The following is a 139,265-nucleotide window of genomic DNA, read 5'->3' as shown; positions in this document are numbered from 1 at the left end:
TGTCGGGGAACTGGCTGTCCTCTGTCGTTTTGCTTTTTCTTTTTTTCTTTTTTCCCTCACTGTGAAAGTTTAGTTAAGAGGAGACATATTTTTAGAATTTTCTTTCTTTGAAAAAAATTATATTTTTAGAATTAATTAACCATTATTTTACAGAAAATTTCAGCTAGTAAATAAACGTTATTTTTAGAATTATATTATGTTAAACACTAATTACTTTTTATAATTAAATACAATAATTACTGATATTTACTAAAATTATACAACTGTAATTATATTTATGTACTAAAGAAAGAATTTCATAATTTTTACCTGCATTATATCTCAATAGTTATGTAGAGTCCAATTAATAAATTAACCTTATTTTGTAATTTGAAGCAGAATATTTGGAGAAATCTGTACACACATTTTCCTTTTCCTTTTTGGAGAGACGAATATAGAAAAGGAAAATAAATAATAATTTTCTAAAATTAAACATGCCCTTCCTAAATACTGCTTGAGAATTTCCCCAATTCTCTATTGAACACAAACCTAAACTCTCTCTCTGTTTTTTTTTTTTAATGAATAACACAAACCTCAACTTAAGTATCAAATCCTCATCCCCATATAGAGCTTTCCTTCCATTTCCATGCCATTGGAGTCGAATTCGACAACTTCAACTAATGTTTATCGTCGAAATGCCGCTGAATAGAACGAAATGCTCGAAAAGAAAATCAACAAAGTATAGCATAATGCACGGTTATCACCTAGTCAATTCTCCGATGATCATATTCAAGATTGGTAGCAGGCAAAACTTCCAATGATTCAATCAACCATCTCCGTCGAAATCCAGGAACATTCGGTATGCATCCCGATCGGAAGAATAGTAGCCGTCGATCAAGCTGTCGACCTCGAACCCGAGTTTCTTGTAGAGGCTCAGAGCAGGAGACCGCGATGGATCGACATGGAGCTGCACCCGGTGGACGTTCCTCGTCCTGCATTTCTGTATTGCTGCCCGGAGCAGAGCTTCTCCATGGCCTTGCCTCTGATAGCTATCCTTCACTGTCATGACGACGCACCACATCACACAATGAAAGGGAGAAAAAAAAAAAAAACTCTAAAGTTCGGATCTTGACGCGAGGCCGATCAGACAGGGAAAAGAAGTGGAATTTTTCATCGAACAGGTTGCGGGCACGTTGTACCTGCGAGCTTGGTGATTGAGGCGGAGAGGGAGGAGGGCCAAGAGAACATGACGTAGCCTGCGACTTCTCCGTTAACTCTCAGGTAGAGCAGCCCGGCGTTCTTCTTCCTCAGCTCCTCATCGAAGGTCCTCGCGAGCGATTCGTGCTTCGGGAACAGTCTCTTCTCTATCTTCACTATCTCCGCCACTACGCCGTCCCAGTCGCAAGAGCTCCTCTTGAGCTCCTCTGCGCCCCCTGCCGCCATTAACGGGCAGTTCTTCCTCTGTCTAGGCTAGCGTTGATCGAAGAGGAAGGAAAGTAATGGAGGGCTAAATGGGCTCCGCAAAGGGGCCGAGGCCCGACATACCATTTCTTCAGAGTGGTTTGCTTTTTATTATCCAAAAAAAAAGGCATCTTTTTCGATCAAGAACGGTGGAATGATACTTGCCCTCTCCCTTACTTATCCAGCGTCCGCCACCCGTAGAAGGGCGATTACTCCATTTCCATCCCCAACCTTCTTCGTCTCTTTATCGAAATTTCCGTCCAATTGTGGCTCCAGAACTTCTTTCAAGTGTTCTTGCACCGAAAATGGAGACACCCACGAAGCATCTTTTCAGGTAGAATCGCTTCCGCCAATTCTTTTCACATTATTGAAGCTTCTGCGACAGGCCCTGATGGAAAGTTTGAGTTTTTGGGTAGGGGTTTTCGGTACTCGGACCAGAATCAGATGTTCCATGGGACAGTGGAACTGTTTGGAGCACGCTGTCGTTTTACCTGTTCAGTTTGCACATTCCTCTGAGCTTCGGAGGCTTGTCTATTGTTGCCCATGTCCTGCATCAACCTATTCTTGATCCTCAGACGGAGGTGAACTGAGTTCTTTTGTGGCTGCAATTCAAATTTCACGTCCTACAATTATATGCATAGCATATGTGAGGTCTGTGATTCTCTCAGAGGTTGGACGGCATATCGGGTGCCCATTTAGCATGGTTCCAGTAGTTCTGTCCATTTTTATGAGAATTGGACCCCCTATTTCTAATTCAATGACAAGTTGCAAGTGTAGACTTGTGCTAAGAGATACAGCTTCTCGGTTTGTTTGATGGTTATCTTAGCAATTACAAGTGAGCATGATGCCCCCACCGTCCATTTTGTAGTAGAAAAGCTTTTAAATGATGATGAGCTAGGAGATGATGCTAGGGCCTTCGTGTTCTCGAATGCAGGCAGCATCCTTGCTCGGGATTCAGCTGTTCGAGCTTGTATCTGCTGTTTGTTTGCTTCAGTCCACCACTAAGCGTCGGTTCAGACTGATGAGCATCTTCAAAGCTGACGAATCATCAGCGGACAGGAATGCATTGCTGGGGTCAGCACTGGGATTCGGTTCTTTGGTGCTGTTGGTTTTCCTCTCATCATTTCTTGCTGACAATTTTCTGGGACCCAAGGTTGGTGTGAGAGACCTCATACAGTATTCTGTTGAAATTGCTCCTTTTTATAGTGGAATTCTGTTGAACCAACAAACGACCGTTTCAGCAAATTCGACGTAAAATGTTATCATACATCCTTCCTAACTAGTAGTTCGTGAAATTTGCCCCGGAATTCATGTGATTTGTGCTCTTGTTACAGTAAGATACTTGGCTGAAGTTGGTTGATTGCTTGCCTTTCGAGTGAATAATAATGATGCTAAAGTTCATTCCAGTAGAAACATGAAGCATGGGAGGTTGTGAATGGACTACATTTCGTCCTCAGCAGAGTCACTTTGACGTCTTCTGATTTGAGTGTAACACGATTCGTAGTATATTTACTGTGCCATCAGGGCACCTACTTCACCATTATTGCAGGATTGAGTTAACTGAATTTCTCCATTTCCAATAATTTTATTCGATGCTGCATCCAATTTTTTCTGGTTGGTTTGAATCAGTATCAACTAGGGAGCATGAGAAGGACCTGAAATTTTGTATTCAGATAGTTTACTTAATTGATACTAGCATCCATTGGGTTCTGTCACAGTGATCGGGAGGAACTCATTTTCTCTTCGAATGTAAGACCATCCTGCTGAATTTGCTTCTTCCATAAGACTTAGAACTTGCTTTTCCTTTCAAGCCCGCTTATGCTAAATGAGATGCTTCTATTTATGCTTGCAGAGCGTCAACAACTCCGTCCTCAAGGAGATCCTACTTAGCAGCAACCTGTCCAGAGCGGCCTGCTCTCTTGCCTACTGCATCATTATCCCATTACTGGAAGAACTCGTCTACAGGGGTTTCCTGTTGAGATCGATCTCACGTACGATGAAGTGGCACCAAGCTGTTCTTCTGAGCTCCGCCATATTCAGTGCCATTCACTTCTCCGGTGAGAACTCCTTACAATTGTTCATCATCGGGTGTGTCCTCGGCTGCTGTTACTGTTGGACCGGAGATCTGAAATCCTCCGTTCTTGTACATTCCCTGTACAATGCCATGATACTCGTCATAACTTATGTATCTTGAAGTCATCTTGTTATTTATATATGTTAACACTTAACAATCACAATCCTAACAATGGTACTCCCAACGTCGTCCTGCCCTCCACAACAATATCTGTTTTCTGGGCCCAGAAAGCACACGGAGCAGGCGGATATTTGTCTAGGAGGACAAGATCTTAGTCCGCCACACTCGCTTGAAGCTTCCTCGTGGTGCCATGGAGATGAGGAGAGGAATGAATGTGATGGGCAGAGAAGGTAGCAGCACATCATATTCCTTGGGAAATAATTCTATCCCCCTCCTTGTCGTGCCATTTTCTCGTGGAAACTGGAAAGTGGAAACCATTGTCAAAGAATTTTACAGCAGGGACAGTGGGGCCCAAGGCAAGAACATTCCAGCTTAGATGACCTGTCCCATGATGTCAAAGATTTGATTTGTTTTTTCTATTTAATTTAAAAATGGAAGAAAGAAAAAGATGAAGAAAATGTGAAGAGATTCAAAGATTCTTTCTTCATTTGAAGGTTCATAGGATTTGTCTTGCTCCTCTATATATCTCAGCAAGTGGCAAGCCAATATGCTTGGCCATGATTCTTTTTCGTTATTTCTTTATTTTTTTTTATTTACCATTGAATATCCAAACGCTTGTATTGCATTAGGCTTTATAGAGCTCATTTTAGCAGGAGAATCTGACAATTAGTACTATTATAGGGAAATTTTATGGTACTCACAAGATACGGTATTCCGAACTCCAAATCCCATGGAACGGTATAACGAAAATCAACTGTCTCAGAGGTAATGGATCAGATAGCTCATGGATACCGTAGAAAGTGATAAATACTCGAACCTTTTATTAGTTTTTAATCGGAAGTTTTTTCTTTAGAGTTTTTTGGATGGTATTGAAGGGATAATGCGATTTTAACTCTACAAAGTCTAATTTATTAATCCCTTCGACTCAAATGATTGTGATATGTATGCATTAAGATTGGAAGATTTTACGAAATAAATCTTCAACTCTACCTCAATTCTCAACTCATTCGCTACATCGTAGACTCGTTACAATGCCTCGATCGTCTCGAAACTAGTGGCTTTGCTTATGTGGACAAGAATTCTTCGACTCGCATATCTAATTTCGCATCATAATCGCTAGAAGAGACCAAAGCCCGAGGATGAAATCATTGAAATGGAACAGGAAATGCACTGATGCATTCCAAAAACGCCGTCGTTTGGGTCTAGATTTCGACCGTTTACGGAAGGAGGTCCACAAGTCAGTGACACAGTGGGGCCCAGGCGTTGCTCGTTTCCAATCCATCCCCGACCTTAACGAAAAGAGGGCGGCCCACGTGGGCCCACCGAAGTCGAAGCCCATCTCACACCCCCACTCTCGGACCATATACCATTTTAAATTATTTTGCCGCAATCAGCGCCGTGCGATCAAAGCATCGAGGACGTGCCACCCACCCGATGCGCGCCACGTGTCAGGTGAATGCGCTGGAACCCACGATGATTCCTTCGTCAAGGATGGCGTCTTCATGATTCCCATATCATCACCATCATGCAATGAAAACCCATCCTTCTATATAAAGAACCCTAAAGCCCTAAAGCAGATCTCTTCCTCTGACAAAGAGTACTCTCTCCGTCTCCAACGAACTCCATCGAAGCTTCTCGAGAAGAGCTCAGGAGCAAGGCGGAGGGGTTAGTTACGATGGCGGGGTTCGAGCAGCAAGTGAAGGAGCGGGCCAGGGGGCTGAAGGTCCTGTTCAAGAAGGGGGTGAAGATCGTGGGGGTGTACGGCAAAAAGGGATGGAACAAGGTCAAGAACATCAAGCGCTGATCGATCGCCGATGAACGACGATACGGTTCCTCGCTCTTCACCGGCTTCCCCCTTTTGATCTCGTCGTCATAGATTGACGTTCGTCGTTTTTGTTTTTGGTGAAATTATTGGTAGTATTGAGATGTAAAGATATGATGAATACCATCTTCTGCTTTCTCTGATCTCTTTTCGGGTCTGGATGATGAATATTTATGTGATTTGTTGTTTATTTGATTATATATATGGAATTGGATTTGTTCTTGTATGCATATTTGGCAACTGGATACATTCTTGTTCTCTCGGTGCATCTTCCCGGCTAATTGCACGATTCGCGTTGCTTCATCGACACGAATGCCTATTTTCTTCCGTAGCATGGCGTGAAATTAGTTCTGGTTCGAACTATGCCGTTGGCGACGGTGCTAGCTGGTTGCAGCTGCCCGTGTCTCATTCGAGTTCGGTCGGCCCGGTATACTGGAGCAATGACCTTCTTAATTAATAAATCGAATGACAATGACCTACTCAATTATCGTGAAAATCTTAATTCTCGATGATTAAGCAAAAAAAGTTCGTAAAATCATGGAAGATAACGTGCGAGGGAGAAAGCTATCTGCTACATGGCGGCGCACATTATGAAAGAATCAGCAGCGTCGGATGCATGGACTGCGACTGATGGTACCGTGCACCTCCTGCATTGAATAACTCCTCCCCGTTGACGTCCGAGCTTATCCATACCCCACCGTGAGGGAATCGGTGCGCAACAAAATATTCGAATCTACTCGTCATCTCATGCGCCCCACCCCACCCGAACTACCTGTGTCACCACATCCTTGACGGTCCATCTGATTGACGTATTGTAGTCAACATATCCAGCGGCTGAGATTCAGACACTTCACCTTCCCCGCAACGGATTCCACCCGTATTAAACCGTTTCTGACAAATCCTTAGAAATCCGTTTCGGTTAACAGAGCTTTTCTCCCCCTTCTTCTTCTTCCTTCTCTTCCGTCTTCCCGCCTGATCTGCTTCCCTCACTTCCCCTCCCTCCCTCTCTCTCTCTCTCTCTCTTCCTACTGCAGACGGACCCTCTCTCTCGCGCGCTGTGTCTGATGGAGATGGTCATGGAAGGTTCAATCTCGCGCCTCCAGTGCATGGCTGTCGAGTTCTCCGCCGATGCCCGACGCGCCCGACCGACGGCCGGAGTTTGGATACCGGGGACCTTACGAATATGTAATATCACGCCCTTCTGAGTGTCTCCCGTCTAGGTACTCGTTTGAATTTTCTGCTCTCTTTCGTCTGTCTCTGTTCTCGGGCCTTCCAGTTCACTAGAATTCAAGCCGTGCCCCTAGGGTTTCACTGAGTTTCCCACAATTCACGGGGCATCTTGGCCGCCGGCCTTCTCATTGGTGGTTTCCCGCTTCGAATTGCAGTGAAATGAGATTTGGCTGTCCCCTAGGGTTTTGCATGGTTCCGTACGGTGCTCTGGTTTTCATGGCGTGAAGGGGGCCGTCGAGTCTGACCCTGTTGTTACTGTAGCGTTAGTTTTGTTTGGGAAGCTGGAGGGAAGCTTGACTTTGAATTTGACATTTTGGCGGGAAAATTCGGATGGAAAAGAAAGAATTAGGGTTTCCTAGATCTGATAAACTGAGTTTAAGGGAACAAGCGGCTCGAACGGTTCTTCGCAATGTGAGAGCGCAAGGGCACCCATATGTCGACCTCCGGGAGGATAAGAAGAGGTTTATCTACTTCTGTACTCTATGTCTTGCCCCCTGTTATAATGATGGTGTACTGTTTGATCACTTGAATGGACATCTTCACAATGAGAGGTTGGCTGCTGCTAAGCTTACACTGTTAAAACCAAATCCGTGGCCTTTTAATGATGGTATTCTGTTCTTTGATAATTCCAAGGAGGACGATAAGCTGTTGGGGACAAAAGAGGACAGCCCTAGGCTGTTGGAGTTCCCGAGCAGTGAAAGTCTTGCCATAGTTGAATATGGGGATGAGACCCAACAGTTAAGCCATCAGCATGATGCAGCTGACGCTGGTTTGGATGACTGTGGAGAGAGCTGTAATTTCTTGATACCAAATGTGCTGATAAAGGCCGAGATGTCTGATTTAATGGTGAGGTATGTTGGCGTTGGAAAAATAGCTGCAAGGTTTATGGAGAAAGATCAAGCATCGAGTAGTATTAGTAGAATATGGTGCGAATGGTTGGGGAAGCAGTCTCTTGATGATGATGCAGTTGAGGTCCCGAAGCATGACTTTGCCATCATTGTTTTAGCTTACAATTATGAATTGGGCCGTAGAGGGCTTTTTGATGAAGTTAAGTCATTGCTTACTTCTAGCCTCGTGGCGGACTCGGAGAACGGGGATGAAGCAAACAAGAAAAGAAAGAAATGCTTTTCTGACCCTGAGGATGAAAGCGTGTCTCTCAGTCATCAGTATGACTCATCTGGGGAGGAGTCTGCCGCTTCCAGTGTTTCATCTTCAAAATTGCTGCTGGATAGGTGTGACGATCAAGTTCTGCATACTAGAATTATCTCGAGCAAGACTATAAGACGAGAATTAAGGCGGCAGCAGCGTATAGCAGCAGAAAGAATGTGCGACATCTGCCAACAGAAGATGCTTCCAGGAAAGGATGTGGCGACACTCTTGAACTTGAAGACTGGGAGGCTAGCATGCAGCAGTCGTAATTCTAATGGGGTGAAGTTTCTTCTCAACATCTGCTCGAGTGCCAGGGCTTTTGATCAATTACATGTTTTTTTTTTTCCCGATTAACATTTTGGCATGGTTTGATGATATTCAGGCATTTCATGTCTATCACACTTCCTGCCTTATCCACTGGATACTTCTCTGTGAGTTCGAAATAGCAAGAAGTCCCCCCCCAGCTCCACAAACAAAAGGGAGATCTAGGAAGAAGAATGGAGGTAAGATCAGTAAGGTGAAAAAAGATGGTGATGGTGAAGAGGGCACTGTAGTGTCAAGATTCAATTCCGTGTTCTGCCCTGAATGCCAAGGCACTGGCATCAGCGTTGATGTAGATAGTAGGGAGCGCGACAAAGTCTCTCTTTCTCAGGTACCTTTTGAAATTTTCATCTTTTACCTTTAGTTGACCTGCAGAAAAGAAGCAAGTTAATGTATGGAAAGTTATGTGTTCTTTCTCCTTGGACATCAATTCCTCAGCACATCAAATAGTGAAAGAAATGTTAAAAAGTTGTCATCGACATGTCTCTTAAAGTGACATCTGAGATTCGGAATTTTCTGTGAGATATTTTTTCAAAAAATTGGTTTTCCCCATTGACAGTCTTACCCAAAAAACCTCAAATCTTCTACATTGTTAAGTACTGAAATATATATATATATATATATATATATATTTATTTATTTATTTATATTTTGACGATGCATTTTCAGATGTTCAACTTTAAGCTCAAGGTAAGTGATGCACGAAAAGCATGGATAAAAAGCCCCGAGGCACTGGAGAATTGCTCGATCGGGTTCCATTTTCCAGAAAATTCAGAGGAAAAGGTTCAGGTGAGTGTGCTTGCATTGGCCTCACTACAAGATTAAAGTCATTCATTTGCTGATTCTCCATCCCGATCTCTTGATCGTAGGAAAAAGTCTTGCCTCTAAAGCTGCTTAACTTCTATGGCGCTATTGATCGTGGCTGTCCCAATGGTTCCTTGGAGCCGTGCAAGTGATTTGGGACTCTTCTAGTAAGAGATGGAAGTTCTCTAGGATTCAACTATCCATAACCGAAGGGTAACGTAGCTTTGATTGCTTACAGTGAGAGTAGAACTTTGTATGGTGATTGTGGCGGAATCCCCCTCAAATTGCTTCTCAATAAAGATAAACCATTTGTACAACTGTAAGTTTCATCCGACCGAAATTTCATAGCTGTCAATACATGACTTCTAGGCAATAGTTGAAGCTATCCTGGATGATATATTGAATAGAGAGTATTTCAGGAACATGGTGTTGCTTTTGCATTGGTCATTTTCACATCATGTCTTGTATCTATCTAGTGAAGTTTTAATAGCCTGGGACAAAGTCGTCCGGACCCGCCCCCTAGGAGTTGTTTGGGACAAATTTTGGCTTACTTTGCCCATCCAATTTCTTGTATTCGTACTATGATGGTTCCGAGCCCAGGACAAAGCTGTCCCGCCTCCCAGAAGATTTTCGATGCGGATCATGTCTTGTTCTGTGAATTTTGTCATCTTTTATATATTCGTCTTCTTTGTGAATCTCGTCTTGTGCGCATTTGGGGGTTGTCTTTGCTTCTTTTCTCTGGCCGTTTAGCAGAATGCGGCAATATATTGCCGTACACGAATCTATCTGTATGCTTCTACCTCGTACATGAAGGGGGCAGAGCAGACAAAAACAGGATGGGAGAAACATTCAACGCGAAATTGGAAAGCACGCACAAATCGCCAATTCTCATGTTTTATTTGGTCAAACTGGGGAATGAATTCAAATGAAGGATGCTGAGCATTCCGAAGCTACATGGGAATATCTGATCGTGGCGGATGGTTCGACTATTCGGTTCTCGTGTTGATTTGAAGGACACCTATTCAATCATTCGACGAAAGAGGATTGCATTCCCGAGTAAGGGAAGTAGCTTGCTTATTAGCACGTCTTCTCGCTTGAAGAAGTCAAGGGTTTGGAGTTCCATTATCGTTAACGGACTTCCCATGCTGCGGGCTTTCCTCATTTTTTTTCGGAAGGGAGTATCTCCATATTGGGTTGGATTCACACTCGCGCCCTGCCGGCTTTGTGGGAGTTTTGACCACAGCCACGGCATTTGCTGCCGGCGACTTCATTCCCTGCTGTCAGATTATGTATTCTTTAACGATAGGATTAAGTTGCATTCATATGCAAATGCATATTTAATGTTATATTCTTCAGAAGATCTCAGTTCTGACGGAGGCCGGCCCACTCTCTTTATAAGCAGCAGAGGTCGTGCGGTTTCATGTCCGCCAAACCAAGAAGTCTCCCAAAGACAAAAACCAAGAACAGAGGGGAGAGAGGAGATGAAGAAGATGTTCCCTGCAAGCAGTGCCAGAGCAACCATGCCATTCTTCTTCTTCTTCTTCTTCTTTGTCGTCCTAGTGATGCTTCTGTCTCTTGCCGGTGAATCCCGGGCCCGCCCTCTCTCTCGGGTTCAGGGGTCAGGGTCTGGAGCGCCGCAGGAGTCGTTCGAGGTGACCGTACGCAAGCTTGCAGCCATGCTCCCGAGGGGTCCGCGCGTGCCTCCTTCTGGCCCCAGTCCTGGCATCAATTGATTCCCAGAAGGCTAGTGCGTGATTCGCCGCAATGCCGTGGAAGACGAGAGCTGATTTCATTGTGTTCTTTATATGTGTGAGTGGAGTGATGAAGCTCAGCAGGGGGTTAGTTATATAAAGTAACCCAAAGCATTCTTATATAAGGACTACATTAAATATAGGTGTATATAGGCGATGAGAAACAGATACAGTTCTCTTGATTTATTTATTTGATTTACATAATAGTCGTATGTTTTAGACCAAGTTGATTTCTGATACATATATATATAATTTGGATTTTCTTGATTTTATGCTTTCATGTAATATTTTTTTTATTCTTATTCGGAGTTCTAAAATTTAAACGATGCGGTCACACTGCAAATTCATTGAGAAACAAGGACTCTGTCCTCTTCATGAGAGCAAAAGCCACTCTTTTTACCTCGAGAGGCGCCTTATGAGGACCAACTTCAATAGGACTGACCCAAAATGAACAATACCTGTTACACAGACTCTCCATATCACTGATCTTCTTCTTCTTTTTTGGGTGAATTCCACATCGCTGATCTTGGATCCACAATCTCATCAATCGCATTTCGAGTGCCACGGTTATCACATACTGTCAAGCTCCTAATTTGGGGCCAGCGTGAATTATAGTAGTGAGCATGATTTAAGAGGCGGAAAGTGGATTGAGATATTTTTCGATGAGTCATGTTGTTCGTAGATAAGTCGGTGAGCATCTCGAGATCGAAAATGTGAAATAAAGAGATGAAGGAAAACCTTTGAATGGACTCTCGCGGTTGATAATGATGCATTTCTTTTCTTTGTCAACTTCATTCCTTTTCTTTGTATACAGTCTAGGGAAGGCGGTGTAGATAAATTAAGAAACTTAGAGACCATGAGCTCTGGTGTATATGTCCTTGTGATTGTTCTTGAATTGAATGAGATGAAAGTGCCCGAAAGTTTTCTGGAATTTTAGACGTATTTCTGGTACATGGCGGGATGATAATGGATGCGATATTGAGGGGGGAGAAAATCTTTTCTCCTCAAGTTCATGAATTAAGTGTATTAGATTTGAGTTACTATCAGGAGGATAGAATCTCGTGGTTTCTTATCGTCTTCGTAGTTCTGGCTAATTTTTTCCTTCCCTGAACTTGTTATGACCAGCTGCCAAGTTATTTCTGAGTTTTCCATGGGCTATTATTAGTATTGACACCGTTGATTGTTTTTCCCCCTCTCCTTTTTCTTTTTTAGTTATTGAAGTGGATGGTCGAACAAATGGACTACAAGCTAACGAATGCAGATTTTGCAATTCAGCTGGATTTGATTGAGAAAGTTCACAGTCTGAAAGAAGCGGAGAAGTTCTTTGAGAAAATCCCAGAAAAATCGAGAGATATCATAGTTTACAGTGCTCGTCTCTTGCTATGTACATTAGAAATCTGGGGAACAAGCAGATGCTACCATTGATTACTTATAGTGTCATGTTAAACCTCTATGCAAATATTAAACGATACGAGAAATGGATGCGCTGATGCAAGAAATGAAAGAAAGAGACTGCAAATGGGACAACTATACATATAACACAAGGTTGAATGCTTATACTTTGGCATCTGATATAGAGGGCATGGAGAAACTGTTGTGGAAGATGGAGGCTGACCCTTCTATTAAAATGGACTGGAATTCTTATGTCGTTGCAGCTAATGGGTACCTAAAATCTGGCCAACTGGAGAAAGCATTGGCAACGATGAAGAAAGCTGAGAAACTCAGTAATATCAAAAATTGGAAGAGAACCTCCGAGATCCTTCTAACTATGTATGGCCAACTTGGGAGTAAAGATGAGCTGTCCCAGCAGTGGAATGTGTATAAGCAAAAGGGTAAGTTCGATAACACCACTTACTTAGCCATGATAACCTCGCTAGTAAGATTGGATGATATTGCTGGTGCTAAGAAAATAGTTGAGGAGTGGGAATGCGGGAAGATTTTCTATGATGGTGGGATCCCGAGGTTTCTGATCGGTGCTTATTGCAAGAAGGGCTCTTGTGATGAGGCCGAAGCATACGTGAAAAAGACTTGTTGAGACTGGGGAGGAGCCGGATGTGAGTATGTGGGATACACTAGTTTCAGGATACGAGCTAAAGAAAGAGATGCCGAAAGCTCTGGAAGCATTAAAGGAAGCGATATCAGTAAGTAAACCTGGGTGGAAGCCGAATAAGTTCACCTTAGGTTCTTGCCTTTACTACTTGAAAGAGAAGGGAGAGGCAAAGATAACTGAGGAGCTCCTCCTGTCCCTCCGAGAAAGGGGCATCTTTCCAGAGATTTGTGTATGACACATTGATCGATTATGTCAATAATGATAAAGATGGGAGCTCGAGAGCGATAAATAAATTAGAAGATGCTCAGCATCGGTCTAGATTATTATTATCACCCGAGTTGGATTCCAAGCTGGTTGAGTAGGGTGAATAACAACTCTTCCAACTGCAGATTTGCTCTGATGTTGAGTACCTTATTTTCAGAGCTTTGCGCTTTTATTTTCCTAGTGGATGGAATTTGTGCAACTGCCCCTAGCAAGAACGGTGCATATCTTAGGACTTACTTTTTCTTAAGTTATAGAATCACCATGCTTAATTTCAAAGAACGAATATCCTTCGAGTTTCAGGCTGCTATCTTGTACAGTGTGATGCGTTTTAATTGGCTGGACTACATGTCGTTATACGGAACATCAATCCTTCCCGGAATTACTGAGAACCTTCTTGTTTGTTCCATTCTTTAATCCTTTTGCCTCTGTCATTTGCATTAGCTATCGGAATGGATGTGCGAAGAACTCTTATTGACTGATCCAATAAATATGTCGACCGATTCCTAGAACATTTGACAGTACTCGACATATGTGGTGTTAATTGCACCCTGGACAACAACGATTCAAGGGGAGTTGGCTATGCAGAAGATGAAAGAGTGACGTTCGTCAAAACACGCAATGATGTGCTTCTATTCATGAAGGTATGTGCTGATTCAAGAAACCAATGACAAAGCCATTGGAGATGATCGTATAACGCAATGATGTGCTTCTATTTCAAGGGATTCGGGAATTATCAGAAATCCTTTGGAGGGCCCAAAGATGTATTCTATTAATTGTGGAAAGCACATTAAAAGGTGAAAAATCAACAATAATCATCCCGATCAACTTACTGAAACACCGAATAACTCATCATGTAAGGCTGCCATGGCACCCTCTCTGGCTGATGAGATCGCCAGCAAGGTCCCGTCCTCATATGTCACCGAGCCTAGGCGATTGTTGGACCTTGGTTTAAGTAAACCACTCGTTAATGGCATGGGTCGATACGGATTGCACTATTGCTCTGGGTCAAGTCGACCTCGCTAGAAACAATTGTTTGCAGGAGAGGAAGGACCTCCACCATCAGCTACCTCTGGTGGTAGCAGCGCAAGGAAATTTAGGCTTGGATAAGTCAGTATCCAAAGTTTATATGAAAACTTTCTTATATTACCCATATTTACATTTTCTTATATATATATATATATATATATATATATATATAATATTTTACTGGAAAAAATTATAAACTTTACTTAATTTTATCACATTTACTTAGTTGAAAGTTAAGTAATGTATAAATTTCAAATTATTTTCATAAATTACAAAATGTGTTTTTTTTTACTACTTACCAATCACATATTAACTCTGACATTATTTAAGGAGAATGTTGCTAGCTTCATTAATTGCTTCAATTTAATTTTCACCGATTACATAACAGTAATTATCCTTTTTTTTTCCGGTTACAATAGGAGGCTCATGACCTAGTATAAGGAAATGGAAATGAAATCTAAATAAAGGGACACGGGTAGTCCCACTGATGAAAATCGAATCCGGAACCTCTAAGGTAACATGTGAGGGTGTTAGCCACTGCACTGTACTCCATTTCTCATTATCCTATTAATTTAAGAATGATTAATCTCACATAATTTTTTTCTCATTAACTATCCTATATTAACTTAAATGCCACAATAAAAAGTTTCATAATAACATCATTAATGTGTGTATATATATATATTTGATAGGAATATATCACTGATCTATATCGTTGAAGTGGATGCCTTTATTCTGTTTGAGCTTGCATAGGATAACGGTAGCACTAATAAAAATATAATTGGTCTCTTACTCATTGAATAAAGAATCTTATGGTGTGTTTTTTTGAACTTAATCAAATAAGAGATTAAAAGTTAATTACAAGTTATAAGAGAAAATAAATGGGAGAAAGAGAGACACATGAGAAATGAGGTTCTATACTATTTAATCATTAAGTCAAAAATTACTTATTAAGTTAAGTCAAAATATTTGACTCAATGTAATAAGTCCATTTTCACTTATTAGTGCCTGTAACTTCTCAAAACATATCTCCTTATCCTTATCAATCTTCTCATCTTCTCATATACTTCTTTTTTTTTTAACTAATTAAGTTCTTAATATTTAATTATTTAATTTATCAAACGCTACCTTAACTAGCGAATTTCAAGACCTACGAGCTAGCCATGTATACTGGGAAGTCAACTTTTGTGCGAATGCCTTGGCGAAGATGGGGATGATGTAGCAGGAGATTTTGTTCATTTTTGTTGTACCCCCAGCAGATATTAATTTACTTTTATTGGCGGACTTATACGGTATTTCGTACTTCAGTATGTGCAGTCTACGTGCTGACTCAGATGCTACTCGATGTATTGCACTTATTTTGTTGGTTGAATGAAGCGCGATTTTCTACTAAAAAAACCCACATAAAATAAAATTGTACAATTTACACGCGTCAGCAATATTTTTACAAAACTTTGCAGCGGAAATAAGAGCTCCTCGATACGTCAATGTTACATACATGATAAATAAATCTTCCTAAGAATATATAATACTTTCCTAATACCGAAAATATATTATAATATATTATTAAATTATTAATTAATAACTTATTAATATTGTGATCTCATTTTATTTTGCTCACTTTTTGGAAGGTTCGGACGGTGATAGCCGCCGCCGCAACAGGCCCGCCACTAACCCCGGCCATTCATGAGGTGTCCCTATGAATTTTTTAATTTTTTTACAAGGATAGGTCTCATTAAATAAAAAAAATCTTATATGCAATAAATGTAACACGTGACACACCGTTTTTTCTATTGAATTCCACACGACAAACTTTTATAGCAAAAAGATAAAGTACATCATTGATATGGTAGGTTGATCTCTTTTTTGATGTACCATATAGACCTTAACGAGAACTTTTCTTTGTCGAGTTTGGGTTAGGTTTTTCGATTGGGTGAGTGAATCTTCCTACCCAATTTCAAAAGTGGAGGTGGAGGTTCTAATAAAGAGCGATCGCTATTGTTTGAGGGGATGGCCCCAAATGTCCATTTTTTATATTCTTATTTCCCTTGAAGATGAAAATGCATTGCGTGCAACGGATATATCACATGGCACACTGTATTTCTTTTAGCGATCCATTGTTTGTTAGCTGTGGAGTAAGAAATATATTGTCATGATTGTCGCGCAACATATACAGCTTCCTGGAGATTTTTTGACACAAGTTTCGAACGTTGATTTGCTTATCGCATTCATTATTTCTAAGGAAAAGTTTTAGGAAACACGAACAAACTTACATGCTTTTTTAAGTTCATACTTCACCATCCCTTGAGTTTTCATAATGATCGGATAAAAACGGGTAATTTCCTTGATCCGGGAAGACTAGTGAGGGATCACCACCATGTCGTGGAAGATGAGAGCTGATTTCGTTGTGCTCTTATACGTGTGAGTCGATTGATGAAGCTCTTTGGGTGCCACCCTGCCGGTTGGTTAGTTGTATATATACCACAGCATTCTTTTAAGGACTACATTATATATGTGTACAAGCACAAATACTTCTCTCGATACATTTTATTTGATTTACATAATAGTCTTATGTTTTAGTGTTTGTTCGGATCGAAGAGCCGAGTTGATTTCTGATATATACTTTGGATCCTCCCGGTTTTCCGCTTTACTTAATTAGGGTATAGAAAAATTTGAACCAATGCAGTCATACGAATCCATCGAGAATGATCGCGCGGCGGGATGAGGTAACTAATCAATCGCCATTTTTAGAGGGGCATCTTATAAAAACAAAACCCTAATAGGCCTATAATCCAAAGTTTTTAATAGAGACAAGTTTTCAAAGGACAAAACATGTCTAACTCAAAGCAGACAATACCTCTTACATAGACTCTCCATGTTACTGATGTTCGATCCACAACCTCATTAGTCGCATTCGAATGCCCCGGAATTTTCCGATTCAAAGGATGCTGGATGCATTAGTGAATGAAGAACATGAGAAGCCACACAATTTATCTAAAAGAGTTCGTAAAACAAAAGCAATTATCCAAGTGAAATATGCAAGATTCTCCAAACGCAGACCGGGGAACAAATTCAACACCGCAAGGCTGGCCGGCGGGCAGCGATTGGTGGCGGTTTCCGGCTTCGTGCAGGCGAGTTGCAGCATGCAATCCGAACTGATGACGGGTTTTTGGAGCTGGGCGGAGTGAAACCATGACAAAGCCCATGGGCTTCACAGCTGAGCCCATCAATTTTGTTCGACCCGTCCAAAACCTTTATTAGTAAAATATTTAAAAGGAAAATAATTTGGGTGATGTCTTCTCTCTGAGCTAAAACCCTCGAAAACCTCTGCTCCCACATTTCCGCCATGGCTGCAACTTGCTAAAGCTCCGATTTCGTTTGACATGAATCTCCTCCGATTGAACCTGGCTCGCCGCAATGCGGCACCTGGGGTTTTCAGGGTCGTCTTCTTCTCCACAGGGTTCGGGGTAGCAGCAACATCCCCACCGAGGGACTCGCTGAATCGTCGTATCATGCGGGCGGGCGATCCTATGGTTTCTATGGCGGACGTGTTGAACAAGTGGGTCGGGGAAGGGAAGCAGGTGAACTTCACAGAGCTCAATCAGAGCTTGAGGACCCTAAGGAAGTTCAGACGCGGCAAGCACGCTCTTCAGGTTCGCTCTCTCTCTCTCTCTCTCTCGATGCCATTGCTCTGCTTACACTTAGAGGATCACCATCTTCATTGTTTGAAGTATTATTGTTCCTTGGACGTATTGTCGTTGCCGCTTTTGATTATCAGACGCTGTCAAGCACTTAGTTTCGGGCCAGCATTAGTTATATCAGTGAGTACGAGCTAAGAGGCAGAGGGTGGATTGAGATGTTTCTCAATGAATGTTGTGATCGCAAAATGTGAATGAAAGAGGCGAAGGAAAACCTTTGAATGGACTCTTGGGGTTGAGAACTGTGTGTGTTCGCGCATTTCTGGTACATGATGGGATGATATGAATGCTTGAAATCTGCGTACTGACAGAGGAAGAAACTCGTTTCTCCTCAAGTTCATAAATTAAGTATTACATTTGGTTTACTATCGGGAAGAGAGAATCTCGTAATCTGTCATCATGCTCATTGTGCTGCTATTCTTTCCTTCCCTAGACTTGTCTGACCATCTTCAGAGTTATTTCTGAGTTTTCATGGACTATGCTTAGCACTCACACTGTCGGATTTTTTTTCCCCCCGCTCCTGTTTTCATTAGTTATTGGAGTGGATGATTGAACAAGCGGACTACAAGCTAACGAATTCAGAGATTGCAGTTCGGCTGGATTTGATTGCAAAAGTTCGCAGTCTGGAAGAAGCAGAGGAGTTCTTTGAGCAAATCCCGGAAAAATCCAGAGATTTCAGAATTTACGGTGCTCTTCTCTCTTGCTATGCACTTGAGAAATCCATGGAAAAAGCAGAGGCTACCTTGCAGAAGATGAGGGTGCTGGGGTATGTAAGGGTACTTTCTTATAATGTCATGTTAAACCTCTATGCACAGACTAAACAGTACGAGAAAATGGACGTGCTGATGCAAGAAATGAAAGAAAGGGGCCACGAATGGGACAACTACACATATAACACAAGGTTGAATGCTTATGCTTTGGCATCTGATCTTGAGGGCATGGAGAAACTTCTATCGAAAATGGAAGCTGACCCCTATATTAAAATGGACTGGAATTCCTATGTCGTTGCAGCTAATGGGTACTTGAAATCTGGCCAACTGGACAAAGCATTGCCAATGATGAAGAAAGCTGAGAACCTCACTAGTTCCAAGAATTGGAAGAGAACCTTCGAGATCCTTCTAACTATGTATGGCCAAATTGGGAGTAAAGATGACCTGTACCAGCTATGGAATATGTATAAGCAAAACGGTAAGTTCGATAACACCACTTACTTGGCCATGATAACCTCGCTAGTAAGATTGGATGATGTTACTGGTGCTGAAAAAATAATGGAGGAGTGGGAATACGGGAAGATTTACTATGACGTCAGGATCCCGAGGTTTCTGATCAGTACTTATTGCAAGAAGGGCTTTTACGATAAGGCCGAGGCATATATGAACAGACTTGTTGAGATCGGGGAGGAGCCAGATGCGAGTTTGTGGGATGCACTAGCTTCAGGATACGAGCTAAAGAAAGAGATACTGAAAGCTGTGGAAGCATTAAAGAAAGCGATATCGGTAAGTAAACCCGGGTGGCGGCCGAATAAGTTCACCTTAGCTTCTTGCCTTGACTACTTGAAAGAGAAGGGAGAGGCAGAGACAGCTCAGGAGCTCCTCCTTTCCCTCCGGGAAAGAGGCATCTTACCGGAAATCGTGTGTGGCGTATTGCTCGATTATGTCAATAATGATAAAGATGGGAGCTCGAGTGCGATAAATCAATTAGAAGATGCTCAGCGTCAATCCAGATCATTATCATCCGAATTGGTTTCCAAGGATGAGTAGAGCGACTGAAAACTCTTCAAACTGCAGATTTGCTCTGACGTTGAGTACCATACTTATTTCCAGAGCTTTGGACTTTATTTTTGTAGTTGGGAATGGAGCATATGTTAAGAATTAATTCCTTCCCGTTAAGCTGTAAAATTATGATGCTCAAAGACAAACGAAACAAATGGGGAGTATCCAACTATCCATCGAGTTTGAGGCTACTATCTTGTACTACTGTGATGCATTCTATTTGTCTCGACTACGTATGGTTACGTGAAAACACGATTTTATAATGTGATGTTGTATTTCTTTGTACAAACTGGAGAGCACATGGAAAGAGATGGAATCTGCTGATGCAAGAAACGAATGGCAAGGCCATTGTTTCGCGGACTTTAATTTCTTGTACAGAAAAAGGAATAGCTGGTGGTTTTTTTTCCACGGCACGAGCTCGAGTAACATGAGCCAAGGACCCTACGATATCAAGACCGGGCCTGCGAAGATCCCGAAGTAAACTGAGAATGACAGGTTCATAGCGTTCATGTGAGGTAGACAGCAAGGGTGGGTGGCTCTTGGGATGGCTTCTGCTGCTTCTTGAAATGAAAACCATTAGAAAGGACATAAATCTTTCCCTGGCCCCAGCTAAGATCTTAGCCACTGATCTGGCTGGTATTTATCCAGGCAGTGCCAGCTTTAATTACGCAAATTGACCTCGAGGATTTGTCTCGATTTTAGCCTTGTCATCTCCGACATTGTTTTGGACGAAAATTCTAAGATTCCTTAATCAGATTGTCCTTTACCCTCTGGAGACCGTTGGATCAATATGAAATACACGACGACTAAGGGTGTGCTTGATAACTCAAATTAAGTGTTGAACTTAATCATTCAGCATTTAATTGAGTTTAGCTTGTTTGATAACACCAAAATAAATTTTACTTAACTAATGAGTCGGGCAAGAAAATGCTTAATAATTAAATAAGGTTATGTTCGTTTGTACTCAATTTTAAGTGCTGAAATTATAAGCATTTAATCAAATAAGTGCTAAATTATTTGATTTATCAAATAATTTTTACTGAATCAATTAATAGGTTGCCATCGCACCCTCTCCAGCTGGCGAGTTTGATGGCAAGGTCCTATCCACAGATCACCCAGCCTGGGCAATTTGTAGGACTTGGCTTAACTAGACCTGCCTCAATTCGGATTGCACTGGCTGCTCCACGTCGATTCGACTTCGCCAGAAACAATTGCAAAGACATCAAATAGGTCACCATATTTTTCCCGAGAAAAACCAGTCGCGCCGGACAGCAAGTGTAATCCCCCGTGAATTCGCCATAACACATTTGTTGAATCCTTAAGAATAGCCCCCCAATATCAATGGATGAATCTATTTCGAGTCATCTGATTGAGTGCATGTTTTGCACGAAACCCCCGTGACAAAGCAGGTGCCCTTCCCTTGGCACACTTGTAATTTCCCCCCAAAACCATGGGCTATTATCTTATAATATAACATGTGAGAAAGTCGGATGAATTGAATTTCATCGCATGATTTTCGGGGCATCTCATAAAATAAAGCAACCTCTCTTTGGCTGCTTTCCGAAGCATCTTTCGAATGTCCAAAATCTCAATGCAAAATTTAATCATGGATAAGTTAAATATTATACATATGATTTTTCAAATGTATTTTTTTTAGTTTATTTCTATAATACATATATATATATATATATATAAATCTGAAGGTATCATTAATTTACCTCGTGACATCTGCCTAAAATAACATTGTACAATCGACCGGTGTCGAACCGATATTTGTGCGAGACTTTCGGGTGAAATCAACGGCCCCTCGAGATGTAGGAACCTCAATCGCATGATCAAATAATTAATAAAGTTATTAGTATTGTGATTTCATTTTATTTTGCTAACTTTTTGGAAGGTTCGGACGGTGGTTGCCACGACCTCTACCACCGGCCCGCCACTAACCACGGCCAATCATGAGGGTCTCCTATGAATTTTTAATTTTCTCCCATTATTAATTAATAAAAGATAATAGGAATTAGAACGGATAGGCCTTGGAGTTAGGGTTAATAATAATTAAAAAAAAAAAGAGCGCAAACATTTTATATTTTAATAACTTTAGTACGAATATTTTTTTAATAATAAACTTATTTTATAAAGTCAGAAAAAGAAATTAAAAAAGAAAAAAAAGCAAACGGGGGCCTCGATTGAATTGGAATCGAAAATTTGTTTTTTTTCCTTTTTCTTTTTATTTATTTTCTGCAGTAATTTTATTATTAAAAATATGATATATCCCACTCGACTTACAACTCGGTAATTTCCGTTCAAATTAAACGGAAAATTGGATGCCGTGTTAGAATTATTATCAAATCAAAAGTTTGTACATTTTTAAGTTAAAAAAAAATTTGTACTAGAATTATTAAAATATGAAAAATTTGTGTTTTTTTATGGGTTTTTAACCTCTTTGGGAAAAAAAAAAAAAAACATCGCATGCGACATTTGGGGGCCCTCCCCATCAAACAATGGCGATGGCTCTTTGATTAGGACATCCACCTTTGAAATTTGAGGAAGAAGATTCACTCACCCAACCAAACAACCAGACTCGAATTCAACAGACGAGCTTAAGGGAAGGTGTATGAAAGAGAACGTACTCCATCATCTTCGTATATTTATCTTTTCCTGTAAAAGTCATCGATATGCTCCAATTAGATAATCGAAACGCTTCCTTCCATAAGACACTTGTTTTTATATTTTTGGAACGATCTTTTGTCCAATAGATGTGGAGTAGGAGATGTTCCTCCTGATTATGGCGTCTCAAGATATGGATCCGGGAGATTATTTTGTCTCGAGTTTCGAATGCTGATTTGCTTATCGCATTCATTATTCCTAAGAAAAAGTTCTAGGAAAACTTATATATGCTTTGAACTTCGTACTTCACTATCTGTTAAGTGGATGTTCTCAATCGCAGCTCCACGTTTTGGTAGAAACCAACCATTTACCTAAGTTTTCATAATGATCGGAAAGACGGGTAATTTCCTCGATCGATTATGTCTAACAGATGAAAGCTCAGGTATTGCAGACCCGAAACAAAGATTGGAGTTCAGTACTTACGAAGAACGACTACATTTAACGAATGAAAGTTCGGGTATCGAAAGCGCTCAATCGGAGATTGGAATTTCTTACAAGTTGCAGAAACAAAGTAGCACCGATCTCAATTGGGCTCCTCCCTTTCTTTCTACAGAAACCGAATTGCAACTCTCCTATATGTATTACAGCGAACCGAACATATCATGCCTAACATCTACACCCTATCTGTTCCCTACATATCTCACGTTCTCTCATAATCCTTACATGTACACCGAGAAAGCGGGAAAGGAACTATAGAGCTCAGAACAGGAGCAGACACAGGAATATGCAGCACAAGAGGAAGAAACATATTCTGCTCAGGGACCTATCCGCCTGCATCACATGCCTCCTCACCCTCGGGCTGGCACCCCCTGCGAGATGGTATGAGTTCGGGTATGCTTGGAAGGTCGTCGTGGAATTTCCAGACATCCTCGCGTAAACCATCTCCCCTATCATCCCAACCAATGGGTCGATGACACTTGCAGCAGTGCCCCCGAAACTAATCGTGGGCGAAGAACCGTACCCACCAAGGAGATTCGGATGGTACGATGTGGGCTGCAGCTGAGGCGAATAGATCTGGTTGTAGCTCTGCGTGCCCCGAGAGGGACTGTTAGACATAGTACTAGGTGTTCTTGGTGATTCAAAGCCGCATGTCAGACCAAACGGTCTTCGTGGGATCACTATCCCGAGATGTTTGGCTTGTTCCTTGCTCTTGGAGGGCTTGGAGGTTCGACCCCGCCCATACAAAGGGACCAGGGTAGAGGTGCATATCTCGGCTTTGCACACAGGACATTGCTGAGGCTGTGGCTCTTTGCCCTCGGAGGAAACTCCTTGGACTTCAAGCCACTTGTAGATGCAGGGCCAGCAGTAGAGGTGCCCGCAGAGGGTGACCACAGGATCTTGAACCGTGTCCAGGCAGATATTGCACTCGAAACCAGCAGACTGGCAATCTTCTGAATCAGCTGCTGCAGCTGAGATGGATTTCCAGTCACCTGATGATTTGCTCATCGTGTCAGAGCGATGTGCAGCCATCACTTCTTCACCATATTGCTCTAGCGCCATGGTAATCGTACGCTTGACGGGTTTTCCTTTCTTTCCTGAGAAACATATGAAAGGAACAGGGTCAGGCCATTGAATAGGCGTATAAGAGATAAATTCTCCACCGTATCGAAGATATTCAAAGCCGTTGAATTCAATATTCTAGAATTCTAAAGAGAGTTGACTGTTCAACAATGGACCAGAATCTAAATCTAGAAAGCCCTATCAATTAATTACACAAGGAGAGTTTACGGAAGTGATTTAGAATCAAAACCATTAATCTCCTAATTCTCCGCAGTAGGTGGGAATTAGAACAAACAAACATCATCGAGCCAACCGATTTAAAGGCAGATTTTTCCTTTCACGCCTAAACTACCAACCCAACAAAACCGAAAGCCCTTATGTTTCTGCTGTGTAGGACACCGAACAGAGACCATAAACCCGTACCATTACCAGTCCCCAAACAACATGTGACAATCGGGCAACATTATCGAGTTGCATAAACGCCGGGGGTTCTAACAAATTCAGCTATCAAACAAGATATCAGTCACTTCAAAATCCATCGTTCTTCCAAGGGTCGATCCCGAATCTAAAATCGAACTACTCGATATGCTGTGATCCTTCTCCAGGGACATCTTTCAGGCCAGGTGGTCACTTAGAGAGCCTAATTCAGAGAAACTAAATAGCCAATGGCGATTCAAGAAACATAAAGAGACAAAAGCTACAGCTTAAACCCGGAGAAGAACATCGCACAAAGGTGGGCAACAAGAAAAGCAGGGCAACTTGGTGCAGCAGAAACCGTCACCAAAGATCAACTTTTCAGACGGAAAATCGCAAACCCGCGGCTCGACTTGGCCAAAGAAGTCACATAGAAAAGAATTTCGAGCTCAACTCAGATAGAAAACGGAGGTAACGAACGACACAATCTGCTGGAACTCGAAGGAGGAATTAAACAAAAAGTCGAAGCTTGCAAAGAACATCGAATAGAATCCCGAAAACCCATCTCGAGAACCATGGAGGTAACACGTACCGGGAATCCGGGGCGGTGTTTGTTGTCTCTGTAAACAGAAGCTTCCTTGACACAGCTCCAATGGCGACAGAACCAGCGGCTGAGAGAAATTTCTGAAGAAACGGACACAGAGAGATAAAGTGATGTAAAGCGTCACCCACAGAGAGAGAGAGAGAGAGAGTGAAAGAGATGAGAACGTAGGTGAAGGTGGTGCGATGATTATGATACCAGCGGAGAGATTGTATATATATATATATATATATATACACGCACAAAGAGACGGGTTTCGTTTTTTTTTTAAAAAAATTAAAATAGGAAGGAAATTAAGTGGGGCCGAGTGTATGTATAGGCGGTGTATGTATATATCGGATATACAAAACAATGCCATCTCCTACGCGGTGACGCTCAATGGTCTGCTTACGTGGCACGCACGGAGTGTGCGCATTGCGCACCGTTTGATGGAATTTTCCTCCCATCTCTATATTCTGGATCTTTAATGCGTACGCTTCTTTGTGGTACGCACTTCAATGCATATATAATACATATCTGTATTTACTTTCTTTGTTTTTTTTGCCATTATATGTATTTATTTGAAAATTTTTAAGTAATTACTTGTAATTCAAATAACTTATTAAAAAAAAAGTAAATTACTTTTACTCAAAAAATATAAGTAATTTACTTGTAGTACCGCACATATATTTTGAACTCTATGCATTGTAGATCAATCCCCTTATTCAAATGACAATTGGTATAAACAAATATATTGCGGTGCAATGACATATATTTTCGTCTCGTGATCTAGTAGGTTTCGTTTCTCATTTGTGAATTATACGTACGCTTTATTTAGCTTTTCTTATAATTTTTGTACTAGGTATATGTATCTTCTCTGAAATTGAAAATAACAATTGCAAATTATGATCCATTGGGGCGAATTTTACTCACAATTGTACGAGGTCGAAATCCTTTAAAACAAATCTCATAAATAGAGCAAGAGGAACCAAAACAATATTAATGGACAAAGTCACATCTGTTGGTCTTATCTGTGCTAATTGGTTGAACTTGACTTCTTATGGAACCATCGAATCTAATTAACTGTTGGGGAAGTGTGGCGATACTATAAATTTAAATCGAGAAAAGAAAAGAATTAATATCATGATATACGTGGTAAAATTTTTAAATTGAGTGAAACATCCACGGATAAAGTATGAGATTCCACTAGATCGATAAAATCGAATATTATAATTTCGAGATCCTTTCTAGCTTGATGACAAGATTGAATTCGAGAAGAGTCTCGCAATTCTCTCAATTCTCACCACTCTCTCACTCTACGAACCTTAGAGAGAACTTTCCAAGAGGATTACACGTTATTTCCTTCAGGTCACAATACGTCATTGACTCTTCGATCGATTCTACCTCGTTTCCTTTAGGTCTTTGAGTTCTCCGCTGAACGAGACACACCTTAACATTAATATATATACGTATACAGTGGGCACAACTTAAGAAGTTTGTAACATCAATAATTAATAAGGTCTAACATGGGAATCATTTTCACTTAAAAGGCGGAACGATACCAATTCAGGCCGATGCCTAATCTTGGAAAATACAGACAAAGACATCAACATATACGATTGGTTCGTTTGATGGAAAGTGAAAGCGACGAGCAAACCACGATTTTTTTTTTATCGATTATTGGTTTCAGCTGGGTATCGTTTCTCATCTACCATCAATCGAATGCCTCATGTTAATAGTTTTTGCAAAACAAGGTAGTCTTTCAAGACCATTCTTCTCTTGTCTCAAAATGGAAATGAGGTCATCAGAAAATAATTTTTGTGAAACTCTCTCCTTTCTCCTTATTTGTTTGTGAATTCTGAGGAGGATATGATCAATCAGTTTGACCAAGTTGGAATTTTAATCAGAAAAAATAGCACCGACACAATTTTTGATTTTTTCATGCTACAACACAAATTTAAATCATTTCCTTATATAATACGGAAAAAATTTATAGAATGCCATTTATATTCCGTCAAGAAATGATGGAATACTGATGTATTGACTGGTTTGGAGAAGTTTTACAACAAACAACAATTTAGAAGTATAAACAAATAATATATAAGTTAAAATTAAAAAGAAAAAAAAAAGAAAATTCCATTTGGAATCGGAGGAGGCGGTGGAGGCGGCTCCGCCGAACAAGCACCCTGATAGCCACCCACCCTCGGATCAGGGTTGTCAGCGTGGTTTGAGTCGATTGGCGATCCCGATCCAGGGGTGGGTGGCCGGCAGGGCCACCCCAACCGCCTCCTTCGATCCCAAATGGAATTTTCTTTTTTTTCTTTTTTTAATTTAAAACTTATATTTTATTTGTTTATGCCTCTAAAATGTTTGCTACAAAACTCTCTCCAAAAAAGCTGTCACGTCAGCATTCTATCTATTTCTTGACGAAGTATGGATGGCATGCTGTGTAGTGAATTTTTTTTTTTCGCGTTGTATAAGGAAATGGTTTGAATTTGGTTTGTAGCGTGAAAAAGTCAAAAAATCGTGCTGGACAGTACTATTTTCCCCTTTAATAATCAAATACTTGATGGCATTTTATGTTTGTCTAGGGACATATATCATACATCTTTTTTTTTCTTAATCTTTATTAACGTGTAGAAATCTAACTCAGCTGCTATCTGAGGAAAAGGACATTGTGCATTCATATACTCTTTCAAACAGAAATTAAGAAATTTCATATTTGATTTTTTATTAGTGAAATAAGTTATATTTTTATTTATATTTTTATTACCTTGTTTTAGGCCAATGAGCATATTTGGTAACTCTGGGAAAAAAATACCTACTATCCCTTATGGGCAGTGTTATCAGAACTGGACTGGACTGGGCAGTTCGTTCAATCGGATCGAAAACCGGACCTATGTTCGGTCCGGTTAGCTTGAAAATTGAAAATGCACAAACAAATCGGTGAACCAAAAAAATCAGACGGTTTTTAGACAAACTCATCGAACCCATTCGAACCGCCCGATTGCATGGGTTTAGAATATTTAAAGGAAATCCCTCGAAACCGAAAATGAGTAAATCAAATCAAAATCGATTGATGATTCTGAAAGCTGAAACAGTGAAAGTGAAACCCTAATCTTCTTCACTCTTCTTCACTTCAGTCATCAGTGACTTTTGCTGGAGGCCAAGTTTCCTCTTCTCCTTTGAGCATCACGAGATTGCAACAAGTTCGAGCTTCCTCTTCTCCTTCCAGATGACTCGGATTGTAGAACCACTCAGGTATCTACGTAGAATCGCCTGTCAAAACACCCAAACAAGAAAAATCACATCTTTCATTGGAAACGCACACCAAGAACCAAAATTCTTCAACTCTCCAACCCCAAATAGCAATCTTTACGCACCATTTCCATAAAGCAACAATCTCTTTGGGCGCTTTCAACAAAACAACAGCAGAAATCACCACGTAGAGACCAATAAATCAAGAAAATTGCTTGCCCAGATAAAAAAAAAGAAAATAAAAGATAAAGAAAATTCAACCTCCATAACCAACACTAACAATACCCAGATGCTCAAAAACGGCTACAAGAGCAAAGGTAAATGGCAAGGAAAAAGGACGGCGAGATGCAAAGGGTTTTGCTTCAATTGCCCTTAAGGGGAGGTCTCAGTAGAGAAGGCAGGGGAGACGAGAAGCAGAGGATTTTTTTAGGGGTGATCGATTCCGGGTATCCTGTATTTTTCGTAATACCCGGATCCTATCCTGTAAGGGACAGGTTCCAAGATTTTGGAACCGGACCCTACCCAGTTGAATTATGAAACCGGAACCTACTCGGAACCTGTATTATACTACATGTTCCAGGTACCTTGTTGAAACCTGTAAATTTTTTTCTCCCGCTAAATAAAATCGAAAATATCACATACATAATCAGTAATAACGCCGAATAGAATATCAACAAAATTTAGATTAATCAACAATAATGAAATAATAATATATCTCATCAATCCATCGATAAAATTGAACATCCATAATACGATCTCACACAACAAAGTGTCTCTGTTCTGATTCATTAAAGGAGATAATAACTTTATTCTTTCCTCTTTTTTTTTTAATAAATAATCGGTTCCGGGTATCTTATAGGCAGGAACCGGAACCGGAACTGATTTTTACAAGTTCCTAATTTTAATACCCGAAACCTACCCTATTTTCAATACGAGTTACCCGAACCCTACCCGTTATGGTAGATTCCAACTGGTTCCGGGTATATCCGATACCTATACACACCCCTAGGATTTTTTTGATAGATTGAGAAGGAGAATGATGTAGGGACAGATAGGATAGGGAGGGTATGAAAGGATCAGTACTGGTCGATTATTCATAGGCCAGTAGCTCAGCACATCATCAGAGAGATGGAGAAACGGACTGCGTGCGGTGGATGTACAAAAGGGTTCGTGAAATTGTTCTTCTGACCGTTCAGATTGTCTGCAGCTATTGGGCTTTCAGTCCATATGATGCATCTTCATCTTCAAGTTATTTTTAAAATAATAAATAAATATTTATTTTATAATTAAACGCGCGGTCTGACTAATCGAATCTCCGGTTAAACCCATAAACCCATGAATCCATAACTCGATTGGTTTGATGTTCGGTCCGGTTCTGATAACACTGCTTATGGGCCCCAGTAAAAAGTAAAAGTAAAAGGGAAAAAAAAAGGAAGGGTTAACATCATACGAGAAATGGTGTTAGTTGAACTTCGTCGGGGAGTATTAGTAGTTATATAAGTGTTTTTCTACCGATTTTTAAGCAGAAATAGTGTTTGATAAACTCTTTTAAAATCATGGTTCGGTTAGTTTCGCAATTATAAAAGTGATTTTCTAAAGCTGATTAGTATGTGCTTATGAAAACTGCTTTTGCTTATTATTTATTTATTAATTTTAATTTCAATTATTTTAAATTATTACGTTTCAAATACTTTTATTTATTCTGAAATTAGTGCTTTATTTCTAGCATTTTATACCAATAACAACATTCCCAAATCAAGTAAAGTCATTCTAGGAAAAGTCATTGCTGCAATTGCACACTTTTTCATCAAATATGAGAGATTTTGAACTTTATTTTAATCGGTAAGACTTATATATATCTATATATATATATATACATATATATATATTTCTTGATCTACCTTTCTTAATTATATTTTTTAGATTTAGGACTCCTTCGTAATTAAAAAAAACATATTATGGACATTAATCAATAATATCTACGTAAATTATGTAAACATACAGAGAAAATCATCCTTCTCACTTCTTATTTAAACATCATGATTACACGTTCACTTTCTCGATCACTTTTTGCAGCTAGCCAAACGAACAGAAACGACACAATTAAATTGAAGTAGAAAATGAAAGAAAAGGACTTTTGGGTCCCATATGTCTCTCTTCATTCCTAATAATTATCAATTTTAAGTAATCTCCGATTTAATTGGATCTGATTCAGTTTCAACAATCAGGGGAAAAAGACAGAGAAAATCTTATTATGGGGAGTACTGTACGTCCCGCTTCAAATTAAATAAGTATTAGAATGAGTAATGTAAATTTGTTCAAGTAGTGTTTCTCTTAAATAAAATCTCGAGTTCGAGAATTGTAAATAGAGAAAATTCATGCTAAAAGGACTTTACTCTTTAGTGGATCAACATGGCTCGAAGTGGATTACTCGAAGTCCCGTGGACATCCTTATACTAGAATACACACTCAAAATAATAAATATTAGAAGAGATGACAGGTCAAATAAGAAGAATAATAAGCATATTACTTCATTAAGAAATCACGTAAACGAGAGAGTTTTTCAATGATCCTACTTACCAGATCGCAAGATGAACAAGTACTACTTAGAACATGGTAAGCCGATTAACGAATGAGTGTAATCACCCAAATAACGTGTCAATAATTTTTTGCTAATTTTTAGTAATTTATCTTTTTAGTTCTTGTCCACTGCACCTTCGTCAAATATAATCATTTAAGATATTTTGTAAGAGAAGGGTTCTGAGATAATGAAATAGTGGGGTCTACCGACCTCAATCGAAATAGTTAATTTTTACATCCATACCGGCCAACTACTGTGCAGAAAAAGAAAAACTCGATTTGATAACATCAATTAACTATTGAGTGTATTGCCATGCCGAATGTGATGATATTGTCTATGTGTGATCACCTTAATTTTTTATTTTGTAATTAGATAAATAAGGTGATGGGGCACCGCTGCCAAGTGCACAGTTGTCTCGTGAAAAATAAGGAAAAGATAAGAAAGGTGTTGTGGAACCGACATCTAAAAATTATTAACTTTTTTTTTTTTTGTAAAAATTATTAACTTTGATTTTGTGAGTTGTACCAAGTCCTATACATATATTATACATATGTAGTTTAGTTGACTATGTATAGAGTTTAGTTGTAGAACATCGAAAATAGACGTACATCAATTGGAAGGATTTCTGTAACTTTGTTTATGTAAGATTTTCACTTGGGTCTACACAAATTTGAGCTCATTGCAACCCAAAAGCTTAAACTAATAGGTTACTGGATCCAAGTCTCATATAAGCTTGTGGTTTCTTTTTTAATTTTTTCATATGGGATAACGTATCTCAATAATTTATATTTATTAGATATGCTTCAGTCACATTGTATTTTTTTTTTGCAATGATATCAGTAGATCTGTTGTATTATTATGTCCTTGAAATATTTCTCATAAACATTTTACCATATACCCGTTGTCATTAATGGATATTCATTGATTTGGCAAAAAAAAACGTAGAATCCTACACATATATACTTCAGGTGGAATAGCGCTACCCAGGATGTATAATTTATTTCTTGGTGAATTCTCTAGATCTAAAATTATATATATAATAAAAAGTATCATATATATAAGTCAAAAGTAAAAACTTTCATATTTTGAGGAAATGAATTTGATGTAGTGCAAGTTGACATTCAGAACCATGAGATTTCGGGTTTAATCATCGTCAATTGGACTTCCATGCCCTTTTATTTATCTTTGCTGGTTATGTTCTTATACTAGGTCACAAACCTCTTTTATAACCGACAAAAAGCTTTCATATATTGTATAATCTGCATTTTCTCATCATTTTGCCTATAAGAAATCATCGTGTAATAAATAATCATATAAAAATTTGTTAATACTTGCATGTTGTACGGTACATTTGATCAATTCTTTTAGGGCAAATTACATTAAAAAAATCTAAATTTTGTAAAACTTCTCAGTTTTGTCCTAAATTTTATTTTGTAACAAAACAAACCACATGTTTTGAGAATCGTCTCATATTTGACCTCCCGTTATTATTCTGTTAAGTTTGCCGTCTATTTGCCTATGCGGATTTCACGGGACCCACAAAATTTATACATCATATGATCATCTTATCTTTTCTTTACAAAAATAATCTAAATTTTCAGAAAAGTCTCAATTTTATTCCAAATTTTAATTTGTAATTTAAAAATATACATATTTTAAAAAATTTTCAGAAATGGTCTATGAGAGGAGATGCTAGCCGGGGCCGACTTTAGGAGCAAAAACATATCGTTTTTTTCATTACAAACCAAATTTATGATGAAATTGAGACTTTTTTGAAATTTTGAATTTTTTTATTTAACCTATCTTATTTGTTTATTGATTTATGTCTGAAGTTAACAGTCCACGTATGTAAAATTGACGGAATTTATAATGGATGTCATTTTTGAGACAATTTAGAAAACTTATGGTTTGTTTTGTTATAAAATAAAATTTAGAACAAAACTGAGATGTTTTACAAAATTTAGGTTTTTTTTGTATAATTTGCCCATTCTTTTATAAGCAAATGCAGATAATTCACATATATGACTGGAATAAATAGAAATAAAGAAATGTATTTATCGAGTAAAAATATCACTACAAATTGTGACAAGATGATAAAAAAGGATATATCCTGGTCTGATCATACACATATATGGTAAATCAACATTAGAAGATATCCTGTAAGAGTAAAGGCGTAAGAAAAGGAAGTCTTTGTCATCTATTTATAAGATATTTAGTGCATTGATCTATCGAAAATAGATATTTAGTGCATTGAATTTGAAGAAAATTATATCTCGATGAGTTATTGTAAATTATCAAGATAATTTTTTATTTTTTTAAAAAAATCTCGTAATTATATACCAATATGTACAAATAATATGAACATGTATCTAAAACTTGTTGAATATGAAACAAATAAAATATAGCAAAAAACTTATTTAAATGGAATTGAAAAATCAAGTACACGAATCTCTACGTTATGAATTAAATTTTCCAAGCAATCCAGAAGGCGAAGACGTGTCCCATAAGTGGCTTGAGCAATATTTTAATTGGATTAAATTTTGAAACTACTTAAATTACTACAAAAGTAATTGTAACTATGTTAACTGTCTATTCTACCACTTCATATCACGATTATATTCTTTCTTGCAATATTAATATTCGTATTCATGTCCCTCCTCTCTCATGTCTAAAACTTTTTGAATATGATACAAATAATATATAACAAAAAATCACTTAAATGAAATTGAAAAGTCTTTTTTTTTTTTGCTGAATGGTAAATACTTTGTAAAGTAGGAAAATAGGTCAGTTATATATCAGAAAACTTATGAAGAATGGAAGGAGGCAGATCTGAGAGGGGAACTGACCCCTCAAAATTACAAGTACCTACCCATCTAGTAATATTATGGGCTAGAAAGTTAGCAGATATAGGGATGTACTGTATGTCCCAGTAATCAAAATACCAAGGAGCATTAGAAGCTTCAATTTTTAAAACTATATAAAAGGACAGTATTTACAGATTCGTCTGGGGGAGATGATGGCGTCCACAACATCCTTGGAGTCACTGAAAAGAAGCAGGCACCGTATTCCGAGATAGCAAGCACAGGAAATGGCCTTTGGTGTAGCAGTTGCTTCCCCTAGAAGATGGTCAGTGGTGTTCGATTTGAATATCCAAGCACGTACAATGGTGCCTTGATGGGTTCTGTAGACGACGCTCGACAACAAGCAATAATTTTACCACATAACACAAAACTTTGAAATTTTTTTTATCACGTAGTGCGATGTTAGTTTTTCGTTAATTTTTTTGTGCTATATAGTGAAACTATTTCACAATTTTGTGCTATTTGGTAAAATTATTGTTTGTTGTGCTATGTCATGAAAAATTTCAAAATATAATGCTAAATGGTGAAATTAATACGATATGTACTATGTGATGAAATTTTTTAAAATATCGTCGTCTTATATGGTGATATTAATCTTTATATATATATATATATATATATATATATATATATCGTTGTGGTTTGTTGTGCTTTTCTTTTCTTGTACCATCAAAACACATATATGTGAATATAATCATCCAAAAAAAGGAAAATAAATAGAAAACTCACCTTGATTATCGATCATGGATTGATTAATAAAATGTTGGAGGCCGAAATCTTTCGAAGATAACATCCATCTCTACCCATAATTTTCTTCGCAATTAGATGGATAGGATATTAACAATTAGATGGATAAAAAAATGGTTGAAAATTTCATGGGGATAACACTTATCCGGTACACGTTGGATCGTTGAAATCATCGTAGTTAAGCATGGGGGGCTTGTAGTTGACTTTTGCCAGCCTTTCCTAACGGTTGACTATTTTGGGCTCCGAGTCTCCGACTCCGACTGTGTGCACGAGAAGCTGAGATCTGTATCGGCTCTAACATTGTATTAATTTGTCTCGAACGAAAGATGGTTTCATAAGGGCAGTTTTCCCTTAATCTACGATTTTAATTGAGGATATAATGTGCGATCCGTCTTGTCGATAAACATTCGTGTTGCTCATTGTTCTAATTATCTCCCAATTATTAAAAAATGAAGGGTCTTTTCTCGGTCTTAACTAATAAACGGCATTGAAGCCCAAAAAAATGTTCGCTAGTTAGTTTCAAAATGTTTGCTCTTACGGTGTCTATCCTTTTATGTGCTTTATTTATCGTATTCCCCATTAATTAGAATATATAAAAAGATTAGAAAATAATTTACCTACTCCTGTAAATTAGCTTCATATACAATATACAAATGGGTTAGCATTGTTGGGGCAGCGCGCCGATTAAAGGAATTAAGATCGAGAAACAAGGATAAAGAACACTCAAATATCGTTATGAAATCCTCAAAATTGAGGGACACTCCGCTGATAAAGTAGGGAATTATGCTAAATAGAATAAACCGGAGAGTACAACTTCGATTATTACACTCATATTTCACAACTCCGTTACAAGATCTAAACGAGAGCCTCACAGTCCTCTCGATTATCAGCCCTCTCACTCTAATAATCTTAGAAATTCCAAGAGTAAATTTAAGAATATTTCGAGAGAATCATCTGTGATAGTTTAAACTCTAATCTCACTATTGTTTTTACGAACTCTTACTCATCTCTTGTATATATTGATACAATACCCCGAATATTTCCTAAGATATATCCAAAATGTTCTAAAATAATCCTAGAAAATATCCCCTTTACTATACACATGGTTGAAGATATATATATATTAATTATTCAAGTAAATTACTTGAAGTTTTTTAAGTAAGTATAAATATGAATACATATATTTTAAGTATATGTAATTATAGAATTATCCTATTTTAAGATTACACGAAATCGCTCTAAGACAAGAAACTATATCACCCAAAATTTGCCTGACCGACTCTCGTAGCCACGGCAAACTTGCCATTGCTGCGAGAATTTGTCCTTCCAGCTCCTGTCTTTGTTTGAGTCGATCCCTTTCTCGTTTCTAGATTTTTGGGATCTTTCGAGCTTCCTGCTGAATACAAGACACACCTCAACAAATATTAATGATGTTTTACAATTTCCATGAACTAATATGGACGTGTTGTTTCTCCTTTGCATTCCATATTTATTGCTATGCTTCTTGTTGTTTCCTTATTATTGTTTTCGCAGTTCCATCCTTTTCACATCAATCGAAATGCTACATCAAGAACTGAGTTTCAGAGAGAATGTTAGTTTACCGTATTCATATATGTATGTTTTTTTTTGGTAGTATCGTATACGTATGTTTAGATTTATTATTTCACTCAGCTTTTGCACAATATATGCTTTTTGTAGTATGAATCATAGTATTTGGAAGCTCAATTGGGTCTCGACTAATCATGTCGAGCCGGATGGGCCTGCTAAGGGGTAAGCCTCTCATAGCGTGAATTTTTTGCATTTACAATGACTCGAACCGAAATTTTGCTTAAGCGGAATAAACGCCGAACCGCTTGAACCAATCCACGTGGATAGTTTTTATGATTAGGATTATATTTATCATCATGGGTACGATATTTGTTAGTTTTTACCTATCAATTACTCATTATATTATTCATTCTTGGTTTTTTTTTCCATACATATTGTTATGTCATATTAATTCTATGCGAAGAAGAATTTAATTCAACTACGAAATCACGGGTATTTTCCGTCTATTTGGTGAAACTAATATATATATATATATATATATATATATTTGTTATTCATAGCACTTTGGTTAAGTGATTAACATCATTAATTTTCACTTTGCATTGCATGTGGTTTTGCACTAATTCTGTATATGGCCATTGTTGCAATTGCTCAAGTTGGGGTAGGGAAAGGAATTAGCCGTCTATAATGATAAAGTTGACGAAGAGGAAGCACATGATGAGAGGGATAGGAGGAAGACCGACACTTCTTGACGATAATCGACGTACCAAATGTACATACTGAAAAAGCAACAACAAGAAGAAGTAGAAAAAGACAATAATAGGAATGGGACCTCCCTAATTATCAATTAATATCAAAACATGAATAAGAATTCAATTTTTGATGGAGTGACCAACACCGGGGCTGTGACCGGGATTCGTAGGCCGAAAACCTTCAAGCTGTTCCACCTTACTCGGGCGGTCAACATCACCATTAAAACCCTTATTCCCTTCGCTCGAACTCCTCCCCTCGAGGATGGCCACATCTCTCAAATGCCTCCCCTCAGCACTTCCAACCAACTCATGGCACATCAGCACGAATGCGAGTAGGCAGCACAAACCTAGGAAAGTACCGTTACCCCTTGCCATCGTTTGAGCCAATGCTGAGGACGGGTTTGCTTATAACTACTGATGCACATAAGGGTTTGTGACACACTGTGGTATTTATAGTACGACATGGTAACCAAGTTGGCAAATTAACAAAGGGAATAATACTTTGAAAAAAAGAGAAAAGGGTTTCGGGGCAGAGGGGCAGGGGCATGTGATCAAAGGGGGTCCGGACCAGTGGGAGAGGAGAGATTCCATAAAAGTGGGGAACAGTGGGGGCAAAATTAGAAAACATAATCAAGCACAGAGAATGTAAGGGGTGGACTGTGTTAACTGCAGAAGCTCGACCTCTCATCAAACTATGGAATCGGTTCAGATTTTTATTTTCATGGTTTAATGTGTTTGTACTGTCTGTGTGTTGGTCTGTGTGTGTGTCTGAGCCATGTTGAGGCCATACATAGATGTATTCTCCTTTTGCCTGCAATAGCACATGCATGCAGCTATTGTTCCATTTGGCTTTTCGCATATATATGTTTTATGCCCTCCTCCTCCTCCTCCCACTAACCTAAGACAATGGCCAATAATGTAGATTGATTTAAGCAGTCCGATATTTGTTCCTCTAAGTATAATTTCGGATTCGAGTTATGTGAATGAAGAAAATTCACGGTGAGAAAGTTTTATTATTTAATAAACCGATTCAGTTCGAATTGAATTAATCGAAATTCATCGATCTTTCGAATAACAGAAGAAAAAAAAACGACAAGAAGTACGCTGCTCACTACACACCACCGCACATGAGATTCTCTTGGAATCTGTCCTTGAATGAATCTTCCCTTTATTTCTTGGATTTTTCTTCCCGAAGGACGGCTAGCTGGCGGTTACTTATAAAAAATATGTTATCATGGCATGCATGCGTCGAGATGGAACCGGGATTATTATAACACCTCAAGAAATGGAGATTATAACAAGGTATAGTACTTTAATCGCGACAAAAAGCTAGTAATTATGTACGTGATGTACTTCGGTACCATATATTGAACCGATTCATAGTTCAAAGTATAAACTTTTGGAACAATCATTCATATGCACCATCATTAATTAAAGCTTTAGCTTTTACAATATAGCTAACGAATTCCTTTGGAAGTTCTACGTAACATTAGAGCGCATTTCCTAGTTTCGGGCCATGTCGTTCGGTATATTAGGTTCTGTTTTGGATCCATACATAAATTCTTTGTAGTTAGTCTATATGTTTTGGATTCACGTTATTCCTAGCTCAGTCTGCACGAATCATGCCGGGTGCATATATATGTATTAAATAAAGGGAGTTAAACCGTGGTGATACTATATGCACATTTTTTATAACGAAAGTACAACCATCTCCACTGGAACTGCTTTGTACTTGGGTGATCTCCGAGGGTCACCACCCCGTCCACCTTCAATTAATTGGGAAATGCTAGATATATCCTCGGGAATATTCTTCAAATTCATTTATTTGTTTATTTTCGGTGGAAATTTATCTATTTATTTATTCTGTTCAATCTTACCTGGCCCCGAAGATGGGGTAGGAGTGGAAGGCTTTTTCTTTTTGCGTATATTTCTTTTTGCGAGTATAAGTTTTTTTTATTAAGCTGTTTATCCTTAATTAAGAACACTTATTTTTCAATCAATTAAATCAAAATTTACAAAGTAGATTTAACTCAACTTGAATTTTGTTCTTATAATCAACTTGGAATTCTTAATTGTAATATTATATATATATATATATATATATTATAATGTAATAAATTGTTTGCAAAGTAAAATGAATTCGATAATTAACTCCACATATAGAATGCTAAAATATCCCAGAGATTCATTATGAGAATTCAGTGACCTCTTTGAGTTATAACTTTAGGAAAATCACATTTATTCAGTTTACGGAAATAATTAAGAGAGTATATTATCCGATTATTAGAAAAGTCGTTGCGAATAATAGTATATTGGCAGAGACTTGTTTTCTCAAACTAGTAGGATAGTAATAATAATGGAAAAAATAAATTTGGTGAGATTGTTTCTCTTATCTATGATATAACAATTTGCTTTAAGCATTTTATATTATACTAGAAGCCAATCCATGCTATATTTGTATGAAATTTATTAATTTATGGGACCGGTTAAAAGCATCATCTTGTACATGATTGAACAAATTAGTCCTAATTGTAATTTATCAGATGGATTTTCAACCTGTTAATTATGAGAATTAACTAATAAATTTAAATGTATGTTTGAGGGGGTAAAAAGAATAGAAAATCGAAATATGTATGGGATGGTTAAGGGAGGAATAGAGAGTGTGAAAAAGCATTGATGGAGTGGTTATATTTATAAATTTTCCGTCATATTTCATTACTTCATTATTGTAATTAGTTATTAGAATCAAATTTTGATGCGTAATATGGTCAACATTATTGGAAAGGTGAAATGAGATAAAAAGAAGAAAAGAATCTGCTTCTCACGTTGTTTTTTTTTTTTTTGAATAAGAGATCACATCGAAGCTATGCGCATTTTTCACATAGAGCATATTACTAGGGAATTTTTCGCGACATGTATTGTTCAGTGCACGTGTGATTCCACCTGCATGCAATCACACCTGTTTTACGCATTTATTTTACCTAAAGTACTTGTTGATTTAAAAGGCTGAGGCATGTAAGCTATTAAATATTGGAAAAGATGATTCAGCGAAAACAAAAATATTGGAAAAGATGAAGGAATACAAATCTCATTATTACAAATCGAAGAAATGAGAAGATCATGACGTACCAAGTTGATTAATTTCTTGTTCTAGAAGCGCAAGTTAATTTGAAACAAAGATCAGTGGACGCATTTCGCCACTTGCATTAGGTCAACGTTCGACTGAGTATTAATCTCAATTAATAAATTGAAAATCCCTCGTGATTTTACCAAAACATAATTGAGAGAGATGAAAAAAATAGGAATGCCGAATAAGTAAAAAATAAAAACTTTTTAAAATTATTTCAAACAATCAGAAAAGAATGTGTCCAATAACTATACATATTTGAAAATAGAAAGTGAGATCGAATCGAGACATTTTTTATTTCGGAATTGGCGACATAATTTTTTCTTTGGATTACAAGGGAGACTCATTGACATAATATAACGAAATAAAAATTCTAATAGTTAATAAAGGGACATAAGTAGTTCAATAACGAGTATCAAATATGGAACCTCTTAATTATTAGGCAAAGTCATGCGTCACTGTGTCATACTCTTTTTGATTGATATCAACTTTGCTAGAAATTTCAAGAATTAGAGAAAACTCCAAATGGTCTTTCTCTCATTTATTAATGATGTGGTGAAAAAGAATTAAGATTACTCTAATTAAAAATAATTATTCTAATTACTTGAATCATCAATACACATTCTATCATCCGTTTATTCTTAACTAATTACTTTCTTAAGTTACGTGATAATATAGGAATGCACAGAATCTCTCCAAATATATACATACACACACACATATATATATATATGTCGAACATGGGAAAGATCAAATTTAACTCTGGCGGATGATTAGTCAAATATCTATCAATTAAAATAACGACTCCATATATAAGATAAGAGGACATACACATATATATCCACTTCCAAAATGCTCACTTTGGTTATGCTTGAAACAATGACGTGGCAGTAAAGGAGAAGATCGGATAAGAAATTCAATCCGCAACATGGAAAACGACTTTCGCAGATACAGACAACTAAGCCATCGCATTCTAGAAGAGCAACGTTATTCATTGGCCTTTTTTTTTTAATTATTATTTACTACTGTTTGTTTCAAATATCTTGGGAAGAAATTCTGCAATTTCTAGAAGGCGGCCGACACGTGGCAGTCTGCGGCGGAAGGAGACTCGAGTGTGTCTGTCGATGGAAAATTCTGAAGAAATTTTTTGACCACAGAGGTCAAAGTTTTTGAGCTTTGACGGCCAGCGTTTTGTCGATCTCTAGAACTCTCCAGAAATGGAAATTACGGTAGTTTTTCGTGTTGTAATTATTACTGAGGTGCCAAATAATTTTGACAAAATTATAAATCATCTTAGAAGACAAACATCGGATCAATTGTCGGGTGCATCCTAATTTGTCATTTACGAAGAGAGAAACGATCTTGAACATGGTACGGTATTATGTTCGTCGCCTGAACTCAAGAGATTTTGCGTCGGATTTACGCAAATGAGAGCTTGTCTCCCTTTGTTTGCCTTTCCCTATCACTATATTAATTCACGAGCTTCTCTTATGATCAAAAAAGAATAAATACAAATTAGATGTGAAATTTTAGGATCGATTTTTAAAATTTTAACTCTAACTTTGACTCTACTCATTACACAATAAAAGTTAACAACGCAATTATTACTTTTTTTCCCATTTCTTCAATTTTTTTTAACCATTCAATTCAATTTTTAATACTAAATTTTCTCAACTATTTATTACTTTTTTACATTTTTTCTCATAATTCAACAACGCAATCATTACAATCCAATTAAAATCAAAACTCAACTCTACTTAACTCTAAAACCAAACACACAACTATTGTTTTGAGAGTACTGATTAAACTATTTTAAGCTTGTTAAAATAAAAGATGTAACTTATATTATTTGCCAGTATTGCTCGACATCTTTCTTATGGGGCACGAGCTGGAATAGTGAATGTACCATTGTCTAGGATTCATCGTATGAAAGCTAACTACGAACATGAAGATGAGGATTCGAGCACCTAGACTAATTCTAATGTTAGACGAAAGTTTAGTGCTATACGTCCATATGTTCTCATATCACGCTTATCCTTTTTAAAATTTGTTAATCTGATATTTCATATCCACATCACATATGGTACCGATCTTCACTTATTTTTTTATTTAATATTTGAATCGATTTGCATATACACATATACAAGGTGACAAGTTGATGCTCAATATTCAATATATGTGCTAGAAAGGGTTGATGGAGTTTACTCGGAAATCAAAGATCATTGACCCTTTTATTATTAGAGATCAATAATAAAAGGAAATAAATAACTAACAGAAAATCTAAACTTATAATACGCAAAGCCCATACCTAATTATATATATATATATATATATATATGTATGCGAGTGGACGATGATGAATGAGGATTTGAGGAAGTGGTATCCTCAAAATGGGAATTACCTCTAGAAGAGGGTACTGGCGGCTTCAAAAGCAAGAGGAGAGGACACCGACTTTATTTGTTTACTAATTTATTTATTTTATAAATAAAAATGAATCTAGAAATTTAGTTCAATGGGTCGAAACTTAAAGAGGAGATAAAAGAAATAGTAAAATCATAAAATCAAGGAAATAAGATAATTTCACAGAAAAATGAAAAATTCCACAGAATACATTAGAAATAACGTTGCTTTTTATTTATTTTTATTTTTTTTAGTCCGAAAGTGGGCGGCTGCACCCCTCACACCCTTTAATCAATACTTGCATGGGAAAGAAGCTTATTATGAGAAATAAATAAAAAGGAAAAATATCAGGGTGTGTGAAATCTTATTTATGACAATTCAACAGATGACCTCTTAATCTTGGAGTAAAGTAATTGTTGCTGCACCAAATTCTTTTTCTCATTCTATTTATTTATTTAGACGTCTATTTGTATGTTATATTTGTTTATGAAAAATTAGATCTTCTATGTTCGTCCAACAGTCTCCTATAGCACCTGTTCATCATCAGAGAAGCACTACTTTACTTCGCATTCTAATTTAAACTGTTAAGAGAGATTTTAAACTGAATCTCCTTCTGATTTAACTGCTCAGAGGGACCAAAGGATAATCCTAGGAAGAGAAAAAAGAAAAAAGAAAAAAAAAAAAGAGGAGCCGCCCAAGAGACCAATAGGGGGTCGAGCCAATTGAAAAATCTTTCTATTTTCCTCTAAGATTGAAAATTCTATGACCCCTTATCATTTTATTAGTTTCTATATATCTATCTTCTATATAATAAATTCGTTTCAGCCATAACCTACCTGCAACAAATTTGTGCCTATTTTTGTGTCAATTCAATGTACCACTTGTTCACAAACTTGTTTATTAATATTTAAGTCAATTTAGAAAGAAGCAATGGAACAGTAGAAATTCAATTAATTAATTTGAATATCTTGATGTATAACTTTTATTAATTATTCATCATGATGAACTAATCTTAATCCTAACTCGACATGCTTATGCGTATCGTTCCCTAATCTTCAAGACTAAAAGTATAGCTCGAGATTTTGTCAATTCAGGAACATCGAGGATCGATCAATGTTCGGGTGAGCAATTTATGAGTTGTAGCTGCCATTGATACTTACAAGTTAGGAAGCGGATAGCACTTGAGGCCAAATACAACCAATATGCAGAGTGCCCCTAATTTATACAAGTGGGTTGCCCTGTCCAAGTAATTTGTCATAGACTCGCCGAAAAATCGACAGATGAAGACCATCCATCGACAAAGTGAAAGGGACTGAACCAGCTAGCACGATAATCACTCGTGAATAGACCGCGACAAGGAATTATCCAAACTTACATTTCGGAGAGTCGATATTATTCCATGGAAGTTGACTCAACAATTGGAGTTTAGGGTATACGCGTAGCATGTTCTAGTATATACTTTCATTAATTTTCCAATTGCCTAGTCAATGGCTTTTCCTGCTTCCCAAATCTCAATTTGCTTCCTTCAATGCCTATTAACAAAATGAATGTTCAGTTGGTAGCTAGGGATTGCACATTATTTAAGCCGGAAGCAAGCAGACGACTCAACTTACTAAAAACATCGATAGTATCGATGTTCGACTACAACTCAGCTCCTTCCAACCATCTCTTCTAGAACCGGTTCTTGAACGGTAACGAGTTCTAAAAAAACTTGTCTCCGTGCAACATGGGTTTGTAATACATCGGACGAATGCGTAGGCATCGGAAGATCAGGAGAGAAGTCAAAATTGATCTGCACATAGGAAGCCTCACACATTGCCAGAAATTGTTGGGGATGTTTCTCTGCATCTTCTACTACAAGACCAACCCTGTCAACCGAACAGTTGTATCATTGGATGCTTCGAAAAGTTTGTCACAAGGCAGACACACATGGTCTTTGAATTCCAAGCAAACAGAGCAAAATGAATTAAACCCTCCCATGACTTGTAGTTGTATAGAGCAGTCCTAATCTTGCAACATGCCTGCCGAACAATAAGTCATGAAGAAAAAACCCTCGATATTGCAGACACACACAGCAACTTATGATGTTCAATTTATAGTAACTTCTCTATGGTGTTCTCAAGTGAGGTCTTAGGGACCGCGCCGATCACCGCGTCTTTCTTCTCCCCCTTGTTGAAGATCATGATCGTTGGGATACTCCGGACCCCGTATTGGCTTGCGATAGAGGGGCTCTCGTCGGTGTTCAGCTTGAAGCACGTCAGCTTCTCCGTGTACTGCTTCGCAAGTTCGCCAATTACCGGGTGGATCATCCGACATGGCCCACACCATGGTGCCCAAAACTCGACAAGCACCGGTCCATCAGCCTTGAGAACGAGCGATTGCCAAGTAGCATCCGTAACGTTGGGAACTGCACAAGCGTATGATTAAGCAATTATTGAAAGTACGAGAGAAAATACAAAAACATTATCTGGCAGTGTTTTGAGATGACTCTCGTGTCAATGTGTATATCCAATCATCCAAGGTTAATGGACAAGGAAACACAGAGGATGAAATACCAGAAAAGTTCGGAAACAAAATGATCATCCCAACGACTTATTTACAATTATTACGAAATGAAATCAAACTTATCTTCTCCATGGCCCCTTGATTAGGTAATTCGACATTTCAATGGGCCCCGTGACAGCAAGATGGAGTCAAAGTTGATAAGTGTTTCAGCATCTAGGACGACTTCAGCATCTCAATAATCATGACTTTTGAAGCATATAACATTAAAAATGGATTAAAGAAACAGTTACCAGTCCACCAATCTCAGCATCCGCCAAATGACAAAACGCATAAGAGCTACGAGGTCTTCGGTTCGACATAAGTCCCACTAGCCGAAGTTGCCATTTTGTTTTCTCCGGAAAAGATGATCTTACAAATTTCATGGTGCTATCACATCATTCTCTGTTGACCTGTCAATCCAAACTTGAGGCCTCACCATAAATAAAAGCCCAAATTCAGCTCTTTTCAGCTTTGGGCCTGCCTGATTATATTATAAGGCGAATACCTTCAGCACTTCCAGAACCGACTGGCTCGAGGAAGAAATTGTGCAGTTACTAAGGCCTAGTTTGCTATGAAGGAATCGAGTCGAACAACAGCAGCACTTCATATAATGTTGTTCCAAGTTCTCATGGCGTTCCCATTCCGTGTCTTGTTTCCTCTCTTATCAAACATAGAGCTCCTGACTAACTAACATATATGCTTATTAGAATATCTGATCTAGCAAAAATAAGATGAACGAGAATTTGCAGCAGAAGCAGGATTTACGGGTTAATCAGGCCAAAATCTATTGAGTCATGTTTTCTTCTCTATCTGTTATAACTTATAACATCCGAATATGTAGAAACTTTTAACAGACAACTACTTAGCTTCTCTGCAGTCTCAATTAATCTGAATGAGAGTATTACACTTCCTTATGAATAATTCCCTTGTGGAACATCCCTGTCATCGAGTGGGAAAACCTTTCAAGGAGCAATATCCTTAAATTCTTGAGCTCCAGGCAAATTACTCAAGTATACTTCACTTCCTAAATAAAATAGGATGCAACTTCTTTTCTATATCCTTTTCTCGATATGCAAGATAACTCTTAGTTCGATGATACTAACCATTAATCTAGAAATACATATGAAGGCGCTAGTTCACAACTTATCTTGAGAGGGTTGTTTGGCTTAATACTTGGGATATCTAAGCGAAATTCCGAGAATTAGATCAACAAAGGTTTAAAATTCTCATGTCAAGATCTCACTATGTGTCTTGACGGGTGAAGTCATTAATTATCATAGTGAATCCCAGTCCCATGAAAGCAACATGTCAGTGATCTCATAAGAACTCAGAGATGCAATTTCAAGCTATTATAGCTATAGGCTCGTTATCAGTCTAAATTCAAGAAGTTCTATTGCTGTGGGTCGAGATATTAACACGGCATCTTCATCAGCTTCAAGAATTAAGTTCAAGCTCAAAACTATCACAGAAAATGGACAGACTTCAGAATGCCCATGTCATGGAATGATAAGCAGCATCAGGACCTACCGCCACTCCCTCTGATTCTCTGATCAAGCACCGAGCCGTTCCATTTCCGGTCACAGATCACGCATTAATCGCGATTAACGTAGTCTACTTACGAACGCAAAAGCATTTTCGGGCAAACAAATTATTTGTTTCCACCATTTCAGCTTATCTTCTCCTAAGCACTAGCACAAGCTTCATAAGAGCCTATCAACAAAGGAGAGAATGTGAAGTGAGCTCACCGTCAAGAGCAGCGTCCTGAGCTTCACACGCAATCCCTCTGCCTTCGCTGGCTCTGCGAGAAACCGAAGAATTCCTCTTCGAATTAAACAAGGCCAGACCCAGAGGCTGCTGCTGAATCTTCAGCCCGCTGAATCGAGGCAACCCGACCCTCCCGCGGACGGAGAGGGAAACTGCCGCCGGGGATGGTGTAATCTCCGCCGGGAGTGCCATCCGGGCTTTAGCTGAAGCAAGAGCGGTCGATTCAGGAATTGCCGCCGCCATCGGATTTTTGCATAAAGTTCGGGACTTTACGGAGAGCCGGCGACTGAATATATGCGATCGGGTGAAGAGGCGAGATGGGTTGATGAAAGTTAGATGAAACGGGAAGGGAGAACGGAGGTTTCAGCGTTTTTAAATGAGAACTCACGATCGAACAGAACAGAACGGAACAGGGGACGGATCTGTCAGCGTCTGCAGACAAGAAACAACTGTGAAAGTTAGCTACAACAGCGAGGAGTCCAAACAGCAAAGAATCCATTGATGAATCGAAATCGATCGATTCTGATCCAAATGGCACTTTGGGCCTCATTCGTTCAATCCCGACAAGCCCGACCCAAGGAAAAGAGGAAGACCCGTAAAAATAATAAAGAAAGAAACACAGAGAGAGAGAGAGAGAGAGAGAGAGAGAGAGAGAGAGTGTGTGTGTGCGCGTGTCAAGAAACCAATGCTTGCAAACCCAAGAGCCTTCTTTTCTGTGAAATGCTTTCCTTCAGCCTCCTTTGGGTTCTTTCCCCAGAGCTGCCTTGGGGCGAGACCAAGAACGCCGTGCAGCGCCGCCTTACAGAGCTCTGGCTGTCGCTCTTCTCCGAGAGAATTTGAGCTCGGGGACATGGAAGGTGGGACAGTCTCACTGCAAGAATGGCAGGGGTGGGGGACTGTGTCCCCTGTTCCCTCTATGGTTACTGAGGTCATTCAAGACTTGAAGCTTCTGGAGAAAATTAGTGATGCCCAGATGAGTTTCGGTGGCAATGGCGGTAAACTTCAGGTCAATGTTCATCGATTTTCCCTTCGCTGGGTACTATCAGTTAGTATGCTTGTTTTGCTTGTCTTAAGACTTCTGGGTCATTAGGGAATACTGAGTTGAAACAAAATTTTGAGTTTTACTGCTGATAAAGGCTAATGAACAGTGCATGGAAATCTCTTACTCAGGAAATTTGTCTCCTTTTCCATGTCAATTCTGATTGTTGTGGTCCTTAGCTTCGATCCTTTACAGGACGAGTAGCTTAGTTGCTTGTGTTATCATTCTTAAGACTTCTGGGTCCTTAGGGAATACTGAATTGAAACAAAAGTTTTGAGTTTTGCTGCTGAGAATGGCTGATGAACAATGCGTGGTAAACTCCGACTTGGAAAATTTGTCTCCTTTTCTATGTCAATTGTGATTGTTGTGGTCCTTAGCTTCAATCCTCTACATGACGAGTAGCTTAGCTCAGCTGTGTAAGATGGATGGAAGTTTATCTTGTTGCAAACTCTTGTAGTTGGATGGAGTTGGATCCTAATTAATCGAGTTTCAGTTTAATGGTATAACTTTCATCTTAATATGTAAGAGGCTATTGAATCAGATGCTGGAACTTCCAAGTAAGATAGGCAAAGAAAAGGAAAGCGTTTGTGAAATTAGTTTGGGTTGATTTGGGGCTTTAACCAAAACAGCTACGAAGTCTCATTTGCCATTACCCTAATAACACTATGGAAATCTTGCATTTCATGCGGAGAAGATAGTAAAGGTAATGGCCCTCTTTTAGACAGGCCACCCACTTTTTAGTGTATTTTGGAGTATACAGATAATTGCGATTAGAAAGGACTAGTACAAGTTTTCTTCGAAGAATTGATTATATGTGAGGCGGAGTCGGGAAAATATGGAATGCGCTTAAATGTCTGATTGAACTAATAAATGGTGCACCTGGTGAGAATCTAGGCAAATTCATCTGACGCCTGAAACATATTTGGATTGGACTATCTATGGACCATCATTTTCTGAGGTTTTCATTTCACTCTGTAATTTTTCACTTTCAACCCACTTTTCTTTTTTCCCTTGTCTTGTACAATTGTCTTTGTGCTCAATTCAATTTGTAATACATGAGTTCATTGTATTTCAGGGAGAATTCAAGGTAGTGGAAGATAAAAAACACAGAGCAAAATACGAGTCTCTAGGCGATTCTGAGAAGAAACTCCAATTTTTTTCTGCTAGACAGATAGCATGCCGCTTGCTGGGAAGCAGGGGTTATCTCTGCCAAAATGTACTTAATTCCTCAGGACAATGTTCTTTTTTCCATCCTTAATGTCATTTCTTTCCCTATTTGTGCAAGTATTTCATGAACGGTTAATTTTCTTGCATTTGGACACAACGGACACCAGATATTCATTTTTTTTTTTGGGTGAAGATATTCATATTTACTTGTATCATTCTACAGTGTTGGCTTCCTACAGATGATTGTATGTGTTCAAAGTTGAGGCAATGCCGTCTTTGGAGTGGTATGCGTTTCTGGTTGTATATGCACCCAAAGGTGTGACTTCTTCAGATTGACTCTTTCCTCTGCATGGGATGAAATCCTCTGCAATGACTAATTGAATTTCGCAGGATTTCCTCAGGCAGAACAACACAGGGAAGTTGCTGTGGCAAGTATTTGGAGTTCAATCAGCAACTCTGTGCCTTTTTGGTATTGCCGAGGATGAAGATATAATGTGGAATACTTTCAAAGCGTCAGGTCCCATTGAACCCTCTATTCTTTGATAATTAAATTGAGCTCATGCAAATCATAGAATAACCAGGCATAAGCCCAATCAGTGCCACTCTAAAGCTTTTGCCTATTTTGATTATGTTAAGTAATAGCAATTGAAAAGCCATTATGGTGGGAAATTGTTATCCCCTTTAACTGTTGGAATATAAAGTACAACAATAGCTCGAGATTATGTCGAACCACCACAGTGTCTTAGCGAATTTGATGTTTAGCTGCTGATTCCAGTTTTTTGTTTCTAAATTTCAGGCAAAAGTAAAGTATGGTGCCTTTATCCCAGTAAGAATGGAGTGGAGAGGTCTGTCCAGGATGCATTATGCCTAGCACATACGAAATTTGAATCTGTGAGTGTATTAATTGGTGGATTCTTGTACCTTCCGTTTTAATACACCTTTTTTTCTTTCCCCTTTCCCTTGACCGACTTATTATTATCATCCTTTCTAGGTTTCTGATGTAAAGAAGGATGAAGATGATATTTTGCATTTCGTTTTGATTGACGGTACATGGAGCAATTCTGCGGCAATGTTTAAGCGTATGAAGGTAACCCTGTTCAGGACTTCCTTGATCATCTCCTCTTATTCACATGATTCAATAAATAACTTTCTGTCAGATCCCGACGCAGAAAGCTTCTTTTTGGTTTGTGTTTGACTCTGTTAATCCAATATGACCTTCACTTCCTATAATATACTCATTCATGCCTAAGAACTCAAAATTTTCCTAACCAGGAGCGAGCAAAGTTGGTTTGGGGAGATGAGGACCTTCCCTGTATATCTCTAGCTACCGGTGCATCGGCTATGCACAAGCTCAGGTGAGTACTGAAAGCTGCTACTTTCATATTCTCGTTTGGTTTCTTTTATTCCAAGAGACCCACTATTTCCGCTGGCACCTTAATCTGAATATGATGGTGCTCACTTACTCTTGTTTGAGAGCAGGCCACAGCCTTCGTGGGACCGAACCTGCACAGCAGCTGCAGCCGTTGCCCTACTCTCTGAGCTTCAACTCATATCACAATTTAGCCCCTACGGTTTTGATGAGCAGGCAGAAGCGGTGGAAGATGCCTTACGGGTTTTGTTGGAAGCTCTGACCACTCGGCGTATTAGAATGGGAAGGTCCATCTCTCGCAAAGTCAGATGCACCAGCAACATCTGTTAGTGTCTGACCATGAAATAGAATCAGCATAGGAGAAAGAAGCATACTCTCGTCTTATGAGGTAAATACTTCAACTATGGAGTGGAATTTTGATTACCCTCTAAGGGCTACTCGCATATGGAAGTCTTCTCCCGGATGGTAGCTTAACATGACAGATCCATTCAAAATTCCAATCGATTGCAAGAACGTTGTCACAATTTGCCACCTCTTTTTCTTCCCCTGCACCGTGCTGCCTTCTTGCGGTATGTCATTAACTTTGTTGCACACATATATCAACAGCTTCTATTTATCAAGTGCGCATTGAACTGGAACGTGCTTGGCGGGTGTATCATACAGGGAGAAGTACGAAGGTGTCCGGTGAAATTTCGAGAACTGAGCTTGTTACTATACACAACGCTAACTCTCTCCTTCAAATCTTCAGTTTTTGCTCCTCTTTTGGAGGGAAAAGTCCTTCCCGAGATATTCTTTTATACAGTGTTTTGCACTGTCGTCGAACTGATGCCTGTGGCTCAGAGAACATCAAGGGGACTTGTAAGCTAGAGGAAACATGTATTAATCTTTTTCTACGTGGCTCAGAGAACATTAGATTCGGGTGCTTAAACCAACGATAAATCGCCCTATCCGTTAGTTCTCGAAAAATTAATACAGCTTTGGTGGCTGGTCCTACAGTTTTAACTCCTCGGATGAATCTGCAAAGCTTGTGTGCTTGACAGCGCAAACAAAATCGAACAAGCTAGTATGAGTCCGATATCTAATCTTGTCCTGTTTGAATTCTCAAATAATTAATTTTAATTTTAAATTTAACTCAATATACTACACAATAAAAATATATATTTTCTAATTCAAAAATTTAAATTTTAATTTTAATTCAACACACTACATAATAAAAATATATATTTTTCAAGTTAAATATATAATCACATCTCAATTGTTATTTTTCACAATCAAAATTAAAATTACTTTAACTCTGAATTTAAATACACCATGAGTTTTCATGGAGAAGTTTGAAGTTCGAGACGCCTCAAAAATCATACTGGAGAATATTTTCTATTGAGTCACTTGAATGATTAGTAGCTAGATTGATTTTAGCTGTGGATTGTGGACTTATAAAGTGTTTGCGTAGTCTGTGAATTTAATTGAACAAAACTCGGATATACTCGTTTTCAAGAAAAAAGAAAAATATTCAACTGTCCAAGGAAAATTTAGACAAAGTAGAATACAGTGGGACTGACTAAATATTTTTCCATTTTTTAAATACTTGATATTTTGTCCACTAAACACTGAGACGACCCTTGAACAGAATTGACTTTAGTTAATAGTATGAGAAAATTCCGTGATTCCAATAAAAAGAAGACATTTTCTCATAAATCCTTAGAATATAGAGAGCGAGAGTGAGAAACGCAATTAGATTATGTTGTGTTTGGTTTCATAGTAAAATTTTAAAATTAAATTTTGATTTTAAAATAGAATGGTATAAATGTGACTCACCTTTGACTTTGTATGAGTTATGTTGTTTTGTTATGGAAAAAAGTGATATAAATGAGACTCACTATTTGATTTTGTATGAGTTATTTTGTTTTATAATGAATAGAATTTAGTTAGAATTGTGATTCTAACCAGGCTCAGAGATTCACTGCTATTAGTGAAGCAATAATTAAGATTTAATTCATTGTTATTAATTTAACTATTTGCCTACAAACCCAAACAGCCTTTTGACCATTAAGACAACATCTGACCATGTCACCCTTGACCTCTCGAGCATTTATCGTTGTGGAGACAGCTCACACCTTCTACGCGCTTCTCTCTCTCTCTCTCTCTCCGTCAGCTAAATTTAGGAAAGACCCTCGAAAAGAAGATTTGCTCGTAGGAGAAAATCCGTTGATAAGGGGTTGGGATCGAAATCGGTTCTTTGGGGATCGCTTGCTCCGAAAAGGAAAGAAAGATTGATCTCCCGAGAAACCCAGAAGTCGAAAATGGCGTTTAGTTCCTCCCCCATGTTCAATCTCATCCTCCTCTGCAGCTTCTTGGGCTTGGCAGCTGCTTCTTCTTCGGTTTTCCTTTCCGGTATCTCCTCCGGCCTTATCTCATTGATTAAGATCCATTTGCCCAGCTGGGAAGCAAAAATCATTAACTAAGATCCATGTTCATGGCTGTGCAGATGGTATCTTTGAATCTCAGGGATCTACCGGGCGTGCCCTTCTTCAGGCTAAAAAGAGTAAGAACCTGTTTGTTCTTTTGCTTTTCTGGTCTTAGTTATTCATTTGCAGGCTTTTGTGTTTTGTAATCTTCCTGTCAAAGGTTGTGGCAATTGAATGGGGATTTCTCTTTGGGTTGAAAGCAAAAAATTGAGATTTTGTGGGGGATGGCTAATATTAAGATCGTTGTAGCGGCGATGAGGTGATTATTTTGGAGTAAAGGCGAAATATTGGTTTGGTTTTGTACGAGAAAGTCTGTGTCTTTTGATTTCATAATATGGGATGGATTGAAATTGAATGAGTTCAGGATTCTCCTTTTCTCCTAGAGTTGGAGCAAATGGAGGAACGGATTTTGGTTGAAGCACGTTTCTCTTTTTGTTAATTCATTGTTCGGCCTTGTATACACGCATGAAATATTGGGTAAGATATTGTTTCCGGAACACTTCGAAAGGCCACTATCAGATTCACATATGTTTACCCGCGACCCTTACTATGAATTTCGATTAGCTGGGTTGTTCATGCTGTGGTGGATTAGTTTGCTAGGGCTAAGTTGATTCAGCTTCTGAGAAGAAATTTCTGGAAGTTCTTGATTAGATCACTTAAAAGTGCCCACTAGAATTAATGAAGTGGAGGCATTATCGGCACATTCTTACATGTGATGTATTTTCGCAATCCAAAATGATATTTTATCATTTCACTCGGATATGACAGAATTTATGTGCTTGGGGTCATAAGACCATGCACCTGATTCCTCTGGTATAGTAGTAAATCAGATGCAGAGTGTTTCTCTTTTCTCCAATTGACAGAATCCTATTATAATGCGGATGCATTACTTTCACTGCCACGCACCCGAAACTGAACTTAATTGGAAAGTAAGATATTCCCTGGGATCAAATTCTTACTTTGTTGTATTCAAAAATATTTCTTATTTTCCATCTGTTTCTTTTTCTGGGGTGATCTATTCATTTGCGTCATTGCTAGGTTGGATCCAGTAAATGTCGACGTTTTCAGAACTTCATGTTTTCCTAGTATATGCACTCATGGAGAAGAGTTTAATGAAATTGTTCTTTTCGTATATGAAGGTTGCGCTGTTGACTTCGAGAACCAGAATTACACAATCATCACGAGCCAGTGCAAAGGGCCTCAGTACCCAGCGCAACATTGCTGCTCATCTTTCAAGCAATTCGCTTGCCCATTTTCTGAACAGATCAATGACCTCACAACCGACTGTGCCTCAACCATGTTCAGCTACATCAACCTCTATGGGAAATACCCACCTGGTCTCTTCGCCAATGAGTGCAAAGAAGGGAAGGACGGTCTTGATTGCAGCTCAGTCCCTCCTGCTGCTACTGCATCACAGAAGGATTCAATCAGTGAAAGCAGTGGTCAGAAATTGATGACTACAGCTACGTCAGTGAGTGCAGGAGCCTTCGTCGTGCTGCTGTTCCAATTACTGCTCTAAAGTGCGACTGTGAATTCTGATTTCTTTTCTTTCTGCTGTTTGTGCCCTAACATTATCTTATCAAAAAAAGAAAGCCCGTATATGCATTGTACTTTGGAGCCAATATTCTCTGAAGCTGCTTAAAATATAGTTTAGCTATCTTACTTTGCGTGCGAAACTAGCATACTTTGTCAAAGGGAAAGATGCAGAATCCTCCTTGTAGGTACCCCATGTTTGATGCAGTGAATTTCTTCGGCAGTTCTTGAGGTCTGATTGTGGCTTGTTTGTATGAGAGAACTTGTGTATGGCGAGTGCTGTTTAGTGGAATAGCTCGAATCATCTGTCAATGAAGAGCTCTGTGTGCTTTTCAAGTTGTATCCGGTCGCTCTTACTCCTAAACGCATGATGTTTTTTTTTAGATGAATGGCGAATTTCATTAATCAAAAGTGATTACATCTGAGGCCATTTACCCAGTACAACATGAGAGACTAAGCCCTAAACTCTACCCCAAAAGGGAACTAATTAGTTGTGAACAAAATCAGAAGAGTTAAACGTGTGACCGACTAACGTAGCATTTTCAATTTTTTGTGAGAGACGAGGGTAAACATTCAGCTTCGCTTTCACATCTGCAAAGACCTTCTAAACTATTGCCGTTGGAGGAGAGATATGCTTTTGGTAAATTCTGACATTCCTCTCTCGCCATGTACAGTATATGTAGTAAGTCCAAAGAAGTTTGAGGCAAATGACATCAAACTTCTTCCCTCGAAGGGAAGCAATTCAGTTGATTTCCGTATTCCAACTTACCGTAGTTCGGTGCAAACCGATTCGAGCTACCAAATTTTTCCAAATTCCTTGGGTAACAAGACATTCAAAAAAGAGATGATCACGAGTCTCCCTCTGCATACTGCAAAATTCGCACTTAGTTGACGCAAGCTGAATCCCCTATTTTGATAGCCGATCTTTAGTAGCTAGTTTATTATGAACACTGAGCCAGCTAATAAAAGAAGAGCGAGGAAAATGTCCATCAAACCATATTGCACTTCCTCATTCCACTTTAGGGCCTCTCGATCTAAGACACTGCCAGGCATTTGCAATAGAGAATTGCCCAGATTTCTGAGGGGTCCATAAGACTCTGTCCTGGTTAGAAGATTCGAGAGCTGTGGCCAAATCCCGAATACAAGTAGCTTGTGGGTTCGAACTCCTCGGCCAGTGCCATTGCCCTTCTACCAGAACTGCACTAACTGTTGCATGCTCCCTGAGTGAGGGGAAGCACTGAAGTACTCTGTAACAATATTTGATCAACGGGCCAACAGGTAGCCAGGTATCGTACCAAAAGGACACAGTTTTGCCTGAACCAACCTTGTATCTAATATAAGGGAACATGAGAGCTTTGATCTGCATTAATTTCCTCCAATTCCATGAGCAGTCTCCAGGCAGCCGTAAAGACCAAAGACTATGGCTTTTTGTTAAGTATTTGTTTGCCCAAGCCACCCAGAGAGAGCCCGAATTTATAAGGAGAGACCATAAGTTCTTCAACACGCACACCTTGTTCCATAGAGTTAAGTCCTTGATACCAAGACCTCCCTCAGCTTTTGGGAGGCAAATGGTTTCCCAACTGATCTTGCCCCCACCTGCATATTGCTCGAGACCTTTCCAGAGGAAGGATCGACACTTCTGCTGCACAAGTTTGATGACTTTTTTTGGGAGGATAAAGTGATAACACCAATAGCTGGCCATACTAAAGAGCACAGAGTTAATCAACTGCACCCTTCCTGCATAAGATAAATACTGCACAGTCCAACTCTTGATTCTTTCCACGATTCTCTCGGTAAGAGCTTCACAATTCTTCGAAGAGAGTTTCCCGGAAACAAGAGGAAGGCCGAGGTATCTCACAGGTAGTAAGCCTCTTTTAAATCCAGGGCAAGTCACCAAGTCAGAAACAGAATCCTCAGAAATGCCTCCCGTAAAAATCTCAGATTTTTCAGGGTTCAACATCAGACCAGACCAATGATAGTAGGTATTCAATACATCAAGGATAGCAACGAGGGAGTCCTTAGAAGCATTAGTGAATAAGAGCAAGTCATCCGCAAAACATAGATGGGTTAGACGGAGTGACTTACATCTTGGATGATAGCCAACTTTATCCTCAGCTGCAGCCAAATCCATGATGAGGGAGAACACCTTCATGGCAATGACAAATAGATATGGGGATATCGGATCACCTTGTCTCACTCCACGCTTACCAGGGAAGTAACCAGCTAGAGTCCCGTTGATAGCCACAGAGAAATAAGGGGAGGTGATACATCCCTTAATCCACCAGAGAAAACAGGGCGGGAAATCCAAGGCTTCCAAACTATTGAGAATGAACTCCCAACTTAAAGAGTCGAAGGCCTTCATAAGATCTATCTTTATGGCACAACGTGGGGATATTCCTTGTCTGTGATAATTCCTCACAAGCTCATGAGCAAGTAATACATTATCTGAAATTTTCCTACCCTGCACAAATGCTGTCTGGTTTAAGCTGATAATATCCGGGAGCACTTCCTTCAGTCTATTTGCCAACACTTTTGAAATACATTTGTAGACGACATTGCAACAAGAAATGGGTCGGAAATCTCTCATGCAGTTTGCTTTTTCCTTCTTTGGGACAAGAGCTATGATCATTGAATTTACCTCTCTTCGAAGCTTTCCTTAGGAGAAGAAGTGTTGCACAGCATTAGTGAAGTCTTTCTGAACAATTTGCCAAGCATGTTTAAAGAAATATGCTGTGTAGCATCAGGCCCTGGTGACTTGTCATTCCCCATCGAGAACAAGGCAACTTTAATCTCCTCATCTGTAATAGGCAGCATAAGCATTTGACGTTTTAAGTGAGGAACCTTCCGTTTAAGTATGGGAGAAAGCTGAGATGTCGAGATCCCCCCAATACAATCATCCTTTTTCCCCAGGAGGCCTTGATAGAAATTTATTGCTTCGTCCTTAATTTCCTGCACTCCTTCTAACTTGGCGCCAGAAGTAGAGTATAGGGCTCGTATGGTAGTTCGAGCATGTCTACCTTTTACTGCTTTGTGGAAAAAAGAGGTGTTCTGATCTCCCGCTTTTAGCCATGCTACTCTAGACTTTTGTCTGAGAAACTTCTCCTCCCTGTTGATTGCTTCTAGGAGCTTTACCCGCAAGTCCACCTCCTTTTTGATCAATTCAGGAGGCATACAATCACTATCCAGCAACGTAGCTTGAACCTGGGCGAGCTCAGACTGCAAATCGTTTATCCGTGTATGTACATTCCCAAATTCAGTTCTGTTGAAATCCTTTAGATGCATCTTGAGGCTCCTCAGCTTTTTGTAAAGCACTTCCATTGGAGTACCTTCCTGAGCCTCTGTCCAGACTCGCCTGACCAGTGCCATATACTCTGGATGTTCAGTCCAGAAATGAAAGAATTTGAATGGCTTAGGGCCTGTACTCTCCTTTTCACCAAATTTCAACATAGCTGGGCAATGGCCAGAGATACCAGGAGGGAGGAATTCAACGGTGGAGGCTATTTGCCCTTGAAGCCACTTTCCATTAACCAAGACTCTATCAATCTTCCTTGCTTGGAAACCCTCTTGTCTTTTGTTGCTCCACGTATAGTAGCATCCAATGGAGGTATGATCAGTGAGTTCAGCTGAATTCATGAAGTCCGCAAAATCCCGCATGCTTTGATCCATGGCAATTTCCCTCCCATCTGCTTTGACCTCTTTTATATCCTTTACAGCATTGAAATCTCCTAACAACACCCAACTGTGACTCATGCTTCCGGCGACGACGTGCAGATCATGCCATAACAACCTTCTCTCCATCATATCATTTGAAGCATAGACAAAAGTTACCGCAATCCAGCCAACTCCTTTAGGCACATTGAGCAGAAGATGAATAAATTGAGCAGACTTGCTTAGTATTTGAACTTGCAAATCCTCTCGCACCATTAACCACAACCTACCATTTCCGGCAAACTGATAATTTTCAAACATATACCAACCTTTCCATCCATCTGCAAATTTTTTACAGTTCACCTCCTTCACCCGAGTTTCAATGATAGCAAAAATCCCCAAGTCATTGTCATGAGCAAACTTATAAACCATTTTCTGTTTAAGAGGGTCATTTAGCCCTCTAACGTTCCACGAGGCTATAATCATTGGGTTCGTTTGGGAGGTTTACCACCCTTACCCAACCTTGACTTCCTTGATCCTTGCACTTTCAAGACTGCCTGGACTACTCCTTTCGATGCACTTCTAGGTTGCCGATGTGCCCCCGGCCGAGCCTCTTTCACTTTTGTAGCAATTTCCCGGTCATCATCAGAGCTGGTGACCCCCTTACGGCCTTCCTCGTCCTCGCCTAGTTCAAACGATAAAGGGACCTTACCCTTTTCACTAATCAAGTCTCCCAGGAACTCATTCTGGTCAGTGAGAGTTGTGACAACAGCAGGGGAAGCTTTCTCAGTAGCGATACATCTCCGTCGGGCCTTGCCAGCATGTCGAGACGTCGTCTCAGTAGCCCGAGTCTCCTCCACAGTAGTTGGGCTGGCAGGGGATGTAGCTTCTACAGTATGACAGTTCTCCTTAGCAGGCTGAACGTTTGGAGTTTTCTCAGCTACTGGTGGCACCTCCGCTGAGCTATTGCATTGATGACCAAAGACCTTGCAGTGGTCACATTTGTCTGGCAACCAAGGAATGTCCACTAGAACTTCTGCTGAGCGATTATTTTCCAAATCAACATTCAGAAACTCCGGGATTTCCTTATCAACATCCAATTCAATACATACCTTTGCATATTCCAACCTTGATCGGAGAGCAGTAGCTCTGTCCATGAAAAGAGGCTTACCAATGGCGCTCGCTAAGTAGCTAATGCCCTTGGGATGGAAGTACTGCAGAGGAATTTTCCGCAATTGAACCCAGATTGGCATCTTCCTCATGTTTAGTTCCTCTTCAGTGAAATGAGGGCTCCATTTCTGCAAAATTAAGAACTTTCTCTCTACATGCCATGGTCCCGTCTCCAGAACCCAAGACATTACTGCTTCAGACGGGAACTGGAAGATGAACAAATCTCCCAGTGTACTCGCTGTCACCCTCCCGTGTTTTCCCCATAAACCATTGACCACCGAGGCAACCTTTCCAAAGTCAGGGGTTTTGCCCAAAAATCTTCCAATTAGTGTAAAACACCATTGATCAACACCAAACTGTAGAAATTCCGAAGGAGGCTTCACATTGCTATGCTCAACGCCTTCAAAATATTCAAGATTTTGATTTACTTTCGGGAAGACTTTCTTCCAGTTGAGAGGGCCCTTAGGAGTCAATTTCTCACCTGAAATTGAAGTCGGATCAGGATTGACAGAGATTATCGACGATTGAGGGGCTGGATTCGACATTTCTCAGCTGATACGGCTACTCCGCTGCCCAAGCAACGCCGGAAACTCTCAAATACCCTTACTTCATCCTATTGAGGCGTGCAACAGTAGCAGAGCCAGCAGAGAAGGAGGAGGAGGGGGGAGGAGGAGCGGGGAAAGGGGCGGAGGCAGAGGAGAGAGGGGGTTGCTTGGCCCAGGGGAGGGGGGCGGCGGCGCGGATGAGGAGGGGGGAAGGAGGCGCGGTGGGGGGGAGAACGCCTTGAATGTGTAACCTCTAGAAGGACGACCGATCAAGGGGTCCGATCGAGCAAATCGGCGCCGGATCTGAGGAGTTTCAGGAGAAGACTCGGACGGCGCCGGATCAGATCTGAGCAAATCGGTGCCGGATCGGATCTGAGGAGCTTCTATATTTCATTGTTGTTACTGAAGTTCTTCATCCTAAACGCATGATGTTATAAATAAGAAAGTCATCGTTTAATGGTCTATGCGTGGAAATCATCTGATGGTGAAAACATAAATCTCGGCGACATACAGAAATTTGCTTCCGACTTGTTCCATTTATTGTGCAGGGATTCAATAAATAAGTATAGGAGCAGTTTTATGAGTTCAGCTTGGCTATATGTAACAAAGCATCATCTTTCCCATAGAATATGTAATCATAAACTTCTGGCGTGATCTTAAACTGCATGGAACAAGTTGTCCACGTTGTTCTTAACTGTCAACAACTGTCCTGGACTTGTTCCATCACACTATTAGTCCAGCTACTGCCAAGGTGTCTGAAAAAAGAGCTATTGCTGAGCTGGAGTGACACAGAGAGACGATATGAACGGTGGCAATTCTTTTCGCAAGACGTGCACTCAAAACTGGCTGACTGCATCTTTATGAACTGTGCGATCTAGAAGAAAAATGAAGACACTGTTTTGATAAGAACCATGAAAATTCTTTTAGCAGGACTTTGCACTCAAAACTGGCCGACTGCATCTTTATGAACCGTGAAATCCTAGAAGAAAATGGAGGCACTGTTTCAAATAGAATCCGATCTAATACGATGTCTGCAAATTCTTATGGTTGCCAGCACGCTTTGTAGTTGTTAAGCCAATGCAGAAGTTTATTCAGCAAGGGACAAATTCCTAACAGTACTACCGACAGCTGACATGTCTGAACAACCTTGCTGTTATTCTAGAACATATGACCCAATACCAATTTGTTGATTTCCCACAGAAAATTGGGCAAGAAGGATCGGTATTCTCTGCGATTCGGTGAAGTTAAGAAAATATTTATGGAATAACTTTCATTATACACTACAAACAGATATCAGCAGCAATCAACTGATGCACCGAACTACTGAGAGCTCAACTGAACAGGATCCTTTTCAGACCAAACGTATGAGAAGACAAGTTAAGCTCTTCGATTTCGAGAAAGATAATTCGTACAGGTAGATAAGACCAACAGACGGCTCAAACCCTACATGAAAGATGGAACAAATACCGATCAATCCAATGACACCCCAACCATCTTATAACATGGCACGGATCGAATAAATATCAACCTCACAAAGAATTGGAACCCACAGTACAGAAGAGTGAATCTTGAACGAAAGACATTTGCTCTAATGAGGAAATACAATGACCCCCAGAAAGATACATTCTGTTTTCTCCTGTAAAAGTAAAAATCGAACTAAAAGTTGCAAATCCAATTTTCTTTTTCTTTTTCTTTTCAGTCTCCTGTAATCACTGGACAAGAATCGAGATCACCATATTTTCCCAGGGATGAACAGAATATCATCTGTGAGCAGTAACCAGTGTTTCAATAAACCGCAGCCCGTCGAATCTCGGGGCGAACTTATCGGTTGAAGCAGCTGATTGCAAGGAAGAATCCGAAGCAGCAGATTGCAAGGAAGAATCCTCATGATCTCTGCTGGAGCCAGCCTCCTGCAAAGAACAAAACCCGAAATTAGGCTGGACGCAACTAACGACTACGAACTCGATCCCGAAGACGCGAACATAGCAGTAATGGGATTTCAGGACCTTTCAGCCAAACTTAGTGTAAATTCGAAATTTTAACTTTAAAAGGCAACTCAACAGTAACAGACGTCATTAATCAGCTGAAATCCAATTCTGGGTAGCAAGAAAAGATTCAAAATTTGCTCAACTCTAAACGGCTCGAGCCCTTCTCCTCAAACTACTTGGACTCATCACAGCTCAACCAACAGTAAAAGGGCAAAGGGCAAGAGACCCGGGATTCTTTGGGGGGGGCCCACCTGGAGGGAGAGTTTGAAATTGCAATTGCAGGTGAAGTTTGACGGGGGAGAAGCAGCAGAGACGGTGGCAGTTGCAGACACGGCAGCCATGGAAGCTGCGAAGAGACTCGACCTCTTCATCGCTGGGGGCACTGAAGAGAGGATCCTGCCGTGCTGATCTGCTGAGCCCGAGAAGAGGAACGAAGCTTTCTCAGGGAAAATGGGAGAGGAAATGGGGGAAGGGATTGATTGGTCAATTCCCGGCATATATACACCACAAACTCAGACACAGAGAAAGAGAGAGAGAGAGAGGCTATTGTGTCGTCCGGTGAAACTGAAAGACGTATGCTTGAAGGGAAAGTACAATTAAGCCCCTCTGTCGAATTACCATCAAGCCCATGCTATTGGCATGCCCACAAATTTCTTCCCCATCTAGACTTTTTTTTATCTTTTTATTAAGGTAAACTCCTCTATAAAATAATTGTCGATCTAGATTTTTTATTTTTTTTAATGTCAGATTAATATCTAACTTCTAATAGCTTTTAGAAACACCCTCAAAAAAGAAGTAAGGACATAGAGGGGAAGAAATGTTAGAGGCATAACAACAACCACTGTTGCTTCGGTTGAGATCATCGCCAATAATTCAAATGTCGATAATCTCTATTGGATAGGTGGTGATTAGCATTAACTAGAGTGTATCAGTTGGATCGAGCGATCTTGATTGGATTGGTAGTTAGCTTTAACTCAAGTAATGGCAACCTCAATTGTTATGAGCGATCATGGTTAAATTTGAGGTGATTGACATTGGACTGCATCACTAGGGCCTTTTTCCACTATCATGCGTGAGGAGAGGAAGATTCATGCATTGAGCCTCAATGGCAAATATAGCCACTCCAATAGAGGTTGTCAGAGGCCATTCAAATTATGAACTACCTCATTGTGAATGTAGGGTTAGTGGCTAGCATTAGGGTTCCACAACTAAGGTCATCCATCTCTCTTTACGTGTTACTTGATTGATGGGGGCACAACACCAGCCATAGTCGAGGTCCTAAGTGATCTCAACAATCAGTAGCAACCTCAATTGAGATAACAGTGGTCGGTGTTAACCTTTATGGCACTTCTCTCACCACGCTCTCTCTTTTTAGGGGAATTTCTAAAAGCTTTTTATATTAGAGCTAATTTGAAAATGAAATTATACTCAAAAGTCTAGATTTAAAAAAATTTCAAAGAGGAGTCTACTTTGGAAATTAATTTTAAAAATAAGACTAAAATGGACAAAAACTCAACAACATTATAGAATAGCAGTGGAATTTTAATTTTTTAAATAATTCATAATTATTCTTGTTTCTTTCTTTTTACTGTCCAAAATGAGATAAGAATGAGAGAGCTGAATTCTTATTTAAAGGGAGAGTTCTAAGATATTATGAAAATAATTAAAACGAATGAAAACAAATGTTATAGTCAGGTACTTGAAGAGAGAAAGCGAGAGCATACGAGAGACATTCAGAGAGAAAAAGTTAGAAATTAATAGGCGTGGAAAAAAAATTTGAAATATCAACTTTTAATTCAATTCTTTCAATTTATTAATAAAATCATGTGAGTGATTTTTTTTTTTTAGAAATAGAAAGTTGGGGCCGTGAAGTGAATTCCGCATATATTTTGATTGGTTTGGTGAATTTACTGTAAATTCATGTAAAAGACGAATAAAAACTCCCAGGGGTAGCTTTGGAAAAAGACGGTTTTCTTCGAGGCGACTAACGTTGACTGAAGAGGGGTAATTTCGGGATAAAAGGCAACTTTCGCGGCACGTCGACCTTGATTTTTTCGAGGCAAACGTCGTCTTAGCGGTTTAGTCAGTCCTGATAGGCCCATTTCCACTTTTCCCCCGTTCATACGTGTTGGCCAATTGTAGATCGACACGCAAGGGGTATGTTGGGACCCACTGGCGCCACTAGTTCATTTTCAGTGGCCTGTATTTTAGGAGAGCACCTGGATGGCATGCCATGGAGGATTTCTTCTGTGATTTTATCTGATTAAGTCGCGTAAGAAAAATCAAATGCAGTATGTTCATAAATAAAAGGTTAATCATACGAGTAATTGTTATAATTGTTATCGATTATTACGGGAATTATTTTGAGTTAGAATCATAACTTTTAATCACGTTGTGATATGGTTATTTAAAAATATGTCCGCGGCATGAGATAAAGACATGAAGTCTTAGCATGCCCTATCGCAATCTCGAAAAGGCTATAGATCATCATCTTATCACTACTATGAAACTTGTAGATGTAGCAGTGGACTGTTATCTATAATTTTTTGCTTTTCTAAGTTCCGGTCAAATCATTCATGTTTTAAGTTTCAGTGGTGTGTGGAGCACGTTAGCAATCATATTTGTGCATGCTGGTTCATCATCTTCATGGACGCATGCATGATAGTGGAAGAATCGCAGCCCGTTTATTTCTAAAGAATTCTTCAAATTTTCAGGAAATTTTTTTAAGAATAGAAAACTGCAAAAAATACGTTTACTTATATTGAATGGAATTAATTTTTCAAAGAAAATTTTCTTTTTCATTATTCTAAATTATATATAAATTAGAGAAACGCTTTTTAGTTCTCCAATTTTTCATTTATCAATTATTTCCTTTTTTATATTCAAATTAATAGTTTCCTTTTCTATTGATTTTTTATATTTATAAATTTATTTTTATATCGTCTTTTTATGGTGATTACTCCAATTATTATCATATTAGAAAATTTTCTAATTTAATATTAGTAAGCATATTCTTATATTTTTTATGAAGAAATAAATTTGAAAAAGGAGAATAAAAATAAAAATTAATTTCCTAAAAGTAAACGGACTAGTAGCTTTTCCACCTCAGCTTCTATTTTTCTCTAAGACCATATATTACTGTATAAAAAATAATTTCTGACTACAAATTCTTTTTATTTTTGGAAAATTACTTTGGAACCCTTCATTATGAGATCTGAGACTTTTTTCCCCTAAACTTTTTTTTTTGGAATATACACCCTCAACTACTAACTAAAGAGAATCTTCCCTCTCCTATTACGTATCCTATAAAAACTAACCATCACTTAAAAAGAGGTGCAGTGCAATGACGCATGTTCTCGCTTGGTAATCAAGAGATTTCAAAATTCAATATCCAGTGGAACTACTCGTACCCCTTTATTAAGATAAAGATTTTCTGAAAAAGAAGAAGAAATCAAAAGGCACCTGTGTAGCCACCGACCCACTCGGGTTAGCCACAACACCATCAACGTAGCCGAAAGCCTCAAAGCCCATCAACGATCTCACCCATGATTGTGGTTCTTTATAAACGGATCACCACTGCCTGGGAAGAGAGAATTGAATATAGAGAGATGTGGGAAGAGAAATTCGGGTAATGCTGGTTCGATCTCCAACAACCAACGCCATAGACGAGGTTGCTAGGGGGCCTTTGATCAAGCCCACTAGCAACCTTGTCCTTGGCGATGGTGGTTCGAGACTGAGCCACTAACTCTCGGGTTTCTCTCTCTTGCTATGGTTGTTTCTATCTTCGATTCTCTTTTCCCTGGCTTTGGTAGTTAGTTTTGATAGAAAAAACAGGAAGGGGAAGATTCCCTTGTACTAATAGTTGAGAGTGAAATGTTCGCAAAAAAATAATTTAGGGGAAAAAAAGTCTAGGGTCTCATAATTTAGGGGTCCAAAGTAATTTTCCAAAAAAAAAAGATTTTATAGTTATAAATTATTATTTTATTCGATTTTGTATGGTCTTAGAAAGAAGTAGACAATGAACTGGAACTTTTTTTGGATGAATATTTATTTTTTTATGAATAACGCTGAGGTGGAACATTTTGCTATCATATGACCATTTCAAGTTTAGTTTGAAAATTATTTTGTGGGAGGTTTTAATTTGAGAATAAATTTGAAAAAAAAAATCCCTGTTCTTTTAGATCCATTTTGGTTAATAGCTTCGGGGATAATTTTGGGATAGAGGGCAATTTTTCCGGCACGTCGACGTTGATCTTTTCTAGGCCCATTTTATCTTTTTTTTCCCTCCAAGAGTTTGGGCCAATTGAGCGTCGACGCGTAAAATCGTGTTGGGACCCACTGACGCTCCTTTTTTTTTTTCTTTTTTTTTCTTTTCATTGTATACTCTTATATTTAGAAATCTAATGGGTTCTAACTAATTTAATCGGAAGATCGAGTATTAAATGTTATTTTTCTTTTCAAAAAGCGCGCTTCCTGGAGTTTAAACTTGTGTTCTCCTATTTACGAAAATGAACTACTTACCACTCAACCAACACTTTTATTGATTACACTCCCTGTTCTTTTACAGGCCTATATTTTAGGAGAGCCTTTTGCCAGATGGAATTTGCATGCTCACATGACTGAAGGTTCAACGCCTTTATCTTTTGCGTTATGCGAAATCATTGAATGAAAGTGCAAAGAAATTCTTTCAGTACAAAATGTTTTCACACTTAAAAAGCAATGTTTTGTATAAATGCGAAAAGCCAATACGAAATATTGTTCTTCTTACACGAAAAGTTTTCTAAGATGAAAAACAGCCGTTCGTATAAGAGAAATTCTTATGTGCTAAATGAAAGAGCTTTAGATGAAAAGTTTTCGCACTTTAATTCAAAAGTTTTGTATTGACTCGATACGAAACATTGTCCTTCTTGTGCGAAATTTTTTTTCACAAGAAGATCAATGTTTCATACATAAAATTTTCTCTTATGCTATTCTTCATGCGAAAAATTTTTCACACAAGAAAAACAACATTTCGTATTGGATTTTCACACTTGTATACAATGTTGTTCTTTAAGTGCGAATATGTTTCCCACTAAATGGTATTTCTATTATACGGAACTCTTGAACAAAAGTACAAAAATTTCTTGTACTTTAATTCAACAGTTTCGCACAACAGAAAAACACAAAAATGGCAGGAAATTCTGTGGTTGGACCATAGAAATTCCGTTTGCTAAATGGACAGACCAGTGGACGGGATGAAACCTCAATTTCCATCCTTCGGGGTTCGGCTCCTTTGCAGTCGTAGGATACCGCACCATATCACAATCTCGCAAGAATATATAAGTCATTAGCGTATTGTGAAACTTTGAGATGACTATAATTGTCTAAAATAGAATACCAACCTTATTTAAAAAGGGCATGATTTATTTATTTAAAGACTAATACTCCCTTGTCAAGAGTGGACGGACTGGAGTAGGTCTTACAGCCTGTCGCGTGGAACTTCATTAAACGTGGGATAAATGCGTATATGGTGCATCGAATCTATGCTCTGATACTATGTGAAATTTTGAAATAATTACAACAACTAATCTAAAAGTTTAACCTTATAAAATATGCGTGATTTATTTTTTTCGGTTACAAAAAAAGCCTAAAGCCAAGTACAATTGCGCGTGATTTATTTATTTAAGGCTGTTATCATCTCGTAGATAGTAGTTACTAGTTGCGATGATAGATTATTTCGAACTAAGAGGACCATGAAAGCGTATACTGTTGTGTTGTCTGTTCGGTTGTAAGATCAATGAATAAGTCGTGTTGAACAGAAGGGCGACATTAATTTTTCGGATTGATCATGTCACTACTTTTCTTTCTAAACGCGTCTGCCGGGTCGGACTCCATGAGCGAAAAGACTTTCGATCATTGGCCATTTGAAAGATTTATGGGAGAACTATTCGGTTTCGATTTGATCCCCTCTGTAGTCTAACTAACTAGAAACTCAACACTACCCTAAGACGGCGCAAAACATTCTAAAGAACAAATATGCAGACCACCATAGGTGATGATCTAGTGGCTCCAAGATTACTCCCATATGATATGGTAATCCTGAGATCTCGGGTTCGAATTCTTTTTACGTATTCATTTAGAACACGATAGTTCGAACATTTTATAATGAGAGATAATAAGATTGCCATCGATGTTGTCTGCTTTTCATTCATCTAAAAAAGAACAAATCTGCATATTCTTTCTCTTTCTTTTTTGGTAAACTAGGGAATGCATCAGTCAGTCATAAAAGTCACATACATCCAGAGTTCAAGGTCGCACCCTGGCAGACCATTCGACTATGATAAACCTGAATAAAATCCGCAAACAACAGTGAATGTAAATTCGATGGGGGTACAGTAAATATTAAAAAATTCTCCCGCATACTAGTTCCTAACTTAGCTAGAGAATTGGCACAAAAAATTCTTCTAACGGAAGACGTGCGCAGCACGAATACCCCGAAATGTGCTGCGAAGGGTCTTGCAATCAGAGACCGAGTGTATTCAAGAAGAGATTATAAGCAGTATTGCCCCAAACCAAGTCATATACAGTCTTCGCATCAAGCTCCACCTCAAGATGGGTAAGTCCAAGTGAACGTGCTAGCTGTAGACCATCTCGCAAAGCCCATAACTCAACCACAATACTCGATGTAATACCTATCCTACGCGCAAAACCACCGCATCAGCGGCCATTCTCATCCCGGATGAGGCCCTCCTTCTCCAGCCTTACCATGATTACCAAGCACCGAACTATCGGTGTTAAGCTTAGATCAACCCGGGCCTGAGGGATCCCATTTTAACAACATGTTTTGACGGATCTTCTGCCTAGTCTGGGGAATGAGAGCAGCATACTCAGCTGCCCGACTACAAGAAAGTTGGACGATGTTGGATCCTAGTGAGGAAATTTGGCCTGTTTGGATTGAGAATTAAAATATTTTAACTTTAACTCAACACACTACACAATAAAAATACATATTTTTCAAGTAAAAAATTTTAACTTTAACTTTAACTCAACACACTACACAACAAAATCACACATTTTCCAAGTCAAATTTATAATCTCATCTCATTTGTCCTTTTCCATAATCAAAATTAAAATTACTTTTAACTCTAAACCCAAACGTACCATTAGTGTCTCAAGAGTCAAGACCTGTGCCCACAAGGATCCTTGCTCATATGTAAGAAGCCGCCAAGCAAATTTGGCATGCATATTCTTTCTCTTTCACGGGGGAAGTTAGATTGACCTGAGCTGTCAGGAGGCCCAGACGGGTCTGAAATTGCGCGTAGAAGCAATTAAAACATATACATATCCAAAGGGAATTATTATCTGCAACATATATTTATATATGTGTCCGAATCTGTACATACATAGTGTACTATATCCCATTGACCGTTCCCTGTTGACTTAATCCTTTGTGATTTCCGATCTCATCATCGTGTCGTCATCATCATTATAATAATTTTGTTTACGGGAGAAGAAAAAAATAAAAGGACACAAAAAAAAGTATTTAAATATGGGAAGTTTTTACTTCGTCGAAAGCTTGTATCACTATATCACGTCAATTTCTAATCGCTCTGCGATAATATGTTCAGCCGCTTTCTTGGTTATGATATTCTTTATTTCAATACTGAAGCTCCTTCCTTAATCAACTGGCGGTCTCTGTCAGCTTCTTCTTCAACTGTATTTGTTTTTGTCCGTATTTGTATGGAGAGTGTGACAGATGTGGGTAGTTGATCTGCGTCTTCATCTTGCCGTCTCGGATCGAGAATATTATTATTAATGTCACAATCATTCTTTATCAAAATTATTATTAAAATTTAAAAAATTCAAAAAATTAAGAAAATCTTATTCAAAATTGATACATGGAGCCATCGTATTAGGCCCACCATGAATCCGCTTTCATGGATATATAGATAGATCTGAATATAGACATAGATTATATTTTAAAATAAACTAAAAAAATTTCAAAGTGGCGTTTACTATTTCCAATCAATTATCGAATAAATTGTGGAAAAGGAAATATGTGGGCTCTACTTGAAAGTGTCAGAATTGAATGTAGAGTTGTATACTGCAGTGTACGTTTTAGTCTGGGTTATTTGGTTCTACGTAATCTTGGAACATTCATCACATGGAATCTTGTAAGATTACCAAGAATTTTCACATGTTAGGCTACAAAGAAAATGAAGGGAATTTGGTTGAACGGGTCACCGGATGCAAAGGAAACCCGCTTAGCCAAGCAAAGATATTCCATTTGTAACACTTGGAATTCTACGAATACATCTTCCGAGCATTTGTCCGATCGTTCATGAGGAGAATGACATCTCCTCCCTTCCTGTAACTCTGCCTCTTCTCCATCAATGACATAGCTTCTCCGATCGTCATAATCGTGTATCTTCCTCCACATCTCTCCTTTCTTATCGTCTTCTTCGTTGTCTCCTCTCTATCAACTACATGGCTTCTCGTGAACTTCTTTATGTAGTATAATATGCCATCATTTGTTGCATTTTGAAGTTATCCTTTCTTGATGTTGTATAGTGGACCTCGAGCGCAGACGACTGTCATTTGTGTGCAAAGAGATAAGAGACGGTTGACTATAATTTGTAGCAGCACTCGCAAGAGTTACGAAATAGTAGACCGTGTCCATATCTACAGTGAACTGTAAATTGTAGCAGCGGTCTGTCATTTGTACCAGCTGTCTGCAACAAGTTCCTTTCTCGCAAGTAGCAAGATTAAAACAATGGCATTATGGTAAAATTGCATCATTTCCATTAATTTATTTTACATACCAAATACTACAATATCATATTACCAATCATATTCCAAGTAATTCAATATACTTACCAAACATAACAATATTCACCTTAAAACCAATATTCCATGTAAAAATAATGACCGGATCAACTTTCCTTCCAATGCTAACTTTCCCTATGATCTAATAATACTCAACCCAATTAATGTGGGTTGGTTCAAGCGGTTCGGTACTTGTTATACCTAATCAAGGTCTCGGATTCGAGTTCTTGTGAATGTAGAAAATTCACGTTGGGACGACTTTACCCTTTAATGGGTCAATTCGGCTCAATTGGATTAATCAGAGCCTAATTGAATTCCCGAATACTAGGATTTTGGTTGAAAAAAATAATACTCAAACCAAATGCCCCCATGACTACAAAGGACTTTGGCCTATAGACAAAGTCATCAGTAGTCGACATGGAGAAGACGACGAATACTAAGGTGAAGCTGACACACTACAAGCTGTTAGATTTTGTCCTATAGACAAACTCAGATTATCGTGATTGTTTGATTATAGTTTTCATCTATTTTTAGCCAGCCATTATGTAAATTTACTTTGTAAATAATATTTAATTTTCTTAATAAATTATATTTTGCGGGCTTTCTTGAAGACTAATGGGAAGCTGACCCACTACAAGCTGTTGGATTTTGTCCTATAGACAAAGTCAGATTATCGTGATTATTAGATTATGATTTTCATCTATTTTTAGCCAGGCATTGTGTAAATTTACTTTATAAATAATATTTATTTTTCTTAAAAAATTATATTTTGTGGGCTTTCTTGATGAATAATAATATTACTGTCTTGTGCTGCAAGGACCGATTAACAGACAAGAAGCATATATCTTAGCTAGTTATTCAAAGAAATATGCATAGAGATCACAATCGTCTATTTCAAAAGGTTAATTCCGTCAGACAAATGTCGAATCTTGTATTATGGAATCCATTTTCTAAATCACCAACAATGAAAAGGAAAATCACGGAACAAACGATGAGATTGAGCAGTTTTACGTTCCTAATGGGGAGCATGAGTAGGTGATCTTCTACAGCCATCTTGTGAGAATGACAATTGACAAGGTCATCGAAGAATATCGGCTCCTGAGGACATTGATCAAAGATGTATCACTTGGTTGAGGTGATGAAATGAAATTTTTATGAGAGATTGCCGCTTACACTTAAAACCTTCAAGTTCCTTTTCTTTGTTCTCCTTCTAACTGCAATCCGAAGGAAACACGAAATGCAATTTTGCGTGCTACCAATTAGGGGGCAGTTCGCAAATAAGGGATACGCCCTCCCCGTTGGCATAATTCTTCAGTGTTGACCGATCTTAATTTTTTCGGTTAATAGGGGAATAGAAAATGAACGGACATTGGAAAGTTCCATTGGCAAGATTCAAGTTCGGAACCTCTTATCAACGAGAGTGTGTATCACTGCACTACATTCATTTCGGGTCACTCTATCTTATTTGTTCAATTCAACGTCTTCTTGGTTATTAAGATACTGTTTCTTTCAATACTGAAGCGCCTTCCTTGTGCCTTCCATGGTCAGCTTCTTATTTATGGATAACGCCGCTCTTTTTCTTTGTCTTCTTGGTCTTCGTCTATGTCTTGCAGTCTTGGAAGTGTAGTCGGTTAACGCCTCGGTATCTTGTATCCAGTGATGAACGGCTGCCGGCATCGCTCGTTACCAGAGCAGGAAGTCGACAACTTAGTCCCACCTCTTGATGTTGGTGCTGCCGGTGTCGACTCCCAGCTCTTCCCGTCGGTTCAGGCAGCCGTGACTGATCTGAGAAGGCTGGCTATGGTCCTCTGCAATCTGCCCTCTGCCTCTGCCATGTTGTGGCAACCCCACCATGATCTGCTGGACTGGCTCGGCCTTATCTTCGGCTTCCAAGGAGACAACGTTAGGAACCAGCGGGACCATCTCATCCTCCACCTTGCGAACCTCCACATGCGCCTCCCCAACAGCAGTGCTTGTGCGCTCGATCTGAAGGCCATTCGTGGCTACCGTGAGAAGTTGCTGGAGAATTACGAGGAGTGGTGTTCCTATTTAAGCGTGAGATCGAGTGTAACAGTAAGTGGTAACCCTGACGACAATGACCAGATCATGTGGCGGGAACTTCTGTACGTTTCTCTATATCTTCTCATCTGGGGTGAGGCCGCTAATTTACGGTTTTTACCAGAGTGCCTCTGCTATATATTCCATCACATGGCAATGGAGTTGAACAGAATCCTGGAGGGGTGTTTAGATAATGATACCATGCCCGCTTATTCAGGGGAAAATTCGTTCCTGAACCGCGTGGTGAAGCCCATTTACAATACCATCCGATCAGAGGCAAAAAGCAGTCTCAATGGGTTTGCCCCGTACAGTAAGTGGAGAAATTATGAAGATTTTAATGAGTACTTTTGGAGCAGGGGGTGCTTCGAGGGCCTCAAGTGGCCGTTAAATCTGGAGAGTAAATTCTTCGAAGGTGCAGGAAAGACGGGGTTTGTGGAACGAAGGTCGTTTTGGAATGTCTTCAGGAGCTTCCACAGGCTCTGGCTGATGCTGATTCTGTTCTTTCAGGGTGCTATTATCCTGGCTTGGGAGGAGGACAACCGCCGCCCATGGCAGGCCCTGTCAAATCGGAATGTGAAGGTTCGATTCCTTTCCGTCCTAGTCACATGGAGCGGCATAGAGTTCTTGAAGTCAATGCTTGATATCCTGACACAGTATAGTCTGGTCAGGAGGGAGACCTTATCACTTGGTGTGAGAATGCTAGTGAATAGCCTCATCTCAGGTTCATGGGCTTTCACTTTGGGATGGCTCTACATTCAGATTTGGTCGAAGAAGAGGGAGGACGGAAGTTGGTTCCCTGAAGCTGATAGGCGAGAAAAGGAATTCCTTAAGGCGGCATGCCCTTTTCTTCTTCTCAAGCTTTTAGCATTTTCCCTGTCTTTTATGCCCCGCATTTCTAATTTCCTCATTAAGAAATGCAGAATATATGGTCTGTTGACGAATCGGAGTTACGTAGGACGTGGCCTAAGGGAAGGCCTGTTCGGTTCTGCGAAATATTCTGTGTTCTGGGTGATAATTCTTTCTGCGAAATTTTCTTTCAGCTACTTCCTACAGATTCAGCCCATGATCAAGCCCACAAAAGAATTATGGAACCTCAATGTTGTTAGTTACAGATTGCCTGAGGTTTTCACAGACAGAAGTGTTCTCATCATCGGGTTGCTGTGGTTTCCCGTAGTTCTGATTTATCTAATGGATCTTCAAATCTGGTACACTATCTCCACTTTTATGGTCGGGGTGGCTGTTGGAATTTTCTCGAGGTTAGGCGTGATTCAGAACATTGGGCAGCTGAGGTGTAGATTCGATGAGTTTGCTTGGGAAGTCATGCACAAATTTAACTTCATGCCAAAAGAGAGCATGCCACATGAGATGGAAAACCATCAGCGGTTCATTATGAGAAACAAAGTCACCTCCGAAATTATGAAGCTCAAATCTGACCATGTTATGGTGAGAAAGTTTTCCCTGTTGTGGAATGAGATAGTCGGTGCTTTCAGGGAGGAGGATGTTATTTCCGATTATGAGGTTGAGCTGCTGATGTTCCCACTGAATTATTGGAATGTCAGTGTGATAACATGGCCGTGTTTTCTCCTTCGTGATAATCTCATTCGCGCTCTCTCTGAGACCCAAAACATAGCAGATGCTCCCGACAAGTGGGTTTGCTATAAGATTTTCAAGGAAGAGCTTACTCGATGTGCAGTTGTTGAAGCTTATGATAGCATCAAGCACTTGTTACTGGAGAAAATAATCGATTCTCGAACTGAAGAGCATTCCATTGTCACCGCATGCTTTCAGGAGGTTGATGAATCTCTTGAAGTTGGCAGGTTCACTAAAAGATTTAATATGATGAAGCTTCCCCTGATCCATGTTGCTTTAATCGAATTTGTTGAATCACTGACCAAAGCCGAAAGAGATCTCGACAAAGTTGTGAATTCTTTGCAGACCCTTTATGTCATATATGTTCAAGAGTTCATTCAGGAAAGGAGAAGTATCCGACAGTTGAGCGAAGATGGTTTGGCTCCAAGGCATGCCCCTTCTGACTGTAGCGTGCTCTTTGGGAATGCTGTTGAGTTGCCTGGTGCCGGCGACACGGCTTTTGCCCAGCAGATCAGACGACTGCAGATAATTCTAACATCTCGAGATTCAATGGAAAATATCCCAGTGAATGATGAGATAAGACGCCGAATCGTCTTCTTCTGCAATTCTTTGTTTATGGGCATCCCAAAGGCTCCTTCAGTAGAGAAAATGAAGGCTTTCAGTGTTCTGACCCCTTACTATGACGAAGATGTGCTCTACAGCAAAGAAGAGCTTAAGACTAACAATGAGGACGGGATCAATGTGTTGTATTATCTGCAGACGGTTTATGATGAGGACTGGAAAAAATTTATGGAAAGGATGCGACGAGAAGGAATGGAGAATGAGAGTGAGATATGGACCACAAAGCTGATAGACCTCAGGCATTGGGCATCATATAGAGGCCAGACTCTTGCTCGTACTGTGAGGGGCATGATGTATTATGGTCGTGCTATAAAATTCTTGAGTTTTCTTGAATCTCTCTCGGAGATTGGATCCAGTGAGGGATCAGAAGAGCCAGTTGCATCTAGTTATTCTGTCAAAGGCCATCATCCGGATATATCAACAATGAAGTTCACATATTTGGTCACCTGCCAGAACTATGGTGACCAAAAAGTGCGTAACGATCCCCGAGCGGAGGAAATACTGTATCTAATGAAAAAATATGAGGCCCTTCGTGTAGCCTACGTTGATGAAGTACTCAAGGGCAACGATGAGTATGAGTACTACTCTGTTCTCAGTAGGTATGATCCGGCGCTGCAGAAGGAAGTAGAAGTCTACAGAATCAAGTTACCAGGTCCGTTTAAGCTCGGGGAGGGAAAGCCTGAGAACCAAAACCACGCAATCATTTTCACACGAGGGGATGCGGTTCAAACGATTGACATGAACCAAGAGAGCTATTTTGAGGAGGCTCTCAAGATGGGAAATTTATTGGAAGAATTTGATACTCACTATGGTATCAGGAAGCCTACTATCCTCGGTTTAAGGGAACACATATTTACTGCTTCAGTTTCATCGCTAGCTTGGTTGATGTCTGCACAGGAAACGGGTTTTGTCACTTCAGGGCAACGTGTTTTGGCAAACCCTTTGAAGGTCCGAATGCATTATGGACATCCTGACGTCTTTGACAGGATTTGGTTCTTAACCCGAGGAGGGGTTAGCAAGGCTTCTAGAGTGATTAATATATGCGAGGACATCTTTGCAGGCTTTAACTGCACAGTACGAGGAGGAAATGTCACACACCATGAGTACATGCGGATAGGAAAGGGAAGGGATGTTGGGTTGAATCAGATATCCATGTTCGAAGCTAAAATTGCCAGTGGAAGTGCAGAGCAACTTCTCAGCCGAGATGTGTACCGGTTGGGCCATAAACTGGACTTTTTCCGGATGCTGTCATTTTACCACTCCACAGTGGGATTCTATTTCAACAACATTATGGTGATCTGGACTATGTATGTATTATTTTGGGGAAAGTTATATATGGCTCTTAGCGGTGCTGAGGATTTCCAAATGGGTTTGGACAGGGATGCCCTTCGTGCCATCTTAGTCATACAGCTCGTACAATTAGTGCTGTTCACTGGGCTGCCAATGATTGTTGATGGTTCCGTTGAGTACGGAATCTATTCGGCTATTTGGGACTTTATGATCTCGCAGTTGCAGCTCTCCTCTGTTTTCTACACGTTCTCTATGGGAACTCGAGCCCATTTCTTTGGACGAACGATTCTTCATGGTGGTGCAAAGTACCGAGGAACTGGGCGTGGGTTTGTGGTGATGCGTGAGAGTTTTGCCAGTATCTACAGACTATATGCTCGAAGCCATTTCGTTAAGGCCATTGAGCTCGCACTGGTGCTTACGATGTATTCTCTCTATAGCCCTTTGGCAAACGGTACGTTTGCTTTCATAGACACGAGCATCTCAGGCTGGTTCCTAGTTTTCTCATGGATGTTATCTCCTTTTATCTTCAACCCGTCTGGCTTTACTTGGTTCAAGACCGTCGATGACCTGGATCAATTTAAGAGGTGGATTTGGTACCCGGGTGGCATGTTTGGAAAGGAAGAAGATAGCTGGGAACGTTGGTGGTATCAAGAGCAGGATCATCTGAGGACAACGGGCTTCTGGGGGAAGTTGTTAGAGATAATTTTGGGCTTGCGCTTCTTTTTTTTCCAGTACGGGATAGTGTATCAGCTCCGTATAGCTTCAGGAAGGACAAATTTCTATGTGTACTTGCTATCTTGGGTATATGTTGCTGTGCCTTTTGCGGCGCATATAATGATCTCACATGCACACAGAAAGTATGCTGCGAAAAGGCACATCTATTATCGGTTCTTAAACTCCTTGGGCATCCTGGTATTGCTGTTGGTAATAACTGCCCTGTTTCTGTTGACATCATTCACCATCGGTGATCTCGTTGTTGGTCTGGTGGCAGCTGTACCCACTGGATGGGGCTTGGTTTCGGTCGCCCAAGTGCTTAGTCCCCTTCTTCAGAGAACTCTTCTGTGGAGCACTGTTGTTTCTGTGGCTCGACTATACGATCTCTTGCTCGGGCTCATTGTTATGGCGCCTGTGGCTATACTGTCATGGCTTCCGGGGGTTCAGTCCATGCAGACAAGAGTTCTGTTCAATGCTGCATTTTGTCGGGGGCTGCAAGTCCGTCAAATGCTTGCTGGGATTATGTTGAAGCCAATCTCGTAAGTTCAATTTCTTTTGCAGCTTTCATACATAGCCACCAAATTCTTCCATATTCTTCTCAGTTCCCATCAAATCTATCATTTCTGTCTTCTGCAATGAGTACAGCACATGATCAAAATATCTTTCTGCTCTGCCATTGAGAAACTCAGAGGAAACATTCTTCTGCTTCACAAGGCCATCGGGCTCACAACACTCATGCAGCCGTGCTTATTTATTTTCATAAAATCATCCTAGTCCAATAATAGGTCCGTCTTCATGATTGAAATCTAGAACTGCGTTTTTCTGGGAATTCGAGACTGGTCCTATAGTCATGCTTAAACAACAATAACACCATGCTCAAAATGTTTCAAGAGTGCCTTAAATTTCCCATCCATAAATATAAGTTTCAGAAGATATGATTTTACATTGTTTTCTTCTTTTGCGACGATGGTGTTACTTTGTACGACTTTTTATTTAGAAGAGGATACATAAACGACAATGGAATCTCAATCCATGAGAGTTCACCTCATTTGCTACCAATATAAAGGTCTAGGAACAACATAATTTGCTTGTGGGATGTAACTATTCCTTGATTTCGACTTACTGCTGCACAAGATAACAATTTTCTTAATGTCGATTTATCTTCACTGATGCAGATCAGACTAGCAGCTGAAATAGGCACTGGCGCTTCTGTTTTTCGAGAGAATCAGCAAATCTAGCATCAACTGGCTGGTGCTAGTGCTGCAGTTGCGTGTCTCTACATGTTCGTGAATGTTTGCTGCAACATCTGTTTTCTTTAAGTGAGTCGATGTGAAGTATGCTTGATATTGTTTTTCGTCTTCAAAGATCAGTCTAGTGCTGTGTGTAAAAACCTAATGGAGATTGGACCAAGCAAATAGCATTTTTATAGATCACTAGATATGCTTATTTAACGTTTTATGAGTTAACATTGTCGGGGGGGGGGGGGGGGGGGGGGGGGGGGGGGGGGGGGGGGGGGGGGGGGGGGGGTGGGGTGCAACGTGAATTTCAATATTAAAGCTACAGCTCGATAGTAACATCCATGGTAGTCTAGTCACTCATGATACTGGGCTGTCGTTCGAACTCAGTAAAGCTCGATTTGCATCATTATGTTAGATAAAAGGAATGTGAGAAGCTCCAATAGAAAAATGCTGGAAAGGAGAAATACTTGGGAGATGAACCTACTCCCATACAACAATTTGGATTTCTATAATAGAAGGTATCAAGCTGGAACAATCTAATTCAACGCCAAAGAATTTCCCGCCACTACCATATAATATTCATCTCTACTTGGTGATAAATAAAGCATCCATCCTTCTTTTGATCTCTCAGAGATTCTATAAAATAGACTTTCTTTTTTTGGTAAATGGTAGAGACTTTCATTAAACAAAATGGATTTACATCAAGAGCCATTTATCCAACAGAACTACCAACAAAACTACCAAATAACATAAGCTATCTATGAGCTATATCAAGAGGGTTAAACATGTGATTGACTATGATAGAATTTACAATTTTGTGAAAGAGTCGAGGGTAAACACAGGGCTTTGCTTTCACATCTGCAAAAATCTTCCGAACTATAGCCTCTGGAGATAAGCTTTGCCTTTGATAAATCCTTGCATTCATCTCACGCCATATGCAGTATATGTAGTGAGTCTATAGAAGTTTCAAACAAATTACATCGAGCTTCTTGCCCCGAAGAGAAGAAATCCAACAAAATTCCATATTCCAACTCACCAAATTACGGTGCAAGCCAACTCGAGCCAACAAACTTCTCCAAATTTCCTGGGTGATTGGACATTCAAAAAAGAGATGTTCGCGAGTTTCCCACTGTGTGTTGCAGAATTCGCATTCAACTGACGCAATCTGAATCCCCCATGTTGATAGTCGGTCCTTTGTAGCTAATCTATTATGAACACAGAGCCAACTGATGAAAGAAGATCGCGGAAGCTGTCCATCGAACCAAATCACATTACTCCATTCCAATGTTGGGCTTCTGACTCGTAAACACTTCTAGGCATTAGCAGTGGAGAACTGCCCAGATTTGTGGGGGGTCCATAAGACTGTATCATGGTTGGAAAGATCAAGAGCTGCAGCTAGGTCCCGGATCAAAGCGGCTTGTGGGTCCGAGCTCCGCGGTCAGTGCCATTGTCATTGCGAAAGAACTGCGCTAACTTTTGCATGTTCACTGAGGGTAGGGAAACATTGTAGTCCTCGACAACAAAATTTAATCAATGGGCCAACTGGTAACCGGGCATCATACCAAAAAGATATAGTAATACCTAAACCAACTCTGCAGCTAGTATAAGGGGAAATCAGTGCTCTCAGCTGCATTAGTTTCCTCCAGTTCCAGGAGCAGTCTCCAGGAATCCGTAAAGACCAAATACTGCGACCCTTTATAAGGTATTTAGTAGTCCAAGCCACCCAGAAAGACCCCGAACTCAGAAGAAGGGACCACAAATTCTTCAACACACATACCTTGTTCCACAAAGTTAGATCCCTGATGCCAAGTCCTCCCTCGCCTTTTGGAAGGCAGATGGTTTCCCAACTGACCTTGCCTTCACCGGCGTGTTTGTCAAGACCCTTCCACAGAAAAGATCGACATTTTTGTTTCACAAGTTTTATAACTTTTTTTGGGAGAATGAAGTGGCAACACCAGTAGTTGGCCATACTGAAGAGAACAGAGTTAGTCAATTGTACCCTACCTGCATAAGACAAGTGCTTCACAGACCAGCTCTTAATTCGTTTCACAATTCTCTCTGTTAGAGCCTCACAGTTCTTAGAAGAGAATTTCCTAGAGACAAGAGGAAGGCCCAGGTAACGCACAGGGAGAGTACCATGCTTAAATCCAGAACAAGTCATCAATTCAGAGATAGAATCCCCATTAATGCCTCCCATAAAAATCTCAAATTTGTCAGGGTTCAACTTCAGACCAGACCAATGATAAAAGGTATTCAACACATCAAGAATAGCAATGATGGACTCCTTTGAACCATTTGTGAATAAGAGTAAATCATCCGCAAAACATAGATGGATTAATTGGAGTGACTTACACCTAGGATGAAACCCGATTCTTCCTTTAGCTGCAGCCGAGTCATGAGGTGTGAGAACACCTCCATGGCAATGACAAATAGATATAGGGAGAGCGGGTCTCCTTGTCTCACTCCACGCTGACCGATTCTCGCATGAATTGTTAAGGATCGGGTAAGCCCAATATTTATACCTTCATATGTGTCGATTGGGTAAATGCGTCCATAGTGACTAGGGTGGATATCTCCTATCCGAAAACTAGCAATTCGTGCAGTTAATCCTCTGGGGCCCACCCCCAGCCACGGAGACAATCTACTCACCATGAGCTACGGATCAACTCGACTTCTTGATTTTCCTACATGGCGCGATTCTTGTTTGCGTATGATCAGCATCACCATGACCTGGGGCAGCGTGCAAAGCCTCCCAAGTGATCAAATCAGACATTGCATCCATCACAAATTCATTCAGTGACTCTGCTTCCCCCTTCTCATTTTTGGATCATGATCTAGATTAATGCATCTTCACTAACCATTCTCTTAATCTATGATTCAATTAATTATTCCTATATTTGTTTCATCACAAACATCCATGAAGTCTTCTTGTTAAGTCGATTAATATCAAATTATCAGTCTAAGTTCTTGCCAAATATATATTCTATTGTCAAGCACGCAGGTTATTCCTTTAACATCAACGCTAATTGACTTTCACGTATGTACGAAGCACGTGCAATAGATCAAACTTACTTCAGTTCTGGCAATGACTCCTGAAAGAGTTCATCTATAAAGCATGATAACAACAGATTCCATTTATTGAATCATTTTATTCCACTCATTTTTCTCTATCAGTAGTTACTCCTGTTGATTCATTATATATAAGGATTGTATGTACCTCGACAAATTGTTACCGCTAGCCAGCTTCATGGCAGCTCCTCCAGAGTACTGATCATATAATAACGCTATTTCACGCATTTATACTTTTCTAATTAAAAAAAAAACCTTAAACTTCTGAAAGATTACACCGAGGATCACACTCGCGAAGTACTCGGTTCTGGATGGTTTGGAGATGTAATATGGGCATCCTACGGTGGAGGTCCAGCAGTCGTGAAAATTTCAAAGGGAAAGGGTTTCTTATATGAAAAACAATTTGAGGTACTCAATATACCGTCTTGGTAAGTTCCGTAATATGTCATAACGGAATTACTAAGATAGACTTCATGCTGTTAACTTTATCCACTTGACAACGTACTATTGACTTAAAAATTAAAACATTTTTTTTAAAATAAAAGAAACCCCACGGGCTGGGACATCGGGGGGTAGGGTGCTCGGCGACCTCGGCGAGGGTCGCCAACAGCGTCTGGGCCACCAGTGACCTCGCTAGGGAGGAGGGGTCGCCGGAAGGGGGCCCCCACCCCCGGCAACGCCCAGCCAGTAAAGGGCTAGGTTTTTTTAATTTTTTTTTAAAAATTGTTTATTTTTAAAATGTTTTGGTTTTTTAGCCAGCCACGTGGTCGTGGATAAGGTTAACAGCGTAAAGTTCACGTGAACAATTTCGTTATGATTGGTTACAGAATGGACTAAAAGCGTCTAACGAATCAAACGTGTAGGACTGATTCGATATTTACGAAACTTATAGGACTAAAATTGCCTGAAGGCCAAACCTATATAACCATTTTTGTCTTTTTCCCCAATTAATTCCATAATTTGGATTAAATTTTGTAGAATAAGAAAGTTTCCATCGAAATGAGACACCCTAATCTCATGAAGCTCCGGGCCTATGGAGAAGACGAAGACATATATTACTTGGTAAACAAGCACGTGCCAGAGCGACTTGATGAAAAGTTCATGGGTAATTAAATAATTCCTAAGCATTTTTTCATTTAAATAATTGCTTTTGTCACAAGATACTAAACCAATCTTATGAACTGAATATTTCAGAATTTGATTGGGAGGAGACAGAACTTGGCCTATTTGTTTTGGGAGTTAAAATCACTTTGATTTTAACTTTAACTTTAACTCAACACGCTACACAACAAAAATACATATTTCCTAAGTCAAAATTTTTAACTTTAACTTTAACTCAATACACTATACAATCATTTGTCATTTTTCACAATCAAAATCAAAGTTACATTAACTCTGAAATCAAACGCACAGGTTCTGAAAGGTCTCGCCAATGCATTGAAGTGCCTCCATTGCAATCAATATGTGCATGGAGACGTGAAACCACAAAACGTATTACTCACTGACGTAAGATTATATTATATTATTTGGCCTAATTCACTTGAAATTTTTTTCCTTAAATATTAGCCATTTGTATAGCTTTCGCCTTTCTCCACTTCACTTTGTTGACCAAAGGAAATTGAAGCAAAATTAGGTGACTTTGGTAATCTGGCAAAGGAAGGTTCGTCCAATTATGTGCCTGTGTACGCCGAAGGATATGTTCCAAAAATTAAGTAGTAAACTTTTGTAACTTCTATTAGAATCTCATAGGCCATAATGCTATTAGTTAATACGAAAATGGAACTAAGAAAATATCAGTTTATTTTGATACCACGAATTATATTATCACTGAATGAAGCTTTCATTTGTAATTCCCAATAAAAAGAATGTATTTGAAGCGAAATACGACAATATTAGCTACACTTATTCAAAAATTTCATACATTGAAGGACAAACAGAGAATGTATTTGAAAGGAAATAGATTCATAATTGCTAAATCATGTTTTCTTCTATTTAAGGGGGAAAAAAAGAATATGGTTGATGTTCTTAACAAAGCATTCTTTTTTTTTCGGTGTGTACCATGGTATCCAAAAGCCCAATGGGTTCTGACTAATTCAATCGGGAGATCGAGCATTAAAGGTTATTCTCCTTCCCAACAAGTGCGCTTTCCGGGATTCGAACTTGTGTTCTCCTCCTTACAGGGATGACCTGCTTACCACTCAACCAACACTTTTATTGGTAACGAAGCATTCTTTTATCATGGAAGTTTACCCATTTCCATACATTAATTTGTAAATGTTTGTCAACTACAACATTGTTTACTAGTCAAAGTGTAATCGAGGTTTTCATAATCCTAACAGGTAAGCCATCAACCAAAACTGATATTTTTAGTTTTGGTGTGACAATGCTTCAATTGATCATGCTCGAGGAGGTGGTACAATTCTATGGGCGAGGAAGGAAGACTTTCTTGGATCAACAACAATCAAATAAAAGAAACGCGGTTAACAAGAACTTGATGAGATATCCGGATATAACTGAAAAGAGTAACAAAGCTTGCTCAAGATTGCACAAGGGAACATACAAATAGTCGTCCATCCATCCTTGAGGTGTGTAGAATGCTTGAGGAGTTTTAGTTGTTAGAATTGTCCGAAAGAAATAATGGATTTTGGAGGCAGTAGTAGGACGTAGTAGTGAGCCAGATGATTTGAGTCTTTCGTTTTGGTTGTGCGTGTGGTTAATGAAACCGGGCAAAAGAATAAATAAAAGGGCTCAACTCTGTTGCGCCTCCTGATTTGAAGCTTTCGTGGTTTGAGATAATAAGTTTTTGCTTTCGTGGCACACCCAACATCATACACTTCCAAATTTTTATGCAACTCTTCCATAGTTTTGCCAGTATCGAGTTTGATTATCATCGTGTGGGATTTGAAGAGTGGTGTTCTGAGGAGTCAAAAATTGCAAAGCCATTGGTTAGAGCTGAAAAGGCGCAAATGGAAACATATGATGAGATGTTCATGCTTCATGGATCGGTTCATAGGATCATGTCATGTGAAAGACTTAGCAACGTTATTTCATCTCGATTTTAGTACATTTATCCTAAAACTTCATTTCAATATTAACTCAAGGGAGTGAGAGACATTGCTCTAGCCAATTATCAAGGATGTCTTTGAAAAAATTTTCGACAAACAGAAAGAAAGAGTCAAATGACCATTCAATTCATTAGCCTATATAGGATCAGGGTTAGTTTAAATATGCCACTGAGTCCAATTGAAAGATAAAGATCGGCACAAACAAGAGGTTAACTCATATGATAATGGAATGTGCTCATCTCCTCGACGTCTTGGGTACATATCTAGGACATTAGCGGACATAGATCGTCAGTTGACCAGGCCGTGGATGGGATTGGGTTGGGATTTGTTGGATAAATTTTTAAATAAAATGGGCCTAAATTCAGACTCGAGCCCATATGCAACCCAAAAATTTAAGCCTATGGGTTATCGGGCCTTTGTCTTTTATAAACTTTTCTCATATTTTCCTTTCAACCGGTGTGGAACATTTTGTCATTTCACACTCCCCAATTTTTCTCCAACATCCCGCCCTCACGTGGTATCGTGTCGTCTTACACGAGCCACGTGACCTTAATCAATCGACGGGACCACACGACTTAATCACACCCGCCCTCACTTCGAGGCCCCGACATCGGACACAACAGGTGCCTGCTCGAGGCGTGCGTTACGCTTACACTCGAGCTTACGGGTCACATGGACCCGCGCATACATGCGCACCTCACTGCACGAAGCCGCCCTACACACCCAGGACTATAACCATGGGCTTTGATACCAGTTAGATAAATTTTCAAATAAAATGTGGGCCTAATTCGGACTCGAGCCCATATGCAACCCAAAAGTTTAAATCTATGGGTTGCTGGGCCTTTGTCTTTTATAAACTTTTCTCATATTTTCCTTTTAACCGGCGTGGGACATTTTGTCCTTTCACACTCCCCAATTTTTCTCCAACATCCCGCCCTCACGTGGTATCGTGTCGTCTTACACGAGCCACAGGACCTTAATCAATCGACGGGACCACACGACTTAATCACATCAGTTGGATAAATTTTTTAAATAAAATGGGCCTAAATTCAGACTCGAGCTCATATGCAACCAAAAAGTTTAAGCCTATGGGTTACTGGGCCTTTGTCTTTTATAAACTTTTCTCATATTTTCCTTTCAACCGGTGTTGGACATTTTGTCTTTTCACACTCCCCAATTTTTCTCCAACAGGATTTAAGATCAGGAGAAACTGATCGGCCTACCGAAAGAAAAATAGAGGGAGTCTCAAGACTGTCAACTCTTACTTCTCCACTTGTAGATTGAAAAGCATCCCCGGGATGTGCATTTAGCTGTGGTTTTCATAGAAAAGCAACTCTTTAATTGCCACAACAGTTAATTGTGCAAATTTGAATGGTATGGATATGATTCGAGTAATCCTATATTTAATCATCATGATCTTAATTACAATCTTAACAACAACAGATCCTTCTCCACTGACCTTACAGTGGCTTACCCAAGCCAAACACTGTCACACTCATCATTGAACATATGACATAGTCCACTAGTTTCAAGCTGATTTCTTATGGAGACGAACCAAATGGTCGATCCATGGCTCACCGCTGTAGCTTTGGACAGTTCTTAACTTCAGCACACAGTTCACAATTTCTTCAAAGTTTTCAGGACGACCTGGCGGTAAATCAACACATTCCATTGCAAGCCTTGTGAGAGTGCAACCATCGCGCTGGAAGAATCTTAACTAGGAGGAAAAGGGGTCGTGGGCAAGGAAGAAATTTGAATACTTCCAGGCTGTCTTTCTTCTAACCCGCACATTTCTTCTATCCCGCTCTCTTTGCAAATCATATTGTTCCAGAGCCCAAATATCAGCTGACATCTCACCGATTAATCTCTCTTCTCCTACCTCGTAGACTCTCTTTGCGATCAACCCGAGAAGTATACTGCCAAAAGCAAACATATCAACAAAACGCGTCAGATGGTCCTGCTGCATAAGTTTGCAAAGGCAATGCTATAGCAATCCATATAAATATATCTATATATAAATTTCGAAGATACGAAACATTCTGAAAACAGAAGCAATGACCCGCAAAGGAAGAAGCTCATACTGCCATGAAAAGGACCTGCATAACCATAGCTTCAACAGGGCAAATACCTCAAATATGGCAAATCTGTTCGATAGTGAAAGATGCCCCAGACAATCATACTAGTCTATCATTTTAAGGTTGTAGTCCTGCATAAGAGTCATCAGAAGTTCATTACATTAAATTATCAATATCATTACTGATTAATTCAAATAAGCAGATGATAGAATAACTGCATTAAGCACAATATGTCATGCATCTAAATTGTGAATGATGTACGGTGGATCCTGACAATGGAGATACTCGAGCAGACATGCCAGCTGAACTGAAATCTTGACACGGTCCAGCCATCCAAAATTATCTAAGATCAATGCCAGAAGAAAAAAAAACGATATTAGTCCTGGGAAAAAAAAAGAAGAGTAAAAAAAAATTGAGGGAATGTCAATTTAAGATAAAAACTGCTGCATCGGAAACACAATTAATTATAGTACAGAGCTCCAAATACTTTTCGACAAAAATAGATCTGAACCGCGAATAATTAAAGAGCGGAAACACCGTAAAGTTACTGGGCATGAGTACCTTTCTTTATGAGGTTATGGACTGTATCGGGTGTCTTAAGATCATAAACAACACTGAGATGGCCATCTTCGTCGCAAAACCCTACCAGCTTAGCCACTCCCTGGTGAGATATAACCTTGTGGTCCTGAAGGAGAGTTATCTCATCCTGCACCATTAATCCAATACACTATCAAGCCAAACTAAATAATACACAAAAAAGCATGGATGATCAATTTATCATCATCCAACTGATTCAGTAGCAAAGGAGTATGATTAATATACTTTTATCCTCTGTCGATTGTAATCTTCTTCATCGATGTAACAGAACATGCGATAAATCTTAGGCCACAACCATAGTTTCACGGTGACCTCATGGGAATCGATCGTGTTGCTAGACCTGAGCTGTCCCCGATAGACTTGCCCAAACTGGGTATTCCCGATAAACCTCTCCTTGCTGAAACAATCCGTGAATTCCTCCAGGTCCTTGTAGGGATACTTTATCAAAGCAGGGCCAATTTCCACTGGCAGATCTTGGTTTATTAATAATTCTACATACCTTGGAGGACAAGAAGGGTTATTATTGCTTCCCCCAGCTTTCGGTTTGTTTTCATGATGTTTGTGTGGTCTTACCTAACCCGAAACTAACATCAGCAAATTGCTTTTCTAATATACTACTCCTCCACACGCGCAATTCGTGCGTGATTGCTCTCTACGAACTCAAGATTCTTATTTTAAAAATTATTTCGATTTTTTGACCATAATAAAATTTATGAGAGATAATGGAGGATATTTTTGAGCAGATAAAGTAGTATATATATATATATATTTATTATTTTCCTAGCAAATAGGATAGATAGATTTTAATAAAATTATAAGAAAACCGATGGCAGTTACATAGTATAAGATATATTCCATGAATTACAAAGATATATTTCCTAGATATCTCCGCTTTTCCCCTTTGGAAAAAAAAATAAATTTTTGTAGATAATTTTATCTCCATCCTAGAACCTAGGATTTACGAAATTTGAAAAGTTATTCACAGCCAATCACCTTGATCACCAAGATTCCGTGATATTTATCATCTAATATCCGGGCATCTGAAATTCACCTTCATTGTCATTGTAGTGTTTTGAGATTTCCTTGTGCCAATACGCAATAATTTGGCATACTTTATCAGCAAAAACAAATACATGGAATTAGATAAATGCTAAATTCATCTTATTAACATTAAAAGGTCCATATTTAAGCGAACAAGGCCTTCTTCTCCCTATTATAGGAGAAATTTTGGCAAATTTTCATTGCTACCGCTACCGCTTGGAAGGATCTTCCTTTTGCAAAAAATTCCAAATTTGTTCATTGTTGCAGGTCATGCACATCATCCATCAAATGGGTTCACTTCCCTATTTTTTTTTTTTCTCATATGCCCATCCAATTTATAAGATCTACTGAAGAGCTTTCCTTGCTTCCAGTTCTTTGAATCAATACTTAAAAATGGTTTTGGAGCGTTAGTTTCCAATTGTTACATGTAATAGCATCAAAAAGGAGAAGCATACCCCGAGACTTTGCCTGTTATAAATCGTTCAAGCTTGGGCTCAGAACTAATTTGGACACTTTGCCTCTGAAATTCTAAATCTTTTCCTATTGTGTTGAAATAAACGGCAATAAATAAAGGGTAATTAACATGGAAAGGCATGCTTGCGCTTTACCCAATTTCCCATATTAGCACGTGTTTTACATAATTGCAAAAAAAGACATGCGGTTTAGCTCTCTCAACATCTGATTTGGATTCAAAACAAATACAAATAATATTTCCGTAATGTTATTATGGGCTAACCCCGACGATCCAACTCCACCAATTTTCTCCGCTCCAAATAAGAGGGATTTTCAACAAGAAGTTCTGGCAGTTTTCTATAGTCCGATAAATGAAGACTGAAACCCCAATGGTTAGTATAAGTGGAAAGGATGTGCGTACATTTTGTGAGCAGTTCACAAGATCGTACGTTTGAATTTCTCCTTACGCGCGTAACCCTTAATGAGACCATCCTCACATGTGCTTGTACATGGATCAACCTTGATCTATAGGATTGTGGTATGTTCATGGATCCGAGGATAATAAACTCTTTATTATTGAAAAAAAAAAATGAAGACTGAGCTAGCATTCTGAAATGGAACCATGTTACCCTGCATCTTTCTAGTTTCTTTTCTTATATATGTAGGATTTCAGATTCATAGTACTCAACCCCGAGTCGAGTTAATTTTACTGGAGGAGTATTCCAATTCTATGAAAATCCAACTCGAGCCTTTCGATTGCTTGCGCATGTGCGACCTGCTCCGTGTTTGCCCACTTGATTGTCCTCAATCATCAAGTTGACTGCAAAGTGGACTTTGAGCAGTGCCTGCATATCGAGATGACCGGCAAAATTGCTTGTGAAATACAATATATCACCTCACCAGCTGCGTACCAACCTACAATAGTACTTAATACTTTGTGACGACAGGATGCTTCTCTCTATGTACCTAGTTGCATTATCTACTTAATTCTTAGCTAGAAAGGAAACCTTTGACTTGGAACGAAAATATGGATCTGAAATGAAACCAAAGTATCAATTCTATAGTCCCAGTTGAACGAGAGGAGATGGAATCCTAGCTCTATTCTCTAAATTGCACGTTACGGAAATTTGACTCTCTTTAATTTCAGTGTTGACTACATACATTTAAAACTTATCAATCGATATAATTATGGAGCACGGAGCTAACATATTGTTGAAGAAGAAAAGCTAAGGAAAATGTACAATATGATCACCATGACAATGCAATTGTTATATGGTTCAGCCCGAGAGATTTATTGGAATGAATTACGGGAAGTTCTATTTTTACTTCTGTAGGAAACTCAACTTTATAACCTTTTGGCAAGTCTATTATTCACATTCTGAAGTATCATACAAGTTGGTACTTTTTTATGTATCATACAAGTAAAATTATTAGTGCTTGTTAATGGTTTGACTTTCCATTTTGGCATAACGAAGATATAAGTATTTTCACAAAGTTGATATGGCATTATGTTATGTGCGGATCACCCATGAAGTCAATTATCCATAAGATAAATCAACTTGTACTTATTTTTTGTTTCTCTTAATAATCAGCAACTTGTTGACCCAGGATCAGGTCAACGTTATTAAAAGCAAGACCAACGTGCAATGACAGGTAATCTCTTTGTTTTAATGATTTTCAACCCAGAAACATGGATCTCACGAAATTACAAACAAATTCAAATTCAATTTGCTTTTAAAAAATTAATTTCTCACTCACACTTTTTTTTAATAAAGAGGCTCATAGTTTAGTATAAGAAAATGAAAATCTGAATAAAACTTTACAAATAATTCCACTAACGAAATCAAACAGAAACTTATTTGTTATCAAGAGAGAGCAGTGCCACTGTAATACACCTCTTTCTCACCTATGCATTGTCCCTTGATAAGATGATCTAAACACATATATTGAGAAATATATATTGACCTAAAACAAATTGTTTAATGGGGCAAATAATTGTTGGTGAAAGATGGAACAAATAATTTAAAGCGTTAATTTTGCCCAAAAAAAGAGATGTTTTAATCCTTCTTCCTTTTTATAGAAAAAAATGAACAAGTTAGCTTCCATAAGACAAATCTAACATTAATTAGACTAGAATGTTCGTATCATACATGAATGATATGAATATAGCATCATATCATTCACTCAAATCTAACATTAGACTAGGGCCGGTAGTATTTGACACGACATGATAACACGACATGGATTCGACACGAAGTTAAGCAGATTTGGGTTAAGGCTAAATGTGTTTCGTGTCTAAACCTGTCAAACCCGTTTTGACACGATAAATAATCGTGTTTAAACGGGTTTAACCATTGTAATCCGTTTAGACATGGTTAGACCAGTTTATATTATGCATTACCGTGTTAATAAATTTATTACACTTATTGTATCAATTTATAGAAGAATCTACACTAAAATCATTTAAATTCGTTTATATAAATCACTCATTTATGGTGTTTTTATCATGTCAATCGTGTAATAATGTGTAATTAAAGTTAATAGTGTCATATCATGTAGGTATAATTTATACCTAAAAGTAATAGTGTCGTGTCGTGTAGGTAAGCATAAATACACATTTAGACACGCTTAGTTAAACGGATTAGACGTATCATGTTCGTGTCAACTCGTAATTAAATGTGATGTGTTCGTGTTTGAAAATCTTGACACGTTTATTGAGCGTGTCATGTTCGTGTTTGAAAATCTTGATACGTTTATTAAACATGTCGTGTTCGTGTATAAAGCTTTCTGACACAAATCCATTTAGACACAACCCGTTTAAATACAACACAACACATATTGCCACCGTTACATTAGACTCGTAGATCTTTTTGTTGTAGTGATAGTGTGGTAAACATGGGCAGTCCAAGAATATTGGGATGGCTGCAGGAAACGGGTGCGCGGTCTGATCACACAGGCCTTTCTATTGTTCATATGGTTGTTGATCGATGAGGCCGCAAGCCAAGGCCTTTCCTTTATAACCCTCAATAGCTCCCACCGAGATTTCTTTCGCTAGTGCAAAAAACGTGTTCAGCTCAATTGGAATCAGCATGGTATCACATTATGTAATTGATTCAAAAGAAATACAAACTACCAGCGTTAGATAATAACATAATATTTGTAAATGCTATAAGTATATATAAACAAGTTAGAGTTGAATATGTAGGTCAATGATTCACCCAATAAAAAAAAAAGAATATATAGGTCAATGATTCACCCAATGAGAGGGAAAGGGTAACCTATATAGGAAGGTGGGGCTAATCTTATTGCTAATTTCAATTTATAGTAAATTCTGGCCAGGCTGGGGATCCAACAATTTTATATGACAAATGAAAATTTCCTAATATTGCAATAAAATATTTAATGATATTTGCTTAGAAGATTCTCACAACTTGCAAAGCAGAGCGGCAAAGACAATGGAGAAATTCCAGCACAAAATAATAATAGGAAAAAAAAATTGAGTTAGTGACAAGGCACCCCTACATGAATCAAATCTCTATCAAACAACTCCTTTAATTTAACGAGTAAATTGAGCAATCCTTCAGCGAAATAGATTTGGGTTCGTCTCCATATTTTTAATAGGATTGTATGAGATATATCCTCTGACCGATAAAAAACATAATTACGGTGTTATATCTTCCATAATACATGCTAGGAATAGCGAAATGTGGAAATTCGGTCACCCCATTGTAAGAGTACGTGGAGAATAATTAATCAAAGTTGAGGGATACATGTGAAATTTTAGCAGTTTAAGGGGTATGAGTGTAATTAAAGAATCCTTAAAACGTTCTATCAACGCGCCAAAACTGTTCCTCCTCCAAGCCAACGGGAAAACCGCACCGGGTGGTCTGGTGCTGATTAGCCTACTCAGATGAGCCTCCGCCACCATCCACCAGCTCAACAACCGGGCGGTGCCCGAGGTCGACCAGGTCACCAACAGCCTAGTTCTGCCGTGCCCGAACCACCCAAGCAAGGGGCCTACAACATAATCCTAGTCAATGATGTCCTCGCCGACCACCCTGCCCGCTGGTATCCTGAGGTCCGTGCAGTCTGTGCTGTCCTCCGTTCCGTTGGTGACCTCTGCCAGCCACCCTCGTCAATGCAATGGCGTCCCCACTACGACGTCCTCGATTGGCTTGCCCTGTTCTTCGGGTTCCAGAGGGACAACGTGCGGAACCAGCGGGAGCACCTTGTCCTCCACTTGTCGAACCAGCATATGTGCCTATCAGACGCGCTCGAGGTCCTCGATCCAGCTGTCCTCAGAAGCTTCCGGAAGAAGCTGCTGAAGAACTACGCCGACTGGTGCTCCTACTTGGGCCGGACCTCAAGCATCTGGATCTCCGAGACGCGGGAGTCCGTGAATGATCTGAGGCGAGAGATTCTCTATGTCTCACTCTGGCTCTTAATCTGGGGTGAGTCCGCGAACCTGAGGTTCATGCCGGAGTGCATCTGCTACATTTTCCACCACATGGCTGATGAATTGAACAAGATCCTTGAAGGCTGCCTCGACCCGGACACGGCCAGGCCCGTGCTTCCTGCATCCTATGGTGGTGAGTACGCTTTCTTGGACAACATCGTGAGACCCATCTATCAGACGATTCGGAAGGAGGTGGAGTCCAGCAAAAATGGTACTGCTCCACATCGCTCGTGGAGGAACTATGACGATATCAATGAGTATTTTTGGACCGAGAGATGCTTAGAGAGGCTGGGGTGGCCCATTAAGCTCGGAAGCAACTTCTTTGTGCATGAAAGGATCGGTAATAAGGTTGGCAAGACCGGGTTTATTGAGCAGAGGTCATTCTGGAACCTCTTCCACAGCTTCAATCGACTGTGGATAATGCTGATCTTATTCCTCCAAGCTGCAATTATAATAGCTTGGGAAAGGAAAAAGTCCCCTTGGGAGGCTTTGGAGAACCGAGACGTGCAAGCCCGGGTTTTGACCATTTTCATCACGTGGAGCGGGTTGCAGTTCTTGCAGTCCCTGCTCAGTTTGGGGATGCAGCATACGCTGATCACTAGGGAGACCAAGTTGCTGGGAATGAGGATGGTGATGAAGGTTGCAGTCTCGGGCGTGTGGATGGTCATTTTTGGGGCACTTTATGGCCGGATTTGGTCACAGAAGGCAGCCGATGGGCAGTGGTCAGGGGCAGCGAGCCATAGAAAGGTCATTTTCCTTGAAGCTGCCCTTGTGTTTGTCCTCCCAGAGTTGTTGGGTTTAGTTCTATTCGTAGTCCCGTGGATCCAAAACTTCCTGGAGGAAAGCAATTGGAAAGTCATTCAGAGTCTCGCATGGTGGTCCCAGGGTCGGACTTTTGTCGGTCGAGGCATAAGGGAAGGCTTGGTCGATAACCTGAAATATACTCTCTTTTGGCTGGTGGTTTTAATTACTAAATTTTCTTTCAGCTACTTTCTGCAAATTAAGCCCATGATTGAACCGACGCGACAGCTTTTGCATCTCCGGGACGTTGACTACTGGTGGCATCAGCTCTTCAGCGACAGCAACAGGTTTGCGGTTGGGCTCCTTTGGGCCCCTGTCGTGTTGATTTACCTTATGGATATGCAGATTTGGTACTCGATCTACTCATCTTTTGTTGGAGCCCTAGTCGGGCTGTTGGATCACTTGGGAGAGATCCGAGACATCCGACAGTTGAGGCTGCGATTTCAGTTCTTTGTGATGGCCGTCCACTTTAATCTGATGGCAGAAGAGAAGCCTCTGAACATGAGGAGAAGTAGGTTTCATGATTTTGTCGACCGACTTAAGCTGAGGTACGGCCTCGGAAGGCCTTACAAGAAGCTTGAACCCAAGCAGGCAGAGACTCAAAAATTTGCTTTACTATGGAATGAGATCATCAAAAACTTCCGGGAGGAGGACATTTTATCGGACCATGAGGTTGAGCTATTGGAGCTCTTGGAGCTGGATCCTTCTTGGGAAGTTCGGGTCATCCGATGGCCCTGTTTTCTCCTTGGCAACGAGCTGCAGATCGCACTGAGCCAGGCTAAGTTTCTAGTGGACGCTCCCGATCGGTGGCTCTGGTACAAGATTAGCAAGCACGAGTACAGGCGATGCGCTGTGATTGAAGCCTATGACAGCATCAAGTGCCTGATGCACCAGATTATCCGGGTTCAAACTGAGGAGCACTCCATTGTGACAAGTCTGTTTAATATGATCGACCGGTCGATCGACATTGAGAAGTTCACCAAGTCGTTCAAAATCACTGCTCTGCCTAAAATTCATGAGAAGTTAACAAAGCTCATGGAACAAGTGATCTCACCCAAGAAAGATCTGAACAAAGTGGTGAATGCGCTTCAGGCCCTTTACGAGGCTGTAATCAGAGACTTTCTCAAGGAGGATCGGAACAGTGAGAGGCTGAAGGATGACGGTCTAATGCCGCAAGACTCATCTTTGAGAGCAGGATTGCTATTTCAGGAATGTGTCGTAATTCCTGATCAAAAGGATGAGAAGTTCTACAGGCAAGCTCGCCGCTTGCACATCATTCTCTCCTGTCAAAGCTCCATGCATGATGTACTTAAGAGCCTTGAAGCGAAGCAGAGAATTGCCTTCTTCAGCAACTCACTGTTCATGAACATGCCCCGGTCTCCCCAAGTCGAGAAGATGAAGTCGTTCAGCGTGCTGACCCCATACTACAAGGAGGACGTGCTGTACAGTGAAGACCAGATCAACAAGAAGAATGAGGATGGGATTTCCATCCTGTATTACTTGAAGACGATATATCCCGAGGAGTGGAAGAACTTCAAGCAGAGGATGCGACGGGAAGGGATGGCGGATGATAGCGAGCTAGAAACCACAAAGTCGAGAGATGTCAGGCTTTGGGTGTCTTACAGAGGGCAGACTCTCGCTCGTACAGTACGAGGAATGATGTATTATTATCGGGCCCTCAAGATGCTAGCTTTTCTTGATTCTGCTTCCGAGACAGACATCCAGAGAGGGATGGAAATGGGTCCACTGAGTCAAAATGGAAGTCCTTCCTTGGAAGATGTGAACGAAGCAAATGATTCGAATAGTTCGTTGTTCAAAGGGCACGAGGATCGAATTGCCTCAATGAAGTTTACTTATGTCGTTGCCTGCCAACTTTACGGGGCACAGAAGGTCGACAAAGATGCTGCTGAAAGGGCCAAGGCTAATGATATTCTAAATCTGTTGAAAAGCTATGAGGCCCTTCGAGTTGCTTATGTTGATGAAGTCTCCCGTGGGAGCGGTGAGAAAGAGTACTACTCTGTCCTGGTGAAGTATGATCGCAAGCTGGAGAAGGAAGTAGAAATATACCGCGTCAGGTTGCCCGGTCCTTTAAAGCTTGGAGAGGGAAAGCCAGAGAACCAGAACCACGCCATGATCTTTACTCGAGGGGATGCAGTCCAGACGATCGACATGAACCAGGACAACTACTACGAGGAGGCTCTCAAGATGCGGAATCTCTTGGAAGAATATGATAACTACTATGGGATTCGCAAGCCCACTATCCTCGGGGTAAGGGAACATATCTTTACAGGATCAGTTTCTTCGCTTGCTTGGTTCATGTCAGCACAAGAAACGAGCTTCGTCACCTTGGGGCAGCGGGTACTTGCAAACCCGCTAAAGATCCGAATGCACTACGGACATCCTGATGTTTTTGACCGATTCTGGTTCATGAGTCGGGGAGGGATCAGCAAAGCCTCCCGAGTGATCAATATAAGTGAGGACATTTTCGCAGGGTTTAACTGCACGCTCAGAGGAGGAAACGTGACCCACCACGAATATATTCAAGTGGGTAAGGGAAGGGATGTTGGGTTGAACCAGATATCCATGTTCGAAGCTAAGGTCGCGAGTGGGAACGGCGAGCAAGTGCTCAGCAGAGATGTCTACAGGTTAGGCCATCGACTGGACTTCTTTCGGATGCTATCCCTTTTTTACACAACCGTTGGGTTCTTCTTCAACACGATGATGGTCATTCTGACAGTGTACGGGTTCTTGTGGGGTAGACTATATCTTGCTCTCAGTGGAGTCGAGAGCACAGCTTTGAGCAGCAATGAAAATGGAAGCCTAGACAACAAAGCGCTTGGTACTATTCTGAACCAGCAGTTCCTGATCCAGCTCGGTTTGTTCACGGCTCTCCCAATGATAATCGAGAACTCGCTCGAGATGGGATTCCTCCAAGCCATCTGGGACTTCCTATCGATGCAGCTCCAGTTGTCCTCGGTCTTCTACACTTTCTCCATGGGTACCCGGGCCCACTTCTTCGGCCGAACTGTCCTCCATGGTGGGGCCAAATATAGGGAAACAGGACGTGGCTTTGTGGTTGAGCACAAGAGCTTCGCCGAGAACTACCGCCTGTATGCACGAAGCCATTTCATAAAAGGGATTGAGCTTGGCCTTATCCTCACGGTCTATGCAGCCTACAGCCCAATCGCTAAGAGCACATTCACTTACCTCGCCATGACAATCTCAAGCTGGTTCCTCATCGTGTCTTGGATCATGGGCCCCTTTGTGTTCAACCCTTCGGGCTTCGACTGGTTGAAGACTGTGAATGACTTCGAGAACTTCATGAATTGGATATGGTTCCATGGACGGCTCTTCGCAACAGCTGAACAGAGCTGGGAGACATGGTGGTACGAGGAGCAGGCGCACTTGAGGACAACAGGCCTGTGGGGAAAGGTCCTGGAGATAATCCTCGACCTTCGATTCTTCTTTTTCCAATATGCTATTGTGTACCGACTTAAGATCGCCGATGGAAGTACCAGCATTTTGGTCTACCTGCTGTCGTGGATTTACGTGTTTTTGGCTTTCGGGACGTACAAGATTATCTCGTATGCTCGAGATAAGTACTCTGCGAAGGAGCACATTTACTACCGGCTGGTTCAGTTCCTAATCATCACGCTCGGCATTATCACAATAATTCTTCTTTCAGAGTTCACGAAGTTCGAGTTCTCAGACATATTCACGAGTCTCTTGGCATTCGTCCCCACAGGGTGGGGCCTCATATTGATTGCACAAGTTTTTCGGCCATTCCTGCAGAGGGTTATGTTATGGGACAGTGTTGTTTCCATGGCTCGGCTTTACGACATGATGCTTGGAGTGATAGTCATGGCCCCAGTGGCAGTGCTATCATGGGCCCCTGGGTTCCAGTCGATGCAGACGAGGATTCTGTTCAATGAAGCGTTTACCCGCGGGCTGAGAATATCTCAGATTGTCCAGGGCAAAAAGCCGAAGCAGAAAGTCAAAGAGCCGAACAAGAAAGTGAAAGAGTGATGCTGGAGGTATAAAAGCTAATCGGAATCCGACTAGATAGCTGCATTTTCCGGTGCTTAAGTGAACATTTGCTGTCAATTTGGAATTGATTGTCCAGATGGTTCTTGTAGCCGGTGGTTCGATATGAGGCCTTTGTCAGCAGTTGTTTGGTGCTCTAGAAGTAAACCAATGTTACCAACGAGCTTGCCGTGTCCTTTATACTGGTTCGTCGGAATTGGAGCTGGATGGTTGTTGCCTTCACCGGTAATTCTTCCAAATTTAGATCAGACGACTCGATAGGAAAGCAATTAATGTATAACTCTAGGATCAACTGAAAGGGGATAAACAGAAGATGTCTCTATACGTTTGCAGATCGGTTTTGGCTCAGTTCTGGATGTCGTGTTGCATATTGCAGTAACCAAAATATTACCATGGTGTGGACGGTATAAAAAATTCCATGATCTGAGTTTCGACTGGTAAGATATACTGTCAATTTTCAAAGGAGCCACGTAACAGCAACTTACGCTCGAGTCCTGAGGACAATGGACATTTTCCCATTGGAAATTAATATTCACTCAATTGCATCTTTTTTCACATTATATAATGTGCAAACTTCGAGCTCAACTCGATGCAATATTTCAGCCTTCCTGCATATTTAAAACATGGCATGACAGATCTTAGGCCTTAATGATCAGTGCTCTGTTCGTCCTTTCATTTTGCTATTCTTCTTGGCTCCTCCAGTATAAATCGGACATGCTTGCTGCCAACCACATTACTTGAAGATGGTATGTCACCATGCCATTTCTGAACTCGAAATATTATGTCACCCACCCTGCTTAGATTCTTCTCATTCCCGGTCTGAGTCTTTACCTGAGTTTCATAAGATTAGTCGATATTGCGGATCCAACCGTTTCTACTGAAGTTAAATAACATGGCCTATATTAGCCTCGGACGTGAGTTATAACCCGGCACTAGTCTCACAAATAACTGAAATTGATACAATTCCTCGTCTAGTGAAATATTAAAAAGTGAAAGTGAGAGGACATTCTACCTTCCTCATTTTGGCTCCCTAAGATTGTCTAATAAATTACGTCGCGCGGAAAAAAAATATTAGGCGAAACTGATACACCAATGAAGAATATGCAAGTTCCAATCATATGTAAGCCATAATATAAAAGAAATAGGTACCACTGTCTTGTTTGCTTTTACAACATGATTTTAACTCTACTCCACTTATTTTCAATTCAACAACATAATTATTATTTTCTATTTTTTCTTCAATTTTTTTAACCATTCAATTCAATTTTTAATACTAAATTCTCTCAATTATTTATTATTTTTTTTCACAATTTAACAACACAATCATTACTTTCTCTCAACTATTCATTACTTTTTTCACAATTCAATAGTACGATCATTACTTTCTCTAAACCATTAATTACTTTTTCACATTTTTTCTCATAATTCGACAATACAATCATTACAAGCCAATTAAAATTAAAACTCAACTCTACTAAACTGTAAAACCAAACACAACATTAACGTTGGACTCGAGTAGCTCCGTGGAAAGTAACTGATAACACAATTAAGTAATAAGAGGACTTGATTTGGAGTTTTTTTTTTAAAAAAAAAGGGTATTTTGGGATGTTATTAAATGGGCATAATACTACACAAAAGCCCAAGCCCACGGGCCCACGTGGGGGCCCATCTCCTGAAAATCTCGGCGCCAATGCTAAAAGCTCTTCGCGCCAACCACCGGTTCCCGCCACCCAAATTCAACCCAACGTGCCACCGCGCCTTCCTCTTCCTCCTCTCTTTATAACCCTTATCTTCCCTCCCAGATCCAAATCCCCACACTTTGATCCCAATTCCCTCTGAAACCCTAATTCCATCTCGCTCTCTCCCTTCTCAACTCCTTCAGTCCTAGCAATCATGGTGGTCTCACTCCGCCCCGGCAAGTTCTACGGCAGCAGCCTCCCCCGCCCTCGTTTTGTGAAGCACAACTCCGAGCGCGTTGACCCTCCCGTGCCCGTCCTCGATCCTCTCCTCTCGTGGGCGGCCGAGGCCCACTGGTCCATGGGCGGCCTCAGCTTCAACCGCCTCCGCCTCCAGGGCCGCATCGAGGGCAATGTCAAGAGGCTCCGAGAGCATCGCGAGCGGGAGATCAGGAAGCAGGCGAAGCTGCCCGTGTCCCCGAAGGGTGAGGGAGGAAAGGGGAGCTCCGGGAAGAAGAGGGTGGCGGACTCCCCTTCACCCCCGCCGGCCCCGATCGCTGCCAAGAGAAGGAGGAGGTACATGGCTTTGATTGATGAGGATGAAGAGAGTGAAGAAGAGGAGGTTGAGGAGAAAGTGGTGGTGGAGGATGACGAGGATGAGGATAATGACAGCGATGAAGAGGAAGCGGATGAGGAGGAGGAACCGGTTGTTCGGGTGGTTAACAAGAAGCCTGCCCGGAAGCTGTATGAGGAGTTCAATAGGGTCGCGGACAAGAGGCGATCAGAGGGCAGCAACAGGGCTGGTGGTGATGAGGTGATGAAGGTGGTTGCTGAATTGAACAGGGAACATCCAGAGAGGAACGAGACCGAGGGCAGTCCGAATAAGGGAAAGAAGGTCAGGCAGAGAAGCGGTTCGAGCAGCGGGACTAGGACCTCGCCAAGGTTAGCGAAGGCAGTGGAGATGAGTCTGAGCCCGAGATCTGGGTCTTCTCGGAGATTAGTGAAACGTGGGTACGCTCATTGACGGAGTATGCGTTAGAATATATCATCTGTTGTGGTCCTGATTGAACAATTAGTACAGTTGTTTGACAGCGTTTTCATTCTCTTTTAAATTTTAATTTATTTATTTTTAATTTCTTGTCAATTTCTCTCTAATTTTCTGTTAGCTATCGAGTTACTGAGTCGAAGATCGGAAAATTTGCAATGTCACTGTCGAAGTGACATTGCTGCTTCAACAGTTCGGGATCGATTAACGAACATCTTTTACACGCACACACGCACACGCACTAATGACATCAACACCCTTATTACAATCTTATGAGGGTTGCCTGTATACCACCCGTATGTATCGATCTTTGACTTTCATCTATCAAACTACCCCAAAAACACAGCAGGAAAGCTCATATATCCCCTAGGCCAAAAGAATAGTGCTGAAAGAATTTTAGAGCTTTAGTCTCCTCCTGAAACACAGTTCTCTCAAACTTCCCTTTAGTTGTTGACTCGTCCCCCGAATTGCAGCCAATCTGCAAGAGTGTTCTGTTATAAGCTGATAAGTCGAGGGCCTCTCCCACGGCATGATCCCAAAATCGTCGTTGTACTCTTCCATCCCCCCAACGAGGAACTGCCACACAAAAGAGCCCGCCCCAGCCCCATGTTTCTGGGCAGATGCGTAAATGTCATCGAAGATGGTCTTGAAGAACCTGTTTCTCTGCGATGACCGGAAGTTTGGGTTCAGATTTGAGTACCCAAACTCAGTGAACATCACGGGCTTCTTCAGTTGCTTGTCCCCGTCCTCGATATGGGAGCGACCCCACTTTGAGACGTATTTCAGTTTGTCCTCGAATTCTTGCTCATGAAACCTACCCAAGCAAAGGCAAGCATTTCATAGTAAGCAATGATGCAATTATATCCAGTTGTTGCTTACTTTACGATAACCTTTGACTTACCAGTGATCGGGGTAGATGTGAGCAGAAGCAAAGTCGATTGTCTCCAGGTTGGAGTTACGAACAAAATCTGACCCAAGAAGCGCGGCCCAATCCCCTGGGTTCACAGTTAAACTCTTTGGATTTTTTGGACCATAGAAGCCTTCGAGCCCCACGGTCAGTAGATGGTTCTTGTCAATCGATTTAACATAGGCTGACATTTCTTCTATCCAATCCTGCAATTAAATGCACATTGAACAGTCAATCTATTTGGCAACAGCAGTACTTTAGAGAATATGCTCAACCAAAAGGTCAGATTGATGCCACAGAGCCATATCATCCTGCGAGGTTCAAAGATCAGATGTACAAACATTTGCATGGCAAGTAAATCTCAAGTGAAGAGTACGTAAAGCACGATTCATCCTGCTGGTCTCAATACTGGGCAGTCATATGCAAGTTCTTTGAGCACCAGTAAGACAAATTCTGTGACAGAACTTTCACAAAATTCGAGTACGTAAAAATCCATAAAACAGTCTTTGGGTGAATCAGGAACGTCCATGCACCGAGATATTTAAAGACTGCCTGAGTAATATGATTCAGTATCAAATAAGGAGCAATTCGTGAAGGGCTACAAAGTTCCAATTACTTACTTGGAGAGTGTCACCTGATGGATCTGTCATGCAACGAGGTTCATTTATCAACTCCCATGCAAAGATGGCTGGATCATCCCTGTATTCGATCCCAGTGATTGTATTCTTCCTCGTCAATACCGCCTAGGGACAACAACAGCACAATCTCAAAACTCTGATGTGATCCAGAAAACTCTAGTGAAAGAATAACCAATATCAAAGTCCATAGTTCACAGAGCAGGTTCTAAAAGATTTGTAGCAAGGGGCAAAGTAACGATACATGACTTTTTGTTTAGTAGATTAGTTAATGCTTCCATTTATACACCAAGACTTTGTGGCCAAAGCCAAAACCCAAAACTGGAAAAGAGAAAATTTCTTCCACGGAGAATTTTGGATTTAGGATCATAAAGACAACTCTAAATCAAAATTGTCCAAACTCCAAAGCACTATTATCGCACTTCTGGGAATTAAGAAAATCCTTATTTCCCAGTGAAAAGCAAGAGGGCATCAACCACCACCACCACCGTATAGGCGGTTAGATGGATAGGATGAATTAAATAGCTCTCACTTCAGATACCAAAGCAGCGTTAAGATTTCGCTAGGAAATTGGACGAATAAAATATATAAAGAAATGCTGTTTGACAGGAGGGTCCGATACCTTAACAAAACTCTTAAAATATTTGCGGATGGAAGGATCAAAGAAGAAGGAATCATTTGAAGAGCTTAAGCCAATTCCTTCCTCCCATGCCCACTTGACATATTGAGTCTTCCCACCAAAGGCTTGCAAGTTATTGACCAAGCTCAGAAGCAATCTAATTCCATGTTCTCTAGCTTCTGCAATCACATGATCCAGGGCCTGCCACATTCATGTAAATACGATTATTTTATTTGGGGTAAATTTTAATTTGACAGTATCAAGCAAAGAGAAACCTTAAACACGGCTATTGATTGGGTAAATTCTTGGAACTGCCTTAAATGAGAAAGGGACTTAAGGATGACAGTACCAATAATTAAGATGGCCCTGTACTTAACACCAGCTTCGGACTACATTTAAATATCCAACAAGCCTTTATTCTGTCCGGCATGTGTTCCAACATATCGTTAACGATGTCAAACTAGTAGCATTGTTTTGTTTCTGACAGCTCGAGTATATTAGAACATGAACAAAATCAAAAGAACACTAGCGCCTAGCGGATGCTTCCCTATGGCATGTGGTAATTTCGTCTCTGCTGACAACAGAGTTAAAAAAAAACCAATTACAGCAAGTTCCAATGATCCTTCCTTAACGAGGTTTAGGTCAGATCTTCCATGGCAGCTTCTTTGTCATCTACTAACCAAACGAGTGACTAATATCAATTCAGCATTCATCGCTGTAACCCACCCACCTAGTACCTAACTTCACCCCTGCAGCTTAAGCTGATCATTCTTCCACTCAATTCATTTCAACCTAATGCCAACTCAAAAATTTGCCCCCCGGACAAGGTCCACTAAACTGCTCATGCACATAAACATGAATAAAAATACAGCAAATGCGTAACCGGCTATTTTACCTGGAAAACTCGTTCATCGAACTGACCCGGTGAAACCTGCAGGGCATTGTAGCCGCCGTCGTTGAATGCCCAGGTCCGGCACACGGTGAGGCCCATCTTCGCCCCAGCCTGAAGCATTGCCCGAACCCTAGGCCTAGAATACTCGTCTACCGCCTGGTCCATCAACCAGTAAGAATTCCACCCGTTCACGTAGAGAACTCCACCGTCCACCACGAAATGAGTCCCATTCCTCCGAACAAAGTCCACCCTTCTCAGGGGTTTAGGGATTTCCAGCTCCACCCTCAGGTCACCAAAGGACATGTAGAGGAACGCCACGCACGAAGCAAACCCCAGAATTGGGTACAGCAGCCCGTTTCCCGCCACCATTGCCAGGGAAACAGCCCACGAGATGATGGCAATCGAGCAAAATTCAGACGACGGCAAGAATCCTTATATACCGTTTTGGATTTACACGTGTATGCCAAACCCCAAAGACCTGATCTTGATGAAGCAAATGCGGAAGTAACCTACTATATGACCCGCCAAGATCGGTCTTTTCTCTGATGGGTTCCCCAAAAGTACGATGAAACTTGAATGGAAGCTTAGAGGGACCAGTGGCTCATGCGGGAACGTGCATAAACAGAGTGGAGAAGACAATGCATGTCTCGGCAGAAACAAGAACCCTCGGTTTCGAGAATTTATATTTGGCAGATGGTTGGGGGGTCTAATCCGGCAGATCTGAGTCAAGAATTCAGGGGAGGGGTGAAGGGGAGAGGTTGCGGGGAAGTCAAGTGAGGTAGCATGTAGTGTCGGAGAATTTGGTTGGAATTCTGAGCGGTCGAGGAAGAAGATGATTGAGCTGGGTCACCTGTTTGCCTCCCTCTCTGGTCTTCCCTTTCCTCCTTTTTCACTTTTTCTCGAGGAAATTTATTACTTCGGTACTCGATCAATGCGCGTATGAGAGAGAGAGAGATAGAGAGAATTGGAACAGAGGAGGCCTCGTTCGTTCAACACCTGACCTGCCAAAACATTGGGGGCCACTGCTTCATGCCATGGCCCCTCTCACGATTTCCCTGTTCGTTCCCCACCATATGGCAACTGGTTTTAATTTTGTGTTAATTCTATATCGATCCGACCCGTACGTCGAGCTAACTCCCAAGATAAATAAAACATTACCAGTCCGGTACGTATCAAGAATCTTCTAAGTAGATACTGTCATTATTCTCATCCAAACATTTAAAGTATTTTAAACTATTTGGCTTTTAAAGTATTTGACTTATTATTCGTTGGTATTTTTTTTAGTGTGCATCATAGAATTCAAAAACTCATTATGCCTCGGCTAGACGTTCGAGTCGGGTCTGTCCATTAAAGAATAAATTCTTATGGTATGAATTTTACATATTTATAAAACTTGAACTCAATATTTCGTTTAAAGAGAATAAGTATAGCACGGCTGGAATCAATTCATGCTGGTGTATTTGCATTTTTTTTTTCAATGTGAATCATAATATTCAGAAGTCTAATTGGGTCCCGAGTCAGATCGGCCTACTGAGGTATAAAACTCTCCCAACGTGGATTTTCTGCAATCATAAAGACTCAAATCCAAGACCGCTTGGAGCGGAACAAGTACCGAACCGCTTCAACAAACTTACCTTGGTTCTTATAATTGACATGCAAGTTCTTATAAATATTAAATTGTCATAACCTTCTGGTTCTCCCCTTCTTTAGATTTTACGTCGCTTTACAGTCATGTATGTACCACGTGACGACTGCCAAACTTCATGTTGAAGTATTTTGAGTGCCCAATCCGTGGTTTCATTTTATGACAGACTCTTCATGTGACCCAATTCCCTCCTTTCCTTTGATAAGTAGCTCTTTAAACTTACGAATTAAAGTATACTTGCATGGAAGACATACGAGTCTTGAAATTATGACCATATTGAAAGGAAGAAGGCATAAGAGTTTTGGGACATTCATTTTGTTATATCGCACAATCTTCACATATCTACTAACGTTATCGTCGAAAAACAAGGCAGTTATCATGAACAATCGAAAAGGTTGATCAACGTTGGACTTCTCAACACAGGCAGTAAGGCACGTACAACATTGTTCTAGTGGGTTATGACATAAGCCGATAATAATACCCGAGAGAGAATTAATCTTGACTAATAGGTTATGGATATTTCGTAATTTGGTAAATAAAAATTATTTTCTTCTTTGGAGATTTTCAATTTCCTCGGGTGCCGTTCACACAGGAAAAGTTAAAAAAGGCTGCAGTTTCTGGACTAAACAATTGTCGGCAAGGGCGTTAACATATATGAGAGCTGCAGTCACATCCAACCCACCATTTTTTATTTCAAACCGTGAATAATATACGTTGCTCACTTTTGGCTAAATTCCGATGTTTAATCTTTACTAATTATTAATGACTAATCCATTGAATGATTTGATTTTGCAAGTTAATGCTGATTATCCACTAAACCTAATTAATCAATCAAACCATAGATGAATTTTAGTGTGGCAAAATAAAAAGAGAGAGAATCAAATCATAGATGACACGTTATCACTATGCAATAATTTGAAATTAGACCATCTTGATCTTGAAAATGGAAAGTTGTGAATCGAATTCGGATTTACACTCTCGTTTCTTCTTACTATGGGTGGCAAATGTGCAATATCATGCTAAAGAGTACCATTTCCATACATTTTTTCGTACATATATGACTAGATTTTTAATCGAAGAGGAAAAAGATGTGTAGTCCCTTTTGTACGCACTGTCATTTGAAATTAAAGGATGGAATGTTTAATTACGCGCAATTAGAATTCCTGAAATCAACAACTTAAGTGCTTCTTATAAAGCGGGAAGCAATTAAAAAAGGATTGTTAGGTTGGATGGAAGAAAAAAGAGGTTAAGAATAGTGTTCTCCACGACAATGATACGGGTGATTAATTAATTAATAGGGTCCTAAATCACTAGCTGGGTCCATGTGAGAAAATTCTCCCAATAAAAATAGGTGTTGCAGGGGCACAAAGCCTGCCTTCCATAAGCCCGACTGGCAACTATTATAGTCCATAATCCAACAGGTCCATTTGTAAATGTTATAATCCTACGAGGCAAAGGAGAAATGGTCTGCCCCTCCTTTATCCCCATTCCATGAGTTTATATAAAGTAAAGTCACTATTCAGAAAAAAGGTAAGATGCGATATCCTAGACAAATTATTTTTACCTCACCATATATTCGAAAACTGACTTAATCATTGGATGAGGAATCCGAAAACACCTCCCGGCCTCCCTACCTTGCGGGCACCCGGAGCCAGAGTTACTTGTGGACACAACACGACACCTGAGAAGATCGTGGACTTTCTCACCAACAGGTGCTATGAGTCTACTTATGATATGATGATTATTTATGATAATGATAATTACATGGGAACTTCTGCTTAAGGATATGTGTAGCCCTTTTTCAGTAGGCAATCATCTCGATACTTTCTCGGGGGAATAATAAGAGATTCTATAAAACTTTTATTTTTTGGGAAAATCTTACATGATTATAAAAAAACATCACGATGATGAAATGAGAACGCTGTCCCAATAACAATTATACAAATTAACTGAAAAATTAACGGTAGATTGCTCACGTGATTAATATTCATTCCTTCTTCTATTTCTGCTCAGATCTGTAAAGTAAAATTCATGCGTAAAAGATAAAATAAAATAGCAACCAAAACATTTAAATAAATATATATATATATATATAGAAATATACAAACTGATACAGCAAAAGCAGAGAAAGGTAGCATGTAAACATGCTCTTCGAAAACTCCATGGTGCTGACCACGTAAAGAATAATTCTCCTTATCAGTAAAATTCCATCCTGCATGCTGTCGTCATGATTTCATTTTATTTTCTTTTTATTCAGCCAAAAAAAAAATTCATTTCATTAATTGCCCCGTAATGATACTTAATATACATGAAATGATTTCTTCTGAAAAGATTAATTAGTTATAATTATCAAATAGAAAGTAAAGAAAGACATCATCGAGCCCTTTAGTGATAGATGCTAGCTATTTCTCATGGGACATTTTACTACTACATCATCGTAGGTATCGTTGCTTACTAATTGCACGATGTTGTTTGATTCTTGTTGTGAAATTTTGTAGGACCAAAATTTTGTAGTAGTTGAAAGCGTCTGATTTATGTGCTTTGGATCAATCATGAATTGAATTTCCGATATAGACGTTGTGAATCATAATTATCATATTGAATATGAGATCTATTCCTTTGTGGAAAGAGAGATAACAGTTCGCCTATCTCCGTCAGTCATTCTCTCATCGGCTTGCAGAAATGACTTGAAATAATTGAAGCTCATACTCCAAGCAAATTTGGTTGTCTGCGGTTGTTCATTGAACGTGCTTGTAAACTTCGAACTAGCATGTAAATCGGTTCATTCCACGTATATCGAATAAGAATGCGCTTCCTAAGGTTTTGGCGACTTATTTTAGTGGGTTCAGTCTGCATCTTCGGCTTTATCAAGACATGTAATTGGAGGAGCATGACCAACGTAGGAGAGTATGAAAGTCGAGATAGGCTCGATCTCATGAGAGGTTTTCTTTTCTGTTGTCTATTCTCTTTTGTATTGATAAACATGTGTGGATGCTCTTGAAATAACATTCATGTCCATGCAAGTGCTTCGACCAGACGAATGTATCCGGCGAGACTGTCGGTGAGGTCGTAGCGCTTCGATTCATTTACCTATGAAAGATGCCGACCGGGAGGAAAGGCTACAAGAGACCTAAATAGATACCAAGCTGGGCTGAACGCCAACTATTGGGCCTAGCCTCGGCCCATACAAACTTGAGGTGGCCCATTCTGCTTCGCTGGGATGGGTAAGAGTAGGGTTGACAACCAAATGAATGACTCCTGATGAGGACTTCTCCTTGGTCATTGCTTCCCTATGAGTTCATTCTACTTTCACTCCGATGATCGCAAGAAACATGAAATCTCCTTCAGTGAGCACCTCCGAACTTGTTATTCAACATATTCCGCTAAGAGTGCCGTTATGCTTGAGAACTTCCTTCGAATGGAGGGCGAAGTAACGGTCTCTTCCTTACATTAGACACCTTGAAGACTTCTATGTGCACGTGTTTTGACAGAACGGAGCGGTACAATATTCCGTCTTTGGTCCGTGAGTTCATTCTACTTGCACTCCGATGATTGCAAGAACCATGAAACTGGTGCAGTGAGCTCGTCCGAACTTGTTATCCGAAGTATTCCGCCAAGAGTCCCGTTATGCCCAAGAACTTCAAACCGGGTGGAAAAAGTCTCTTAGCTTACTTTAGACATCTTGAGGACTTCAATGTGCACGTATATGCTTTGATAGAACAGAAATACGATATTCTCTCTTTGTTCCTCGTTCTATAACTTCAATTGTGCATGCCGATAGTTTCATTCAACACACAGGTTTGCATTTTCCGTGTTCAAAAGATTACCGTTAGGCTCATCGTATAGACATATCAGGCAAGTCAGACCCAATCCAGCATATGATGTCCCAAAACAAGTTCATAATGGAAACACGGGACTTGCCTCGACTCGCGATGCTGCGAAGTCCGTTGTTCTAAGAAGAGTTTCTTCACCTAATGACCCGAGGCTGTCATTCCAACTGAGACGATGACGGACCATTAGAAACAACGGATACTCCCATTACCCGAACTCTCAGCTTAAGATTGTAAGAGGAGAAGATAAGGAGGGAAGAGTGAGACGCAGCTGATGATCAGATTAATTTCCAGTAAGATCACAAACTCATACAAGCAAGGCTAGCAGTGGAATTTACAGGGCTAAGCTTACAACCCTGAACGACGACAACCCCAGAATTTGCGCCCATTGGTTCTTTGGACATTATGAGAGATCACTTTCCCAATTTCAGACATCCTTAAAATTAGGAAAAAAGCTCAAAATCCCAAAATTTCTCACAATAATTGAAGCATTTTTTATGACCTAATCAGCTTCCCTGTTCCTCTTGACGAGGGCGAAGTACCCAACCACGGCGCAGACAGCCGCCACGACGTTCCCTTCCTTGAGCAGGATCTTGCAGACGAACCCCACAATCTCCCTCGTGATCTTCCTGCCCTCCACCACCAGGGTCCGCCGGGGCTTCCCGAAGAACGCCAGCAGCACCACCACGGTTATCCACGTCACCAGCATGGCGGGCACGGCTACCGCGAGGGCCGCCACCATGGACAGCAACCCGAACACCGCCCCCAGCATCACCGACGCGTAGACGGCTGGCCAACCCGAAGGCCCCGACTGGAGCCTGTACCAGGACAGTATCGACTTGATGAAGTTCCACGTCGATGAGAGGAGGATCGCGTAGACGAGGACGAAGAGGCACACCCACGTCCTCCTCTTGCTCATGACCCTCAGCAGGAGCGAGTACGTCGCAGGCGCCTCAGCCGCCGCCGACGGGGACCTGGGCGACGGCGGCTCCTGCAGCTGCTCTTCCGCCATGGCGATAGCCCCAGATAGGAAATTTCGCGATTTCTTCCAGGAAACGGCCAAAGCTCAGATCTTTAATCCGTCCCCGTGCTTTTTAGAGGAAGAATAATTGTGGGTCGACTTTGGTTCTGCCAATCTTCCTTTCTTGGGGCACACCTCTGGGACTTTCTCCTCTCACAGGGATGATCGCAGAAAAAGCAGTATAGATATTGCAGAGAAGGGAGTCGAGGGAGCCTTCCCGTTACGTCAAGCGCCCAACTTGGCGCGTGCACGCACAGTCCTCAATCTGTCGGCTCGTGTTGGCCACCCGGTGGAGTGTGATTGGGGATGGGATGATGGATTTTGTGAAGGCGGCGCGTGAGATGAGATGTTTGTATTGTCCCACCGAAGAAGCTCATGCGCTGTCGGGTTTAATCAGTCTGGGGTTCACTTGAGATGCTTGTTGGGCCTTTTTTTAGAATTTGGGTTGGGTCCGAGTGAAGGTTGGACTGCAGTGATATTTTGGACAATGGTCCGTTGAGTCCCTATCTCTGCTCATAGCTTACATGGATACTGATCGATCGCATATGCGAACTACGGAATATGAGATTTCCCGATAAGATTTGTACAATCGGAATATGACACATTACGGTTTCGGGCGATGCAAGGGTAACACGATAACTACCTCTGATGTACTATTGTTGATGCTTGTTTGTCTCACTTCCCAATTTCCAAGTCCTCGTAGATTAGATGCTTTGTATTTCTGATGGAAAGTGCGCAAAAGCCAGAGAGAGAGAGAGAGAGAGAGAGAGAGAGAGAGAAGGGAAGAGAGCATCAGAAGCCGAAAAGTTATGGAGACACTTTGCTTTGAAGGGAAAAAAGATGGCCTTTAAACGCACACTACACTGTTGCAGAGATCTCTGCCTTAAGAAGTGACCATTCATGAGCTGTTCTTTGTGCCTTTAATGGCATCTTCAATAAAAGTTGAAACTCACTCCCAGAGGAAAGAACATTAAATGTGGCTTAACTGATAACCAAGCAGATTCCCTCGGTTCAATAGATTCGCAGTCCCGAATTTGATATCTCGCTTCAAATAGCTGGAGAACATTGGCAGACTAGTCGTACTTCTCTCCAGGGGTACACCACGAAGAAGACCCAAAAAATTTCCAGCATGAAATTGCCAAGTGCCTGCCACGGCGGGTCCAGAGCCGAATCTTCAACCTTTTCTCAAAGCAATAACCTTTACAAAGCCATCGAAGCAAGGAGAAGAGAGCACCCCGGCCCCTTTGCAATGAAAGAATTCCAGACAATTCTTGGACGAGCAGGGTTACTATAGAACAAGGATCAGTTTCCAGAGGCGATTACAAAAGGCTGAATTGGACTATAGTTTGTGAAATTTAATTCTCTGTTCCCGACGAAAAAATTCCGACTTTGCCGGTACTAGAAAAGCAAGTGAAATGCTTGGGGCTCCAAAATATCAGATCCCCAAAACCCGAAATGGACGATCACGTCGACAACATGTCAGCAGTATCACGAGCCACTGGGAAGGGATTGATCGGAAAGATCGGACCGACTGAAAATCCCCACCGGCCACACATCTCTGTCTCAATATCATTCTATCGGGCCAAGTGGGTACCTCAACGCGGTGATAGATACAAGCGCAAGCCTGATCTTAATTGAAGGGCGATGAATAGCTGCACGGTTGGTTGTTGGGATTTGAGGGATTCGGCGGGAACAAACCCTTGGGCTTTGAGTAGAATTGGGCTTGGGCTCTGGACTGTTTCGGCCCGAACCATCAAGAAAGTACGTAACACATTGTTCGTATTCAGTATTCGAATGGGGCCAATGGGCAAATTGCACAAATGAACATATCCTAAATCTTAAATACTTATAAAGTTATCCGATTTGGAGCATCGGGAGAGAGCATAATAAAACATTTCATACTCTCGCAATTATTTTAATTCTTCATTATTCTAATAATTTAATTTGTTATATTATATATATATTAATTTAATCTTTAATGAGTAAAATAAAAAAAAGCAATTATTTATGTATTCCTGTTTTATATCATTAGTCAATTTATAATTTAAAATAAATATATTATTTAATTAATAAAAAAGAAAAAGAAATAATCATTCTACTACTTTCTCTCTCTATGCTCGATTCCCTTCATGAATTTTCTCATCAAAAATGAAAAATTAATAATAGTACATGATAGATTTGATAATTTGCCATAATATTTATTTTTCTCTTCCTATCCTATAAAAATTGATAAATATTTTTCCCTTTAATTTTGAATATTACAACAAAGACTTCAAGTAAGCTCTTGACATTAAATTTTGCATAATTAATTGCATCAAATAATGTAATGTAAATTAATGTACTAAAATGTGAATACATGAGTACTATAAATACAATGTCTATAGATGATAATATCATCCATGTAGTTTACCAAAAAAAAAAAGTGCATGCACGGGCACAATACTAGTGTACATAGATATGTTGCCTTCCTGATAAAAAGTCTTGGCTCCGTCCCTGTGGATAATTTCACAATGAGAATCGAACTTAAAAGCTTTTGATTGGTAAGTGAGAACGTGCGCCACTATATTGCACCATATTTCTCAGAATTTCATATATATATATATATATATAAAGATGTATTTTACACCTTAAATAGGGTTAGAAAGGTAACTTTTTAAATATTATAAGGTCCATAAAAGTAAATGTGTACATATATATATAAAGTTGTGACACACACATAAATTAGGGTTAGAAAGGTAATTTTTTTGAATAGAGGTCATAATAGTAAATGTGTAAATAATATTGAGAATTAAAAATTACAATCTCAAAGAAAGTAAATACTATATTAATGGTATATTTACATAAATTAAATGTAAATAAAGGGTGACATAATTGTAAATATATATACAATTAAGTCACATATATACTAAAAATGGAATTTTTTTTTGAAATTATTCTCAAAACTCAAATAATTGTATGAGATTTGATTAAAATAAATATACTCTGATCTCTTCTGAAAATAATTGAGTCATTTTAGCTAAAATTATAAAAATTTGAGCTAACTTTATATGAATTTAGATATATAAACTTGAGTAAAATTAATGCATTAGAGTGTATATATGCCTTACGATCAATATATATAAATATATCTTAGCGGTGAGATGTTATATTTATATTTAAATTAAGATCAATAATTAAAATAGTTAAATATGATACTAAAATATATTGACTTTCACCTCCCAACATTAACAAATCTGTTATAAAAGATAAAATCTACTAATTATTTGCATCATATGGTATCATAATAGTACTTTTACTATCAATGCTAATGCCAATTCAATGTAAATCTTACCATCAGTGTTGTATAATAAAAGGGGTATAATAGTTAATGTATTGTAACTCATAAATTAATATGTTAAATATAAATTAATTAACAATATATATTATTATAAATAATAGTAGCAAATGTGAAAATGAAGAATACATTAATTTGAATCATTATTGTTATTTCAATGGTAAATAAATATTCATAATCGTAGGAAAATAGAAAAGTTAATTATATGAATTTAAACTTTATTGAATAATGTTTAAACTATTGCAAATCTTATAAAGCCTTAATTAAGTAAATCTCTCGTGAAAATAATTGACTCATTTTAGCTAAAATTAATCAAATTTATGAAATTTAATATATACAATTTGAGTAAAGATAGCACAATAAATAGTGAAATTTGACTTTTTAAAAAATAAAAAATTACCTCAATTTTTTTGATAACTCATCAGAAATCTAAATTAATAAAATATCATATTGTACAACAAAGAGGTTAAGATCTCAAGAGCGGATCCGCGATAACAACATATAACACGAAAGCAAGTGCAATGAAAAAAGTTATAATTACTAATTTTTATCTGAATAGAAAATTCATAATTTTGAAAACATAACACACTATTTTTTTTACCTTTCCAATATATTTGTAATACATGAATTGATGAAAATTTCTAGATATTTAGATATAATTAGTAGATATTTATACTAAATAAAATGGAATATTTTCTCATGAAATTTTTGAAACTTAACTAAAAAAATAAGTTTAAATTATGTAAATAAAAATATATTTGTTGTGAAAGTACCATGCAATGCACGGACTAAAAAACCTAGTCTTAATTTTAGAATCAAAAGTGAATAATAAATATGCGATAGTTGGGCCGGCAAAACTACCCTCCTTTTGCCTTTCTTGCACGGGTTTGAAATCCTTTTCCCTCAATTATCATCTTTGCCTTTCTTTTATTAATTTTTTCATTGTACTTTATATTAGAAATGCATTTTAATATTCAAATAATAGGGGCATGAGGATTCATTGTGCTGCCATTAGTTGGAACTAAACCTAGCGGAAAAACTTAATTTTTACATAAATAGAATCATGACATCATGTTTTATACTACCGCAATAAAGATGAGTTTTTTTCCCGCATATGCAAGCAAAAGATTATGTGTCAATCATGATATATCTATATTACAAAAGGAAGAAAGAAGTTACTTGATGTTACTTTCCTTCTCCTAAAAATTAAATATCTGCTATAAAATAGTCTTTTAAATTAAGATTCATTGGATATGGAGAAAGTTAATGCTAAATTGTTAAATTCATACACTGTTTTTAACTATTAAGTATTTAATTCATAATTCTCCTATTCAGAAAAATATATATATATATATATATATATATAATATTTCTCTCACTCTCATCTCTCTCCTTTTTTTTTCCTAACCTCACATTTACAGGCCATCACTTCTCTTTTTCTTCTTTTGTTTTTTCCCTAAATTTTTTGGTTTATTTAATTATTACATATTCTTAATTGAAGAAACAATGCTTTTTTCAATTAAAAAATGGCACAAACTGAATTAAAAGCTACTCACATTATGAAAGACATAGTATGTGACCCAAGGAATTAAAATGACTTTAGAAATATACTTCTAAAAATAATTTAGTTTGAGTATAATTAAAAAAAATCATTTATTTCTGTGCGTAGTGCAAATCCTTCTATAGTAATATAACATTTATATCTCAACATATGTTACTAAAAAAAAAAAAGGATCGCCACCTTAATAAAGTGAATGACATATCTAAGCTGCCAGTACCAATAAAAAAAGAAAATTACAAGTGTTCCAAGATAACCAATTTTTTTGGGTTACTGGTCATGACAACCGATTCTAAAGACTTAGGTTCTATGAACCGTATAATATGAACTGTATTTTTGGGAGAGGGACGAGGAGGAAATTAGGAAGCAGAAAATTAAATTGCAGAAAATTGAAAAGCAGAACCATAACATGATCTTATTAGCCATCAAGCGTAACTAAGCGTGTTCCTTGCGGAGGCAAAGCAGATGGTCGACGCCCAGATCAGAACCATAACTCCAAACAATTTTTAACTTGAGTAGAACGTTGACCACTTCATTGATCGAGGGCCGGGAACAAACTGAATCCTCTACACACTCCATTGCCAGCCTTGTAAGAGCAAAGCCGTCGCGATGGGAATAGCCTTTACCCGATATCAGGCTTTTGTGGACGAGGAAAAACTTGGACTACTTTGAATACCTCAGGTTTTTCCTCACTCTTTTGGGTCTTTCTTCGCGCTGTAATTTGGCCCACACATCAAGAACCAACTCATAGCGAATTCCTCCTTCTTCAGGATCATAGGCTCTTTTACTGATCAACGCGAGAACGAGGACACCAAATGCAAAGATGTCAGACCACGGTCCCAGACCCTTTGAATAATCTGCCACATATAAAACCCGGAGCCATCGTCTCAACTTCTTTTAGATATATAGTTATTGTTATAAACCAATATTATCATGCAACAAAGTCATTCCAAAATATTTCGATGGGATGAACAAAATAGCGAAAAAGAAAAGGAAAAGTTTCTACGTACTGACATAATAAAGCAGGATAATCGGTGTAACCAAAACTTCCATTGAGAGCTCTTCCAGTATCTGGTGCTTTCACCATATCTTGAAAAGTTCCACCAAGAAACATACTGAAATCTAATATTTTTAGATTGTATCCCTGCACATACAATCAACAGTTTTCGGGTTAAAGACTGTCATGATCGGAAGCAATTAATCACTGATCTACCAATTGTGAGGTGAAAAATTAGTAAATAACCTCGTCAAGCATAAGGTGACGCGCATCTAAATTGAGAAGCAAGTACTGCGGATTATGGGCGTGCAAGTACTCAATGAAAAACGCTGAGTGTAAAATTGCCTTCACGCGGTGTAGTCATCTGAAATTTTCTGCAAAGAGAAACTTAATTGATTTCTTTTCAAGATCGGCTAGTGAACAATGAAAATAACGAAGGACACCCTTAATTAGGTAGAGTTAATTCAAATCCTAAATAAAGATTAACATAACAAGCAGGTGAGATTGAGGAATTGGATTGTTCGTATTAACAACTGATTAGAAGAAGGACGAAATCAATGACACCTTTAGGTATTAGGTTTTGGACATTGTCGAGTGGCTTGAGATTGTAAATAAGCGCGTCATGACCGTCTTTGTCACAGTATCCGATCAACTTCGCCACGCTTGGATGGGACCTAATCTCTTCGTGGACGAGTATCTCATTCTGCTTACAAACTTATAATTCGTGCCGGAATGGGGAAAAAAAAACTTTTTTTGTGAAGCAAAGCGTGTACATATAATCGTCAAATCAATAGGAAAGCAGCGCACGTACTTTCATCGCCAGCCGAGCACTTTCCCATTCTCCAGACCAAAAATAATCCGTATACAGCTGAGGCCATCGCCAGACTTTAATAATGATCTCATCAGCGCTCGGGCTCGTGGAGTTTCCTGATTCGAGTTTTCCCCGGTAGACTTTTCCGAACTGGGTATTCCCGAGGACCTGATCTGTGCTGAACCGATTTGTTAATTGCACCACCTCCTCATACTGGAACTCGATCAATGCCGAGTCCATTATTGTCAATAACTGGAAAAAAATTTCAGCAGTAAACAAACTATAATGAGAATGTGTTCGAGGATGTTTGATGGGGGGGTCCTACCTACTCGGGCGTTTTGGTAATGGGTGCAGTTTAACACTTGATAATATATTTGTACAATCCGATAATATACTTCTATACGCTACTTTTTCGTTGATTCATTATTTGTCGGACCTTAACTGTTGATAGTCGATACATAATTTATTTGACAAATTATTTCAATTTAGAAATCCAAAGTTTGGGATCTATTAGAAAATAATTATCTTCTAATAGATCCCTATATTTTAAAATATTAATTATAATTAATATGTGATCTTCTGATGATTTATGTTTTAAAATATGGTCTACCAAAAAAATGTGTTTAAACTTATGAACAAAAACAACTACTAGTAATCAACGTGGATTAGTTTAAACGGTTCGACACTTGTTCCGTTTATATAAGATCTCGGGTTTGAGTTCTTATGAATGAAGATAATTTACACCGTCAGAGTTTTAACTCTTAGTTGACCGACCTTACTTGACTATATTAATCGGACCCCAATTGAGCTTCCGGATACCAGATTCACATAAAAAAAATGCTAGTAAACTAGGAGTATGTAATAGATCAGGTAATCAGAAAGGACAACCTCAAACAACATCCATAGAGAGAGAATGTGATATTCCATTTCATAAAGTTCAGAAATAGGTTCATCAATCTCATATATATATATATATATATATTTGTAAATAGAAGCAACGCTACTAAAAAGTGGGGTATATATTTATTTTTTAATAAAGCAAATCAAATAATCATTTTATAAACATAAACATGATAGGTTATCTATATTATATTTTATATGCTACATTACGTTATAAATAATAAAAGTATCGCACATAAATAGTGATAGATCCATTTATGAAAATATTGCTACCGCTAGAATTCTTCAATTTTTCCATACACTCGAGTTTTTTTAGTACTGCTACAATTAGATTTCAAGATGAGCTCTTCAATTTTTTGTTTTTTCTTCCACATAAACTTTTATAGAAATTTTGAGCTCACCAATTTTTATGTATGTGATTAATAAAAAATTAGTATATACCATATGAATCTTGACAATATTGAAAATAAAATTCATTCTGCCTTGATTAATTTTTTGTGCAAATCTTAACAATCTTGGATTTTTCAAGATATTATATTGAATTCTCTTCTTTTATAGAATTGTTTTCCTTATTCGTGATTAAGTTATCACTGATCCTATATATCTAATAACTATTCTTGATTGTATATTACTATTTTTAACAATTTATAAAATATAACTCAAAGGGATTTGACTTAGTGATTAAGATCGAGCCCATATGTCCACCCAAATCCAGCTTTAAAATCTCTTGGAGCAACCCGAGCCCCTCTAGTGTGATTACCCACTAGATGCGCCGCCGGAGGTTCATAGAGCCTCTCGGATTAGTTGAGCAAAATTCGGACTCCTCGGATCAGCAAAAGAACACCGGGTACACGATTAATTTATATTATAAAGAAAATAGTACAGCGATAATTTTTTAATGATTATTTTCTTCTTTTGCAAGAATTTTTTTTATGTGCATAATTGGTGTCCGAAAATCGACCTCGATTAATCCAAATTTGAATTGGTTCGACTTTATCAAATGGTAAATCTTTTCCAATTATGAATTTTCACCATTTACAAGATTCGAATAATAAACTTTAATCAAGGAAAATGTGTGGCAAACCATGTGAGCCAATATCCGCTTCGATCCACATTTATAATTTTAAATCCCTTAAGCTATTAATGTCCTCTCCCGCAGATCAAATTAAGGTCAGTAATTTTCTATCTCTTTTTTCTTTTTTTAATAAAACAAAAATTAGTTTAATTTTATAGCCAGGAAGAGTGGGGCCGTATTGTAACCGATAACAATTCAATTCCTCCCAAATATTCGATTTCGATTTCGATTTCGATTTCAATTTTCACTGTGTTGCCAAAGGTTTAATTTTTTAAAACATCAATTGAAAAGATATAGGATAGGAGATTCACTCAAACAGATTTCTCTAAATATCTGTTTTCGGTTTGAAAATTACCCATTATCTTTTTTCTTTTTTAATGAGAGTAAAGATTATTCTTAATTTTTTATTGGTTGGGACTAAATCCAGTGACTTGGGGATGCATCGATTCTCTATATATAACCGACACGTGACAAAACAACTTATCATCAACTGTGCGGAGTACTCTGTAGTGGGTAAGACACATCAAACGCACATCATCAAATTCTCCAGATAGTTTCTCACTGCTTCCATATACTTCTGATCAAATTGTTTTCCAGTCGGCAGACCGATCGTTCGAAAGCCCAACTGTTTGACAATTATGGACTCCGCATTGATGAAGTATTGCTACGAAGAGCTGGTGCAATCCACAGATCAGTTCAACAAGGACGGGTTTATCGGGAAAACCCAGTTCGGTAAAGTCTACCGGGGAAAACTCGAGTCCCGCAACTCCAGGACGACCTCGAGTCGTAAGGATGAGGTCACCATCAAATTCTGGCGGTGGCCTCAGTTTTTTGCCGAATTTTGTCACTGGGGAGAGTATGAAAGTGACTGGTTAATGATCAAAGTACGCACTCTTTGCTTCTAATTAAATCGATGAGAATTTGCTTACCGAAATAAAAATTATGAGTATTTGAACGCTTCGCAAATTACAAACTTTTTATATACACAGAATGAAAGACTTGTCCACGAAGAGATTAGGTCCCATCCAAGTGTGGCAAAATTGATCGGATACTGTGACGAAGAAGGTCGTGATGTGCTTATTTACGATCTGAGGCCACTCGACAGCGTTCATAACCTCATAACCAAAGGTCGTTGGATCAATCATTTAATTTTCATCGTTCACTCTTGTTGATATAGAGTGGAATTTAATTACGTTTCATCCACTCTTTGCATGCAGATAATTTCGGATGGCTACACCGAGTGAAGGTGATTATTCACATGGCATTGTTTATCGAGTACTTGCACGCCCACAATCCACAATACTTAATTCGAAATATAGATGCACGCCACCTCATGCTCGACGAGGTTATTGCTAGTTCTCACCTCACCGATGTTTGATTAGTAGATTTGTTGATTGCTTCCGATCGTGATAGTACTGTCTAACCCGAAAACTTTTAATTGTACGAGCAGGGATACAATCTGAAGGTGTTAGATTTCAGTATGTTTCTTGGTGGAACATTCCAAGATTTGGTGAAAACTCCATTTCATAGGTTTGCATTCGTTGGAAGTTTCGGTTACAAGGATTTTCCTACTTTATGTGAGTAGATACATTCATACCTTGAGCACTTTCTTCCTTTCTTTTTTTTCTTCGGTAGATTTGAGCGCTTTCTTCTTAATATATACAAGATGTATAACTGCCTTACGCACTCTTCATATGCTTTTTTTTTTGTTATTTTAAAATTTTGGTATAAATATAATAATTTTAAAAATATATCGATTCTTTTATATAAATTTATAGAAAGTTTATTATATATATATGTATATATTTAATCTGCCAATAATTATATATCTAAAAGAAGTTAAGATCACGTTGGCTCCGTATTTTATGTGGCAGATAGACCAAACAGGGAACTCGGGCCGTGGTCAGACATCTTTGCATTTGGTATCCTCGTTCTCACATTGATTAGTAAAAGAGCCTATGATCCGGAAGAAGAAGAATTTTACCATGAGTTACATCTTCATGTATGGGCCGAAGAACAATATGAACGGAGAATAAAGAGAGTAGGGAGAAACAAGAGGTGTCCGAAATACTCCAAGTTTTCTCTAGTCCACAAAAGTCTGCTATCGAGTAAAGGGTTCTCCGGTCACGATGGCTTTACTCTCACAAAACTGGCAATGCAGTGTGTGGATAACTCATTTTGTGAACGGCCCTCAATCAATGAAGTTGTCGACTCGCTACTCAAGTTAAGAACCGTTCGGCGTCATGGTTCTGATCTAGACATCGACCATCTGCTTTGCCTCCGCAAGCAGTGTGCTTAGTGAGCTTCTTATGTGAAAATTAAAATATAATTAATTGATGTTTATCGACTGTTTAATTTTTGAGAGTGCGCTTTAATTTGTACTTTTTGAAAAAAAGAAATATTTTTATTTTGTTGGTCTACTAATAATTGATTATCATAATTTTATTTAAATTAAAATAAAATATTCAAAAAGTAAAAAGATTTTAGAGAGCTGGGAGATATCAAGTTTTCCGTTTGATCAGCTTTTACATATTACAATTGAAAGTTGTTTGAGCTATCTTCTTTTCATAGAATATGATCATTTTCTGTATTTAATTAGTTGTGTAACTTCCCGTTTCCAAAAGAACCCTTACTAAAAAAATTGTAATTAATAACAATCATCAGATTAATATTAGGATGGTAGCTTACCAAAAAAAAAAACAGAGAGATTAGGATGGTAAGTTTACAGAGAAAATCACCCCCATTTTCTCTCCAAACTCCCTCTCTCTTTTATCATAGCCCTATTTTCTCTACACTCCCTCTCTCTTTTACCTCTACTAGTTGATACCCGCACATTGCGTGAAATTTTTATTTGACCGAAATTAGATCATATATAACACATATGATGTACAAATAAATATATATGTGTAAAAAATGTATGATCAAAAGATAAGTGGATATAGTAAATACTAACAATTATAAAAGAAGTATATATTATGATGGCAAACAAATATATATTTTAATCCTATGGAATGAGAATAACGTATGTATAGAAAGTTAGTAATCCTATAATATGATCCCAATAAGATTATCCTGTAATAAAAAATAAAAGAATCTTGAAATATGCATCGGTGAAAGAGAAAACGGGTCATTTATTCATGAGTTAGGATATAGAAAAAAATTATAGCAGTAAAAGATGATTGAAGGAAATGAATTTTTGTCTTGTATTTGTAGGAAATTTGGTATATTGAATTTGAAAAATGACTCAAGGAGCTATCTTAAATTATCAAGAAAACTTTCAATTTTTTCTTGAAAATTAATTTTATATTATTACATACAAATAATATAGACTAATTAAATCGAACGGTCAATTTAATGTGGAGTTGCGAGTTTGATTATGAAATGGAAAGTCACTCAAGCTAAGGGTTTGCTAACTGCGCATAGACAACGTGTCCACCTCGCCTTCTTCAGTTTTTATATATTTTATTATAATAGATAGGTTCCTCTCTTCACAACAATAACATTTTCCCTTTTATATTTCTTTCCCTTTATTTTGAATCTTATATTTTTCTCTCGATATATTTAATTAACTTTCATTATAAAATTGATAAACCAAAAATCTCTCTATTTGAAATTTTAAAAAAATTATCCAGAAGTAATAATTTTTTCAGTATATGTTTTTGTTCGATTTGTAAATTTTGCGTAGGATGGTATGCCCTCATAATGATCAAATTCCCAATAATAATATTTTAAACGATTTATCACATCATAAAATCAAAACCGACCGGATTCATGTAATCCATAATGATAAAAGTTTCCTATTGGCTAGAAATTAAAAACTTGAGAACCAGATCTGAAAAATTAGGGAATTAGGGTACGAATATCCTGGAGATAATGAATTCTCTCTCTCTCTCTCTCTCTCTCTCTCTATTGAGCTCAAACAGACTAACCCTCGTTCATATATTAGTTTTGGCCACACGTCCTTATGAATAATGAACTTAAAATATTCCTTTAGATAACTAATTAATGAATTCAACAGTTTGAACGATGCTTAATAAATTATCACCTGCCTCCCTCTTGAGTCTCATGAACCTTGAACCTCCACGAAGACACGTAATCCTTTGCTTTTCTATTCTATTGATCCACTCTATTTTCTATTCTAGGACATTTAAACAATAATGCAATAATGACATAGTCACGCTGCTGAAGTAGTACAATCCAACTCCAAGAAGAGGAGACTAGGAGGGAATTCCAGTTTTCCTCTCTAATGTTTATTTTTATGTATTTTTATTTCTTTTTTTGTTTATTTGTTTCAAGTTTTTAATATTTATTCTCGAAAAAAGTCAAGTCAACAGTCATGTAGGAGCCACACTCAAGCTTGACAGGTTAATAGCCATGCAAGAGCCATATATATTAGTAAGAGTTAAGGGCGTTAGCCGAAAATTGACGGTTTGCAAGGATGTTCCTACTTTAATAGGTTAGCTAGAAATTTTTGTACTTTTTTTTTTTGTTATAAGAATATGTTATAAATGTAGAATGAGATAGAAAGAGGAATGATTATTCCTCTGAAAATTGTTGCGCCGAAATGATGCTTGCTACTCCTTGCCTTGATCAGTAAAAGAGCATGTGACCCTAAAGAATAAGGACTTTACTTTGAATTGCAACTTGATCTATGGACCAATCAATGTACGAAAGATATTAGAGAGAGTAAGGTGGAAGTGGAACACGAGAATTTGTATAATTTTTTTATTATTTTAAGGGGCGCTTTGATCATTGCATCCCCCACCGTTGTAATTCCCATTCAAATCGTTTTACCTCATTCCTTGTTGACTCTCCTTCAATTCAATTCTATCCATTATCATACCAATTACATTCCGCGGTACCAAAACACGCTGTCCAAGTTTTTTCTAGCCTACAAAAGTTTGGCATCGACTAAAATGTTCTCTTGTCACGTCACGATGGCTTTGCTCTTACTAAGCTAGCAATGCAGTGCGTGGATGATTCACTTTATGTCCGGCTCTCAATCAATGAAGTTGTCAACTCGCTACACAAGTTAGGAACTGCATGCTCAGTGTCATGGTTCTGATCTAGACATCGATCATCTAGTCTGCCTCCGCCCAGAATATGTTTACCAGGCTTCGCTTGTTTGTTCTCTCATGGGGCAATACTTGTAGAAGTGGCCTAGACAGACGTGTAGCTTACTGAACATATCGAGTTTCCGCTATTAACTACTTGCATCCTCCGCTCCTCGTCTCTCCCCCATTCACCTCTACTCTACTCGTGCAATTTTCAATAAATAGAAATTTATCCATAGCATGTGTCTTATAGAGACCACACCAGTCATTATAAACTTACCTTGCAGTTGAGAGCACTGATTTCCCCTTATATTAGCTGCAGAGTTGGTTCAAGTATTACTATATCTTTTTGGTATGATGCCTGATTACCAGTTGGCCCATTGATTAAATTTTGTTGTCGAGGACTACAATGTTTCCCTACCCTCGGTGAACATGCAAAAGTTAGCGCAGTTCTTTCGCAAGGACAATGGCACTGGCCGCGGAGCTCGGACCCACAAGCCGCTTTGATCCGAGACCTAGCTGCAGCTCTTGATCTTTCCAACCATGACACAGTCTTATGGACCCCCCACAAATCTGGGCAGTTCTCCACTGCTAATGCCTGGAAGTGTTTACGAGTCAGAAGCCCGACATTGGAATGGAGTAATGTGATTTGGTTTGATGGACAGCTCCCGCGATCTTCATTCATCAGTTGGCTCTGTGTTCATAATAGATTAGCTACAAAGGACCGATTATCAACATGGGGGATTCAGATTGCGTCAGTTGAATGCGAATTCTGCAACACACAGTGGGAAACTCACGAACATCTCTTTTTTGAATGTCCAGTCACCCAGGAAATTTGGAGAAGTTTGTTGGCTCGAGTTGGCTTGCACCGTAATTTGGTGAGTTGGAATACGGAATTTTGTTGGATTTATTCTCTTCGGGGCAAGAAACTCGATGTAATTTGTTTGAAGCTTCTATGGACTCACTACATATACTACATATGGCGTGAGAGGAACGTAAGGATTTATCAAAAGCAAAACTTATTTCCAGAGGCTATAGTTCGGAAGATTTTTGCAGATGTGAAAGCTAAGCTCTGTGTTTACCCCCGTTTCTCTCACAAAATTGTAAATTCTATCATAGTCAATCACATGTTTAACCCTCTTGATATAGCTCATCGCTAGCTAATGTTATTTGGTAGTTTTGTTGGTAGTTTTGTTGGATAAATGGCACTTGATGTAAATTCATTTTATTTAATGAAAGTCTCTACCATTTATCCAAAAAAATAAAAACTTACCTTGCTTTTTGTACGACACTTCAAATAATTTTCATGGAACATTTCCAGTTGAATGTCCCGAATGCTTGCTTGCTTACATATAGCCAATAAAACCTTCAAATATTTGTTGGGTTCTCTGGGAACCTATCAAATCGGTGTTATTACTTTAATAAGATGGTGTTAATTAGGAGCTTGTGACAAGCAACAAATAACATCCATCCGATATTCCATCGATAGCCTAGGTTGAGAAATTTGTCATATATAACAACTAGGCCCGAGAAACACAATAGGCACTATCAATTTAATAACTATATGCATCGAGGGAAGGAGTTCAATTTCAAATCAACAACGGAAATTTCATTGATGGAACATACGAGAAGAACCAGCTGACAAAGGAAAGACCAAAGAAAAGAAAGTGAAAAAGAAAAAGCAAATGAGTTCCTAAATCTTACTTAATTAATGACTTGATCAGGAATAATTGCTTGCGACACAAGATTATTGAGTTTTTGAACCACCTCACTCATGAGGGGACGACCATTCCGGTTACTATTTGTACAACGCACTGCAAGCTCTGTTAGAGCTATAGCAATGTCCTTATTACAAGATTCTTTGAAATTCTTGTGAACTGCATGATGTTTCAAACCCAGTTCCATGATTGTCCAGTCACGCAATTCCATTTTCTTGGGCTTTTTTCCTTTGACCATAAGCACCTCAAGCTCCAAGTTACGAGACAGCAGTTGCAGCATCACTATCCCGAAGCTGAAAACATCCACTCTATCCGATAGTGGACCTATTAATAGTTAAATGTACAATTATCGTATCTTATGATCACAAATAGGATTTTGAAAAAAAAATATTAATTGATACTCAGACCATACCTCCATTCCCTTCTGGGGCACCATAGCCCGGCGTAAAAATATTAACCCATTTCTTGGCACCAATCCTGGAGAGAGTCCCAAAATCGGTGATTTTTGGTTCATTATCCTAAAAATTTCCACAATTTATGTCAAATGCTTTTAATTAGCAATCAAGAACATGAGTGGCAAGGCCTGTCGAAGCCCCCAAAATAAAATCGGTTTCCCCAAAACTTGTAGTAAGAAAAGGGTGAGAGCCGAGTCGAAATCCCAAAGGAGGCTAAAAGATTCTCTAAACCAATGAGCTAGCAAAGTAACGATAGGGGAATTTTGATAATCAAGAAACTAAATTGCAGCAAAAACAATTTAAAAGTGCAAGGGAGAGTAAGTAATCAATAATCGAGAGACGTATGACTTGAGTTCGAAAACCACCTAGCGTTTGGTTGATCATAGAAGCATCAGAATGTAAATTTCAGCAGCTAAGATTTGATTCCCGCGACCGCAAGGAATCAACTAGCATCTAAATTCTAACTAGTCAAAACACCGTCTAACTAGTAAGTTCATCAACTAGTTAACAAGGTATCAACCGATTCCCTAATTAACTAAGCGACAGCTTTAAGCGCAAGGATGCCTTAACCTGAGCGATTAATTGATTCATCAATTAATTGACTCGTCCTATCATTCTCTAACCAATTAGGGCAGCAACTACCGTTTGTTCCTAATTAGTCTTGCTTCGAATCGATTTCTACAAACACCGTAGTAGTCGTCGATAAGCTAATTTACAAATATCCTATTCACAACCATGACAGAATACTTGTAACGATGACATCCAAGAATAAATAAGTGCTGAAATCGAAATATTAAAACCTGCTCCTCACAACCAAACCGTGAGGTTTCCGTTCTCAAGTCAAACGAAACAAATTAGCCACGCATGGCTATGCAGGGATCCATGAAAACTGATGATCGTTGGAGGAACACTCCGCAGCCGCCAGCCTCCTCTCCCAGTTTCTCTCCACAGAAAACTAAACTTCCAGCCCAAAAAAAAACCCTAAACCTAAATGATCCATAGGTTTTTATATCTCCCTCAAAAATAGGAAACAAATAATGAACATATCTTAAAGATTTCCTAAAAAACTCCCATTGTAACTGAAAGGGAATTCTAAGATTTGCAAATAAATCGAGAATTGATTCTAAACTCCCTCTCGGATCGGTTGTGCACGTGGTGCACCACTAACCAGAAGTCCTTGTATCCTTGCAAGTTCCATCTAGATACTTCAATGGTCTCCAATTCATCCCGAACATGCATCAAATTGCCTTCAATTCTTTTCTTGGACAATTTTCCTATAAATCGTCATCCAAGCATCAGATACCATGAAAACAACATAAAACCGAGTCTAAATTTTACCCATTTCATGGACAAATCCTCTCTTATCAAATTCCCCCACACTTAAACATTGCTCGTCCTCGAGTAAGATATCAAAGAAAAATCTAGCTCCCCAGTATTAACAAGACGATACATACCCAAATGAGTATACAACTAAATTATTTGAGAGCATAAAATTGCATAAATGAACTTCCCTCTTACTCCAAGAAACGTCGCCTAACATGTTGACATAGTAATCCTCACTAGGGATGTGTATGCGCTCTCTCTCAAGTGTTTAGGCTATGTGTTTGTCACTCAAATCCAATTTCATGAGCATGCACTACCATAAGCTTGCTTTTACATCTCATCTCCATTATAAATAACTTGCAAGACATGAATCTGAAGGACTTTTTTCTGAATGTAATGTAGCTTGGACAAAAAGAGGTGGAAAAATTCAGGTTCATATAAGCACAAGACAACCATAAGAAAAGCAGAGCATTTAGACTACTAGAACACGATTCAAACAAATTAACACATTTCTCCCTATATTCCAGATCCCATGATGATGTGCAATTGATACCGATATGGATGAGCACCTTTTTTTCTTCTTTCTTTTGATCATTTTCATTTGCAGCCTTTCTTTCTTCTTCTTCTTTTTTTTTTTACAGCCCTTCTTTCTTTTCTTTTTCTTTTTTTATTTGAATTTTTTTTGTTGAATAAATAACTTCATCTCATTGTTCTCGCACACGAAATATTCACCACTCATTTCCCCCATTCATCTAAGCTAAATGCTCGACTTTCCTTATGATCATGAAGAAAAAGGGAACATGGTTTTTCTAAAAAGACGTCTTGTGCATAGTTTAGGATAAGGCAATATGGATGAAGAAAGGAAAGGCTTACGTCACCAAGGCTCAAATGGGTTCACTAAGGGGATAAACATGATGGGCAGGTTGTTTGGCTCAATCGATAATCCTATGCCTTCATCATTTCCATGCTTGCAATTAAACAAATTTCAACAAGATTCCAAGCAAGTTCTAGAGTACTTAATCATGAAATGACACATTCAATCAAAAAAATTGATTGATAGAGAGGTGTATCAATCATTGGCCCAAGACCTCACATAGGTGTTTTTTTTTTTATTTACTGTATCAACACGCTTCGGTACCGGATTCACAACTCGAGCTATGGGCTAATTCTCTTAGGCAATTCATCTATCACATGACTTAGCTAATCTCACTCAAACATGTATAATTTTGCTAATCATATGGGGGTCCCTATCATGCAAATGTCATGAGTATGCAACTATCTAGAATGCAACATGTGAATGTCAATGAGATGTAAGTGATATGCATATAGAATAAAACCCCCCACACTTAAGACGCACATGGTCCTCCATGTGGACAACACAACACAATATGCAAGATGCAAACACAAACTATAAAACAGAATGAGATACACAAAGTAAAAGAAAGAGGAACAAGACTCCCCTACGACTGGTGGGGCTGTGGTGACGGTGATAGGGATGCGTTCCAACATCCGACCTTGGCGCCTCTGTTCTTTCTCGTAGCGGTCCAAGTGCGGGTGTTGGATCGCCATGGGTAGCTGGAGAGTTAAGCGCTGCGGCAGTAGTGAAGAGGTAGGAAGTGGACTGTGTTCCTAGAGAATCGGATAAGACTCGATCAGTGCAATGTGTCCGCGTAAAAAAAAATAAATAAATAAATAAAATAAGGGAAACTAAAATAAAATGGAAAATTCAAGATTGGGTTGCCTCCCAATTAGCGCTAGTTTAATGTCGTTAGCTCGACGATGCCGTTGACCTGCTAATCCATGTAGATGGGGTGCGATAAACGCATTTCTTCCAATAGAGACACTGCAAAATTCTCGACAAAAGGTTTCAATCGATGTCCATTCACCTTGAAAATTTGGTTTGTCTCCAAGTTTTGAATTTCAATAACCCCATTAGATAACACATTATAAACCACAAAAGGACCTTTCCACCGGGAACGTAACTTACCGGGCATGAGTTTCAATCTTGAATCAAAGAGTAATACCTTTTGGCCAATGGAGAAATCCTTCCGAAGGAGTACCTTGTCATGAAGCAATTTAGCGCGTTCCTTATACATGGCTGCATTGTCGTATGCCTCAAGGCGGATTTCCTCCAGTTCTTGCAACTGGAATTTTCTTTCCTCACCGGAACGCCTCAAATCCATATTGCATTGTTTGACCGCCCAAAAGGCTCTGTGCTCAATTTCAACCGGTAAATGACAAAGCTTCCCAAAAATCAAACGGTACGGTGACATACCTATTGGAGTTTTATACGCAGTTCTGTAGGCCCAAAGCGCATCATCCAATCTCAAACTCCAATCCTTCCTTGATGGGTTGACCGTCTTCTCTAAAATGCTCTTAACTTCCCGGTTGGACACCTCGGCTTGGCCATTGGATTGAGGATGGTACGTGGTGGCTACACGGTGATGGACTCCATACTTCTTCATCAATGCTTCGACGGAGCGATTGCAAAAGTGGGTTCCTTGATCGCTTATGATGGCTCGTGGAATTCCAAACCTGCTAAAGATGTTAGACTTCAAGAATCCTACAACAACTTTAGCATCGTTAGTCCGAGTAGCTTTTGCTTCAACCCATTTAGAGACATAATCAACGGCAAGCAAAATGTAGTTGAAACCAAATGAACTAGGAAAAGGTCCCATGAAATCCATGCCCCAAACGTCGAAAACTTCACAAAATAGCATGGGCACTTGAGGCATCTCGTTCCTACGAGATATATTCCCGACTCTTTGACACCTTTCACAACCCTTACAAAATCCATATGCATCACGGAACAACGTTTCCCAATAGAATCCACTATCCATAATTTTCCTAGCTGTTCTCTTGGGCCCAAAATGCCCACCACATGCATATGAATGACAATGTGCTAGGATGGAATGAATCTCATTGTTGGGAACACAACGACGTATGACTTGATCGCTACACAACTTCCATAAATATGGTTCATCCCATATGTAATATCTAGAGTCACTACGCAGCTTGTTCCGTCTTGCCTTAGTTAATCCAGGGGGAAATGTACCTGTTACAATGAAGTTTACCAAATCGGCATACTAGGGTTCTTCTCCTTGCACGTGAAAGAGGTGTTCATCTGGGAAGGAGTCGGAGATAGGAAGGGGTTCCTCATCTCGCACAAGTCGGCTCAGGTGGTCTGCCACAGAGTTCTCAGATCCTTTCCTATCCTTGATCTCTAAGTCAAATTCCTGCAGCAAAAGGATCCAACGAATTAACCGAGGTTTGGACTCTTTCTTGGCCAATAAGAACTTAAGTGCAGCATGATCAGTAAACACAACAATTTTCGATCCTAGCAGATATGATCGAAACTTTTCTAATGCAAATACAATGGCCAAAAGCTCCTTCTCTGTGGTCGAGTAGTTGCGCTGCGCTGCATCCAAGGTTTTGGAGGCATAATAGATCACATGGCTGCGTTTATCCATTCGTTGCCCCAAAACAGCTCCTATAGCGTAGTCGCTTGCATCGGTCATGATTTCGAAAGGGAGCTTCCAGTCAGGTGGTTGGATGATTGGAGCTGATGTAAGGAGCTCCTTGAGCTTATCGAACGCTTCCCTGCAATTCTTTCCGAATACAAAATCAGTGTCCTTCTGAAGTAAATGACACAATGGTTGAGCTATCTTTGAAAAATCCTTTATAAATCGCCGATAGAAACCTGCACGGCCAAGAAAACTTCGAATACCTCGAATGTTAGATGGGTATGGCAGATTTAAAATTAGATCAACCTTGGATTTATCAACTTCAATGCCTCTAGAAGATATCACATGACCTAGAACTATACCGTGAGTCACCATAAAATGGCATTTCTCATAGTTAAGTACTAGGTTCGACTCAATACAACGGTGCAAGACCTTGGACAAGTTAGCTAAACAACGATCAAAAGAATCACCATAGACTGTAAAATCATCCATGAACACTTCTATGCAGTTTTCTATCATGTCAGAAAAGATACTCATCATACAACGTTGAAATGTTCCAGGGGCATCACACAATCCAAAAGGCATACGACGATAAGCAAAAGTACCGAACGGACAGGTAAAAGTTGTTTTCTCTTGGTCTTCTGGTGCTACCACTATTTGGTAATATCCCGAATACCCATCGAGAAAACAGAAGTATGACTTACCAGCTAGCCTTTCAAGCATCTGATCGATAAAAGGCAAAGGAAAGTGATCTTTCCTAGTAGCCGCATTAAGTTTTCGGTAGTCAATGCACACTCGCCACCCGTTCTGCACTCTTGTCGGAACCAACTCACCCCGCTCGTTTTTCACCAAGGTGAGTCCTGTTTTCTTAGGAACCACATGTATCGGACTTACCCATTGACTGTCTGATATGGGGTAGATAATTCCTAAGTCCAGGAGCTTAAGTATTTCCTTCATAACGACTTCCTTCATTGTTGGATTAAGCTTCCTCTGTGGGTCTCGCTTTGGTTGTGCATCTTTCTCCAATAAGATTCGGTGCATACACACAGAGGGACTTATGCCTTTGATGTCTGCGAGCGTCCATCCAATGGCGGTTTGGTTCTCTTTCAAAACCTGAATTAGTTGTTCTTCTTGTACCTTTGTTAGTTCCTTTGAGATGATGACTGGTAAGGTCTCCTTTTCACCCAAATAAACGTACTTCAAATTCTCTGGAAGCTTCTTCAATTCTAACTTGGGGGCCTGCACAATAGAAGGGAGAAGCCGATCGGTGGAAGTCGGTAATGGTAAAACTGAACTTTCAAACCTTCTTGACACATCTATAAGTGATTTTAAAGGCTGAATTGAATCTTTTGCTCTTCCATCTTCTTCCCATTGGGCATCATAATCCTTGATTTGTTGGATTGCCCAATCGACCTCTTCCTGCACAAAAATCTGTTCTGCCACATCTCGAACAGACGAATCAATTACATCAACACAAGATATAGATTCCAAAGTATCTGGATGTCTCATAGCATCGAATATGTTGAATGTAATCGTTTCTTTATCAAATTCTAAAGAAAGTGTCCCATTATGCACATCGATTTTTGTTCGGGCCGTTTTCATGAATGGCCTTCCAAGCAAAATGTGTGACGAGTTAGAATTGTGCTTGTCACCCATGTCAATGATATAAAAGTCTACGGGAAAGATGAATTCATTGACCTTAATTAACACATCTTCAATCATTCCCTCTGGGTATGAATTAGACCTATCAGCAAGCTGAATGATAATTTTAGTGTCCTTCAAAGGCCCTAAATTCAAAGTCCTGTAAATGGATAAAGGCATGACATTTATGGATGCACCTAGATCTAGCATGGCCTTCTCAATTCTTTTCTCACCTATAGTGCATGGAATGGTAAACATACCTGGATCCTTGCACTTTTGTGGCAATTTCCTTTGGATGACGGCCGATGCATTCTCCCCTACACTTATTTTTTCGCCCTTACTCAGTTTCCTCTTGTTGGTGCATAATTCCTTGAGGAACTTAGCATATCTGGGCACTTGTTTGATCGCGTCGAGTAGAGGAATGTTCACTTCTACCTTCCGGAAGGTCTCGAGAATTTCTTGTTCCGCTTCCTCTTTCTTAGCTCTCGCGAATCGACTTGGGAATGGTGGAGGAATGACTATCTTTTGGATGGGAGTGTTAATGATGTCTTCCTTCGTCTCGTCGACCGACTTCTCTTTCTTTGTTTCACCCTCATCAATTTTGTCTTGTGCCCGATTTTTAGAAGGAACTGCAGGTTCCAACACCTTCCCACTCCTTAGCGTGACTGCACTTGCATTCTCCCTTGGGTTTATTTCCGTTTGGGATGGTAGCTTCCCTTTCGCACCTTCTAGTTTGCTTACGGTGGTGGCGAGTTGAGACATTTGATTCTCCAGATTTTGAATACTCGCCCTTGCCTCTTTTTGAAATGAAAGGGTGCTAGTTGCTAAGCTCTTGACGATGTCTTCCAATGATGTCAAAGAGTTTGATTCCTGGTTATGTGGAGGATCGGGTTTCTTATATCTGAAAGCTTGTGGTGGTGTCTGCTGATTCTGCTGTCCATATCTCAAATTGGGGTGATCTCTCCATCTCGAATTGTACTGATTGGAGTATGGATCGTACCGCCTTTGCTGATTTGAGAACCCGCTAATGGCATTTGCTTGCGGATCAGGTTCATCTTGTAGCTGTGGGCAAGCGTCGGTGGCGTGGCCTTGGAGGAAGCATATGCCGCATTTCTTGGTGTTTTGTACTTGGCCCAATACCACTTGCTTCATCAAAGTTGTTAATTCTGATATCTGGCCCTCTAGGCTCAAGCTTCCCACCTCGTTCACTCTACTGGGAACTGAATCTTGTCTACCTCCAAATTTTTGAGAATGAGCTGCCATTCTAGAGATCAAATCTCGAGCTTCACGTAACGTTTTATCCTCTAATGCTCCTCCACTTGCTGCCTCTAATAAGGTTCTATCCATAGGGAGCAAACCCTCATAGAAATACTGGAGCAGGAGCTGGTCTGAGATCTGATGATTGGGGCAGCTCTCGCAGAGTTGATTAAACCGCTCCCAATATTCATATAGCGTCTCGCCCGAGAATTGTTGAATGGCACCGATTTGCTTTCTGATGGTGCCTAGCCTCGAAGCTGGGAAGAATTTTTCGATAAATTGTCTCTTCAGATCGTTCCATGTAGCGATGGACCCCGGCGGTAAGTAATAGAGCCAATCCTTGGCCTTGTCAGCTAAGGAAAAAGGAAAAGCTCTCATCTTAATCTGCTCCTCTGTCACCCCTCGGGGTTTCATCGTGGAGCACACGGTGTGGAACTCCTTGAGATGCCTATGTGGGTCCTCTCCTGAAAGTCCGTGGAAGGTAGGTAGAAGGTGTATCAGCCCTGATTTCAGCTCGAAGGCGGCCTCTGTTTCTGGGTATGTAATACACAATGGTTGTTGGTTCAAGTCAGGAGCTGCTAGCTCCCTCCATGTTCGTTCTCTAGCCATTGTGGTTGCAGTCAATTCTTGTTCTTCTTCACTCTCACTGTCGTCGAAAGAAGAGGTTGGCTCCACGAGCCCGTCGGCTAGCCTTTTGGCTCTCCGATTCGCCCTTGCGGTCTTCTCGATCTCTGGATCAAAGATAATTTCACCTGTACGAGAAGAACGGGGCATATATTAGCTCAACAATTAAGAGAATTAAATTGCCTCCCCGGCAACGGCGCCAAATTTGGCAAGGCCTGTCGAAGCCCCCAAAATAAAATCGGTTTCCCCAAAACTTGTAGTAAGAAAAGGGTGAGAGCCGAGTCGAAATCCCAAAGGAGGCTAAAAGATTCTCTAAACCAATGAGCTAGCAAAGTAACGATAGGGGAATTTTGATAATCAAGAAACTAAATTGCAGCAAAAACAATTTAAAAGTGCAAGGGAGAGTAAGTAATCAATAATCGAGAGACGTATGACTTGAGTTCGAAAACCACCTAGCGTTTGGTTGATCATAGAAGCATCAGAATGTAAATTTCAGCAGCTAAGATTCGATTCCCGCGACCGCAAGGAATCAACTAGCATCTAAATTCTAACTAGTCAAAACACCGTCTAACTAGTAAGTTCATCAACTAGTTAACAAGGTATCAACCGATTCCCTAATTAACTAAGCGACAGCTTTAAGCGCAAGGATGCCTTAACCTGAGCGATTAATTGATTCATCAATTAATTGACTCGTCCTATCATTCTCTAACCAATTAGGGCAGCAACTACCGTTTGTTCCTAATTAGTCTTGCTTCGAATCGATTTCTACAAACACCGTAGTAGTCGTCGATAAGCTAATTTACAAATATCCTATTCACAACCATGACAGAATACTTGTAACGATGACATCCAAGAATAAATAAGTGCTGAAATCGAAATATTAAAACCTGCTCCTCACAACCAAACCGTGAGGTTTCCGTTCTCAAGTCAAACGAAACAAATTAGCCACGCATGGCTATGCAGGGATCCATGAAAACTGATGATCGTTGGAGGAACACTCCGCAGCCGCCAGCCTCCTCTCCCAGTTTCTCTCCACAGAAAACTAAACTTCCAGCCCAAAAAAAAACCCTAAACCTAAATGATCCATAGGTTTTTATATCTCCCTCAAAAATAGGAAACAAATAATGAACATATCTTAAAGATTTCCTAAAAAACTCCCATTGTAACTGAAAGGGAATTCTAAGATTTGCAAATAAATCGAGAATTGATTCTAAACTCCCTCTCGGATCGGTTGTGCACGTGGTGCACCACTAACCAGAAGTCCTTGTATCCTTGCAAGTTCCATCTAGATACTTCAATGGTCTCCAATTCATCCCGAACATGCATCAAATTGCCTTCAATTCTTTTCTTGGACAATTTTCCTATAAATCGTCATCCAAGCATCAGATACCATGAAAACAACATAAAACCGAGTCTAAATTTTACCCATTTCATGGACAAATCCTCTCTTATCAATGAGATAAAAGCAAATGATCTTATTATAACGGGTGTCTTTTACTTACATCCGCGAGGAGAACATTTGCCGGTTTGAAGTCCCCATGCACGTAGCCTTTCTGTTGCATGTGGTCAAGTCCCTTAGCAATACCTTTAAGGATCTCCACTGTATCCTCCCAGCTCAAGTCTAACATGAATATACATACGAAAAATTAGTATGTTGTTTTTGTTACAAAAATAATTAATTGTAATGACAATTAATAAATATAGTGAAATTGACCTGTTAGTTTCTCCTCAAGACTGCTAGGCATATGGTCATAGATCAAATAATAATTTTTATCATCTTCATCATATGCGAGCAAACGCATAATGTTTTGGTGCTGAAAATTCTCCCCAGCCATCTTCTCATTCTTTTGAATTCAAAAGAATTTATATTGAGTAGGCCACTTCAGATAATAGGCTTAAATTGAATAAAAGATTGACTTGTCTACTTTATATAAATGTAAATAACCTACTTCAAATTGTGGCGGAAGATCACTTGTTCTGTCCTCGGACTTCAATTTAAAAATCTTTATTGCAACATCGTCATTATAACCGAACTGGCCCTCATGGACGGTTCCGAAATGTCCCAAGCCAAGTTGGTTCCCGGTAACTAAGGCACGTATTTTTTCTTCATTCAACCTCTCTGGGGCCATCAAAAGTAATTCCGAGCAATGACAATATGTCTTGATTGAGTTTGGACCTCTTACCAGTGTATGTATTCTTTTTTGTTTTTTCTCGTTGACCGACTATTGCTGCTCTCTCAAACATTTATAAGAAACTAATTGATTGAGTCAGGGCAATAAGAAATGAGTTAGTCATGATATTGGATCTCGAATTTTGCATGATCAATATGCACACATTTTGGTCCGAAGAGCATGAGATTCTGACATCCCAGTTTAGTTGTTAGCTTTCAGATTGCATGAGTTTTTTTTTTAAATAATAATTCAATTTACATTTACACCTCTCTAGTTTTGTGAAATTAAACCTGCGTCCTTTCATGTACAACGCATGAGTACTGCTTTAGCGTTTACGTGCATGGGTAAAAACACACTTTGAAGTTTTGGTCTTATTTTATCGAAATAATCAAACTCATGATTTGGCTCGAACATATTTACATTACAAACTGGTGGTTTAGGACTAAATCAGTGCTTACTACTAATTAGCTTGTATACCTATTCATATGATCGACAAAAGTCAGTTCGATATGGCCCTAGTCCTTAATTTGCAAAAATGATATCTAACGGATGTTGCCCTTATATATATATATATATATATATATCAATTTGAAGTAGTACAGATAAAGGCAAAACCAATGAATAGACAATTTGGGAGAAAACCTCAGCAAGTAGCCCCAAACCCGAACCACTGCCGGGTCTTCCACCACATTGGACTGCCCAAAGCCCAAAGCCCAGTTCAGCTCAAAGCCCAAAGTAAGCATTCCCTCCAAATCCCTCAAAAGTCAAAATGTAAATCCAAATTCTACCAAACTCAATTTTATTCTTCTCAAAATTCAGCATTACAATTTAATTTTATTATTATTGACTTTTTTATTTTATTAAATAATAATTTTGGCTCACATTTTCTCATAATCATTTTTATAATCAAATCTATAAATTCTTCATTTACGTTCACATCCATATATTATATACATATATATACATTGTCACTCATCTATATATTTGTCAACACTATTTTTTTGGTCTTTTCTTATTCTTTGAAATAGAGTTGAGTTGAGTAAAATTCCAACTCAAAAACCAAGCACAAACTATGAATAGACTATAGAATTTTTTTCCCCCATATGAAGAACATTATTGCTGTTGAATCAATGATGATATAATTTTCCAGAGTTGACTTTCTTGCCGTAGACTCCAAGAGGATTCCTTCTGGTATATGATTAATATAAAGAAAATCAATATATAAAATATATAAGGAACTAGACAAAATCCTTTGGGTTCGACTTCAATGGATCCGGAAGCTCATTCTACGCACTTGCCTTCCATTTATGTGGCTGATGCCGACTCCAAATCCCCCGGAAATACTGCCGATGAAGATCATGTCCTGAAACAGGTGCACCAGTTCTACTTCGTGAAGCAGCACGCAAATGAGAACCTGAACTTGATCAAAGTGGAAAATCTCATCCAGAAGTTGGGGCAAGGCCGCATCCTGACCAACCAAAAGAGGAATGAAAAGCTTGTAAGTTTAACTAAACCCTCGGGAAAAAGTTTACAACAGCATCATATGAGCAACATTGTTCACGTGATTCAATTCCACGAACAGGCTTATTGGGATAAATTGCACTGGCTTCTCAACCATATGCATCATCATTACGGTGATGGATGGGAGTGGAATTGAACAAACTGAAATTACTGCAAGTTTCTCTTGACAAACTCTGTTTCGCTAATAATCAGAGTCGCGGAAGAGCCGTCAAACAAAGCTCGACTGTGAAAGAGATCGATCCCCATGTAAGAAGAGCTAGATTCCTCCTTTCTATTTGCTCTTAGTGCCCGGACAATAAAGATTCTTTACGAGTCTTCATGACTTCTAAAAATGGTTTCAGAGCTTGCATTACGGGTTGCTACATGCAAGCAAGAACGTGGCAGAGGAGAGGCAGATCTTGAGCAAGATCAAGAACGTAAAAGAGAGATCGAAACATTCGTGCATATCTATGGAAGACTATGATGACAAAGTAAGATATCAAATTATAATCGAATTACTCAATTGAAAGTTTTTTTGTTTTTGTTGCTAATCGAGACTGAATATTTGTTGGTAAATCTAGATACACAATTTACAGTGGGAGATTTATCGGAAATTCGACATGAAGGCTGATGAAGAAAAGCAAATCCACCAAGATATCGAAAGTGTTGAGCGGGAAAAGGAGGAAGCAATTGCAACTGCCACTGTCGTCGGGAAGATGTGGAACTCTTTGGGTTCGAAGAAAAACATTAAACAGCGGATCGAAGTAAACAAAATACGCTCAGAGAACTGTCAGTTCAGTATAACTTTTCGCTCGAATACTGATTCTTCTGACTAATATTTTCATTGCTTATGTAGTTTTTGCGGGATTATGTGGAAATATCAAGAGCAGGACATCAGAAGTTTAAAGCTGAAGTTATATTTCTCCGGAAGGAACTCGAAGTGGTGGAAGATGACTTAACTTCTATGGAGAAGCAACTGAATTACATAGAAAGACTAAAGTATGAAGCCAGACAATGCATTTCCCAGTCGAGGACAGAGCAAGACGAAATGGTAAAAAAGAACATCACCCGTCTAGATTTTGACTTTCATGGAAATCGAGCTGCGATTCTTATCTAATAATGTGATTACAGAATGCCAGCTATCATCAGTACATTGAGCTAATGAGGAATGCCGAAGAGCTTGCCGAAAAGAAAGATCTCGTAGCCCTACAGAAATTGTCTCATGAAGAGGTTTGTTTTATTCATGTATCCTCCTCTGCATCGGGACCTAATCCGATTAAGTTCAGCCGAGTCATCAGTCATTTGCAATGCTTGAGCACTTAGTTGACCAAAAAGTTTTCATATTTAGGTGGAGAAATTCATGTCGCAATGGAGCAATGACCAAGCCTTCAGGGATGATTACAGGACAAGGAGCATAGACTCGTTGAACAAGCGATGCTTGAACTTAGACGGCCGGAGAAGGAACCAAGATGAGAAGCTGATTTTCATGAAGGACCCGACAGTTAAGATATCCAAGGGCCTGAAGAAAGCATTACAAAAGCCCCAGAAAGAAATTTCTGGAGAACCAGTTTAAATCGAGAAATGCCATAAGTTGTAACCTCATGTAGAATGTGAACCCAACACCAGAAGGAAAATTTGCATATTCAATTACACAAATCATCTATCCATATCCAAGTTGCTCTCGCACTGATTCATCGTGAAACAACTAAATGAGCCAACTGATTTGCGTATATAGTTGAAAACTGTTGCTTTGGAGAATCATCATGGAAATGAAACGAATGCTCAAGCTCAAAATGCAGTCCAAGAAGGGTTGCGCTATGAACTTTGTCAAATCTCAATATCATTATATCGGGCCAAGTGGGTACCTCAACGCGGTGATAGATACAAGCGCAAGCCTGATCTTAATTGAAGGGCGATGAATAGCTGCACAGTTGGTCGTTGGGATTTGAGGGATTTGGCGGGAACAAACCTTTGGGCTTTGAGCAGAATTGGGCTTGGGCTGTCGACG

At 39.4% G+C, this 139,265-nt stretch overlaps 22 protein-coding genes and 1 non-coding gene across 28 annotated transcripts in view; 12 read left to right on the top strand and 11 right to left on the bottom strand.

Moving 5' to 3' along the window:
- LOC116204497 (tetraspanin-19) overlaps window positions 1-55 on the bottom strand; it is a 2,421-nt gene extending 2,366 nt beyond the window's left edge. The window contains exon 1 of the mRNA XM_031536615.1: window positions 1-55. This exon is cut by the window's left edge and continues 324 nt beyond it. The gene's annotated coding sequence lies outside the window, so the exon portion shown is untranslated.
- LOC116204498 (putative [ribosomal protein S18]-alanine N-acetyltransferase) lies at window positions 48-1,458 on the bottom strand. Of its 2 annotated transcripts, XR_004156361.1 has the most exons (3): window positions 1,179-1,458; window positions 744-1,038; window positions 48-59 (listed from the first exon to the last, which is right to left on the bottom strand). XR_004156361.1 is itself a non-coding variant. In XM_031536616.1 (2 exons), exons 1-2 carry the CDS (start codon window positions 1,420-1,422, stop codon window positions 806-808), a joined length of 477 nt encoding a protein of 158 aa, XP_031392476.1. In that variant the 5' UTR covers window positions 1,423-1,458; the 3' UTR covers window positions 433-805. The 2 variants fall into 2 exon arrangements, 1 of the variants encoding a protein (XP_031392476.1); XM_031536616.1 differs by lacking the exon at window positions 48-59 and having other exon boundaries at window positions 433-1,038.
- A 97-nt stretch (window positions 1,459-1,555) lies between these two features.
- On the top strand, window positions 1,556-4,208 carry LOC116204495. 3 transcript variants are annotated; one of them, XM_031536613.1, is made up of 5 exons: window positions 1,556-1,774; window positions 1,857-2,021; window positions 2,375-2,593; window positions 3,293-3,497; window positions 3,742-4,208. In XM_031536613.1, the coding sequence occupies exons 1-5, from the start codon at window positions 1,595-1,597 to the stop codon at window positions 3,771-3,773; spliced, it is 801 nt and encodes a 266-aa protein (XP_031392473.1). In that variant the 5' UTR covers window positions 1,556-1,594; the 3' UTR covers window positions 3,774-4,208. The 3 variants fall into 3 exon arrangements, with proteins under 3 accessions (XP_031392473.1, XP_031392472.1, XP_031392474.1); XM_031536612.1 differs by having other exon boundaries at window positions 3,293-4,208; XM_031536614.1 differs by lacking the exon at window positions 1,857-2,021 and having other exon boundaries at window positions 3,293-4,208.
- Window positions 4,209-6,392: 2,184 nt separating this feature from the next.
- Window positions 6,393-9,655, top strand: LOC116204020. 2 transcript variants are annotated; one of them, XM_031536039.1, is made up of 5 exons: window positions 6,393-6,676; window positions 6,842-8,114; window positions 8,218-8,487; window positions 8,826-8,945; window positions 9,026-9,655. In XM_031536039.1, the coding sequence occupies exons 2-5, from the start codon at window positions 7,017-7,019 to the stop codon at window positions 9,110-9,112; spliced, it is 1,575 nt and encodes a 524-aa protein (XP_031391899.1). In that variant the 5' UTR covers window positions 6,393-6,676; window positions 6,842-7,016; the 3' UTR covers window positions 9,113-9,655. The 2 variants fall into 2 exon arrangements, with proteins under 2 accessions (XP_031391899.1, XP_031391898.1); XM_031536038.1 differs by having other exon boundaries at window positions 6,393-8,114.
- A 2,533-nt stretch (window positions 9,656-12,188) lies between these two features.
- LOC116204372 (pentatricopeptide repeat-containing protein At2g20710, mitochondrial-like) lies at window positions 12,189-12,746 on the top strand. The gene has a single exon (XM_031536453.1). It carries the CDS (start codon window positions 12,189-12,191, stop codon window positions 12,744-12,746), a length of 558 nt encoding a protein of 185 aa, XP_031392313.1.
- Window positions 12,747-17,344: 4,598 nt separating this feature from the next.
- LOC116205729 (pentatricopeptide repeat-containing protein At2g20710, mitochondrial-like) lies at window positions 17,345-19,765 on the top strand. Its single transcript, XM_031538375.1, has 2 exons — window positions 17,345-17,704; window positions 18,283-19,765. Exons 1-2 carry the CDS (start codon window positions 17,435-17,437, stop codon window positions 19,507-19,509), a joined length of 1,497 nt encoding a protein of 498 aa, XP_031394235.1. The 5' UTR covers window positions 17,345-17,434; the 3' UTR covers window positions 19,510-19,765.
- A 2,842-nt stretch (window positions 19,766-22,607) lies between these two features.
- Window positions 22,608-24,914, bottom strand: LOC116205690 (E3 ubiquitin-protein ligase RMA1H1-like). The gene is made up of 2 exons (XM_031538336.1): window positions 24,695-24,914; window positions 22,608-23,723 (listed from the first exon to the last, which is right to left on the bottom strand). The coding sequence occupies exon 2, from the start codon at window positions 23,686-23,688 to the stop codon at window positions 22,888-22,890; it is 801 nt and encodes a 266-aa protein (XP_031394196.1). The 5' UTR covers window positions 23,689-23,723; window positions 24,695-24,914; the 3' UTR covers window positions 22,608-22,887.
- Window positions 24,915-43,825: 18,911 nt separating this feature from the next.
- LOC116202363 (thioredoxin 1) lies at window positions 43,826-46,704 on the bottom strand. Its single transcript, XM_031533893.1, has 2 exons — window positions 46,246-46,704; window positions 43,826-44,363 (listed from the first exon to the last, which is right to left on the bottom strand). Exons 1-2 carry the CDS (start codon window positions 46,505-46,507, stop codon window positions 44,050-44,052), a joined length of 576 nt encoding a protein of 191 aa, XP_031389753.1. The 5' UTR covers window positions 46,508-46,704; the 3' UTR covers window positions 43,826-44,049.
- Window positions 46,705-46,919: 215 nt separating this feature from the next.
- Window positions 46,920-50,843, top strand: LOC116202362. Of its 2 annotated transcripts, XR_004156048.1 has the most exons (9): window positions 46,920-47,270; window positions 48,379-48,519; window positions 48,694-48,786; window positions 48,861-48,987; window positions 49,267-49,361; window positions 49,462-49,557; window positions 49,743-49,825; window positions 49,950-50,227; window positions 50,446-50,843. XR_004156048.1 is itself a non-coding variant. In XM_031533892.1 (8 exons), exons 1-8 carry the CDS (start codon window positions 46,950-46,952, stop codon window positions 50,167-50,169), a joined length of 1,176 nt encoding a protein of 391 aa, XP_031389752.1. In that variant the 5' UTR covers window positions 46,920-46,949; the 3' UTR covers window positions 50,170-50,809. The 2 variants fall into 2 exon arrangements, 1 of the variants encoding a protein (XP_031389752.1); XM_031533892.1 differs by having other exon boundaries at window positions 49,950-50,809.
- Window positions 50,844-51,888: 1,045 nt separating this feature from the next.
- LOC116202364 (GPI-anchored protein LLG1-like) lies at window positions 51,889-54,179 on the top strand. The gene is made up of 3 exons (XM_031533894.1): window positions 51,889-52,230; window positions 52,325-52,381; window positions 53,444-54,179. The coding sequence occupies exons 1-3, from the start codon at window positions 52,140-52,142 to the stop codon at window positions 53,821-53,823; spliced, it is 528 nt and encodes a 175-aa protein (XP_031389754.1). The 5' UTR covers window positions 51,889-52,139; the 3' UTR covers window positions 53,824-54,179.
- A 2,292-nt stretch (window positions 54,180-56,471) lies between these two features.
- Window positions 56,472-57,917, bottom strand: LOC116204371. Its single transcript, XM_031536452.1, has one exon. The coding sequence runs from the start codon at window positions 57,915-57,917 to the stop codon at window positions 56,472-56,474; it is 1,446 nt and encodes a 481-aa protein (XP_031392312.1).
- Window positions 57,918-57,967: 50 nt separating this feature from the next.
- LOC116204370 lies at window positions 57,968-59,200 on the bottom strand. The gene has a single exon (XM_031536451.1). It carries the CDS (start codon window positions 59,198-59,200, stop codon window positions 57,968-57,970), a length of 1,233 nt encoding a protein of 410 aa, XP_031392311.1.
- Window positions 59,201-60,563: 1,363 nt separating this feature from the next.
- On the bottom strand, window positions 60,564-61,706 carry LOC116205248. Its single transcript, XM_031537782.1, has 2 exons — window positions 61,440-61,706; window positions 60,564-61,110 (listed from the first exon to the last, which is right to left on the bottom strand). Exons 1-2 carry the CDS (start codon window positions 61,683-61,685, stop codon window positions 60,961-60,963), a joined length of 396 nt encoding a protein of 131 aa, XP_031393642.1. The 5' UTR covers window positions 61,686-61,706; the 3' UTR covers window positions 60,564-60,960.
- Window positions 61,707-71,411: 9,705 nt separating this feature from the next.
- On the top strand, window positions 71,412-77,717 carry LOC116205247 (callose synthase 12-like). Its single transcript, XM_031537781.1, has 2 exons — window positions 71,412-76,805; window positions 77,442-77,717. Exons 1-2 carry the CDS (start codon window positions 71,653-71,655, stop codon window positions 77,449-77,451), a joined length of 5,163 nt encoding a protein of 1,720 aa, XP_031393641.1. The 5' UTR covers window positions 71,412-71,652; the 3' UTR covers window positions 77,452-77,717.
- An 8,133-nt stretch (window positions 77,718-85,850) lies between these two features.
- LOC116205828 (PTI1-like tyrosine-protein kinase 1) lies at window positions 85,851-86,814 on the bottom strand. The gene is made up of 3 exons (XM_031538501.1): window positions 86,536-86,814; window positions 86,275-86,419; window positions 85,851-86,056 (listed from the first exon to the last, which is right to left on the bottom strand). The coding sequence occupies exons 1-3, from the start codon at window positions 86,581-86,583 to the stop codon at window positions 85,947-85,949; spliced, it is 303 nt and encodes a 100-aa protein (XP_031394361.1). The 5' UTR covers window positions 86,584-86,814; the 3' UTR covers window positions 85,851-85,946.
- A 4,774-nt stretch (window positions 86,815-91,588) lies between these two features.
- Window positions 91,589-97,505, top strand: LOC116203313 (callose synthase 12-like). Its single transcript, XM_031535000.1, has one exon. It carries the CDS (start codon window positions 91,715-91,717, stop codon window positions 97,085-97,087), a length of 5,373 nt encoding a protein of 1,790 aa, XP_031390860.1. The 5' UTR covers window positions 91,589-91,714; the 3' UTR covers window positions 97,088-97,505.
- On the top strand, window positions 94,707-94,786 carry LOC116206497. Its single transcript, XR_004156725.1, has one exon. It is a non-coding gene; the product is annotated as a small nucleolar RNA J33 (small nucleolar RNA).
- A 1,396-nt stretch (window positions 97,506-98,901) lies between the features above and the next one.
- On the top strand, window positions 98,902-99,925 carry LOC116205124 (serine/threonine-protein phosphatase 4 regulatory subunit 2). Its single transcript, XM_031537616.1, has one exon. The coding sequence runs from the start codon at window positions 98,999-99,001 to the stop codon at window positions 99,803-99,805; it is 807 nt and encodes a 268-aa protein (XP_031393476.1). The 5' UTR covers window positions 98,902-98,998; the 3' UTR covers window positions 99,806-99,925.
- A 45-nt stretch (window positions 99,926-99,970) lies between these two features.
- On the bottom strand, window positions 99,971-103,924 carry LOC116205123 (mannan endo-1,4-beta-mannosidase 2-like). The gene is made up of 5 exons (XM_031537615.1): window positions 102,883-103,924; window positions 101,991-102,188; window positions 101,354-101,476; window positions 100,728-100,939; window positions 99,971-100,640 (listed from the first exon to the last, which is right to left on the bottom strand). The coding sequence occupies exons 1-5, from the start codon at window positions 103,246-103,248 to the stop codon at window positions 100,223-100,225; spliced, it is 1,317 nt and encodes a 438-aa protein (XP_031393475.1). The 5' UTR covers window positions 103,249-103,924; the 3' UTR covers window positions 99,971-100,222.
- A 4,684-nt stretch (window positions 103,925-108,608) lies between these two features.
- On the bottom strand, window positions 108,609-109,751 carry LOC116206317. The gene has a single exon (XM_031539149.1). It carries the CDS (start codon window positions 109,364-109,366, stop codon window positions 108,857-108,859), a length of 510 nt encoding a protein of 169 aa, XP_031395009.1. The 5' UTR covers window positions 109,367-109,751; the 3' UTR covers window positions 108,609-108,856.
- Window positions 109,752-118,688: 8,937 nt separating this feature from the next.
- Window positions 118,689-119,635, top strand: LOC116204369 (probable L-type lectin-domain containing receptor kinase I.6). The gene is made up of 4 exons (XM_031536450.1): window positions 118,689-118,934; window positions 119,040-119,178; window positions 119,268-119,395; window positions 119,501-119,635. The coding sequence occupies exons 1-4, from the start codon at window positions 118,689-118,691 to the stop codon at window positions 119,633-119,635; spliced, it is 648 nt and encodes a 215-aa protein (XP_031392310.1).
- A 5,173-nt stretch (window positions 119,636-124,808) lies between these two features.
- Window positions 124,809-135,421, bottom strand: LOC116204368. Its single transcript, XM_031536449.1, has 6 exons — window positions 135,301-135,421; window positions 135,172-135,207; window positions 129,768-133,714; window positions 128,487-129,686; window positions 125,235-125,340; window positions 124,809-125,146 (listed from the first exon to the last, which is right to left on the bottom strand). Exons 1-6 carry the CDS (start codon window positions 135,419-135,421, stop codon window positions 124,809-124,811), a joined length of 5,748 nt encoding a protein of 1,915 aa, XP_031392309.1.
- Window positions 135,422-137,847: 2,426 nt separating this feature from the next.
- LOC116206248 (proton pump-interactor BIP103-like) lies at window positions 137,848-138,901 on the top strand. The gene is made up of 4 exons (XM_031539065.1): window positions 137,848-138,021; window positions 138,114-138,308; window positions 138,389-138,487; window positions 138,606-138,901. Exons 1-4 carry the CDS (start codon window positions 137,878-137,880, stop codon window positions 138,828-138,830), a joined length of 663 nt encoding a protein of 220 aa, XP_031394925.1. The 5' UTR covers window positions 137,848-137,877; the 3' UTR covers window positions 138,831-138,901.
- The last annotated feature ends 364 nt before the right edge of the window (window positions 138,902-139,265 follow it).

The sequence above is a fragment of the Punica granatum genome, chromosome 4 (genome assembly GCF_007655135.1).
Source record: "Punica granatum isolate Tunisia-2019 chromosome 4, ASM765513v2, whole genome shotgun sequence".
NCBI lineage: Eukaryota > Viridiplantae > Streptophyta > Magnoliopsida > Myrtales > Lythraceae > Punica > Punica granatum.
Note: the sequence above shows the minus strand (reverse complement) of the source record. Positions and strands in the feature narration are given on the sequence as shown.

Coding starts and splice junctions, on each gene's coding strand:
- LOC116204498 (XM_031536616.1), bottom strand. CDS start 1,422: ATGGCGGCAGGGGGCGCAGAGGAGCTCAAGAGGAGCTCTTGCGACTGG. Junction 1,039..1,178: donor CTCAATCACCAAGCTCGCAG/GTACAACGTGCC, acceptor TCGTCATGACAG/TGAAGGATAGCTATCAGAGG.
- LOC116204495 (XM_031536612.1), top strand. CDS start 1,595: ATGATACTTGCCCTCTCCCTTACTTATCCAGCGTCCGCCACCCGTAGA. Junction 1,775..1,856: donor CCCACGAAGCATCTTTTCAG/GTAGAATCGCTT, acceptor GTTTTTGGGTAG/GGGTTTTCGGTACTCGGACC. Junction 2,594..3,292: donor ACAATTTTCTGGGACCCAAG/GTTGGTGTGAGA, acceptor TTATGCTTGCAG/AGCGTCAACAACTCCGTCCT.
- LOC116204020 (XM_031536039.1), top strand. CDS start 7,017: ATGGAAAAGAAAGAATTAGGGTTTCCTAGATCTGATAAACTGAGTTTA. Junction 8,115..8,217: donor GCAGTCGTAATTCTAATGGG/GTGAAGTTTCTT, acceptor GATGATATTCAG/GCATTTCATGTCTATCACAC. Junction 8,488..8,825: donor ACAAAGTCTCTCTTTCTCAG/GTACCTTTTGAA, acceptor ATGCATTTTCAG/ATGTTCAACTTTAAGCTCAA.
- LOC116204372 (XM_031536453.1), top strand. CDS start 12,189: ATGGATGCGCTGATGCAAGAAATGAAAGAAAGAGACTGCAAATGGGAC.
- LOC116205729 (XM_031538375.1), top strand. CDS start 17,435: ATGAATCTCCTCCGATTGAACCTGGCTCGCCGCAATGCGGCACCTGGG. Junction 17,705..18,282: donor GCGGCAAGCACGCTCTTCAG/GTTCGCTCTCTC, acceptor TGTTTTCATTAG/TTATTGGAGTGGATGATTGA.
- LOC116205690 (XM_031538336.1), bottom strand. CDS start 23,688: ATGGCGCTAGAGCAATATGGTGAAGAAGTGATGGCTGCACATCGCTCT.
- LOC116202363 (XM_031533893.1), bottom strand. CDS start 46,507: ATGGCGGCGGCAATTCCTGAATCGACCGCTCTTGCTTCAGCTAAAGCC. Junction 44,364..46,245: donor TCAGGACGCTGCTCTTGACG/GTGAGCTCACTT, acceptor ACGCTTGTGCAG/TTCCCAACGTTACGGATGCT.
- LOC116202362 (XM_031533892.1), top strand. CDS start 46,950: ATGCTTGCAAACCCAAGAGCCTTCTTTTCTGTGAAATGCTTTCCTTCA. Junction 48,787..48,860: donor GGTTGTATATGCACCCAAAG/GTGTGACTTCTT, acceptor TGAATTTCGCAG/GATTTCCTCAGGCAGAACAA. Junction 49,558..49,742: donor CAATGTTTAAGCGTATGAAG/GTAACCCTGTTC, acceptor TTTCCTAACCAG/GAGCGAGCAAAGTTGGTTTG.
- LOC116202364 (XM_031533894.1), top strand. CDS start 52,140: ATGGCGTTTAGTTCCTCCCCCATGTTCAATCTCATCCTCCTCTGCAGC. Junction 52,231..52,324: donor TTCTTCGGTTTTCCTTTCCG/GTATCTCCTCCG, acceptor ATGGCTGTGCAG/ATGGTATCTTTGAATCTCAG. Junction 52,382..53,443: donor CCTTCTTCAGGCTAAAAAGA/GTAAGAACCTGT, acceptor TCGTATATGAAG/GTTGCGCTGTTGACTTCGAG.
- LOC116204371 (XM_031536452.1), bottom strand. CDS start 57,917: ATGGTTTATAAGTTTGCTCATGACAATGACTTGGGGATTTTTGCTATC.
- LOC116204370 (XM_031536451.1), bottom strand. CDS start 59,200: ATGTCGAATCCAGCCCCTCAATCGTCGATAATCTCTGTCAATCCTGAT.
- LOC116205248 (XM_031537782.1), bottom strand. CDS start 61,685: ATGCCGGGAATTGACCAATCAATCCCTTCCCCCATTTCCTCTCCCATT. Junction 61,111..61,439: donor ATTTCAAACTCTCCCTCCAG/GTGGGCCCCCCC, acceptor TGTTCTTTGCAG/GAGGCTGGCTCCAGCAGAGA.
- LOC116205247 (XM_031537781.1), top strand. CDS start 71,653: ATGAACGGCTGCCGGCATCGCTCGTTACCAGAGCAGGAAGTCGACAAC.
- LOC116205828 (XM_031538501.1), bottom strand. CDS start 86,583: ATGTTCTGTTACATCGATGAAGAAGATTACAATCGACAGAGGATAAAA. Junction 86,420..86,535: donor ACAATCGACAGAGGATAAAA/GTATATTAATCA, acceptor TTAATGGTGCAG/GATGAGATAACTCTCCTTCA. Junction 86,057..86,274: donor CCATAACCTCATAAAGAAAG/GTACTCATGCCC, acceptor CATTGATCTTAG/ATAATTTTGGATGGCTGGAC.
- LOC116203313 (XM_031535000.1), top strand. CDS start 91,715: ATGAGCCTCCGCCACCATCCACCAGCTCAACAACCGGGCGGTGCCCGA.
- LOC116205124 (XM_031537616.1), top strand. CDS start 98,999: ATGGTGGTCTCACTCCGCCCCGGCAAGTTCTACGGCAGCAGCCTCCCC.
- LOC116205123 (XM_031537615.1), bottom strand. CDS start 103,248: ATGGTGGCGGGAAACGGGCTGCTGTACCCAATTCTGGGGTTTGCTTCG. Junction 101,477..101,990: donor ATTTTAAGAGTTTTGTTAAG/GTATCGGACCCT, acceptor TGTTGTCCCTAG/GCGGTATTGACGAGGAAGAA. Junction 100,940..101,353: donor CATCAGGTGACACTCTCCAA/GTAAGTAATTGG, acceptor ATTTAATTGCAG/GATTGGATAGAAGAAATGTC.
- LOC116206317 (XM_031539149.1), bottom strand. CDS start 109,366: ATGGCGGAAGAGCAGCTGCAGGAGCCGCCGTCGCCCAGGTCCCCGTCG.
- LOC116204369 (XM_031536450.1), top strand. CDS start 118,689: ATGGACTCCGCATTGATGAAGTATTGCTACGAAGAGCTGGTGCAATCC. Junction 118,935..119,039: donor GTGACTGGTTAATGATCAAA/GTACGCACTCTT, acceptor TTATATACACAG/AATGAAAGACTTGTCCACGA. Junction 119,179..119,267: donor TCATAACCTCATAACCAAAG/GTCGTTGGATCA, acceptor CTTTGCATGCAG/ATAATTTCGGATGGCTACAC.
- LOC116204368 (XM_031536449.1), bottom strand. CDS start 135,421: ATGGCTGGGGAGAATTTTCAGCACCAAAACATTATGCGTTTGCTCGCA. Junction 135,208..135,300: donor TCTTGAGGAGAAACTAACAG/GTCAATTTCACT, acceptor TATTCATGTTAG/ACTTGAGCTGGGAGGATACA. Junction 129,687..129,767: donor CAGACCACCTGAGCCGACTT/GTGCGAGATGAG, acceptor GAAGAACCCTAG/TATGCCGATTTGGTAAACTT.
- LOC116206248 (XM_031539065.1), top strand. CDS start 137,878: ATGAAGGCTGATGAAGAAAAGCAAATCCACCAAGATATCGAAAGTGTT. Junction 138,022..138,113: donor ACATTAAACAGCGGATCGAA/GTAAACAAAATA, acceptor TTGCTTATGTAG/TTTTTGCGGGATTATGTGGA. Junction 138,309..138,388: donor GGACAGAGCAAGACGAAATG/GTAAAAAAGAAC, acceptor ATGTGATTACAG/AATGCCAGCTATCATCAGTA.